The sequence below is a fragment of the Argentina anserina genome, chromosome 2, assembly GCF_933775445.1.
Source record: "Argentina anserina chromosome 2, drPotAnse1.1, whole genome shotgun sequence".
Classification (NCBI taxonomy): domain Eukaryota; kingdom Viridiplantae; phylum Streptophyta; class Magnoliopsida; order Rosales; family Rosaceae; genus Argentina; species Argentina anserina.
In genome coordinates, this window is record NC_065873.1 from 19,276,707 (window position 1) to 19,420,885 (window position 144,179).

At 36.4% G+C, this 144,179-nt stretch overlaps 10 protein-coding genes and 2 non-coding genes across 15 annotated transcripts; 4 read left to right on the forward strand and 8 right to left on the reverse strand.

Annotated features, from left to right (window-relative positions):
* Positions 1 to 2,840: 2,840 nt before the first annotated feature.
* On the reverse strand, positions 2,841 to 24,889 carry LOC126785176 (1-aminocyclopropane-1-carboxylate oxidase homolog 1-like). 2 transcript variants are annotated; one of them, XM_050510788.1, is made up of 3 exons: positions 23,517 to 24,889; positions 3,631 to 3,755; positions 2,841 to 3,460 (listed from the first exon to the last, which is right to left on the reverse strand). In XM_050510788.1, exons 1-3 carry the CDS (start codon positions 23,928 to 23,930, stop codon positions 2,881 to 2,883), a joined length of 1,119 nt encoding a protein of 372 aa, XP_050366745.1. In that variant the 5' UTR covers positions 23,931 to 24,889; the 3' UTR covers positions 2,841 to 2,880. The 2 variants fall into 2 exon arrangements, with proteins under 2 accessions (XP_050366745.1, XP_050366746.1); XM_050510789.1 differs by lacking the exon at positions 23,517 to 24,889 and having other exon boundaries at positions 3,631 to 4,240.
* A 13,691-nt stretch (positions 24,890 to 38,580) lies between these two features.
* Positions 38,581 to 40,651, reverse strand: LOC126785175 (1-aminocyclopropane-1-carboxylate oxidase homolog 1-like). Its single transcript, XM_050510787.1, has 3 exons — positions 39,890 to 40,651; positions 39,451 to 39,772; positions 38,581 to 38,889 (listed from the first exon to the last, which is right to left on the reverse strand). Exons 1-3 carry the CDS (start codon positions 40,477 to 40,479, stop codon positions 38,683 to 38,685), a joined length of 1,119 nt encoding a protein of 372 aa, XP_050366744.1. The 5' UTR covers positions 40,480 to 40,651; the 3' UTR covers positions 38,581 to 38,682.
* Positions 40,652 to 47,426: 6,775 nt separating this feature from the next.
* LOC126785582 (small nucleolar RNA Z102/R77) lies at positions 47,427 to 47,516 on the reverse strand. Its single transcript, XR_007671111.1, has one exon. It is a non-coding gene; the product is annotated as a small nucleolar RNA Z102/R77 (small nucleolar RNA).
* A 104-nt stretch (positions 47,517 to 47,620) lies between these two features.
* Positions 47,621 to 47,710, reverse strand: LOC126785583 (small nucleolar RNA Z102/R77). Its single transcript, XR_007671112.1, has one exon. It is a non-coding gene; the product is annotated as a small nucleolar RNA Z102/R77 (small nucleolar RNA).
* Positions 47,711 to 48,684: 974 nt separating this feature from the next.
* LOC126785168 (uncharacterized) lies at positions 48,685 to 52,526 on the forward strand. Its single transcript, XM_050510779.1, has 8 exons — positions 48,685 to 48,829; positions 48,916 to 49,212; positions 49,730 to 49,929; positions 50,067 to 50,417; positions 50,529 to 50,729; positions 50,866 to 50,936; positions 51,569 to 51,708; positions 52,076 to 52,526. Exons 1-8 carry the CDS (start codon positions 48,784 to 48,786, stop codon positions 52,447 to 52,449), a joined length of 1,680 nt encoding a protein of 559 aa, XP_050366736.1. The 5' UTR covers positions 48,685 to 48,783; the 3' UTR covers positions 52,450 to 52,526.
* Positions 52,527 to 57,105: 4,579 nt separating this feature from the next.
* LOC126784120 (LOB domain-containing protein 29-like) lies at positions 57,106 to 57,780 on the forward strand. Its single transcript, XM_050509609.1, has 2 exons — positions 57,106 to 57,387; positions 57,499 to 57,780. The coding sequence occupies exons 1-2, from the start codon at positions 57,106 to 57,108 to the stop codon at positions 57,778 to 57,780; spliced, it is 564 nt and encodes a 187-aa protein (XP_050365566.1).
* An 11,420-nt stretch (positions 57,781 to 69,200) lies between these two features.
* LOC126784121 (uncharacterized) lies at positions 69,201 to 70,866 on the reverse strand. The gene is made up of 2 exons (XM_050509610.1): positions 70,597 to 70,866; positions 69,201 to 70,265 (listed from the first exon to the last, which is right to left on the reverse strand). Exons 1-2 carry the CDS (start codon positions 70,864 to 70,866, stop codon positions 69,201 to 69,203), a joined length of 1,335 nt encoding a protein of 444 aa, XP_050365567.1.
* An 18,282-nt stretch (positions 70,867 to 89,148) lies between these two features.
* On the forward strand, positions 89,149 to 90,119 carry LOC126785184 (LOB domain-containing protein 29-like). The gene is made up of 2 exons (XM_050510798.1): positions 89,149 to 89,462; positions 89,596 to 90,119. The coding sequence occupies exons 1-2, from the start codon at positions 89,184 to 89,186 to the stop codon at positions 90,004 to 90,006; spliced, it is 690 nt and encodes a 229-aa protein (XP_050366755.1). The 5' UTR covers positions 89,149 to 89,183; the 3' UTR covers positions 90,007 to 90,119.
* Positions 90,120 to 104,380: 14,261 nt separating this feature from the next.
* On the reverse strand, positions 104,381 to 105,446 carry LOC126785186 (LOB domain-containing protein 16). The gene is made up of 2 exons (XM_050510800.1): positions 105,132 to 105,446; positions 104,381 to 104,864 (listed from the first exon to the last, which is right to left on the reverse strand). The coding sequence occupies exons 1-2, from the start codon at positions 105,444 to 105,446 to the stop codon at positions 104,529 to 104,531; spliced, it is 651 nt and encodes a 216-aa protein (XP_050366757.1). The 3' UTR covers positions 104,381 to 104,528.
* A 4,089-nt stretch (positions 105,447 to 109,535) lies between these two features.
* Positions 109,536 to 117,467, reverse strand: LOC126785161 (poly [ADP-ribose] polymerase 1). The gene is made up of 20 exons (XM_050510772.1): positions 117,156 to 117,467; positions 116,545 to 116,594; positions 116,247 to 116,445; positions 115,235 to 115,400; positions 114,811 to 115,123; positions 114,183 to 114,378; positions 113,950 to 114,105; positions 113,779 to 113,839; positions 113,594 to 113,657; positions 113,253 to 113,504; positions 112,425 to 112,662; positions 112,221 to 112,333; positions 111,975 to 112,051; positions 111,707 to 111,864; positions 111,302 to 111,493; positions 111,013 to 111,121; positions 110,764 to 110,846; positions 110,492 to 110,629; positions 110,054 to 110,236; positions 109,536 to 109,835 (listed from the first exon to the last, which is right to left on the reverse strand). The coding sequence occupies exons 1-20, from the start codon at positions 117,303 to 117,305 to the stop codon at positions 109,788 to 109,790; spliced, it is 2,946 nt and encodes a 981-aa protein (XP_050366729.1). The 5' UTR covers positions 117,306 to 117,467; the 3' UTR covers positions 109,536 to 109,787.
* A 4,880-nt stretch (positions 117,468 to 122,347) lies between these two features.
* Positions 122,348 to 124,459, reverse strand: LOC126785181 (deoxyhypusine hydroxylase-B-like). Its single transcript, XM_050510795.1, is given in 8 exon segments — positions 122,348 to 122,560; positions 122,647 to 122,765; positions 122,936 to 123,062; positions 123,195 to 123,333; positions 123,418 to 123,644; positions 123,728 to 123,861; positions 124,272 to 124,365; positions 124,367 to 124,459. Coding segments are annotated over 8 exon segments (966 nt in total). The 3' UTR covers positions 122,348 to 122,527.
* A 170-nt stretch (positions 124,460 to 124,629) lies between these two features.
* On the forward strand, positions 124,630 to 126,891 carry LOC126785190 (bet1-like SNARE 1-1). Of its 3 annotated transcripts, none has more exons than XM_050510803.1 (6): positions 124,630 to 124,706; positions 124,853 to 124,940; positions 125,557 to 125,704; positions 126,330 to 126,386; positions 126,473 to 126,532; positions 126,633 to 126,891. In XM_050510803.1, exons 2-6 carry the CDS (start codon positions 124,927 to 124,929, stop codon positions 126,720 to 126,722), a joined length of 369 nt encoding a protein of 122 aa, XP_050366760.1. In that variant the 5' UTR covers positions 124,630 to 124,706; positions 124,853 to 124,926; the 3' UTR covers positions 126,723 to 126,891. The 3 variants fall into 3 exon arrangements, with proteins under 3 accessions (XP_050366760.1, XP_050366761.1, XP_050366762.1); XM_050510804.1 differs by lacking the exon at positions 124,630 to 124,706 and adding an exon at positions 124,722 to 124,771; XM_050510805.1 differs by lacking the exon at positions 124,630 to 124,706 and adding an exon at positions 124,732 to 124,755.
* The last annotated feature ends 17,288 nt before the right edge of the window (positions 126,892 to 144,179 follow it).

Sequence of the window (144,179 nt, forward strand, 5' to 3'; positions counted from 1 at the left end):
CTTTAAACTAGCAACGCAGTTGTCTATGGTTTTTCTCTTGTCTCCCACCTTATCTAGATTCAGATAGACTCCTCTTTCGGAGATTGATTGTCCCCATTTTGGCTCTGTAGGAATGAACATCTATGAGCTACGTTCTCCAGTCGTTCTTGAATGAGCTTGCCCTTTTGGAAGTTTTACCTCATTTTCACGAATAATTTTTTGTTACATTATTCGTAATATTTTGGATCGTCGCCATTTGATCGGTGTCCATGGAGGATTCACTTAGACCTCCATTTGGTTCACTGTTCTAATTATTTCTTCCAATTCATCTCTGGAGTCACAAGTTTCTGCTTATGTATAAAGCATTCTTAATCCCTCTTTTTAAAACATTCTTAGAGGTCTTTTTGAATCTTCTTCTTCTTCTTCTTCAAAGGCTTCTTCATGGAAGGTCGTAGATCTAGATTCAGAGGTACTTTCTTCTTCATATCCTGCAAATGAATGCCTATGATTAACTCGTAGGATTATCCTTTTTCTCATGTCTTCATAGATGGAAACATTTGAACTTTGCACCTATTTTTCTGGAGGTGCAAGTTTCAATTTTCTAGGGAAAGTTAATTCATGCCATTTTGTGATATGCTTTTGCTGAGAATTATTTTTTGAATTGGTAAGAATTGTTGTAGTAATTTTTTGTGAGCTGTTTAGGAATTTTGTGTTGGGTGCAACCGTTGAACACATTAACTTATAATAAATTACGTAGTCTATTGCAAGTTTCATCATTCATTCTTTCATAGAAATTCCATTTGTTTTCATCCTCAGTCTAAGGCAGTGAACTGCATCCCTTAGATGAGTGGTGAAATTAGGGAAAACATTGAAATATGCAACTTGATTGCACAAAGAGGCTTCAACTGTCCCTAACAGGCTCTTCTGAAAATCTTTTATTCTGTCATCTTGTAGAACACACAAGACAGAACAATCTATTTCGTCTCTAGCAAGTAGTTTAATACTAACCTGGACGGCTCCATTATGCATGTAAGAGTATCCTCTTCGAACTGCTTTACTCACTTATTTAGGAGTGATTAATCTCACGTATGTTTCTTCACCAGTAGCAGAGATTGTTTGTTCAAGGATCTTGAACTTATGAGAATCTAAGAGAAAATATCATCTCTTTATATATCTCATTTAATTTGAATTTAGGGGCTGATGCTTCTCTGTCACTAAATTCAATCTTGTTATACTCAAATTCTTGAGCATTAATGAGCTGTATTGGCACAATATTCTTTTTTGTACTGAGTATTCTACTCAACATCTTCTTATGTCTTTTTTATTTTGGTTTTTTCCACTCAAGTAGTTTAGGTTCACTAAACTTGAGTTTACCCTCTCCTTTTGGTGAAGGTATTTTACTAGCAATAATCTTTGCTAGTGCTTCTTCATCTATCTTATCAGATGTTTCTTTCATTTTCTCTATAGAATTTTGTAGACTAGTGATTTTTCTGCTTAACTATTGAAATTGTTCTTTGAAGTTATTGTCTATTTCTTGAAATAAGCATTGTTGTAATTCTGTTGATGTATACGAGCATCAATGTTTTTGCTGAGTTTCTCAATAGGGAGGTAAAAGCTTAAAGCTTTACCATCTTCTTCTCTTACCTTTAGATCTACTATTTGATTCATCCTCCTTTGGATACAAGAGTTTCTAAAAGTTTTTTCAGGCTTTCTTGAGTGTCTCTTAATTCAGCTGCTTGGTTGTGGATAATATTAGAGAGATTCTCTGATCTAGCTAACTTTTTCTCAATATCTGAGAAGTATTGCCCTTCTTTGAGGTAATCTAGCTTGACTTCAAGCCTTGTTACTCGGGAACTTATCTCTTCGAGTTGATCTAATTGAAGATTAAACCTTTCAAAGTGTTCTACAACTTTGTTATTGCCTTTTTCTCTAGATAGATAATCAAGGAATTCAATCAGGTTAGGTCTCGATGGATCAAGATCTGTTACTCCAATCTCCTTTTGAGATGAATATGTTCGACGTATAGAGTATTTAATATTCTGTAAACGTATTCAATAGAGTACTGGCTTTTCTGAATATGTTTCGAATGAAAGCACACTTACTACTTATCAGTAGCTCTTTCAGTAGAAAATGACTGATAATTTGTAAGTCTAGCTTCTTTTTTATTGGATAAAATGAGCAAACTTTATAGCATAAGTCTGATCTTCACTTGTTTTTGAGCAAAACAAACTCTGATACCAGCTAAGGCGGATCTAACCGATACTCAGAATATTAAGAGGTTTTTGGTTATCTATTAGAGTTTCTTGGAGAGTTTCAATATCTCTTCTGACAGAATATATTCTTCTATGTACTTGATAAATGGTGTCCCAGTATCCTGGAGTAGTTCTAGTAAGCTTATTTCTAAAACTCTCTAGCTTTCTTAATTTTTTTCTTTTCTTTTTGCAATTATTTACAAGTTAATTTCTAAAATGCTAAATAGTCCAGTTGAGTATAAACTGATTCAATAATTTCAGATAAAAAATAATTGTTTATCTTTGAGTACAGAGGTCAGATCTTAGCTGCATAATAATAAAATAAACAAACATAATTATGGACCCACTACGCTCCATCAATAAAACTTAACGGTGTTAACAGAATTTAACAGAAATTACTATTACAAATACCAAAGCTGTACTAAAGTCTAAACATGAGACACCATTTAGCATATGACCTCCGTATCACACCTATATTATTGAAAAATAAATGATGCAATAAAGAAAACGCAATTGGGTTCATACGTGATACATGTTAAAATACACTCCAATTTTTTGACACGAACCTGAGCAGTCTCCGAGTTGCCAAAGTTACATAATACATCCATAGAATCGAAATCACATTATTACTTGAAAGCAGAATGGTAAATCACTTTACGAGTCTAAAATGAGGAATTGCAGAGTTTCCATCATGTCCCTTTTGCATATAATAGGCAATGTACTCACCAAACTTGATATTGTCCCTGTAAATTGGGGGATTGATTTCGGATACGAGCTCTTTTAGTGGCCCGAATGGTGTGAGCTTGTCCTCAAAACTGAAGAAACATGCAACTGATGTTCGGGGCTGCGCAACCCTTGTTGCCAGAACTCTATGCTCCACACTCTTGAACTTATCATTACTAGTGATCTGCATCATGTCGCCTATATTTGCTACCAAAGCTCCGAGTAGTGGAGGCACATCAACCCAAACATTTTGATGTAGCACTTGCAAGCCACCACTATTGTCCTGAACGAGCAAGGTGAGAAAGGGGATGTCCGAGTGCTTACTTGCACCTAATGTCAAATGGGGCTCCGGGCAAACTGGGTAATACTGGCACGATAATGTTGATGATTTGAAGCACCCTAGGCTTGAAAGGTAGTCACTGCTTAGGCCTAAAGCTTCAGACAATAATTCGGACAGCTTCTCTTGGAGCTTACTCAGGTGCTTATAATACTCCACAATTTCACATCTGTAAAACAGAAACTACATGCTTCAATTCAAATTACAATATTCGACGACACTTATTAGTACATTAATGCGTGTGATGCATAATTGTTTAACTAAAGTTTAGCTAACAAAATAGCAAAACGAACTTAAAGGCAGCCTGGCTATATTTTAGAGCTGAATAAATTTTAGAACCTGCAGACTTGAGGCAGCGATTGGAAGTTGCTTTCATCTTCTAGGAACTGGCAGTTGCATGATAACGTGTCCCTCCAATCCGCTGGAGTGGATGCCTTCAAGGCGCCATTGCTGAAGTAGATTACCTTCTTCGTATAATCGCGGGAGTACCAGTCTGCCTTGGCTTCATGGGGTTGCTCGTGGAAGCGTCGGACACTTTTCAGCACCGCCTCCATAACATCAAGTGGAACTCCATGGTTCACTATCTGAAAGAAGCCCCACGCTCCAGCTGCTTTGCTTATCTCACTGATGACTTGCTTTCGCCTTTCGGCGTTCTGATCAAGACCCCTGAGATCAATCGTCGGAACTCGAAGATCATGATCCTTGTTGATTTGATGCGACTCCTCTGGAGGGTGTACGAACATTCTTGGGATCTTGGTAACTCCAGAGTCGACAATTCCTTTGACACCAGCTTTGGTTTCGTCGAACTCTTTCACCATCTTCTCAGCCTCACTATGATCCACAGCTTCCATCTCGAATGATTTAGAGGTTAATTTCTGATGATCTATGTATGATTGAAATACAAACTTCCGCAACTTGTATGTCGAATAGAATAATGGATATAGGCTGTGTGAATAGCAAAGCTAGCAATGACTTGGAATAATGCATGTGTTCACTTATAGTCAGCAGAGGCGGCTTTACCAAGCTTGGGTTGGTATAATGATTTCAAAAAGGCTAATATTAATTAATGAGGCTACTCAACCCTGACAGATTATGCAGTGGACTAAACCTAAGCAAGGTTGGGTTAAGTGTAACAGAGATGGGGCCTAAATCATCTCCCACCATAAGGTAAAATTGGTAAAGTATAAGTGATATATGGCTTACCATTTTAACATATTCCTTAATATTTTTTTTGCCTTTTGTTTTTAAGCTCCCACCACAAGGTATAAATGGTAAGGTATACATAGAGTTTTTAGATGACAACGGCTATTATTTGAATTCTGATTGAAAAAACGGCTGTTATTTTTTTTGTCAATATCTATAACGGCTAGTTAACGGACATTTTTGAAAATTCTATATAAACACATATTCATCACATCAAGAGGTGATGATGATCTTCAGGAGTACTACATTCGGTGATTAGTGATTTTTTTTTTAAATTTTAATGTATTATTTAGTTATTTTACTTTTATGCATCAGTGTGTATGTTACTTTTTCCGAGCTCGGAGGTCATCCCCGAGAAGGTTTTGAAGAGGTCGTTAATTATCGTTTATAAATCATAAGTAATTATTATATATTAAAATAATTTAACTCGATCATATTCAATATTGTGCTCATATGAAAAAGCTCACTGCGAGGTTCGTGATGATACAATAGTTATTTGTAAAAAATAAAAATAAACATGGTATTTATGGAGAAAATTAATATGTAACTAAAATTAAAATGGATATAATTGGAATATTAGAAAAAGTATGAGGATAGATTGGGAAGAAAATGAAAAAATAATAAAAAAATATAACCCATTTACCTTACGGAATGGAATGCTATCCTAGGCTGCATGGAATCGGAAGCGGGGACGTGGAAGCGAAGCGTTTGGAAGCGCGGAATAAAATAATATATAATTAAAGATATTAACTTGTATATATAATATTACAAAAACAAAAAAATAGCAAATTCAAAGTCATTATCTGATTCATAGCAAATTCAATGTTATTGTTACACAACCAAATAAACTCAATAAAAATAAAGACAATACTACTTATACATCAACGACATCATCCTCATGAACATTCTCCTGAACATTATCAAACAAAACAGCCTCTAAAGTCGGTTCATTAAGAGAAAGATCCTCAAACTCAAGCATTCCAAGATTAGTTTCATCCAATGAATCAAATTGATCACCTCCAACATCCCACATGTGAAACGGACATTCCTTGTAAGAGTCACTACATCTAGATACAAAGCGAATATTTGTATGTATATATACCAAATCTTCTGCTCTTTCTAGAGTAATCTTGTTTCTTGTTGCCAAATGTATGAACTTGTAAGTACTCCAGTTCATTTCGCAACAAGAGGATGAAGATGGTTGCCCAAGCAAATCGCTTCCACATCACCTTGTTCGGCATTAATACTTGCAGCAGATGCAGAACCAGTGCTACTAGGTTGGTGGCTCATATTTCTATAGAAAAAAGAAAGAAAAAGAAACAACATCAACATAGACTAACATACAACCGGTACTACTTCTCATCATCTGTGGTCTTTCATTATTTTATTTAGGCTTGCACACATCATACCATTTTCTTTCATCTTTGTAAAATTATTAATTCTCGAAACATACAACAATATATATAAGCTTCACATTGTTCTTGATATAAAAACGATGTCTTCACAAGAATTATACACACAAGATTGGAACTGCTAATTTACATATTGGGTAATGGGTTTACATTACTTCAAACCCCGCAAACAACAGTATATTTGCAACAAAATAATACTCAATGCAGCAAACCCCCAGTCTATAGCATGTTCATGCATTCAGCATTAAAGTTAACTAAGCAAGCAATAGAAAACTCTCCTACTCAATTTAATCAAGCACACAAAGTCGATCATCATACTAAAAAGAAAAATTTGAGATCAGATTATGGGCAAAGGCACGTACCTTCACTTTGCCTTTTTGAAAATTTTGAAAGCTTTTGGTTCCCCTAAATAAAATATTGCATGCAAGAACTACCAGGCAAAATGCTTATAACAAAATCAAACCAAGTAACTTTGGAAGATCCTACAAGTTCCACCTTACAATATACAAAGCACTAATATATTATTGCCTTCACGAAGAACTATTAACCAATACATGAAACAGCTGGTGTTTACTGATGCATTTTGAATGCCTTCAAGAAAATGATCAGAATCCTCTATAGATGGAACCCTTTAACTATTAAATCCGATATTCATTCATGGCAGTTAAAAGAATAACATCTATTCTGCAGGCAGGTCCATGAGAAATTTGTAAAATCGCTATATTGGTTCTGTTTTAAGGGGGAAAAACTTTAAAAAGTCTCAACCTTAACACAGTAACAGAAAAAGAGAATCTCAAGTCTCAGCACTCTCATATTACCAAATATGAGGACCTAAGAGATCTTTGAAAAAAAAGAAAGGAAAGGGGAGATATTTTGGATTTGGACCATTGACCATTGTTCCTAATTTTCAATCAGGGGTAATTCAGACAAGGGTCTCATGTTGGCAAATATTTATAAAACAGGACCTGTTCTTTTACTCTATTATTGAAACATCAACAGTTTTCTGAGCATCGTTCTAGTTGTATGTAGAGAACAATTATTGCTTTAGAACATTACGATAGAAGTTTTTCCGCAGCCAATCTTAAGTACATCAGTAAGTCATGTAGTATGAATTCTTCAAAGATGGGCCATGTATGAAAGAATACTGTGTGGCATGCATACTACATGATTGCAGGCTAAAGAAAGAAATACTTCACAACCATAACAGATAACAAGGTCCTCAACTAAATTAAGTGACATCTGCAGTTGTCAATCAAAAAAGACGGTTTAAAACCAGTTGAAAACATATTTGAATAACCAGCGTCCATTTAGCATGAATTCTATAAAGTTGTAGTCAATACTATATATGAAAAACTGTGAGATGAGTAACAATCTGAAACCATCATAGAACGATAATGCATGGGCAGGAAACCAGAACTAGAATTGATACCTTTGACTCTTTGTTCATAAGAAGCTCGGTCACGCATCATTAAAGCTGCAGCCTCTCCATTTAAAGGGTCTGATGGATTGGGATACAGCAGAAGCTGTGGTAAGAATACTTCAAATACATTTACCAAATCTGGAAACACAAGTATATAAATGTCAGAAAAACAATGGCAACCTAAAAACTGGAGAGAAAATTGAACTTCAATTTAAGAAGAGGGGAGGGTGGAGGGAGGTAAGAGAGAAATTAGGTTTTAATTAATATTACAAAATTGCCCACGCTTTCTTCCGGCGTATTTGACGCTTCTAATTTGGAAGCTCGCGCTTCCATATCGCTTCCAAACCACCTTTTTCTCGGAATCGCGCTTCCGACCGCTTCCGCTTCGCTTCCACTTCTGAAGCGCGACTGCAGGCAAGCTTCCGTACTTCTTAGATGCTATCTATAACATTCTACTATTCACATAAGGAAAACAGTTTTGGCGGGACGAACTTAGTTTAGGGCTATATATACATGACTCATCATTTAGCCCACGGGGTCCCTAAATATATATACCGATCACATCTGCTAGTGTCGATCGACCGTATTTAGAACCCGAGTTATCAATTGCAGAAGTGTCCACTAATGTATCAGTCTTTATACTAGGTTTAAAATAAAACTATTGCATTATGAAGTGACTATATGAATGAAACTTCTCGGGATTAATCAACATCAGCCGATGTGATCTATACTTATATTTAGTGACTATGTAAAAATTTCATCCAATTCGGACCTTGTTTAACCGTCAGAATTTCCGGTAAACCGAAAACACCACTAATGTGCCCTAAGGGAGGACTCATTACAAAGATGCGAACGTCGAAATCCATTTGCATATCTGATATCTCCTGATTTTTATTACCTATCGTGCACGATCGCACTGAGGAAACCCATTTGGTAAAGCCCTGGTCAATGAGGTTTCAATACGTCAAAACGCCTCTTTTTGTTATTAACCGTAGGTACGAACGGTCAAACTATGTCCAAAACGGACGAAATTTTTACGGGGTCCCTAAATATATATACCGATCATATCTGCTGATGTCGATAAACCATATTTCGAACTGGAGTTTTCGATCGCATAAGTGTCCACTAATGTCTAATAACCTTTATATTAGGTTTAGAATAAAACTATCATATTATGAAGCGACTATATGAAGGAAAATTCTCGGGATCAATCAACACCAACTGATGTGATCGGTATATATATTTAGTGACCCTGTAAAAATTTCATGAAATTCAGACCTCTTTTAACCGTTGGAATTTCTGGTAAACCAAAAACACCACTAATTGCTCTAATGGAGGATCCATTACCAAGATGCGAATGCCAAAAATTGTTTACATATTTGAAATCACCTAATTTTTTCACCGATCGTGCGTGGTCGCGACGAGAAAACTCATTTGGTAAATCCCTGGTCAATGGGGTTTTATTATGTCAAAACATCTCTTTTTTTGTTAACCGTAGGTACGGAAGGTCAAACCATATTCAAAATGGACGAAAATTTTATAGAGTACCTAAATATATATATCGATCACATCTACTGATATCGATCGACAATATTTCGAAACTAGAATTTATTTGTGACTTTTCTAGAATGTTTTCTAATAATTCTTTTATTGTTCCAAACCCTTAAATAAGAGTATTATTTTTTTTTTCTAATACAACTCCGGCCCGTAAGACCCACTTTAGATGGGCGGATTTGAATCTTCATATTTATGAAAATACCCGACCTGGCCCGTCACTTATTTAAATATACTAAGGCCCAGCTCGACCCGTTGACAAGCCATATTCATATACTTAGGTGAAGTATTAAATAAGCCAAAAAAACCAAATCCGTATGGCTTCTACAGTAATTGATGCATAATACACATGCTTCAATACTCCCCATCAAGCTAATCAAGAGGATTAATTGATCCAAGCTTGTCTAAAATTTTCTGGAAATGTGCAGTAGTGAGAGACTTTGTGAATATATAAGCTAATTAATCTTTACTGGACACATACCTAGTAGCAAGCATTTGAGATTTAACTTGATGTTTGATATTGTGGCAATCAACTTTAATATGTTTAGTGCACTCATGGAATACTGGATTCGAAGCAATGTGCATTGCCGCTTGATTATCATTGAACAAAGAAATTGGAGAAGAAATGTGGACTCTTAGGTTAGCTAAGAGACCTTTGAGTCACACCAGTTCATACGTGGCAGAGGCCATGGCACAGTATTCAACTTTTGCACTTGATCTAGCAACCACACTCTACTTCTTACTTCTCTAAGTGACAAGATTTCCTCCCACAAATGTGCAAAAGCTAATAGTGCTTTTTCTATCTAATGAATTTCCGGCCAAATCTGCATCTACATAACCCAAAATATCACAATGGCCATTTTTTCTCAACAAAATTCCTCTTCCAACTGACCCTTTGAGATATTTGAGAATGCGCTTCACAATTTGAAGATGAACAAAAGTAGGTGCATGCATGAACTAACTAACAATGCTAACAACATATGATATATCAAGTCTGGTAATAGTAAAATAAATCAACTTATCAACCAGCCTCTGATACAAACGGTTATCCTCAATAACCTTCCCTTCATTATTAAGCTGCAACTTGCAATCAAGTGGAATTCTTGCATGTGTTACAATCCAACACATGACCTTCCGTTAAAATATCAAGAATGTATTTCTTTTTAAATAATCCTTTTGCTGAAGTAGCCCTCTCAATTCCAAGAAAGAACTTTCAAAGAGCCAAGATCTTTCATAGCAAATTTATTTATGAGAACTTGTTTTAAAGAATTAATCTCAGAAATATTGTCACATGTGATAGTCAAATCATCAACATAAATGAGCACCATCAACTTACCCTTGTCTCCATTTTTAACAAACAAATATGAGTTTGCATTACTTCTACAGAAATTTACTTATTCAAAGACTGAACTTAACTTAGCATACCAGGCCTTTGGGGATTATTTAAGACCATAAATTGCTTTATTTAGCTTGCACATCATATTTGGATCATTGGACCGCAAGTGCCCAGGAGGTAGCTTCATATATACTTCTTCTTGAAGTTCTCCATGCAAAAAGTATTTTTGACATCCATTTGGTGTAGAGACCAGCCTTGATTCACAGCAAGAGACAATAGAACTCTCATTGTATTCATCTTGGCAACTGGAGCAAATATCTATTTGTAATCAACTCCATAAGTCTGAGTGAATCCCCTAGCAACAAGTTTAGCCTTGTACCTCTCGACAGTGCCATCAAGGTTAAATTTTTTTTTAAAAATCCATCTACCACCAACAGCTTTCTTTACTTCTGGTAACTACACAATTTGCCAAGTACCATTATCATCCATAGCCTCCAATTCTTCTGCCATAGCTTGTTTTCAAACTACATGTTTGTTTGCTTCATCAAAACATTGTGGTTCAGTAACACTATCAATAGAACTTAGAAAAGCAACATGAGACTTGGAGACTTTTTGATAGCTAAGATATTCAGTCATGGGATAATTGGCTGGAAAACCAACATAATCTCTTAATCTTACATGTGGATTCCTATCTCGAATGGGATTTCTTCTTGGAAGTTGAGGCTGAACAACAACTGCAGGATTTTGAGGCCAATATTTTCTTCTAATGCATTAAATTAATCTGTTGTATTAAATTCTTGGTGATTTTGAACATCTGGTTTTGCAATCTCAACATCATTCATAGTAGTAGTAGGAGAAGACTGAGAACTCTCTTGAGCATAAGGAAATGGAAATGAGTCATCAAAAGACTCCCCCTAACCTTCTGCATCAACAATTTTCCTTGCAAACTAAGGAATGAACTCATTAAATTTCACATCCCTTGAAACAATTATTTTTCCAGTTGCAATGTTGTAGCATTTGTAACCCTTTTGAGTTGTTGAGTACCCAAAAATAATGCGTGTTGCTGCTCTTGGATCAAGTTTTCTCTTGTCATTAGTTTGAATCTGAACATAACAGACACAACCAAAAACTCTCAAATGCGAAAGATCTAATTTTCTGCCCTTTAGAACTTCAAGTGGAGATTTTGATTTTAAAACTCTGCTAGGCAAACTATTAATGAGATAAGTGGCAGTGAGAACTCATTGAGACCAATATTTCTTTGGATGACTGTCATGCTTCAGTATTGAACCGCTATAAGGCAGAAGGGCTGAACCAACTCAACCAAGTTCAGGAAACTGGTAAATTGCACCCGAAGCATGCAGTTCACCGTTCACCAAGGAGAACATCATTCATTATGTCCTCTTTATGCTCATTGTAATATGGGGTTCAAGGTTTACATATGTCATCCTCTTGTACACCGTAATCTTATTAATCAAGGCTTAAGGACAACCGTTTTACTCCCACTTCAATATATATGACCCAAGTCGTTCTGAAATATGAAATCAATGAAATGCAACTTGGCTATTTTGTTCATTAATTGGCTTCCATAGTTGTTGTGTATCCCATTTTAGAAGCCAATGAAATGAAAAAAGACATGTTACTTTTCAATTAGTATGAATATTTATATATGAAAAAAGTCGAGAAATGAATTAATTTTAATGTTGGTCTTTCGATATATATGACAAACCATATGTATTGAACGATCAAGTAGGATGATTATCATTTAAGAGCTGAAGTATTCCACACACTCTACAAATCTTCCACTACTAGCAAAAAGAGTTCTCACACTGATTTTAATCAGTGAGAATTGAAGGTATTTCACACGGATATCATTATCAGAAAGCTATTAGGTATGGTGCGCATACGAAATATCTATCGGTGTACTTTAGAGGAGGGGCTAATAGCTATTAGACACAGATCTTAAAGCCCGTGCAAATTATTGACGTGGACCCCATGAATATCCACGATCATACTCAATTTGTCCAACAGGTTTTCAGTGTGAATAAAATTTTTTATTCACACTGATATTTGTGTGTCATACTACAATACATAATGATATCAGTGTGAGTAGTTATAATAGATTTAAAAAAAATATCAATATTGGCCTATTATATATTACCATACTCATATATCTCTATCACTATTGAAACCCAATTTCTTATCCAAGAATAAAATCAATTTGAGGCTTTAAGGAAATGATTACCTTTTAATTATAATTTAGAGTAACAGTTACACATGGAAAATTTCACAATGACAAACAACAAATTCACAGAAATCTACCTCAAGAAATCTAATCTAAGTCATAAACTTGAAATACTGAAAAACATTCTTCAGAACCGTATAACACTTCCAGCTGGAGTAGCCTCATTCTCAAGTACCTGCAAAGTATGAGAACTCTAATTAGACCAATATTAGGACACATTATGAAGCTCAAATTCAGCAGAAACTGAGTAATGAAACTATAGGAATCCTATTCAAGTCTTTTTTAAAGTAATGAAACTGAATGTTGATAACTGGTCTTGAACAACTTCATTAGCTTGTTGTCCAGTGGTAAAAAAGGAAGCCTCCAACCCAATCTCTTGTTCCTCCTTCGGTGATGTCATAAATTGATACCTTCCTGACTTGGACTAGAATTCTAGTTCTTGAGATTATATATGAGAAGTATAACTTGGATACAGAATTTTGATAGTAGAATAACAGATAAGCAGACAAATGTGTGCTTGTGCAGACGGTCACCCTTGAATTTAACATTTACTATGAAATAATACACTACATATGCTATAATCAACTGAAAATTAGAAAAACAAATTACTGAAAAGGTGGGGACATTAGTATTTGAGGAAAAACAAACTCTCACCATGATATTCCCTTTAGTTATAGCATTTGCCATGTCTGTGAAGACCAAATTTCCCACTGAAACATTCAAACATAATAATTGTCATTTACAAGCAACAGAATCCCATACAATTCAGAATCAAAAGAAAAAAGCCATGAATGCAATGTAAATATATATATCAGTTTATGCAAGTGCATTATCTGTAAATGATATAATCAGTTCTAATCTTATGTAAGTTATAAACCTATTCACCAATATCTTATTCATAAGCCTTCTTCCAGTCATCTAGTACTTCAAATGTTTCTGCAATATTAAAAAAAGGGAAGTATGGAAATCGTCCATTCGACAATATTCAAAAAAGGAAGTATGGAAACTGCCCATTCGAATTAGCAATGACTATGTGATCTTTATCCGTTTTGTGAGTAATCATATGTCAAATCTAATCGAGAAACATAGTAAACTATGGAAACAATAATGTACTCTATTTGGTTTCTTCTATAAAAAATCGTGTTCCAGCCCCAATTAACTAAAGAAACAAATTTAACGATTCCTAAGTCCTAACTCATAATTTTTCAGTTTATGAATCCCCCACAGACACGAGATGGGTTTCGATCCGTTTATTAACCTTTGTTTTGGGTTTCGTCTGAATTGTTGAATCGACCCAATTAGGAACTGAATTTCATGGTTTTGGCTTCAAGGTTAGGAGCTGAATTTAGGAGCTTGAAGCATTTCCGCTAGACTGATTTATGAGGGTAAGAAACTGTATTCCTTGAGATTGCGTTTGGTTGAATCGCTGATGATCGAATCGCACTGACTGGGCTCGATTTCGTGTGAGAATTCGACGAGGTGGTATGTCTTCCTTTCTTAATTTGATGGCTCATCCTATGAATTCAATCTTCAGTTCTTCACCCTTGTTATTGCGTAAATGAGACCTTTCTCTAGAATTTTGGCTTGTTCTTTTTTGTTTCTGTTTTGGATTATGAGTTAGGATTCCTAACTCCCGATAGTCGAGAGAGCAGATCTTAGATACATGCGACGCAATTGAATGTTATTTGGGTCTGGGGGTTGAATTTGCTATCGTACTCGGAGCCCTATTCCTGAGATCCGGATCTACCGATCATAACTGGAATTTGGGATCGGCATCAGGTGATCTTCAACGAAAGAAAAAATCTCTCTTTCTTATGGTCTTTACCGAAAAAATACCAGCGCGCGGCTGTTTTAATTTTATGCCAAAATGATTGTATGTATTTTTATATAACACTAATTTTTGTATGTATTCTTATAACACACTGATTTTTGTGTGTATTTTTATTATAACACACATTGATTTTTATTTGTATTCTTATCACACACTGATTTTTTTGTGTATTGTTAGTCTAGAGATTATGTGTGGACCCACGTATACTCATTTCACACAGTTAATTGTGTTAGTTTGTATCTCAATTGAGTAATAAAATCAGTGTGAAGATTTTTTTGCTAGTCTTGTTCGTTGCTATAATAATTCACAAAGGTGAAACCCATTAGGAAAAATCTATAATACAGCGTTGCATATAATGTAGCGTGAGTAGTGTCTATGAACAGTAGTGAACAGTACTTATGCACAGTAACATGAAAAATGTAAAAACTAGATAGTAAAATTTTATTACTACTCTTATTTTAAACTTATTTTGTTTTTCCTAGGAATTAGCCTTCAACATGCCAATATTACCTAAATGACCTCTTTGTCTAAACGGTTATTTTTGGCGGAATCACTGCTGTCATAGAAAGCAAAACTGGGTTCTAATAGAGCATAATAAACACATATGAAATAAAATTAACTACTCATATGCAGCGCTAGAAAAATCTAAGTAAAAATAAATATTTTTTTTTGCGACGGATTTTAGGGCACCAGATAGAGTTTATTTATTCAACATAACTACAAATATAAAACTCAGAGCCTTCCTCTTAGGTAAACAGTTACAGTTGTTTAGCTATTCATATTTAAAATACAAACTTACTTGAAAAATGCACTCCACACCGGATTTATACAGCAGAAAGATTTTACACAACTATAACACACTCACATTCACGCTCAAACTATCTATTTCTTTTATTTTTAGAACCTTTAGTAGAACGACACTCTTTGAATCTTATACTATAGTCTTCTTATTTTTTTCTTCCTCTCAACTTCTGCCTTCCCAAAGAAGTTCATTCTCCTTATATAGAGCTCAGACTTCAAGCTTCAGGCCAAACTTCGACAAAGAATCTTCTTCTTTTTAAAAGCTAGTTGTCCTTATGCGTCGGCAAACTATTTCACAAAAGCAGAAAGAGACGTTTTTATTGTTTGGATGTGTCGGCAGCTTCTCGTTCTTTGTTTGGATGCGTCGGCATCTCACTTTTCCATCATGTTTATGATATTGTAATATTCTTCATCTGCACAGTCATAATCTACCAAAGAATCTTGGCCTTCGTGGTCACTTTCTTGCTCTATGTCTTCTTTTTCATCCAGATCTGAGTCGTAGGGAAAAGGATAAGGAATCATGTATCCTTTTTCTTTATCTACCTTTTTTGGCCATGTAGTTGTCTCTGGAGTTCCATCTATTTCGTTTCTCATAATGGCAGAGAAGAAATCACAGGCATCTGGTAGAGGATGATTGTAGCATGTGACGATGATTTTTTCTCCGCTGGCTAAAAGACTGGACTCATAATCTCTTCGAACCATGTTTTTGATGCACATTATGGCCATGGCTTTCATCCATGGAATGCTATTGTTGGGATTGCCATTTTTCTCTGAACTTTCTGAACTCTTGATCGGTCCCTAAATAATTCTCACATAATGATATGGAGAAATGTAGCTTCTGCGTTCATCCACCACTTCCCATTCCGGAGGGGTAGAAATGAATTTTAGTCTCAAGATGCATCCATCATGACGAATGTTCCTCACTACCTGAGTTATGATATCTAGAAGACTTTCTAGGTCCTTGTTTGACTTAGTTCAAAGATTGTGCACAAAACCATTCTCAATGAGCCATAGCTTTTGCTTCTGAGGGTGTTCGGCTTGAACATTTACAAGATATCTCCCATAATATGGGCCATAAACTATTGCTAAAGTTGAAGGCAGCATTTTACCATCTCCGATTTTATAGTGAAATTCCCACCAGGCTAATTCCTTTTGGGCTGAAATAGGGACTCACGCGCTTTCAGGACCTTCTACATACTTGATCATTGCACCTCCTTCATTCGAATTTTTTTTTCTTTTTTTTTTCTTTTGCATGGACTCCATACAATTCCTCTATCAAGGCATTGAGACTTTTCAACAGATGTTCTTCGTCTTCCTCATAGAAAGCATGTAGAACATTATCCATAACAATCTTATGCTTGAAAGCCAATAGCTTCTCCGTCTTGAATACTGGTTCTTTGAATATCTTCGAAGGAGAGCCATGAAAATTTTTCTTACCAGTGACTTCAACCCTTTTTCCCTTAAAAGGGGTCATTCTGTTTTTTGGCAAAGCAGCAGCCTTCAACGGATGTTCATTCATAGTTCTTAAGAAGACTAAGATGTCGTCTATATAAACTATGCAGAAGTCTGAATAGGGCTTAAAAATGTTGTTCATCTTCCTTTGGAAAATAGAAGGAGCTTGCTTGAGACCAAATGGCATAACTAGCCATTCGTAATGCCCTTGTGGTGTTCCAAAAGCCGTCAGGGCTATGGAATCCGGGTGCATTTTTACTTGCCAAAATCCTGATTTAGCATCAAACTTGGAGAAAATTTTTGCTCCTTTGAGACTAGGTCTGGGCAAAAAGCCCGAAGAAGAAAAAAAACCCGGACCGGACCGACGGGCCCGTCTGGGTGGGCCGGGCTTTTTTCCGGGCTCATATGTTGTCATGTGATAAACGGGCCGGGCTTTGTTATATCCGGGCCGGTCCCAGGCCTTCAAATCTTTAAACAAAAAAAAACCCGGGACATTAGGTGTTATTATGTAATTGGCTTTCATAAGTGATCCTAAACTTATAGAATATATACAATGACACTGGAACATAACCAAATATCTCTAAACTTAACTAATTCCAATTCCATGATTCTCATTGTCGTCGCCTCGCACAGCCGATTCGCCGCCAACCAGCCAAAAATAGAGTTAGGCCCGGAAAACCGGGCGGGCTCGGCCCGGATGTTACCGGTCCGGGTTTTACCCGGGTCCTGATTTTTTAAGAACAAAGCCTGGCCCATCACACTACAACCGGGCCGGGCCCGAGCCCTGAAAAAAAAAGCCCGGGCCGAACCCGCGCCCAGCCCTATTTGACGATTTATAAGGACCCTCACTTAAGCTATCTGATAACTATTTTTTACGGTCTTTTTATTAACATCTCTGTAATCAATGACCATTTTAGCTTTTCCCCTAACTTGTTCCGCATAGTTTCTTACTAGAAAAGCTGTAGCATGATGCGGACTGTTTGAAGGTCTGATTAACCTTTTCTCAAGTAGTTCCTGAATCTGACTTTCCATCTCTTTCATATCTTCTTCCCTATAATGAGGGATGGCTTTGACATGACATATGGCGTTGGCATCATGCATCTTAAGCGGGCAATATACTGGATCTTTATCCCAATATAGTTGAGGATCTTCACTGATTACTGGTTTTAACAAATTCTCTATTTCCACCATAATTGGCACCCTCTTTTGCTCAACTTTATTAGCATATACCTTCATGTTATGCTCTCTGATATATTCCTCTTCTCCATCTGAGCATTCTATTTCTAGTGAATCTGAATCAGATTCATTTTCAAGAAGATTGAACGCTTCTCCTAGCTCAGAGTCTTCTGAGTCCATATTTGACACTATCTCACTGTGATTTTTTATATGATATTTTAGCAACAAAATGGGTTCCAAAATGGACTTATAATCACCACTCTTTGCTGACGACCTCTGATATTAATCAGTAAATCCTTTTCCGGTGACACTTACTGCTTCTGCAAGACGAGATTCCCAGAAAAACTTACGGTTCTTCTCAAACCCGATCATTTGTGGATTTTGAATCACAGTTTGTTGGAGAAGGAAATCATTTCCTATCAACACATCAGCTCCTTGGCTTTCACATTGCCAGATAATCTTGCATATAAAGTTTCCGCCACCTAGGGAAATGTTAACATTTCACGCCATAGTGTTCATGATGATATCATGTTCTCCCATAGCGACTCTCGTGACTGCTCGTGGAGCTTTTTCCCAATAGTCGTCTGGGATGGTATATCTCTTGGCAAGTGTATATCCTGAGCCACTGTCGACGAATGCATGCAGGTGATATTTCTTGTATTTGGGAAACTTTAGTCCTATGGTAATGTAGTTGCTAAATCTACTAGTCTGAACTTGCTTGACATGTTCTTCCTTTTTTCCTTCGGTTAGCAACTCCATGAAATGGTTAATCCTTTCAATGATAGGTTCTCTGGTGAGATGATGGTTTTTGCTAGAATGATCTTCTATCCCTTGTTGGTATTAACAGATTCTGTTAATTCTTTCTTCTGACTTAATGAAGTTACTACCTTTACCCTTCTCAGGTCTTCTTCGAGCTTTGCTTTTGTTAATTCTTCCTTTTGTTCTATTGAATCATATAACTCTGTGTATTCTTATTCTATAAGAATATGAGCTTATTTTTCTCCTGTTCTTCTCCTTAATTCTGCTACAAAGCATTCCTGATGATACGTTTCTCCTGTGCTTTCACAATACATTGGAATCAGTTCATTTTCTGCGAGCTTACAGAAATCATAAGTGAATTTTCCTGGATTGGGATAGAAACCACTGATAATATCAGGGGTATCTTGTTTCCAATTGAGAAACTGCAACACAAAGATAGGACGATATCTTTTACTGCTATCTTCTTCTTCTTCTGTACTTTCGGAAGAGGCTTCTTCGAACTCATCTCCTGATGGGTACTCAAGAGAATATATAGAATCATTCTCTTCATCAGAATATACTATTTCGAATCCTTTTAAGTTTGTATACTCAATTGCTTCTTCATATTCTTCAATTAGAGCTCTTGATGTTCTTTTATCTTTTTTTGGACACTCATTTGCATAATGTCCTTCTATTTGCACAACCAACATCTGCATTTCTTAACATATCTTGTAGAACCAGGATTGGTTTTCTTTCTCTTGAAAAATCTTTTTCGAGAATCAAATTTTCCTTTTCCATCTTTAGATATTCTTTTGAAGCTTTTTAAAAAATTGTACTTCTTGTTTGAGGAAAACGTTTTCTTTCCACCTTTGTTGTTCGAGAACTTCTTTTTGTATTTTCTTTCAGTGTGACATCCCCACTGCGTAAGAGTCTCCAATATCTTGGGACACATGTTTTCTACTCCTCTGAGTTGTTTCTTCGCAGTTTTAGATTTCCTGTTCTCTACCCATTGCCTTCTTAGGAGATCCCTAACTCTTTCTGCAATCCCTCCGACTGTAAAAAATGTTAAGGGATTTTCTTCTATCGACTGTGCTACTGCATCGTTCCAATGTTCTGGTAGTTTTCTGTAATAGGTTCTTACCAGATCTTCGTTATCTATGTCTCCGATCGTGCAATAGTAATTCTGGAACTCATTGGTATACTCCTCAAAGTATCTCATGTTGAAGATACTTAATTTTTGAATGTTTACCTTGGCCCTTTCCTTTGCCTGCTCACTATGTCCCGTTATATCTCCGCAAAATTGTGCATATATCGGACATGCAAAATCAAGTGGGTTGTTGGTTTGGGCCAACTTGGTCTCCCAATCAGGCCACTGGGTGCTCCTCTTGAAGGATTGATACCACTTTTGGACAATTCCAGTCAGTGTTGACTCGTAATAGGCATGTGCTTTAGAGTATTCATATTTTGATAATATCAAGGCTTGAGTTAATCTCAAGCTAGCCACCTAGTTGTTAATGACTTTTCTTTTGTCTCCAACTTGGTCTAGATCGAGATATACTCCTATTTTGGATACCGACTGTCCCCACTTTGGTTCAGTAGGAATGAACTTTTGAGAACTCATTTCTCCAGGTTTTCCCGTTGGGGCTATTAATCCCTTAGGAAGTTTAATTTTATTTTCTCTAATGATCTTAGTAGGGTAGTTTGTGATATTCTGAACTACTGTACTTCCTTGAGGGGGATTTGCAGTATTCATATTTTTTGTATCCATGTTAGAGGATTCACCAGATTCTGGTTTAGCCTCTTGATATGGAAGAATCTTCCTTCTTGGTTTTCTTCTTATCTCGAGCTGTGAGATCTTTTGCAAGATTTCTTCTAATTCTTCTGTTGACTCACACCTTTCTGCCTTTGCATATAGATCCTTGAGTTTTTCAGCCTTAAGCATCCTCATTGGTCTCTTTGTATCTTCTTCCTCGAATGATTCTTCAAGGCATGTAGATGACTTTGTTCCCGAAGTGCTTCCCTCTTCATAACTGGCAAACGAATTTCTATGGAATTGCAGGCTTATTTTTCCTCCCATGTCTTCATAGATTGATGCTTTAGTATTCTCAATTTGCTTGACTGGAGGAGTCAGATTCCATTCTCGTGGAAATGTCACCTCATTCCATTTTGTAATATGTTTCTGCTCGGTATGATTTCTTGGATTGGTGAGGATGGATGTAGTGATTCCGGGACTATTAAGGAATTTAGTGTTTGGGGCTACATTTGAGCTCATGAGCTTATAATAGATGCGGTAATCTATGGCAAGCTCCATCATTCCTTTTTTCATAGAAATCCCGTCTGTCTTGATTCTCAACCTGAGACAGTGTGGTGCATCTCTAAGGTGCGTAGTGAAGTTTGGAAAAACATTGAAATAGGCAACCTGATTATATAGAGAGGCTTCTATCGTTCCTAACAGGCTTTTCTTGAAGTCTGTTATCCTATCATCTTGCATGAGACATAAGACAGAGCAATCGATTCCATCTCTGGCTAGAAGTTTTATTCCGACTTGAACCGCTCCAATGTGCATGTATGAATAACTTCTTCGAATTGCTTCACTTACTTCTTTCTGAGTTATCAATCTTATGTCAGTTTCTTCGCCGGTTGCCGGAATGGTTAGTTCAAGAATCTTGAACCTGTGAGAATCAAGAAGGAAAGATCCTCTCTTATAAATTTCACTGAGTCTGAATTTAGGAACTGTGGCCTCCCGTACACTTGACTCTATTTCATTATACTCAAATTTCTTGAGCATTGATAAGTTGTACAGGAATTGTGCTCCTTTTGCTGAATACTCTGCTTAACATTTTCATGTTCCTTTTCTCAGTGAAACTAGGGGATTTCCAGGTAAGAAGTTTAGGTTCACTAAACTTAAAGTTGCTTTCTTCTCCTGGGTAGGAAGGTAAGATCACCTTGCTAGCTACATTTCGAGCTAGTTGTTCTTCATCGATTTTCTCTGTTCCAGCTTCAGCTTTCATTTTTTCTATGTTTTTTTGTAAATGAGAGAGTTTAAGATTTAACTCTCTGAATTGTTCCTCCATCTCCATACCTATTTCTTGAAGATATGTAATATTATAATTTTGCTGATGAATTATTGCTTTCAGGTTTTCAGCAAGGGCTTCTGAAGTAGGAAGATATAAGCTTTTTGCTTCTTTATCTCTCTCCCTGACTTTTACCTCAACCCTTTGATTCATCCTATTCGGACGATAAGGGCTTCTAACTACTTCTTCAGAATTTCTTGGATTTTTCTTAGTTCAACTGCTTGCTCTTGAATGTTATTAGTAAGGGTTTCTGTTCTTACTAACTTCTTTTCTATGTCTAGCAGATATTGCTTTTCTTTGAGGTAGTCAAGTTTTACTTCAAGCCTTCCAATTCTGGTGATTACTTCTTCATTGATTGATCTTGAGATGAAATCTCTCAAGTTGTTCAAGCAGCTTTTCTACAGCCTTGTTGCTAGATAAATGGTTTAGGAATTCTATCAAACTTGGCCGAGTTGGATCAAGTTCTTCAACTCCTATCTCTCGTTGAAGATGAGAGAATTCGTCATAGAGTGTATTCAATATTCTGCAGACATACTCTATCGAGTATTGATCTTCTTGGATATGTCTTGAATGAAAACACTTTTTCCACTTATCAGAATTTTTTGTAATACAAAATGCCTGATAATTTTTTGGTTTGGATTCCCTCTTGTTAGTTGAGAGAAGCCAACTTTGTGGCATAAGGCTTTTAGCCTACCTGCTTTTGAGCTAAGTAGGGTCTGATACCAGCTACGGCGGGTCTAACCGATGCTCAAAAAATCAAAGGGTTTTTGATCTTTTTCGAAGACTTCTCGAAAAACTTTAATATTTTCTTCAAATTCGTAAATTCTACGTTGAATTCTATATATAATATCCCAATATTTTTTTGTATTTCTAGGAAGGTTATTTCTATATTTGATTAACTTTTTATATTGTTCTTTTTCTTCTTGAAGTTCTTTCTGGGAAATTTTAGCAAACGCTAATAATTCAAGTCTAGAGGCTATTGCAATTGCTATAATGATAAAAAGATAACTGTTTACCTTCGAGTATAGGATGAATTTATATATTTGTAGTACGTAAATAAACAAACTCACAAATCAAGGCCCACCATGCTCCGTCAATTTTTTTTACCTAAATAGTACCTAGGGTAAAAAAAATGTGAACAGTACCCGCTGCATATGGTACAGCGCTGCACAGTAACCGAATCCAACTGCATACTTCTGAAACTTTAAACACCTTGAGCAGCATTTTCATGACAGCTCAGCTTTTACTTCCTGATACATTAATTTTTAAGTGAATAGGCATATAACCTCCGTACCACCCCCATATTATTGAAAAATAAATGATGCAATAAAGAAAACGCAATTGGGTTCATACATGATACATGTTAACCCAAAGGTAACACTCCAATTTTTGACACGAACCTGAGCAGTCTCCAAATTGCCAAAGTTACAGAATACATGCATCCATAGAATCGAAATCACATTATTACTTGAAAGCAGAATGGTAAATCACTTTACGAGTCTAAAATGAGGAATTGCAGAGTTTCCATCAGGTCTCTTTTGCATATAATAGGCAATGTACTCAACAAACCTCATATTGTCCCTGTATATTGGGGAATGTATCGGAGATACGAGCTCCTTTAGTGGCCCGAATGGTGTGAGCTTGTCCTCAAAACTGAAGAAACATGCAACTGATGTTCGGGCCTGCGCAACCCTTGTTGCCAGAACTCTATGCTCCACACTCTTGAATTTATCATTACTAGTGATCTGCATCATGTCGCCTATATTTGCTACCAAAGCTCCGAGTAGTGGAGGCACATCAACCCAAACATTTTGATGTAGCACTTGCAAGCCACCACTATTGTCCTGAACGAGCAAGGTGAGAAAGGTAGTCACTTTACCAATAGAAGTTGCTTTCATCTTCTAGGAACTGGCAGTTGCATGATAACGTGTCCCTCCAATCCGCTGGAGTGAATTCCTTCGAGGCGCCATTGCTGAAGTAGATTACCTTCTTCGTATAATCGCGGGAGTACCCGTCTGCCTTGGCTTCATGGGGTTGCTCGTGGAAGCGTCGGACACTTTTCAGCACCTCCTCCATAACATCAAGTGGAACTCCATGGTTCACTATCTGAAAGAAGCCCCACGCTCCAGCTGCTTTGCTTATCTCACTGATGACTTGCTTTCGCCTTTCGGTGTTCTGATCAAGACCCCTGAGATCAATCGTCGGAACTCGAAGATCATGATCCTTGTTGATTTGATGCGACTCCTCTGGAGGGTGTACGAACATTCTTGGGATCTTGGTAACTCCAGAGTCGACAATTCCTTTGACACCAGCTTTGGTTTCGTCGAACTCTTTCACCATCTTCTCAGCCTCACCATGATCCAAAGCTTCCATCTCGATTGATTTAGAGGTTAGTTTCATGATCTAGGAAATATTGACACGACATTGTAAGGACTACAAACTGCAATAAAAAAAGGAAATTCTGCAGTAATTGTGTGTAAGAAACTCATTTATGGATTTGATAGTTGATAACATTGCACTCATAGTGATCAAGTAAAGCTTTAAGCAATAACTATGGCTGAAATCAAAGAGAGAAAAGAAAGAGAAAACCTGGAGAAGTTTCTCTGTAATTGATGAAAAGAATTCAGCGTATTTAATACCAAGCAACAGATCAGTATTTATAGTAGGACAAACCCTTACTGTTTATTACATTACTAAAATAAAAGGCAAATGCAACAAATAAAAACTAAGATAATATCCAACTCAACAGCACAAAAACTGCATAAATATTTGACTGGTCAACACTCTCCCTCAATTTCAACATTGGTAACAAGGCTAAGATTGTTGCAATGAGCTCTGAAAACTGGACTATGTAAACGCTTGGTTAGCACATCTGCAGTTTGCTGATCTGTAGGCACATACTGAAGAAGCAAATCTTGCTTTTGAACCCTCTCTCTCACAAAGTGGAAATCATTATCAAGGTGTTTAATCTGAGAGTGAAAGACTGGATTAGCACAAAGAGCAAGGGCTGAAAGATTGTCACATTTTAGGAGAGGAGGAGAAAGGACACAAACATGAAGATCACACAAATGTGGCCTATCCAAAAAATCTCACCAGCTGTATTAGCAAGAACCCTATACTCAGCTTCTGTTGAGTTTCTAGAAACTGAACCCTGCTTTTTAGATTGCCACGAAATTGGACAACTCCCAAAATAAACAATAAAACCCGTAGTAGATCTTCTATGGTTGATTTCTCCAGCCCAGTCAGCATCACAAAAAGCATTGATATAACAAGCACTATTGCCATACTTATAAAACAAACCAAAAGACAAAGAACCTTGAATGTATCTGAGAATTCTCTTCACTACAACATAATGTATATCAGTGTGAGAATTCTCTTCACTACAGCATAATGTATATCAGTGGGAGATGCCATGAATTGACACGCTGTGTAAACTGCATAAGCAATGTCAGGTCTTGTAAAAGTCAAATACTGAAGTGCACCAACTATGCTTCTATAATGTGCAGGATTAGCAAGAGGAGTACCATCAGACTTGAGCATTTGAACATGAGGAAGGCAGGGAGTTTTACACTCTTTACAACTATCCAAACTAGCTCTAGCAATAAGATATTTGGCATATTTTTCTTGTGACATAAAAATACCAGACTTTTTATATTAAACATTGATTCCCAAAAGGTAAGATGAAGGACCTAAATCCTTCATGTCAAATATTGAACTTAGCTCTGCAATGACTTCATTAATTCCACACTGATCTGAACCAGTAACAATTATGTCATCAACATATAAAAGCAACACTACAATTCCTTTGTTTGACTTTCTGATGAATAAGCTTGGATCTAAGTGAGAGAAACAAAAACCAAGAGCTAGAAGAAAATAAGTAAATTTTGTATTCCATGCTCTAGGAGCTTGTTTGAGACCATAAAGAGATTTCTTCGAAAGACAAATATGATTAGGATATTTAGGATCAACATATCCTTGAGGCTGTTGCATATATACCTCCTCCTTGAGATCACCATGAAGAAAAACATTCTTCACATCTAGTTGTCTAAGATCCCACTTGTTCATGGCTGTAAGAGCAAGAATGATTCTTACAGTACTATGCTTAACTACAAGATTGAAAGTTTCCTCATAGTCAAGCCCTTTCTCTTGACTGTAGCCTTGAGCAACCAGCCGTGCCTTGTATCTAGAAATTGTACCATCTCAGTTCTTCTTTATCTTGTATATCCACTTAGTACCTACTATATTCTTGCCTTCAAGGAAGGGAACAAGCTCCCATGTTCCTTGCTTTCTCAAAGCATCAATCTCCTCATCCATAGCTTTATCTCATTCAGGAACACCAACTGCTCTCTTGAAAAACTTTGATTCAATTTGATCAGACACTTTTGTGACAGCAGTAAATCCACTAAAATAAGCTAACTCATCAAGCATATTATTCTGCACAATAGCATAAAAGGCACAGTAGTCTGTAAAACTCTTCTTCTTCACAATTTCATTTTTAGCTCGAGTTAGCATAGAGTGGTTGTTATAAGCTTGAGCATGATCATCTACAAACATTAGTTCAAGAGGCAGACCATTTTCTACATTATGAACATTCTCATCAGCAACATTTACTGCATCTGCATTTACATCACCATTTTCACCAACTAAATTCACATCAATAGCATCAGTAGTCATTTCAGCATTTTCAACATTACTGTCAATATTATTATTTTCACTTGCTACATCATTTTCATAATTTTCAGTTCCAGCACCATGTCTACTGACATTACCAACTATTATTTTCACCATCATCTGCTCCAATAACACCATTAATAGTAACACCCGCTCCACTAGCACATTGATTTTCTTTATTTCCAATATTATCCCTCCCTTCAGCCGTAGTAATGAAAGAACTAGTAGGCTGACAAAAAGGAGACAAGACTTGCAGCTGTGCAGGACTGAGACTAGAAAGCAAATTACTAGTTCAAGAAGCAGATTCCGACTGAGAAGTAGAGGAAGGAACAGTAGAGGAAATCGAATGATATGGAAACACAGACTCATCATGAACAACATGCCTACACATTCTCAATTTATTTTGAACATGTCATAGCAGAACACACCTTTATAACCAAGAGCATAGCCTAGAAAGACACATTGAGTAGATCTAGGCTCTAATTTATCCTTAGCATAAGGTCTAAGGTAAGGATAGCAAGCTAAACTAAAAATTCTCAAAGAGCTCACATTAGGAATCTTCCCAAAGAACTGGAAGAAAGGAGACTGCATATGAAGATTCTTGCATGGCATCTTATTAATCATAAAAGTAGCATGAGCTATAGCATGAAATCAAAATAGTTTTGGAATTTTAGCTGCAATCATAAGAGTAATGCAAGTAACACAATGTGCCTATTTTTTCCTCTCGGCAATGTCATTCTGTTGAGGAGTATAAGGGCAAGTAATCAAGTGTAAGATTCCCTTACTATCCAAAAAATTACCAAAAGTCTTACTGTTGTATTCACCTCCACCACCAGTCTGCAAGGACTTAATAGACAAATGAAACTGAGTCTAAACAAAATTGTAGAACTTCACAAATGTAGGAAAGCAATTTGATTTATTAACAAGAGGAAAGATCCATACAAATCTTGAAAATTCATCTATGAAAGTCACATAGTACTTATAACATTCAATACACAAGCATGAAGCAGGACCCCATACATCTGAATGCACTTTTTAGAGAGGAGAAACTGACTTTGACAAAGACTCAGAAAATGGAAGTTTGTGCATCTTTCCCGACAAACATGAAACACACATGTGCACTGACTCAACACCGGTAGACTTAATATTTGACAAAGATAGCATTCTAGCTACAACCTCTGAAGAAGGATGACCAAGTCATCGATGCCACAAAGATGACTTGACAGCTGATCCAACAAAAGCTTTAGGATTTGTCTCACAACTTAACTTTATTTTGGAGGACTGGAACAGAAAGTGACCTTCAGCATTGCTCTTTCCCTGATAGAGAATTTCCCATGACTTTTTGTCCTGCACACATATATCAATATCATCCATAACCACAAAACATTAATTATCCTTGCATAACTTGTTAAATGATAGCAAGTTCACAGCTAGGCTATGAACATGTAGCACATTTTCAAAGTGGCTAGGAGAGGAAATTTTAGAAGAGCCTATATGATTTAAAGATAGACCATCACCATTACCAATGGTTATGGAGTTGCTTGACTCATAAGGTTGAGCAATAGCCAAGTTCCTGATGTAAGAGGTCATATGATGGGTGGCACCAGTGTCTCCAGTCCATATATCATTGCTTAGACCAATGAAGAAGCACCATTAGAGTGTGTTGTCATGGCAGTGAGAGTAGCAAGAGGAGCACTGCCTTGATAGGCATAGTTGCTTCTTTTAGAGCAGTCAAGTAGGGGTGGAATTCGGTCCAAACGGTTCGGTTTTGGGCTCAAACCGGAAACCGAACTGAAATTTCGAAATTCGGTTCGGTTCGCGGTTCTCCGATAGACCAAACTGAAAACTGAACCAACCAAATCGGTTCGGTTTTATTGGTTTTTTTTTTTTGCAAAAATAAAATTTGAATTTTTGTTTTAAAAAAAAAACGGACTGAATCTAGGTCTCGTCAACGAGCCTTGCGGGCTTGTATAGGAAAAAAATATAATACTCTAATTTAAGGGTTTTAAACAATAAAAGAATTATTATAAAACATTTTTAAAAAAGTCACAAATAAATTCTAGTTTCGAAATATTGTCGATCGACACCAATAGATGTGATCGATATATATATATATTTAGGGACCATGTAAAAATTCATCCATTTTGAATATGGTTTGACCGTCTGTACTAACGGTCAACCAAAAAAGATGCGTTTTCACATAATAAAACCCTATTGACCGAGGCTTTGCCAAATGAGTTTTCTCGTTGCGACCACACACGATCGATGACAAAAATTATGTGATTTTAAATATGTAAACAGTTTTGATAATGGGTCCCCCCTTAGGGCATATTAGTGTTGTTTTTAGTTTACCGGAAATTCTGACGGTTAAACAAGGTCCGAATTGGATGAAATTTTAAAATGATCACTAAATATATATACTGATCACATCGGATGATGTCGATCAATTTCGAGAAGTTTCATTCATATAGTCGTTTCATAATGTGATAGTTTTATTATAAACCTAATATAAAGGTTATGATACATATATGGGCATGCATATATATACATAGATGATTATATATACATATATAACACTACAAAAGAGAAACATATAATTATATATGATATAAACCTAAAATCACATTAATCAAATTAAATATTTGGTAAGATAAACGTAAAACAACATTATTTTATGAATAGTTTGTTTTTCGGTTCGGTTTGATTTCTTATGTGCCCAAACCGGAAACCAAACCAATTGATTTAGTTCGGTTCGGTTTGTATTCGGTTCGGTTTTTTCGGCTCGATTTTTGGTTTTTCGGTTTGGAAGTGTCACCGCTACAGTCAAGGGCTGCATGGCCTCTCATACCACAAAATTAACATAGTAGCTGAGGAACACCACTATTAGAAGATGCACCATTTCTCATAGAACAATTAACTACAGTATGGCCTTTTTTGTTGCACAGTTGACATTCCAGAGATGCACCCGAGTAGTTTCTATACTCAGATAAAGACTGCATGTATCTAGGAGAGCCAGGATTGTTGTAACACACACTAGCGATGTGATCTTTCCTATTGCAGTAGCTACAAACAAAATATGCATAACAGCTATGAAGCACGGACACGCGGACAAGGGTCCGTATTGCGTGTCCGACACGGATACGGACACGCTCGGACACGCGAACTCAATTTGGACACGGCCCAGACACGCGAGTGTCTGAATTGGACACGCGGACACGCACCAACTCATAATAAAAGTGAAAGTGCTTATGGTGAGAATCGAACCTTGGTCATCCAAGGCACCCAACAACTCCTCAACCATTCCAACAGATTCAGTTTTTGTTATATTTATGCACACTTTAATATATATAAGGAGAGAAACTCATGATAAAAATAAGAATATTTGTGGTGGGATTCGAACCTTGGTCATCCAAAGGACCCAACAAATCCTCAACCATTCCAACAAATTCAGTTTTTGTTATATTTATGCACACTTTAATATATATACATCTAAATACTTTCAAATTTTTAAATTAATTTTTTAATAAATAAATAAATATATATTAAAATAATTTTAATTGACGTGTCCACCACGTGTCCGTGTCCAAAAAAATTTCTATATGCCGTGTCTACGTATCGAATCGTGTCCGTGCTACATAGCATAACAGTCACTTGCTACATGACCTCTTTTGTCACAAATTTGACATTTCTCAACACTTCCTTGGCCTTGGCCTTGTTTCTTGCCATTCCAATTGGCATGTTTATCATTATCATTCCAATTTCTTTTACCCTTCTCTCCAGATGAATAACCACCTGAGTGGCCACTAGAAGAATAGCCACTTGAGTTCCCTCTGTATGAGTTACCTCCCCTTGCTGCTATGGCAGTCATAGCACCTTGAATAGAAAACAGAGCATCAATGTCCCTCTCAGCAACTAGGAGTTTAGCTCTGAGATCTTTGAGAGAAATAGGAGTATCTCGAGCTCGAATGACAGTTTTAATCATAGAAAATTCTTCTTGAAGGTCATTTAGTATCATAATAACAAGATCTTCCTCTAGCATTGCCACTCCAACAGAGTTAAGCTGGTCACGAGCATGTTTGATGCTGCAGGTATTTATCCACAGAGTCAGAACCTTTCTTAATGGTTTGCAAATCTGTCTTGAGTTGCATAATACTAGCTTTAGACATTGAAGAAAATATCTCATGCAGATTAAGCCAAGCTTCTCTAGTAGATTTGCAGCCAACAATAATGTCCATTATATCATCAGTAAGAGTTGCCATTAACAAACTCAACAAGGCTTTGTCAAGTATTTTCCAATGCTTATAAGCCTGAGAAATTTCATTTGTAACACTTCCTTAATCAGACAACACAAACTTAGGAGGACACATCAGTTCCATCAAAGAATCCAAACAAGTCATTTCCTTCAAGTACAGACTGAAATTGAAAACTCCATTTGATGAAATTCGACTCAGTCAGCCTCACTGTGATCCAGCTCAACAATGAGGTGATATCAGACTGAGTAGCTAGCATAACCATTTTGAGACACATTTTGTTTGAACATGAGTCATGATTGCACTGAAAATCTAATAGCAACAAGAAAAATTCACCGCACAATTAAGCACTAAACACTACACAATAACACAACAAGCATTGAACACTACACTTCTTATATAGCACTGGTCGTTGCACTATTAAACACTGCAATTCTACTATTATAACACTGAACACTGCAATTCTACTATCACTAAGGAAACTCACTGAAGATAACACCCTGACTTCTACAACACCTTTGATTCTTCACTAAAACCTTAGCAAATATTCAATTCTCACTACCGATCATATTAAGAAAAAGATCATGACTTCATAATCTTTGCCAAAGTCAACATACGGTGAACAAAATCACAAATCACGAGGCTAAATTCACATAACAACAAATTAACAGAACAATAGGCACGCTAAAACCATCCTTCACTTCAATACTGCAAGGACTTGGTCACAGATAATCAATTTGCTTCACAAAGCTATATCAAAGCACGAAACTACTCAAAGTTCAGATCTAGCATGATTCTTTCAGAATCTGAAGAAACCACACCGCACAACCTAGCACATGAATCCAAAGCTTCGATATCGGAAACAACTCAAGAATCGAAAAATCGAACAACTTAGGGTTTGCTAAATCAACAAAATCAACTACAGAATCAAGATAGCGGAAGCAAACATTCATAGATTCAATACAGAACACTAGAATCAAGATCCATGGCTCTGGTACCATGATAACATTGCACTCATAGTGATCAAGTAAAGCTTTAAGCAATAACTATGGCTGAAATCAAAGAGAAAAAAGAAAGAGAGAACAAGAGAAGTTTCTATGTAATTGATGAAAAGAATTCAGCGTATTTAATACAAAGCAACATACCAGTATTTATAGTAGGACAAACCCCTATTGTTTATTACATTACTGAAATAAAGGTAAATGCAACAAATAGAAACTAAGGGGGTGTATTCGACTAGGATTTTATAGGATTTTCTTGTATTTCAAGAATCTTTTGAAATCTTGTGGTATTCAATTAAGATTTTAAACAATCCATTGAAATCTCAAGGTATTCAATTAAGATTTCAAAAACTCCTATGAATTCTAGTGGTATTTAAAAATCGATTGATTTTGAATGATTTCATTTATTAGTTGATTTTATTGGATTTTGAAGTATTTTTACACTATATCATGCTTGTTAGAAATCAAGCATCTAGACATGAGATTTTGATGTATTCTCTCTCTCTCTCTCTCTCTCTCTCTCTCTCTCTCTCTCTCTCTCTCTCTCTCTCTCTCTCTCTCTCTCTCTCTCTCTCTCTCTCTCTCAATAAGATTGAAAAATTTATGTTTTTAATCATGTGTTTTATTTTAATTGCTAAAATCAATTTTATGAGTTTTTCTTGTGATTTGGTATAATTGTTGTAGGCAAAAAAGAAATGATGGTTAAGATTGAAAAATTTATGTTTTTAATCATGTGTTTTATTTTAATTGCTAAAATCAATTTTATGAGTTTTTCTTGTGATTTGGTATAATTGTTGTAGGCAAAAAAGAAATGATGGTTGTTTTTATAATTGTACTAATAGTTGTTTTGCTAAAAAAATCAATTGTATAACAATCAAATTTCAGATTTTAGAATACTATTAAATATTAATTGGGTGAAAGTTTATAAAATTGTTATTATATCTTTGATCTTCATTCAAGATAGTTGCACCTTTGTGATATTGACATTGTACCTTTGTTTTATAGATGTTTATGGAAGTTTATAGAATTGAATCAAACTCATGTGACTTTAGGATTATGTAAAAATGAGATATTAATCCCTAATAATACATAGGAATGTTTGTTATTGCTTAACATGTATGCATAAAGAATATCGTTCCGATGAATTTTCTTCTGAGATAGAAAATGATGAAGAACTTAATATGGAAGACGAGAATCTTGAACTACTTTCTCAAAGTCAACTACACCAAAGAGCAGAGGCTAATGCTTGTAGACTTAATATTGCTGAAGCTATGTGGGAAGATAGACCACAGAATGGTGATAATGAAAGTCAAGAAGATAACAATGATATTGAAGGCAATGCGAATGAAAATAATGAGGACAATGCGAATGAGAGGGATCATGAAGACTATGATGACAATGAGGTCGGAATGGATGAGTATGCAGTCTCTTAATGTATTTTTCTAATTGTTTTTACAATTTTCACTATATAATATTTGGTTTTTTTATATTTTTATTATTTTGTAAAATACATTATTATTTTGTAATTTATTAAAAAAGAAAACCAACTTATTAATTCTCCATGTTCTATATTTTATTATTTAATAATAATATAAAAAACATACATGCACTTGTGAAATCCAAGCAAATCAAGACAAATCTGGTAAATACAATACAATGAAATCTGGCTGAATCTATGTGGAGTTGAAATAATCTATGGATTTTCATAATCCATTGATTATAATAAATCAATCAGAATCATTTGAAATCAGAGTTGAATACACCCCCTAAGATAATATCCAGCTTAGCAGCACAACAGCTACATATATATTTGACTGGTCAACAATAGTTAGCAAATTTGTTATAATTGTGGTAAACATAATTATATACATTTTAATTAGTTCTAATAGAACCTAGTCAGTCATCTTTACTACTATAATGCAAGTGTTCAAAAGCTTCACAAAAAGTAAACTTCTGAAACTGCCCATATATCACTTATACTTACAAACCAATAACTAAGGTTAGGACGGTAAAAAAAACTAAATAAAGATAAAAGATAAAACATTATGTATAAACGAGAGGAAAAAGTGGGAAAAAGTGGAAAACAAGGGAGAGCACAATGATTACCCGTGATTATAGGTGTGTGCAATTTGTAGTCCTTACAATGTCGTGTCAATATTGCCCATCGCCCGCCTATCCATCAACATATAAATTTGATGTGGACATATAGTGGTGTTTGATTGGTTGTAACTTGGGCTATTTTGGCCCCATTTTGTTAAGGAAGTGATTTAGAGCCGGTATTATGGCGTTAGATCCGGCACCAGAATTTCACGTGTTATGTCACATCACTTTACCATGTCAGTAATTACAATAATTACAAAATGTCATTTTTGAATGAAAAAATAATTATATCCTTATTAATCCAACGACACTAGATTTTTATAAAAATTTGTAGTTCTTTTTTATATCATTTATTTTTTCAAAATGTAACAAAAAAAATACGATATATACAAAGTATGCTTGAAATATATAGATATATATTTATATGTGTGTGTGTGTGCGCGCACGCGCGAGGATGCGATATATATATATGTGTGTGTTGGGTGTTATATGGTAATTGTATTAATTAATTATAGTCATTAATTAATCGTAAATGTAAATTAATTAAATAAAGAAATCATGAATCTTGACATATTTTTCACTAGAAAGATTACTATCGACATAATTGTATTAAATATGGTATTAATTAAGATATGTATACTCTAGGAAAAATAACATTTGTTATCTTACATATCCCCTTAAATTGATTATACCTAACAAAAGAATATTCTCTTTCAGAAAAAACAAAAACCAAAAGAATCTTACCGAAAAGTTTTCATCTAAATATAAATGTTGTAGTTACCTTACCTCGTCTGAAATTTAAAAATAAATATATTTTATGCATATATATACATCTTTAATAATTTAGAATTGGATTAACAAAGATATCATTATTATTTTCATTTACAATAACATTTATATAATTTTAATTGTTAATGTGGCAATGTGTCATGGCATGTCACGTATAATTGCGGCGCCGAATTTGACATCATATCATGGCGAGCCTAGCACTCCTCTTTTGTTAATTGGATTTCAAAATAGTTATTTATCCCATTTTGGAAGGTAAAAGAAGTTATGTTACCTTTCAATTCGTATCGACATATACACATGCAAAAGTCGAGAACAGACCCCGCCGGACTTTTTACTGAGTTTTGAATGTGGGATGCAAACTCTAGCTTCTTCCTTGGACATGAAGCTAGACACATTCCGCACTTTCAAATCCGATCATCGTTGCTCTAATAATTAAGGTGTTTTTCAGTATCACTTTACAATACTGTTTTGCTTTTTTTCAAATTTAAAAACGATGAAATACGCGTTCGGTGGTGATGATCCAAAAAAAAACAACAAAAATGAATTCCAATATACAACTTAGAAATTCTAAATGAATATAAACGACTATTTGTCGTTTTCCTTGTTTTTGAAAACAACACCACAGTTGAGACTCCTCCCCTCTCCTTTGTCTTTCTCTATGTGCCACAAGGCCCAAATTTTCAACTGGGACTTAGAGAGGTCTTCTCTTTAAATCTATATCATCTACTGTAGCTTAAAAGATCCTCATATTTTTCAATCAATTGAAACTTGCAATAGCATGAAGAACTTGCAAGTTGAAACGATATGGGGTGAAAGCTTCTGCATTTCTGCTTAATTACAACTAAATTTTCTTATCGGCTAGATGAATTAACAACTGAATTAGGAGATCTGGAGATTAAATTAGGGAGATCTTGAGGTGAAGTATCTTTTTGAACTAGAGATTCGGATTTTAGAATACTCCAACCAAACAGATACTATGATCTTAAAAAATTACAATTTAATCATCTGTTTTCATTTTTGAAAAATAGGTTTACAAAAATAGTTTTGAAAAACGTTAAAAAACACCCTAAGTCACATTCATTTTCAAACCATTATGTGACGTCTCATATAAGTCATGAAAATGTGTTGCTAAATATACTCAACAAATCTCTTAGTAGGTCCAATAAACTTTTTTTTAAGGGGTTTGGAACCTAGCCTAGTTAGGAGGCTCATCCCCACACTCGGATCCATTTATTAAGACATAAAATAAATTTTGCAAGGGGGGGGGACATCATAGAACCTAAACCCCGTGCTACATCAACAGAACGAGATATATCCTCGTAGAGAACATCCTGAATGATAACAGGAGTCTCCCCTATCCAAACAGTATCAATATGAGACATGCAAGCAAGATGTGCTAACCTATCAGCAACACCGTTTGCTTCACGGTAGATATGTCTGACTCTGGCAGACTGAAAAGCCAATAAATAACTTTTACAATCATCAACAACCCGACTTACCTCCGAATAATCCTTTGTTTCCCTGTTTAAAGCAGCAATTAGAATGGCTGAATCACTCTCAATGTCAATATCCGACCATTCTTGGCGAATCCCAAGAAGTAAACCAGCTCTACACGCCTCTGCTTCCATATTTAGAACCGAGTGTACATGCCTAACTGGTTTTGCTAATGCGGCGATACCCAAGCCATTTTCATCTCTAACCACTACTCCAACACCTTCAGAACCACTCGAGCTATTAAAAGCTCCAATCAACATTTATTTTCAGCCGACCGCGGGGAGGGCATTCCCACTTCATCAGAGGACGTTTCTTCTTTTGTACTGCTCTCGGATGGAATTTTTGAAATTCCTCCAGGTGCCTCCCCACCCATTGTATCATATTCATAGGTCTCACAAGACTATCATTCCACAGCACATTATTCCTTTCCGTCCAAATGCCCCATAGACATATTAGAAAAAAGTCTCGCTGCTCCACCGATAGTGTCTCAACCATATAAAGAACCCACTCAATTAAGGAGGCAGCCGCATGGTCCCGAACATTGATTTTTAGGGGTCCATACAACTAAAAACAAGCAAGAGTAGGACAAAGTTTGAAGAGGTGCAAATCCGTTTCAATCTCGCCATGGCAAAAAAGGCAACAAACCTCATTAACCTCCATATGTCTATGTTGAAGACGAGCTCTAGTGGGCACACATGCTTTAAGAAGTCTCCACACAAACAATTTCACCTTAGGGGGAACATTGGCACCCCACACTCTATTCCAGATTTCCAACAAACACGTGAAATCCCACCCATATTACCACATGAAGTAGACTCTCTGTGTCTAGCTTGAACAACTTGTTGAAAAGCATAATAGCCACTCCTAACCGTGAACAACCCACGACGGTCATGATGCCAAACTAGTCTGTCCCTAGCGTCTTTGTTGCTCAAAGGAACCTGAGCAATCAGGTCAACTTCCCCATTCGAGAAAAGTTCCTCCAAATTGTCCACCAACCACACCTTATCATCATGATCAATCAAGTCTGAAACCATCAGGTTCTATGTAACCCTCCATCATAGCAGAATAGGGTTTGAAAGAAAATGATAAAGGTAGCCACGGGTCCTGCCAGACTGAAACGTCTTTCCCATTACCCACCTGGTAGCACAGCCCGCATTTTAACACCTCCCTACTAGCAAGGATACTCTTCCAGGTATATGACTGACCACTCTTCAACTGAGCATCTAAAAAAGAACACTTTGGGAAATAACGAGCTTTAAGAACTTTGGACAATATCGAAGCAGGATTCTGAAGCAACCGCCAACCTTGTTTTGCCAGGAGAGCAAGATTAAACACATGCATATTACAAAACCCAAGACCACTTTCAAATTTAGGACAACATAATTTATCCCAAGACAACCAATGAATTTTACGGTTCTCCTCTCCATCTCCCTACCAAAACTCAGCCATGAGACTATGCATATCATCACATAAATATTTCGGCAGCTTAAAACAACTCATGACATAAGAAGGAATAGATTGGGCCACCGCCTTAATCAAAACCTCTTTCCCAGCTAAGCTCAACGTTTTTTCCCTCCAACCTTGAGTTCGATTACAGACCTTTTCCCTCAAATACCCAAAAGCCTCCTCCTTAGAATAGCTCAATTCCATTGGCAAGCCCAAATATTTATCATGTTTATCAACTCTTTCAACCCCAAGTAAGAAAGCAATACCTTCTCCGCAAGATAAACTTTCAATAAACTTTCAATAAACTTTCTACACCTATATAATTACTAACTACACCCGTCAATTTTCCTATAGTACTTCTCTTATATTGTTAAGCAAAATAAACCCCGTATGGCCGTGCCCAAACCCAACAACATCTGCTCTTTCTCCCTCTCACGTCGGTTAGAAACTCAATTTTGGGTTTGGAGATACATGTTCTGGTAGTAATGGGTAAGTGGAGAAATTCTATAATGCTTTCATTGCTTTGTTTGCAAATATACTTCACTGGAGAAATCTTATAATTAAGTTAATTTTCAATTAAAACAACATAATCTTTCAAAAGTGAAGACAATTTTCATTACGACCTGCACATGAAGTGAAGACAATTCCATTACGACCTGCACATGTTTCACTCCCAATAGTTAGTAAGCCTTCAACTCATAGAATTGATTCGTTGCATAATCAAGAACTAATATTCAAAATGCGTATTGGTATATTGGATGATGTTGTTGGATAATCTCTGCTGGCATCAAATATCAATCGGGTACGTAGTGTGATCTTCTATGTTGAATTACCACAGATGGGATTGGGAATTGGGGTACTTGAATCTGAACTGCAGACTTGTCAAGTGCTTGGTGCCAAATTGCCATTGGCTTGCCTGGACGAGGCTGAATCGAAGCCATTCGGTGCCTCTGCAACTTCATTTTGTTGGGTACAACAAATAATTAGAATTGTTTTGAGTGACGGGGTAAAATGGAAAATTCATCAAAATTGTATGGTTGTATAAATTTTGTTGGGTCTATTAAGAGATTTGCCGGATACATTCACCCGTCATGAAAATATCCAACAAATGAGTAACTTCTCCATAAAGGAAATCTCTTACCTCATACATGCATGTTAACCCGAAGGTTACAATACACTTCAATATTTGGCACGACCCCGAGCATTAATCTCCAAGTATATGCCAGTTACACAACACATTCAATTCTGGTCGATTATTACACGAAAACAGAGTTCTACGTCACTCTTCACGGTCTAAAATGAGAGCAAAATTAAACATAACCATGCATATGACAGGATAATCATACGTCCATAACTTTCAACTCCCGGCACAAAACTCCAAACTAATGGAAATTATGGAACTTATAGTTTATACTTTTGCATATATTCTCCAAATTTCACTTCGCTGAAAATCGGTGGATTGTTTTCCGATATAAGCTCCTTGATCGGCCCATATGGTTTTTCAAGGTCGTTTGTACTCAGAAAACATGCAATTGAGATACGTGGCTCCACGGTTGGTTTCAACAAAACTCTGTGTTCCACGCTTTTGAACTTACCATTTGTAACTATCTGCACAAATCAAAGAAAAAAATAAATCAGAATAGTGCTATAAGCATGTACCACCTGTTCTACTGAATTGATCGATATACGACACTCATGATCTGGCCAGATATATAGGTTATCGAATGAATTAAAGAAAGGCTACAGTGCACATTAATTAGTAAAGAACGGCAGGCTATAGTGCAGAACGGCAGACTATAGTGCACATTAATTAGTAAAGAACGGCAGGCAATACATTAATTAGTAAAGAACGGCAGGCTATACATTAATTAGTAAAGGACGGCAGGCTATAGTGCACATTAATTAGTAAAGAAAGGCTATAGTGCACTCCACATTATTTAGTAAAGAAAGGCTATAGTGCATTAGGATGAGAAAATACACATCAAAAGCATGGAATAAACACATCAAAAACATGCCAACAACTAGTTGCAAGGTAATCATAGACGTGATGAATCAAAAGCTCGCATGTCTAGCAATGATCCTAATTATGGGTACGTAGCAATGTATGATTAAAATTCATTAAGCATTCTTCTCAAAAAAAAATTCATTAAGCAAATACTGCTACATTACCTGCATCATGTCACCAAGATTGGCTAGCAAAGCTCCCTTCACCGGAGGAACATCGATCCAAACATCTTGATGAAGTACTTGCAGGCCGCCAACTCTGTCTTGGAGAAGCAAAGTGAGAAAGCCGAGATCTGTATGCTTGGTTCCTCCCATAGTCAAATGAGGTTCTGGGCATTTTGGGAAATAGTGGCACGCCAATGACCTCGCCGTGAAGCACTTTGTGCTTGCAAAATAATCACTATTAAGACCTAAAGCTTCTGAAAATAATTGGGATATCGTCTCTACCACTCCATCCATGTGTTTCATGTACTCATTCACTTCTCGTCTGCAAAACGAAGCATGTCATTGTCTTATTTGTTAGAAATAGATAAAACGCCTGCAACTCGATCGATCAGTCTCAAATTGTTTTAACAAATCTAGTGAGTATGGCTAAAAGGAACACCTGCACACTTGCGGTATTGCTTCAAAGCTTTTCGGGTCTTCTAGAATCTTGCATGACAAGGTATCCCTCCAGTCAGCTGGCGTCGTCGCCTTCAAATCTCCATGAAAGCTGAAGAAGTTAACCTTCTGCTTGAAATCACGGGAGTACCACTTCGCCTTCTCGTCCTGGGGAAGCTCATGAAACTCGCGTATACTTTTCTGGATCCTCTCCATAGCTTCAAGTGGAATTCCATGGTTCACCAACTGAAAGAAGCCCCACGACTCGGCTGCTTTGTATATGTCGTTGACGATCTCTTTTCGCTTCTCACTGTTATTAAAGCCGCTGAGATCAATCACCGGAAACTGAAGTTTGCGAATCTTCGCCTGATATTGCTCATCATCTATTGGGACAGCTGAGTTGAGAAGATCCTCTGGAGGGTGTATGAACATGCCTGGGAGCTTGGTCACCCCAGAGTCTGTAATTCCTTTGACGCCGGCTTTGCTTTCGTCAAATGCTTTCAGCTCCTTCTCACGCAGCTCATAATCCACAACTGCTGCCATTTTTGTGTTTTGGATATTTTTAAGCCAAGAACAAGTTAGCAAGTTGAACATGAGTGTAGACTCCTATATATAATAGAAAAAGGTAGAGAAGTCGGTGCAGTACGTCTGTCCAGGTTTTGTTCTTGATTTCTATCAAACTTTGGGCGTCTATCATCGCCATACGCGAAGAAAGACCGCAAAGAATGACTCAGACTTGATTCCAAAGTTAGGGAAAATACAACCCATCTTTCTACACCAACTCCCACCAGTCCAATCTACACTTGAATTTTCGTTTTATTACGCATCGACAAGACGACAACTTATCGATTATAGGTAGTAAAGTGGGTTCCATTGGAGTGAGTGGGTTGGTTTTAGATATATTTATCTGATCATGTGTAAGTCCCATTGGGTGCCCTATTCTCTTCTGATTATAATCACATCAAAGCACTGTTAAATCATCCAGGTTCCTATAGGCTTATTTCCGTCATAATTAACGCAATTATCAGTACACTAAGACTAATAAATAATCCAACTTCACAATACCAGCAGTGAGTCAGCCGCACTAGCTGTACAATTGGCCGCCCCGCGGCCCAAACCGACTACGGACGCGCCCTCAAGCGCATCCCAAAAAAGGCTCCAGAGAACACATTGATCGAACAATGTCCCACACCGGAAGATGAGTGAATGATCTACCTTAATTCAACTATAAAAGGTCAAACCCTTGACCTCGTAAGGTAAGTGCACTTAACTACCCACTGTTACTCTTTATTAATCATTACCAACCTGACTTGAGCATCGAAGAGTTAAAGACCAGACCGTCGTGGTCTCCACTTTGACGACTCGTGCTATTTGTGACAGGAAATGAACGGGGAGCACGACGTATCGCATCAACAAAGAGTGTAGCGTATTGCATCAACACAATTCACTACGTTAACAATCCCTAACAATTTTGACATTTTAGAGAAAAAGATATATTTCGGAGGATATTAAACTATTTCCACTTCAAAAGATTATGCATACAATTTTCCAAAATAGAGAATGAGAAATTCTCCAAATTTGCAGCAATCTGCACAATTTTGCTTAAACAATAACATTAAATGCTACACTTTCTCCAATAACTCAAGCTTTAATATCAACCAATCAAAACAATAAAAAAATTAAATCATTTATTTCAAACTAGTAAATTAAATATATAAAATAATTTATAGTTATATAAGTAGGATTATATAATATTTTATTCATTCGTAATAAATGCCAAAATATGTAAAATAGAGAAACTGTTGGAGTTTCAATATAAAAGTTTTGGAGATTTTTACATTTGCTTTTCTGTTTTAGAGAAATTTTGCCAACCTGTTAGAGATGCTTTTAGGACGCCACAATATGACGTCAGATTCAACGTCATAATTTTATGTGGCATGCATTGTCACCTTACCACGTCATTAATTAAAATAATTATTAAATATCATTTTAAAAGAAAAAGACAATCATAATCTTATTAATTCAACGGCTCTAGATCATTATAAAAATTATATTTTTATCGTTCTTTTTTTATCATTTCTTTTTTTCATCACGATAATGCTTCTAAAATATAATTGAAAATTTAATATATATATATATATATATATATATATATATATATAGTCCCTATCCAGAGTGAAGGTTCACTCTGAAGTTTCAGAGTGAAGTTCCAATTTTGACACACTTTTCGATCAAATTTTTTTCACCATAAGTGATTCAATATTTAGATATGCTATTCAAGATCATCTCTATAAAGTTTCATCCAATTTGACAATGATTTGAGCTTTCAAAATTGAGATTTACACGAACGGTTCACGTTGAACAGTTTTAATTCATTCATTGATTTAATCTAATTTCAATACCTTAACGATGTCCGAATTAGATGAAATTTTGTAGAGATGATCTTGAATAGCATACCTAAATATTGAATCACTTATGGTGAAAAAAATTGACCGAAAAAGTGTGTCAAAATTGGAACTTCACTCTGAAACTTCAGAGTGAACCTTCACTCTGGATAGAGACTGTATATATATATATATATATATATATATATATCTGTGCTTGTGCACGCAAAATTTCAAAATTAAATGCATCTGATAAAAATATAGATGTGTGTGTCCTAAATAATTTTGTTAGAGATTCTTTCATATTTTTTAATCTAATTAATAATTCGAGAGATAATACATGGTAATTGTAGTCATTAATTATAACCATTAATATAATTCGTAAATGTAAATAAAATTTAGAAAATGAAAAGTCATTAAATAAATTTAAAAAAATTTATTTACGTATTTAGTGACCGAAAAATGAGTTTTTTTGGGTAAGATTCTAAATTAAGAGGATACAAAAATTCAAAGATAATTTAATTAATTCAATTAGATGAAAAAAATTTAGTAAAAATTTTTTTGGTAATTAATTATCCCTTAATTATTGCTGAAATCATCTTAAATAAATAAAGGATATGATTGCCTTTTTATTTAAAATGAAATATTTTAATTTTTTAATTACTGACGTGAAATTGTGATATGACATGTCACATAGAATTATAACGTCAGATTTGACGTCAGATTGTGGCGCTAAAAATTTTTCAAATAGCTAATATGGAAATAAATTTGTCGCTCATTTCTAGTTTACTCACCATGTGCCCACCTTACAAAATAAATGACATGTGTCCCTTTGTTCAAACATAGTTGAATATTAGTTTACAAATAAAATGTATCTTTATATATCATAAATTATAATTCATTCATTTTTTTGAAAAAATAAAAATAAACAACTATAAGTCACTATGGGTTTCAATAAACTAAAAGGAAAATGTTTTAGCGCAATAATATGACGTCAGATTTGGCGCTGCAATCCCACGTGGCAAGCCACATTCACTTGTCATGTCATTAATTACAATAATCACAAAATGTCATTTTTGAATGAAAATACAATCTTATCCTTATTAATCCAACGGCTCTAGATTATTATATATAAAAATTAGTTCTTGTTTATATCATTTATTTTTGACAAAATTGCCAAAATACACCCCAAACTTGGCTAAAATTGTCAATTTGCACCCCGAACTTGTATTTGAGTCAATTTACCTCCTAAACTTGGTAAAAATTGCCGATTTGCACCCCATCCGTTAAATCTAACTATTTCTATCCAATTTTGCGTCACATGTCATGCAAATGAGGGGTAATGTTGTCATTTTATATTTATATTTTTCTTAAAAACAAATACAAATGTTCTTTAAAATGATTATTTTTTAATCAAATTATTTATTTACATCTTTTTTCTACATACTTAACCCTACTTCGAATTATATATTCAACATACCCTCCATTCAAATATAGTGTGTTGTGTATATATATATATATATTTATTTATTTATTTATATGTACACATTGTTGGAAGAGGAACGAAATGAGAATAATAATGACGTAATGGAACAAAACGTAACCGTTTAATTATTGATAATTGGGCTTATATATAGGCATTACATAACCACAATCCCGTAGGATTCGGAGTCCTAATCTATTACAGAGATGCGAATCTATCTCTAACAGGAAACCTAATAAGGCTAAGACACACACAATGATAGAATAGTAATTCTCCCAGAACACACATTATTTTTTATTTTCAATGTATTTATTTATATTTTTTAATATATTTTAACATACCATATCACGTAAAATAATAAATATATAAATCAATAACATGTTTCGAAAAAAAATTGTAACAAGTGTTCATCTTAAGTAATTTTATTAATTTATTTCATTATTAAATATGAATAAATATATAATGACAATATTGCACCTCAAATGCATGACATTTGACTTAAAATTGATGGAAAACATTAAATTTAACAGATAAGGTGCAAATCGACAATTTTTACTAAGTTTAGGAGGTAAATTGACTCAAATGCAAGTTCATGGTGCAAATTTACAATTATGACCAAGTTTGAGGTGCAACTTAGCCTTTTTGCCTTTTTTTTCAAAATGCTTTCAAATTGTAATAAAAATACGATATATCAAAAGTATGTTTGATATATATAAGTTTTTACTTTACCTTTGATTTTACAAGTTAGTTGTAGGAGAAGTTTTAAATACTAACCCATAAATTCTTAATACACACCCCTATCATTCAATAATTCAAATAACATTTTGCATGTATGTTGAATGACTAAAATAGGTACATGTAATAATTCAGAAAATTAAATTATCAAAACTAAAAATTTATTTTTAGAAACAATTAAAATAAGAAAATTTACAGGGAAATTTAAATTAGTATATATTTTGATGGAAAATTAAGTGGGAGATTCAAACAATTAATTCATTCCTTAATTTTCTCCAAAAAAATATCATTTCTATTTTTAGAGTCCCAAACAAGGTAATTCATGAAAAAAATTATGATTTTTCATCGTTCATAAATTTCATCTTTATACATTCTTAACAAAGAAAATGTTCATCTTCTTCAAACAATCAATTCATCTCTTTCTCTTATATATATAAATAAATATATATATATATATATATATATTCTTCATGTTGTTTATCATTTTTATGGTTAAAATTTTTGAAAAAAAAACAATTGCAATCTATAATGATTCATAAGAACAAATAAGAATCGATATAAACATCTATACGATGTTAATATATATATATATATACTAGTCACTGTAAAAAGTAGTCTTGTATGTCTAAATAATGACGTATTTTGTGAATTTTTAATTCAAATGTATTTAAGGTTTTTAATGTGGTGTATTTAGTAAAAATATTAGAATGAAAATTGAAATAAGTGATGTATTAAGTATGAGTGTGTATTAAGAGATTTGGGGTGTGTATTTAAAATCTCTCTAGTTGTAGACTTGTAGGTAAGAGCATGAAAATATGGCAGAAAAAAAAAGAAAAACCAGTTGATTTTGAGGAAGAAAAAAACTTCCAACGCACTTTTGTTCACAAACTATAAGAACCACGTCGTTTTATTAAATAATAGACCAATTATACTCTTTTTATAACTCAATTAGCTAGAAATGAGAGACTTTGACAGATTATATCCGTCACTCTTCCACTTAATTAGCAAACACATTCTTAATATTCGAGCCCTAGCTTCCAGTCATTTTTGTAAATGTACAAGACGAGTTGCAAACATATATGTTAGGTATTACATTTGATAAGTCTGAATGAGGTCACCGCTTTTCCTTTAAAAAAAACTAGTGATATATCTCTTCCTTTATTAGTAATTGCATTTTCTTTTTGATATATTTTTATTTAAAATTATTATTTATTTTAAAAAATTTACTAATTAGTATGAGAAATGACTTGGCTGATAGAAATGTATGGATCCGCCACTGCCCACTTCAATCTCAACGCTACCTCTTCAACAACCATGTTGGTAGTTTGGTACATTGACAACAAGACCAATGAGAGAAGAGTTTCGTACTATTCTTCTACCTTTTAATGAGGTTGATTTTGTGTTTTCAAAAAAATTATTGAGTCATAATTAAAATTTGAAGAAAGTACTATTTCATTATAAATTTTAATTGTAAGTAGTGTTAAACCATGATTAAACAAAAGGACGCATGTCATTTATCTGTAAGAAGGGCATAGAGTGAGCAAACTAGATGTGAGCGATAAATTTGTTTATAAACATCGTTTTAGTGCTGTTGTGACCAACTGATACTTGCTTATGAAAAAAAAAAAATCAAAGCATGCGTTATTTTTTAGGCCTAGCTCTTGCGTGCTAAACTGTAAAGCAGTGTTAATTGATGATTAATATGGTCCTACATAAATTTTCAATTCAAGGCGTCCGAACAAAAGCAGGGTGGATAGTTGGTTGAGACTTGAGATCGAATATTAGCTTCGTTATCAAGCTAGGTATGTTCTTATGGCAATTGGCAAGACGTACTAATCTTTCTGGTTTTGGCTGCTGCTGATCGATCACCAAGAAAGAGGCCCTGATAGATCGGATACTTCTGAACCAGCTGCCAGTTTGGTAACAGGTCGTACACGGAACTAGCCCTAATTTGAAAAGATCGGTGCTTGAACATCAACACGCAACGTACTTGATTGGATCTACTAAGCACGCTCAACTGTAATTTACTTGAAAGTCTTGTTTATAAGCTCATCTTTGGAGAATGTACTTAAAATGTCTCCACCTACCAATAATAAAGCCCTACATTACATCAATAACCCAGCATGGTTGAAAACTTTGACAATGCGTCACAAGTTTGAAAATAATAAGCTTATTTTCAAAAGGAAGTGTTGAGGTCAGAACTGTTTTTGGCGAAGCATTGACAATAACGCAATGGCAGCCGGTGGGCCTAGTCTTACTGGTTATTATTACCGACCAAAAACCGAACCCATCTAAGCTTGTTAAAATTCATTACAGTCCCAGTTTTCCAGTATCAACTCTTGAAGGAATGCTGTACCATTACAAGTTTTAAAGGGGTCAGTGTACCATTACTAGTTCCAGTTTTCCAGTTCACCTACTACATACTCCAGTGCCCCCCGTAAGTTTTAGAGGAATTAGGTCGAGCGATATTCTAGTTTTCATCCTATTTGCCACTTTGTTAGTGCCTCATCTAGTCATGTTGTACAATATCTACTGACCAATCAGACAAATTTGTGCTACACAAAATGATGAATGGCCATCACATAATTTTTGAAGCAACCAAGGTTATCATATAAGCGATTCAATGTAAGTTCATGTTCCTTGGCTCCACACTAGTCCGAGTCTTGGTTCTTTGATCAACTTCTTGCAGTGTGAAGCGCCGAAACCAGAATACTGGATAATTCACCTCAAAAGTTTTAAAGTGCCCCAAGATTTGATCTTCAGATTAGCCAATTACAGGATCACATATAACATCAAATGATACATGACCGAGTGTTGAGAGAAGTCTAAACTAGGTGTTGAAGAAAAAGAAAGAACCCTGAATCACAGATAATGTTATCATCAATCAAACATAACTACTGGGATCTACAGTCCAATGAAAGAGTGGGATTAACGATTGAGAATGATCAGATAGAGCTAATACATTGATGCCATCATGGCGGCAAATCAAACCAATAGGGAACCAAAAAGTTCAAATCATCATATCATTCTCAATCCGCCTCTAACAATTAAACCCAGAAAAATCAGACGGTTTTAAAACCAATTTACAAACTTTATCAATGAAGGAAAGAAGGAGAATATGTGGGGGGAGATAAGATGAGTCAGATAGAGCTAAAACATAGTTTCGCCATCATATCGGCAATCAAACCAATAGGGAAACAAGTTCAAATCATCATCCACATCTCTATCTCCCTTATTAGATGAACTGATGAACACAAGACAATACTCCTGAAACAGAACCAAGAAAAACTCATACGGGCAGAGGAATGGCTTATGGCTACTGCGCTGTGCGTATGAGAGAGCTGAGAAGGCAATGGTGGTCGACTTCTTAAGATGGTATTTATAGGGGAAGGCAAGGGTTTAGGGTTTACTTGCTGGAGCGGGCCGTTTGTGAATTTAAGGATCCAGGCCCAAAGTTAACGTTCTAAAGATCCTAATACACTATAAACATGAACAGTACAAAAGTGTGGTGCTCTCGTGGTCAATTAACTGGTTGAACGATTTGCGCTTGAATTGGTGAAAATGAAAATGAGTTCTTCCAACTTCCTTATTATTTTTTCATGACTGAATCTAATCTGGACGAGATAGTTGAGCATAAACTGACCATCTGAGGTCTGTATATGTAACTAAAGCTTGAATGCTTGATTTGAAAAAGGCCTGGTGTTTTATGTTGTACAAGACATAGCCAAATGGTTAAGAGAAAACTCTAACTTTTGATATATGATTTGAATAGGTTTCAGAGTCTTATAAAACTCTTTCTTTTGAAAAATCGAATAATGTTCAAGTTGAACGATTATTTTGAACATCTTACTTCGACATCATGACATGAGCCTGATCATAAATAACATAATGAAAAGACTCTATATTCATTAGTTTCATATATAAACTTAAAGATTGGTAATGTTGACGTACATGAAACATAAACAAACTTCATTAGGTCGGTAATCGATTATAAAATTCATGTTCAATCACCGTTAAATATAGAATATACAGTAGAAAACAAAACAATTCGACTTGAAAATAATGATGTTAATCATTAAAATCACATCTGACGATAGTCGAGCATGTGACAAATTGATTTACAATCTCAGATATATTTGTTACGTTCCATGAAAAGACACGTTACGAAGAGTCTAGTAAGACCACAATCTCAATAATAACATTTCTTCTAAACATTCGGCGCCGAGAACCACCGCTCATGTCAACCGCCTTAAACCTTCGAAAGCTTCCTCGTCTCCGTCTCTCTTCTCTGCTTCAATGGAAATGGCCAAGCATTCAGTGAAGCGTCTCCTCTGCAACACACGTAAGCCAAATGAAGCTCCAAACTTTACTCTCTTATTCTTCTCCGCAATTCAAAGATCAAATTTTTATTACTATTCACTGTTTCAGATATCACCCAAAGCTTGATCAAGAGAGAAGAATCATACCGGAGGCTGATATATAGCTTCGTCAATCGGTTTCAATCCCAACGGTCGAAAGCAGACAACGTTGATTCAGGGGCACTCAAGGAATCAAATGTTAATGTTCAAGCTTTATTGAGGCATAAGAAGGATGGCATTGGTGGATATAATAGTGGGGATGATGATTTGAGTGAGAATAAGGTGAAAAGGTTAGAGCTTTCATGGTTTCCCAAGGCGCTTGAGCCGGCTCTGCAGTTGTGCAAGTGGGCTCTGACTGGCCCAACAGGTGTGTTTGATTGTTTGGTAAATTGGGTTATTATTGGTTTTAATGAGTTTGTGTGAATTTGAGAGTTGGGTTTAGATGGATTTTGTGTTGTTCGAATGTTTTAGTTTTGGTTGACATTGTGTCATGGGAAATGGAGAGGTTGAGCTGGTGTTGAATGTGTTTGTGCTATTTGGAAGTTTTGAGTTGGTTCTGGATGTGTGAGTAGTTTGGAAGTTTTGGCTTGAGGTTTGCTTGAGGGTGATTGGATAGAATTTGGGTGGTAATTTATGTTTCAGTTGGCATTGGTATTTAGAGCAATTTTGTGTTTGTCAGTTTCAGTTTGAAGGTTTGGATTGAATCAGAAGTATTAGTTTGGGTTGCTACTGTCATTTGAAAGCTTCATATTGAGTTGGTTTTGAATGCGTTCGTGTAATTTGAAAGTGTGTGTACTGATTGCAGTTTTATTGAATGAATTACTGTAATATTAAAGTTTCGATCTGATTTATGGATGAAGATGATTGAATATTGAACATTTTAGGGAATGGGGTGGGAAACAAACCCCCACCAAATACTCGATCTGTCTCAGAGATCATTGCAAGCATCCAACGGAGTAAGACAGGCATTCAAGATTGGAGTTTGAGTGATCTCACTGTGGGTTTATTTCTTATTTATCTTCGTCAAGCATCTGTAAATCCATTTGAAGATATTAATGGCGTTCAGGTCTCATCAGATATATTGGTAATATGATATCCCTTTTTAACCTTACAATGTTTCCTTCTACATCACTTCAAACTAATTATAATTTAGTTTCCAGTTTCAGACTGCTATAAACATACTTCTTAGTAGTAATTAGGGATCCTTGATTGTGTGTTTAGGTACAAGACCTTATTTATCATGTTGAGTTGGCAAAAGGTTGTTACAAGGACAACACTGCAGCCCTCGCAAGAAACTGCATGCTTCGAGAATGCAATGTCTTGAAGTTTGTCAAAAATTCTAATGTCATGAGGCCAGGTTATTATATAGGGATTGATACTCGTCGAAAACTTGTGATTCTAGGAATCCGTGGAACTCATACTGTGTATGACCTTATTACTGATGTTGTTTCTTCAAGTGACGAGGATGTCAATTTTGAAGGGTTTTCAACCCACTTTGGCACTGCAGAAGCTGCCCGTTGGTTTATTACTCATGAGATGGGAAACATAAAGAAGTACTTGGAGAAGTATGAGGTGGTGATTATGTACCTTGATTTTTATTCTTATTATTTTCTCTTGAAATTGTATCTTGTTTGAGGATTTTATTGCCATTGCTGGCTATAGTTGAGCCCACTTTATTAACAGGGATTTAAATTAAGGCTTGTGGGGCATTCTCTTGGAGGTGCTACAGCTGCTCTGCTAGCAATAATGCTCAGGAAAAAGTCATTTAAGGAGCTAGGGTTTAGCCCAGAGATTGTTTCTGCTGTTGGATATGCAGCGCCGCCTTGTGTCTCCAAGGAACTTGCTGAAAGCTGCTCCAGTTATGTCAGAACTGTTGTGATGCAGGTGGGTAGATACTCCTTGATTATTTGGTCATTAAGGATATGACTCACGTTACAATCCTATGTACTCCATGTTACAATTCTTTGATTTGTTCGTTATACTTGCCTCTCTCATATTATTACAAAATTATTTAATGCAGGACGACGTTATACCTAGACTTAGTGTAGCATCTCTCAAAAGGTTGAGGAATGAAATTCTTCAAACTGATTGGTGAGTAAATTAGCATCTTTAAATGCTTCATCATCTTTATTTTAAGATATCTTTGGAACAAATAGACACAAGTAATTTGATGACCAGATTTCTTTATTTTAATTAGGTAACAGTTTAATTGTCATGATAAATCCTTGTTAGTAATGTACACTTTTAATTTGCTTGTTAATGACTTGCTTCGTTTGTCAGGCATTACGAAAATTTAAGAATTTAAATGGTCAGTTCTCAAAATGGATATAGAGTTCATTCTTTCTGGTAATATGCATATGTAGTTGATGCCTATCTACACATATTTTGTGATTATGTAAATATAAAACCTCTAAATCTGCTGCGTGAAAAAGAATATGCCATCCTTTTCTCCCAGGTCTGCCTTTTCTTCTGCTTTAGCTCTTTTCATTCATGCTTAGGCTGATAGGTTGTTTTCTTTCATTCCGATTATAGTGGAAATTCATGACTTCATGCAGCATGAAACTCCCTTCTTTTTTAGCCTAAATTATATTCTGGTTGCTACAATCATTCATCAGTCTGTTTTGAGCATCAATTTTTTGTGAACCAATGGCAATTGGTTTCAACTGCATAAGCTTATCAAGCAGTCAAACTTCATACTTGTTTGTATCTCCTATGGTTTACAGGATGAGTGTGATTGAGAAGGAAGACTGGCGAAGTGTCATAGAACTGGTGACAAATGCAAAGCAGGTTGTATCTTCGGTGCAAGATGTTGCGGCAAAACTAGCTGATTTTGCAAAGTTCAAGACCAATAAAGATTCTTCAGGTAAACCCACACTTATTTGTTACTAACGGCCAAAGTTACATTACCAATATGCTTTAAATTTCATACTGTCAGAAATCCACTTTATGCCACAAAATTTGGTGTTTTGGGATTCTGATACTTCAATATAAACTGATGTGCTAGGTGGGAATTTGATAGTATTCTATTACCTGATGTGATTATGGTTGTTGGCAAGGTAGTGCCTTCTGGAAGTATCACAGATATATCTAGAATTTGGTGTATTGTGGGCAAGTTTTCACTGTTATTCTATCTAATCAAGTGGATTATCACCTTAGTGTAAAACGTATGGATTTAGCATGTTTGACACCTTTTGAAAAAAAAAATTTTGTTCACCAACGTGTCCGGACAGATGATCCCATTATAAAGAAGACGCCCATGGCTTCCAGAGTCCATTTAAATGACAGAACTGTAGGAGATAGTGCTGTTGCTAGTCCAATTGGAGGAGCTGCCAATGCAGTGCATGAGGAGCTATTGGTACCAGGTACTGTTTACTACCTAAAGAGGAATGTGGACGCTCATACTAGCGATTATTTCACACTTTGGAAGAGGAATCCCGGTGAACATTTTGAGAGGATTGTGCTTTCAAGCAACTTAATATCAGACCACAAGTGTGATAGCCATTATTATGCATTAAGAGATGTACTAAAAGGTCTGCCCTCCTCCAATGATGAAGGCAATATTTTTAATGAATCAAAACAAGGTGATCTGACATGTCCTCTGTAAAAATGTAATTTCATCTCTGAACTATTGACCACCTCAAGTTATAATTTTGATACTTGATGGTGAATTAAAGCTATAGTTTCGGCTAATATTTCAGCTGGTGTCATGCTATCATATGTTCAGTATACAGTAGATACATAGCATAGTTGGAAGTTGGAACTGTATCTGGTTTATAGGTGACAAGTGTATGATTTACTGCTTTCTGCCAAAACTAATTTTAACAGTAGGAAATGAAAGCTCTTCAGCTCCCTTGATATCCTGCTCATCAGTTATGGCTTCCACTATTCTGTTAAGGCTAGCTCCTAAGACCAAAATTACTACTCTTATTGATTCCTTTTATTGGTGCCTTTTGCATTTCCTTATCTTCATTGTCATCACTAATTTTGTTTTGAGATTTATGTCATACTTTAGCCCCAGATGATGGATCCCAATTGAAGCTCTTCTATTGTTAAAAGCTGTTTGGGTAATTTCGGGTTTTCCACCATAATCTGCCATGAAAGGTATGCCTAAACTCTAAGCAAGTTAGAATTAGTTGAATTAATTATAGCCTTACCTAGGAAGATCTAAGATGGAGCTATTTATTTAAAGAAACTATCCAAGGTAAAACTTGGAAGGCACATCTTTTTCCTGAAGAACCCAAAAGGAAATCCCAATTTCCAGTTTATCCGGCCCCTTCAAATTTTGTAAAGAAACCCAACTCTACTCTATGTCCTCTTTCTTTTGGTTTTAACACTATTCAACGAAGTTGATTAAGAAATGGATTGAAAGCTTTAATTAACAAAGAATGTCTGATGGTGCTAATAGGTGGAGCATCTGACCACAGACAGAAAAAGGAGTCGGTGCTGAAATGGATTTAACACAAACCAAACTTAAGCCATCCATCGTCACGTTAATGTACCAGCTTAGACTCCCTTAGCTTCTCTCCTAAGGTTTGTCTCATCTCTGCTGAGTCTGGCTTAATTTCTTAGCCCTATTTTGAAAGAAAGTCATGGTCTATAAATCTCAAGTCCTTATCACCATCCCTGAGTAATAAAAACAAAACCTCCTCAGTCTTCTAAGAATCCTAGAATCTCTCTTCAGAACAAAAAGATTATATTAATCCTCAGTGAAGTAACATCACACAGTTGTCCTCATTATACTTACTAGAAGGCCATTTCATACATGTTTTCAGATCATTCCCCATATTATGGCTTGGACTGGAAGAATTGCCCTTTATTCAAACTACATGAAACTTATAATTACAATAAAATATGGCAAATTATGGCTGGTAAGATGGCCAAAGTGGACAGAGGTGATGTGATGTAAACCATATGTTTAACTATGTATCCTCTTGAAATATGAAGCGTTCACTTCTCGATCTGCTAGACCGAGACTCTTAGGACCTAGCTTAGTTGCTTTCTTTCTTTTTTTAATCAATTTGAAGTGTTGGTTTCTGTAGTTTTCGGCACTTCTCGGCTACTATATATTCTACTTGTATTTCACTCATCTGTCATCAATTTCAGAAGACAGTACTTTCCTTGTCTTTTCTGGTTTGAAGTTGATGTTTGAGCTTTCTGCAGAACAAGATTGTCATCAGCATTTTGCCTATATAATTCCCATCAGTTAGTCATTGGATTTTCTTAGCAATCACGGTGGATATATTTTAGGGAAATGACATAATGATAGTGGCATGAGCTCGAGTTATGTTCTGGTCTTTCCGATCTCGCGTTCCAATAGAAAACTTAAGCACACGTGCACTGGCCCCACGTGTCACATTTTGGTCGGCTTTGACTGGTCATATGGACACCTTTCAATATCATTTCTTTTGATAAAAATAGAAAAGGATAATAGGCTAATTGGGACAGGGGCTAATTGGGATATTTTCTGAAAATTTTGGCAAAACTTCTTGTAAATCCTATATACAAATAAAACATCGGAAATTTAATAATACTTGAAATAAGTCTGTTGAAACATGTTTTGTATGACTGATCATGTAGCTCCGATTTTTAATATATCATCATTTAACATGATTGTTGGAATCTAACAAACATGGCTCAAATTTGTGTGAGTTAAGTGAACAAGTTTGTGTTGGATTGAGTTTATTGAGATATATAGGTTCCTTTTGTAGAATAGAAGTGAGTTACCGTTCGCACAAATATGTACGAGGCTATTATTCCGAAAGAAATATGAATGATATGTTGGCGAAAACCTTGAGTACCCACACTATAACTATCAAATGTTAATGACGCCTAGGCCTATAAATACTATAACACCGGATTCCTTTCCAAATTCATTAGTGAAATATTTTGTAGTTAATATGGATTATAACATGCTTCAGAATAGCCTCGGTTCTCATTCTGTAATTAGCCATGGTGTCTTTATTTGATAATGCATCTATTTTATAGAATCATTTATATATGTTTCTAGATAATGATTTATTTTCATTATCTCTTATAAATTCATGTAATGATATTCTTAAGTTGAACAAAATATTTTGTCTGTATCTTGATTGATTCATACAGTTTAGCTTGTAGATTAGCTGGCTTAAAAATATTAAGTTAAATTTGATTAAAGAAATTTTTAAACTACCCATGCCAGTGATGTTGTATATCTAGTTTTTCATATATTGTTATAGCGTTATTATAGGTGAGACCAATTTTGAGTGTCTCAACCCTCAATAATTATGGTCATGAGAGTAACTCGATCTTGAAACCTATCAACGCCAGGTGAGACTATTTTCATCCAAGCCCTCGAGTCCCAAAGTCCCCTTGGTTATATGAGATAGTGGTGGTATTCAACTAATTAAAAAACTACAGTGTCTTGGTTTTATTTGCTAAAGCGTTTGCCTAATGTTGCTCAAAGTGTGTTTCTTTCTTGTTTCTCCCAATTGAATAGGAATACTTAAATTACACTCTTTAATTGGCAAAAAGCCTCCTCGAATTATAGACACGACAGAAGGGTTTCATGGTGTGTTTGTTCTTTAAGAGCTTAGTGGAACAACTTCTACGTTATTTCCTACTTGTAAAAGTAATCATTGATTGAATAAATCCACATTGTAGCATGATCCCTTTTGTCTCCAAGATCATTCCTCCCTTTCCATGCTTAAGTGGCCAACATCTCTTCATGGCCGGCTCAGCTGCATCCTTTTTAACAATTTGGATTATCATAGCCAATCTGGTAGATTATACCAAGCTCAAACGTACGCGTACCGATGAGTTGGTGATCTAAAACTCATGTTGGTATGTTCAACTTATTGCTCAATAGTCTAAAATCAAGACCATTCAATTTCATCTATACCAAATGCCATATGTATTGGTAATCTTCTCCATTGATTGACTGAAAGGGACACCGACTTTATAATTTTGCAGCAAGTTTCTAAATGTCTATGCTTACGTGGTACACAAGAAAGTGATCAGAAGTTTGGAAGAAATTAGTCAGTATATTATATAGGAGTTGATGAAATTGTCACAGCAATAATTTCTCGACAAGCCTTGACCTGAATTACCAGAAAGGCGACATTCTCTCTTTTTGAGTTGTGCTACCTTTGTATTACATTGTCATTAACGTTTGTTTAATTTGATATTAGAATATATGCTTCTTATTTTTCGTATTCCAATCTTCCTTTGTTCTTTTAAACTTTGGCCTCATGTACTTGATGAGTATATTATAAATCCCATAATCACGATCGCTAGATATAAAAATGCTAATTAACAGTACATTCCCCATTAATGTCCCGTTGAGGGCCTGTGATCTGTCCATTACGCCTATTGAAAACTCAATAATCCTTAACTCATAAGTGGGAGTCAATAGCCTTAAGAATATATCAAGGGATAGGATAAATAGTTAACTCTTATGTCTATTGAATTGTTCTTTGTCAAATTGGAAAATTGAGTTGGCACACACACCTGAATCATTACAGGAGTGATAAAGAATTGTATAAAGATGTGAAGTTCTTCGATCAATATATGAATTATGTTCGTTTGCATACATTATGCTATAAAGTTATGATTGACGACCTTAATTGATAACCGCACATAAAATGTTGGACTGCATAACTGAATACAATTAAAAGATGATGTCTGATTCATCTATCACACTGCTCAGATTGTTCGATATATTTGTTCATTGTTTATCTCATGTTCTTTAGTAACATGATGGGATTATCAAAATCATGTACAAATCTACATATGGGTAAAATGTGCTGATCCATCAATTAATCAATGGCATCCCACTGCTATTTGCCAGCTTTTGAAGTTTGCGTATGTAATAGTTTATGCTACCTGTCACTGACTCATATAAGTCTCCTAATTTTGAGTGAGCTAAATGACTTCAATTTGTATCTTGAAATGGATCTAGATATGAAAGAAAATGCAATAAGTTTGATTGATAGCTCGCTGATAGATCTTTTGTCGTTTAAGAAATCTTATCCCCCACTTATTTGATGGTATGAAAATTTAGTATTGAGGGTTGAGAACTGATTGGAAAAACGAAAGAACGAAGGTTGAGCTCTATCTGTAGCCCATAATGGGAACCTATGGCAATTAATTAATCACTACTTGTAATTAAACATATAATTAAACATTAAGCTGATGCTATGCACAACCGCATACGAATCATATATAAGCATAAGTAATAAAGACATTGAACCACATATTAACTCTTCATTCAAATATCAAATACATGGCAGGGTCTGCAGGTTCTCCTTGTGGAGCCTGCAAGTTCCTGAGAAGAAAATGTGTAAGGGGTTGCATATTTGCTCCTTATTTCTGCCATGAACAAGGTGCTACACATTTTGCAGCCATTCACAAGGTTTTTGGGGCAAGCAATGTATCGAAATTGCTTGCTCAACTCCCTGTTAATGATCGTTGCAGAGCTGCGGTTACAATTTCGTATGAAGCTCAAGCCAGGGTTCAAGATCCTGTTTACGGCTGTGTTTCCCATATATTTGCTCTCCAACAACAGGTTAGTTAAACTGTACGTCTACGTTGTATGGCAGTCGTGTACGTATATATGTACACAACTGAAGCTAGATAGAAGTCACTTTTACTGATTTCTAAACTCTGCTAATCGCAGGTTATTAATCTACAATCACAACTAGCTTCAGCCAAGGAACAAGCTGGTAAAAGCTACTCCACTGGCTCTGATTATTCAATGAACACGAGTTGGCTTCAGTACGCAGACAATTTCAACATGACGAATCAGCAACATTCCAACTCTTTCGGGAATAATGAAAATTACATGGTACCAGAAGTACTAAATAACATATATGGTAGCTTTGGGGAGTCTTCTAATTCGATGAGCTCATTAGATTTCATGCAAACAAACAGTGTGCAGTGGAGTTTTAATCAAGGCTAAGGACAAACACAAAGGATGATTTCGATCGAGTTGCCATCAGCATCTTGAGCCGGGATACTGAGGCCTCAGAGCCAGAGTTAGATGTAGGATATGGCCGGGAAGAGGATTTTTTTTTCCATCCTATTTATTGTTGATCATTATATGCACTTGATTTGCTGCAATATGACTATATGAGCTCGCTAGCTACAAACCCTAGATGTCAAAGACTGAAATATACGCAGTACTGGCATGGGGTATTCATAATCACCATGCAAGGGATTAGTTATATCACTTCTACTATATATGTATCTTCTCAAATAATTGATTGTTGTGATGTAAACTTTATTAAATGGCTCCATTTTTTTATTAACAAGAGTTTTATGTAATGGTAACTAAATAGTAATTATATTCTTCTAGTTTTGCTATTATAGTCAAACTGTTTGAGATCAGATCGATCTGTTTGGAAAATATTACTGCATGGCTCACGGCATAGCTTGAAGCAGGAGTTGAGCATTTTAATTTTAATCCGTCAATAAGTAATGATCGACAAATCAAGCTCCGCCTCCCCCACCATTTTGCACCTTTATAAAGTACGTTTGACCAAAATTAGTCTACCTTGATATATTGCGAAAATTCTTTCCTTCACCCTGTGAAGGTTCACTTGTCCTACGTGGCAAAATTACAGCCACTTCTTTCAGTCAATTTTTGATATAATGTTAGTTAATATATTTCCGTCACCGTTTTATTAATACAAGTGGAATGTAAAAAAAAACACACAACGTGGGTAATTTGCGAGTGAAAATAAAGAAAGCTGCATCTTTTTGTTGTGAATTGTTTTCCTCTACAGTAGACCAAGATGTGATGCCAGACTGAGATAGAGGCAGAGCCCCATATCGACGACGACAAACTGACGGCTTGGATCGGGAGGACAAAGTCGAAGACCACCGCTGTCTTGATCTCGGTGGTGAGGAGGAGGAAGGTGGCAGCGAATCCCAGCGATTAGAGAGGGGGATTTGAGGAAAGAAGGTTGGATTATGAATTGGATTTTTTGGTGAGGCCGTGTAGTAGAAGGAGGTTGGGATCTTTGAGGCCATGGTGATTGGAGAGCTTGAGGTTCTTCACTTCTTCCATAAATTGATTGCCTTAGTTTGGGTTTCTGGGAGAGAACTAAGAAGAGTACTCAAAAGCAATATAAAAATTGGAGGACCAAGAAAGAAAGGAAGACTGGGTGAAGAAAGATGGTGACGAAGGGAATAGCTTTTGTCATTTGGTGTGGGCTAGTTTTCAACCAGTAAAACTGTAAGAGTACTGTCTCTCATGATCTCCTCCCACATGGTTAAAATAATTTGTTACAGATCACTTTTTGTTTACATGACTTAAATCTGTTAGGGTGTAAAACACACGCGCCGTTAGATGTGGTATCCGTGAACCTCCACCAAGTGGAGGGAAGAACCTCCGGATATATTGTAATACCTAGCTAGGCCAACCCTATGTGTGCGAAGGAATCCAAGGTTAATCACAATTTCACAAGTGATCCAACCAAACTACTTCCCAAATTGAAGGGAAGAAAAGAGGTCCAAGGAGATATTAGATTGCTATAGCAAGTATTAGTTCATGTACATGCATGACAGGATTTGCACTATATGCATGACTAACGGATTAGGATTGAATCAATATTGTTCTACCTGATCGAGAGAACATATATACGAAGGCTTTTTGATCGATAACCTCTCATCTTTCAGAATGGTGTTCTTAGGACGCCTCTTCCCCCCAAGATAATCAAGATTTAAAAAGTACGTAACATATCACTCCAATAGGAGCATCTGGGTTCAAATGAGTTTTCTATAAGCAGAAATATGTCGCTCATGCATCAACATTAATACATGAGAATATGAGATAGCCATGCTTGCGAAATTGCAAATTTGACAAATTATAATTAAAAAAAAACTCGCTCTAACCTGGAGTATATATATATGCATGCCTTTTCTATTACTCTTCGAACAATTGATACTGTTCAAGACTTTATGAACATCTGAATGCAATATAGCTTAATCACGTACTTTGAACTAAGAACAATGCAAATAGAGAAAATTCTACTATGGAGTGCTCTATTGTATGGAGACATTAAATAGTGTTAGTACAAAAAAAAGTCAATTAAAAAATTGACCTCAAAATGTAATGATGATCATTAAATTTTGGAAAATTTGAATTTAAATGGTGATAATTTTGAGCTCAATACAATGGAGTGCTCCACCATAGACAAATTCTGCAAATAGTACGTGTTAAATTAGTTTGAACACGTACACACTTTTTTACTCAGTAAGCGAGAGAGAGCCGCATCTCCTCCAAAAAACCCTAGAGAGAGCGTTAGGAGGAGATCTGAACTGCCTGTCCGACGGTACGCGCTTGGGCGACGGCGTCGGACGAGATCGACGTGGACTTCGTGTTCGTAGGTGTCAAGGCTTGCCGGAGCAATGTTACGACCCCAAAATTTCGAGTATGAAAACTGAAATTCTGAAGTCATGAAAACTCTAAAACAATCTCAATAACTCGAAATCATTTTAATGTTACAGCGGATCATTACTGAGTTTATTGTACAACTCAGTCAAAATGATTATTACAAACCAAATTTATAATTCAACATTATATCAAATAGAAATGTAAAAATCCTCACAAGATAGGATAAAATAACAACTTCAAGTCTTCAGAGTTGTCCGTCGATCTCCGCTAATCCACACATGCGGAATTATCCCCTACACCATCGAATAGGTGCACCGGGATTGTAAACACAAACCAGGTAAGCTTTGCAGTTCGTATGAGTAAAACATCAATATACTAGCATAAAAATATATACGAAACTCCACAAAACATCAATCATAAATGCACTCATGAGTCATTAGACGGCCCATCTGGTTGTCTAATAAAATGAAAATGTATATGCTCATGGGAAATTGGGCAACCCCTCTGTTTACCCAAATGCATTTATAATACGGGTACTCATGTGCGCTGGTACACCTCTGTTACCCCTCATGATAGTACGCCGCCGACATTGGGCAACCACCTGCTACCCAATATCCAAAATATGGGTACTCATAAGCCGATAACCCATATGTTACCTATTATGTAGTACCCAGGTAGACAGACTAGAGCTCTAACTGTATCGTAACTTTCGCTCGGCCAAATGCTAGGTTCCGATATGCCAACACGTCCGAAGACAGAAAACACGTTCGAAGACATAAACACGTCCGAAGACAAAAACGTTTTAACAAAACTCAATATTAAAACCATGAATCATCACATTATATTTTACAAATCGAATCAACATGCTCAATATATATATATCTCAACACCAAAATAAACTTATTCACAACAGAAATTACGACAGTATATAATATAGCAAACCATATTTATGTACATATTTACCATTTATACACATACACAATCCACTATATCAAATACATATCATAGTTCATTCTTTAAACTTTAACATATTCCTGAATTTCCGTAAGGGTAGATTCGTCATTGTGAGATTTTACTCACCTTATAATCCTGAGCGAAATATCCACGATTCCGAATGTAAATCCTTTACTTTAAGTATCGATCACCTTGAAAAGATAAGAAGTGAATTTAGAATCGTTACGTAAAACCTTAAATGCCGAAACAGTAAAAATATTTTACTGTTCAGCAAGTTTCTGGGTTTTAAGAAATTACTGTTCACGTATTTACTATTCACGTATTAATGTACGAGTACATACTATGTATGTATTTCTGTACGTACACATACTATTCAATCGTAAATACTGTCTCAGTAAATAATAATTACGATTTATCCTTCCGAATTTACTTTTACATTTACAGTACGTAATTTACATTTACAATTACCGTACGTAAAATAATTTCACATTTACTGTACGTAAGTCACCTTTACATTTACCGTACGTAAAAATAAATTTTACAAAATTACTGTTTTGAATTCACTGTTCACGCGCCGCCGCATGTGGCGGTGCGTGGGGTGCACGCGCCACCTCCGACGACCGCGCGTGGCGCTCACGCGCCGCTTCTAAAACCGGCGCATAGCACGCCACCGCCGCCCCAAAACCTCTCCTTTTTCCTACCCTCCTCACGCACCCACACGCGCCGCCTAAGGCGGCGGTATCCTCCCCTCTTCATCCTCCTCCGATCTCCTCCACATCCTCCTCAAATCCATCCAATACAACCCAAAATCACACAAACAATAATCACACAAACAATAATCACACAACCAATTTAATCGAACCCTCACCTATTTCCTGCCTTGGAAGCACCGGAGCTCGTCGGAGAGCTCGGACCGACTGTGCGTGGTTCGTGTGAGGAGCGGCGGGCTTCACTGCGGCGAGGCGTCACAAGCTCGGGGTCCGACGTGGAGGGCCTTGCGAGGCTGTAGGGCGAGGCGGTGAGGGCCACGTCGCTCCGGCTGGTGAGATCGCCGGAGGCGATTTGAGGTAGAGGGGTGAGATCAGGGAGAGAGAGGGAGAGAAGAGAGAGAAGAGAGAGAAAGAGGCAGATTAAGGGTTTCCGAAAATGGAAATCCTAATCCCTAAAATTCTCTATTTATACCCTTTTCCAAATCGGAAACTAACTTCCGTCGTTAATAATTTTCACGTCCGACGTCCGATTTGAACATGTGACATGTCCACAAACTCGTATCAACGAACTCTACAACTTTCGTGAAAGAAGTTTTCACAAATGAGCGACAGAGTAAAAGTCGATTCTCACATCGCGGAAACGTAACGTTTTTCTAAATCACATTCCCGATATCAGTCCCGTTTTCGATTTCTGACATAGCAAAGCGAAACAAACACGTTTAATGAATTTCACAAACTTTATAAATTTTAAAACAATCCAATAAATTGTTCTGAAAAATCGGGTTATTACAAGCAAGGTTGTTGGGGTTTGGTGGTCCATCTCATACAGGAGGAGGTATGACAGGGAGGTTTTGCGACGTCCTGGGCTGGGGTGAGTTCTCTGAGATATGATCATGGATGGCGGGGCGGTGGTTCACCCTGGCAAGGGTGCTTTGGGTGTGCGGTCGGAGCTCTTGGTTTTGCCGTTCATTAGTCTTATTTTTCAGGCTCTCGTCGGCGGCTTGGATCCTGGAGTTGGTTCTTGGTCTCTAGGCGACAAGTTTGGGGTCCGTAGCAGGGTTGGAGGTCGCCAGGTGGTCGTGTCAGCGAGGGGACAATGCTGAACTCTTATTGGCTTGTTCTTCGGTGGGCTTGGGCTACGGCATTAGGCTAGGGTTTCCCTAGGCCTTTTATGTTTTATTTTATTTTGTATTGTTTTTTATTTTCAATAATACCCCTTTGAGGGTGTGTAGTGGGTCCTGACACTGTATCGCTTATCCTTAGGTAGTACATTTGTGTACTCTCTTTGGATCAGTGTAGTAGTCTAATTTAGGCTTGAATATGAGTTTACTCTCCCACTAGATTTGGCGCATGGTTTTGTATTGGAACTCGTTTCCTGCATAACTACTGATAGTTGTAGGGTTCGGCCACATGGGCGAATTGCCCGATGGAATATATCCATTTCCCTAAAAAAACGAAAAATGTACACACTAGTCATTCTCAAAACAAAACTAAAAACACATGGTAGCTATTCATGCTAGCGATATCCTTTTAATTGTGTAAGATATAACTGATCGATCACCAATTTACCATCGATGGTGCTGTTAATGGAACTACGTACAACCGACCAAGGAATGCAGATAGCGATGCCTTTAAGAAATGCATAAACAAACGATGCTTTTGATTAGGGTTTTCAAGCTATATGAGAGACCAGGGAAGAAGGAATTTAGAAGAAGTTAACCAGTTTACAGTCAAACAAAGCATGAACTTAGTCCCGAAATTGCTAAACTCAGAAAGCCATACAGAAACGTTAACCTATGTAGGACCTGACCTTAATTTCCGTATCACTACCACTATAGGCTAATCAAGCACTCGGTCAAAAATAAGGAAAACAAGGTGTAGAAACAGAATTGACTAGCTACTCAATCAGATTTGACGTACTTCTATCTTAAGCTCTTGTTGGCTTCTCCCAGGTTGTCTAAGCCTGTGATTAGGAATTGTAATATTATTCAAACTTTAACAAGCAGCAGCCCCGGCCCGATCATTGAAAAGGCTCTTCATCGTGATCACCATTATATTTCCACAACTTACAGAAGATAACAAACACATCATTCTCATAATAAGCTCTTCTGATCGATGACAATAACCATTGCAATCAAAACGACAACCTAACTTACTGATTTCACTTATCTCATAGTATTATTTGTATATATCAGACTCATCCCCCATAACAGGTTGGACTTTGAAGAAATGCCCCCTATTCAAACTACACTTGATTTAAACAAGAGCCAGATTTAAGTTTCTAATATTAGGTTAAAAGTGTGAAGCTACGTGTGCAGCAGTACTGTATATATTTATATATAGATACAAATTCTATATTTATGTTTCTCAATCATCAAGCAAGAGGCTAGGGTTTTCAATTATATGCCCTTTTGTTTGTCAGAAACCGAAGAAGTCGATGTTTCATGTGTTGAAGTTTGAACATCTAGAGCTACTCACCCGTCAGATAGATCATCCTGATGTTATCAGATCATCTAGCTACCTGTTACTTACACTATAACAAATTATTAGCTTCGATTAAGTAATTAATTAATCTCGCTCGAGTCTCAATCTCAGCATGTTGATTGTAGAATTTAACAAATTAAGAATTTGTAGATTAACATTTTTTTCTTCTAGATGAATCTAATACATATATGAATAAATTCTCCGAACCCTAGATACCATCCTCACACGTGCATGGCCCTACGTGCAAACTTGGTGTCGGCTTGACTGGTCACCGTGACCGAGGGACCAAAATTATCATCATCTTTTTAAAAATATATATTTTCTTTCAATTTTTGTGTACATGAAAAGCTATTGAACGGAATATCGTTTCTGAGACTCTTCGTTAAGTAAAGAATTCAGAAACTAAAATGATTGTAATCGTGAGGGAGCCTTCTCTTTCACTATAACAATGATGATGCTCGATCGTAATGGTACTAGCTAGCCAAGCTAGGTAATACGAAATTCGTAAATTTTGTATGTACGTTATATATGTTGCATGGTTGCATTATCTAAGTTTTTGTATATTTAACATATCATGGTATATATGATCAATATATATTTAATGGCTATGGCTAAAGCTTGTGTTTTTTCACTTGATACTTGATCGTAAGACAAACACAAATCCAATTGGTAATTGAGTGAAGCAAGAGATTATCGATTGGATCAAAGCAATGCAATTACTGAGTTAAGAGTATATTAATCAAGAGATTATCGTAAGTCATTTCTTTTCTTATGAACAATTCATTACGCAATGCAAATAATTGGCCACAGCATCGAACAACACAATTTGGTGATAATTTTGAATTAACGAGATATATATGTCTCAACAAAATATACTTATATATTGTTGAAAATGGTGAACTGAACTTGAAGAATGCTCCAATTGTATTTCATTTAGTTGAGTTTTACAAGGAACAAGGAGATGCTTATACAACCAATGGAAACATCTAAGTAATTAATACAAAACATAAAATAAGCAGGAATGAAGTCCACCATAGAGGCTGAGATAGGAGGAGCGGTTGTGCATGATTTAAGCAAGATTGTCAACAAAGGGATGCTAAACATGTATCAAGAGAAATGTAGTGGCAGCCATAAACGTCAACCAAATAGGCAAACATATCAACCAAAGTGGCCAATTGCTTCTTTCAATTCACACACACATCCATATGCTCCAATAATCCCCCTCAAGCGAAGGATGAAAGGGAAACGACAGCCGAGCTTGACCAACAATCTCCAAGTATGGCTAAAGAAGTTATGGATGGGAGGGTGGATGGGAATAAGTGAACCAAATTCTGGCAGCTCTGTCCGTCCACTTTGGATGGCTCCCATTTTTTGCTCTAACAACCTGAGACCATGAGCCATATATGTTGGAAAAGCTCTATGTGTCTAGTTTATGTACCTTTTTACAGAACTGGATTCGGAGGTCGGAGTCAATCCCAGTTTCGGTTTTAGTGCAGCAAGGTCATTCCAGAAAAATAGAGCAATTGCTTGCTCAAATGATTGATTGCTCAAAATTGCTCCCCCTGAAGGCAAATCAGGATATGACCCAGGCCTTCTTACTGGAAGGGACAAATCTGATTGGAACCAACATATATATATATATATATATATAAACTCTGATAGTCCAACATCGGAAATGATGACGTTAAAACAAAACCTCTAAACAGATCTCTCATCCAAATGAAAGATGAAGAAATCGGATCTTAACCATGGACAACAAATCTCTTTAAAATGAAAGAAGAAATAATAAATTGGCCAAGGAGAAATGAGGAGTTATGACCCCTAAATTGATCTCTCCTCCAAAATGGATTGGGATGGAAGTATGAGAACTTGATTTCTCTTCAAAATGAAAAGAGGAAATCATGAAATGACAATAAACATATGAGGAGTCTTATATGGAAGAACTCCAACAGATTTCTCTCCCAATGATGGAAGAAGATCAGATAATGAGACCGACTTTGATATACTCCTTATAATAAATGATTTGAGGTATGACCTCCCAATTGATCTCTTCTCAAAACGAGAGATGAAGAAATCAGAATGACAAAAGAGACAACAACTTTGTTTCTATGTAGGGTCTGCAGCACTGCTTGCATCCCCTACATAACTATGCAGCTCATAAACACCTTAATGCTCTAATTCTCCCCCTCAAGCTGGATCGAGGGAAACCGCATAACCAAGTTTGAACTAAAGGTGATCAAACTGAGTTAGCGCAAAGGAGAACACTAGCGTAAGGAATGTAAAATATGGACTGATCAGCCGATCTCCATTGGCAAGGAAATAGAAGGGATCCGAATCAAATATATTCGCCGACCAAAGAGAAAAACAAATTGGGAAATGACCTAAGCGAATCGGAAATGACGAGATTACAATGTAATCTCATATAAGATATTCCTCTGAAATAAGATGAAGAATCAAATCTTGACTATGGAAAACAAATTTCTTCTCAACATGAAAAGAAGAAATAAAAAATAGCCAAGATGAAATGTGGAGATATGAACTCTGTTGATGCCTCTTTTTCCACAAGCCCAAAATCAAGGCCCGACATGCGAAGAACCGAATCAGAGGTCCTAAAATCATGTCAAGCTTAATATCAAGTCATGCATAAATTAAAACACGACATGCAATTCTCGTAGACCCAAGCTACGCTTTGGGGCTTACACGAGGGTCGTGGTTCGGAAGGTAACAGAGCTTGTGAGGCCCATCGTCAAAATAGAGCAAGTCAACAAATTTTGGGCTTTGGAACCAAAATTCATGCATTATGTGGCTTTAAATTCGACATTGGGCTAGTAGAGAAAGAGATATTCAACCTAATAAAGCCGAGACCCATTTCTGGCCCAAAACCCATCACATAACCCATATCCATTTCCCATTTCAGTTGCTTCTTCTTCATTTGGCAAACACATTCTACCACTTTTTCTGCTAGGATTGGTGCTTGGCTAGTTCCGGCAGCACTAGAAAGTCAGGGAGAGAAAATCACGCATGAATCTTCCAAAGATCTCTTTGATCTCTTACCCTTACCATCTCTTAGAGCGTGATTTAGGGGATTTGGGAAAACCAAGGCCTGAGCACCACCGGCCTATCCCTCTGTCACCACCGTCCTATGCACTGAAGAATTCCTTCAATGAGATGAAGAAAAGTCCCAAGAACCATTGGTCTTTAAGGTTTATCCTCCCTTCCCAACTCCACTATAAAGAGAGAAGGTTGTTGTCTCAAAGGGAGGAATTAAGGAGGATTCAGTCCAAGGGATTGAGGAGGATTCAACCCACAGAGGGGGAAATCATTCCAATTCAATCTGATCTCATCCCAACCCAGAAAAAACCTAGTAGCTTCAAGCAAGAGTGCAAGGTTTATCTCTCTTATCCAAACCCTTACCCACCACACCTTAATCATCATCCAAATCATGTGATCCCATCTTTACTAAACTCACAAGCATCCAGCTCCCATACCATGCCTTCTGTAAGTTTCATGTGAATTTGAATTGCTGCTATGCCTTCTGTAAGTTTCGTGTAAATTTGATTTGTTGTTGTTACGGTTAGGCAAATCTCTGCCGTTATAAGTGAATCGCTACTGTTATAAGTGAATCCCTACTGTTATAAGTGAATTGTTGCTGTTACTATCAAGTCATATCAATCACAATAAAATCGTTCTTAGATCCTTTCCTCGATCAATTTTGGGCCTAATCGCACTGCAAAAACACACTCTTACATTTGACGACTACACTGGGGAGACTAGGTTGTGATTCAAAAATCGATTCATCATGCAGTACTTTAATTCAACCAGGCACAACAACAAGTAGTGTTCTATTTCCAAAGGCTTATACATTTGTCAAATCGTTCTGACTTCACATTGAAGCTAGAACCAAATTGAAGCTAAGTCTTCTGAACTCTCTTTGAATTTTCATATTTCTTAATCATTCTTACCCATTTTTGGCTAAAGTATTTCACGCTACCTTATTAAGTTGTTTATAGCTAACAAGCACCCATGACATGCACTTGGCTAGCTATGTTCTAGGTGTCTTATTCGTGCTAATCTTTAATTTTGTTTCATTGGAGGTACAACTGTTATCTCAACTTCATGTTTGAAGCAAAACTAAAGGAGCCATCCACACTATGTCTGAGAGGGAAATCTATTTTAATTCCTACAATAGACTTGGTAAATTGCACTTTATTTTCGATGCTCAATATCTCTATGTAGCCATGCTCGTACAAGACCATGTATTTACAATTGTGTCATCCATCCGACAACATAAGATCTGATGAACCGACGACGATATTTTCCACAGAGTCTCCTAGTCCAAGTACCAACATGCAACATCTCACTAACTAATTGTCCATCTCAGCACCAACTTATTCAGTGTTAGCAGTAGTCTTCCACTTAAGCTCGTCGATGATCATCCAAGGAGCATAAGTCCCTCATAATTCTTTGGTGATATTCACTGATGAAACTAATGCAAGCAAGCTCGAATTCTAATCCAGCAAACACACTTGGGGGATAACATTCTAACTAATTCCAATTCGCTCCCAACAATACTCTCTTCCACCACAAGACTTTTTAATCGGATACTCATGCATCAAGCTCATCTCATCTGAAGAGTAACTGGTGCCAACATAAGGCCGGCCTTGAGATTTCCGGGGCTCGAAGCGACGAGAAAAATTGGGGCCCCTTGTCAAAAAAAAATTTTGAAACAATAAATTTTTTGAAACAACAAAATATAGTAATAAAACATTCAATAATAATAAAATACTATAATGTTTGAAACAAAAATATTAAAGTTACAAATATCATTACCTTTTACTCAAAAATTGCCGTTCTTACATTCTTGGAAGCAAAAGTGTCAATTAAGCACAAACATTCAAGCTTTTTCGCCAACTTCTTTTCAATCGATAACATAGCCAAACCATTCAGTCTTTCTTGAGACATAGTTGATCGAAGATAAGATTTGATCAACTTTAACTTCAAAAAGCTTCTCTCAGCACATGCAACAGTAACAAGTATGGTTAACAAAAGTTTGTAAGCAATCCAAGCATTTGGGTAGCAACCATCCATTTGCTTCAAGTAGCTCAACACATCAACTGCTCTTCGTGCTTCTTTTGGTATAGACCCTTTCAAATAGCTCAACTCTTCAAATAGTTCAGCCCCAATAATATCATATTTATCACCATCCTTGAACAACTTTTCAAGATTCATACAAAAGTTCATCAATGTTTCATCATCTGTGGACTTCAACTTCTCCCACTTGAATAAAAGCCCAAAATCTTCTTCATATTTCTTAAACTGTTCAAATCTACTTTGAAGTGAAGAAAATGCTTGATCAATAATATAATAGAAGTAACCAACCTTAAATGATTCAAGAGCAGCTTGTGCCACCTCTTCATTATCACTGTCACTTTTGTCAAAATGCTTCTTATTCTTAATGGGTCTCTTTTCACGAAATTCAGCTGCAATTCCCATCTCACTTGTAATTTCTTTAGGTCTGATCAAGGCCTTATCAAATCCATTTTCTCTATAGTTATGCACAAAAGAAATAAGCTTTGCCAATTCTTGAACAGCAACATCGACGTGCATGTCCTCTGATTGAAGAAGTTTACTCACAATATTGATAGCATTCAACAGTTCATACCAAATAACCATGCCAAATAAGAACTCAAAATTCTCCATCTCATGTTTCGCCAGGCATTGAGCATCAGACCTTGTTTTAGAATCAACATCATTTTCCCCCAAGTAAGTTAATGCATCTCTTATTTTGGGAGCTTGGAATCTAAATGCTTTCACACTTTCAACACGACTTTCCAATCGTGTTTCAAATAATGGCTTAAGAGTAAGACCTTGCACATAGTCCTTGAACACTTGCCATCGCTTTGTAGAAGATGAGAAGAATGAGTATATATTTGTTGCACCACTCCAAAAAAATAATCAGCTTTGTCATCACAATTAGCCATATCAGAAATAGCAAGATTCAAACTATGACAACCACAAGTGGTATATAATGCTCTAGGATTTACCTCAAGAAGCCTTTTCTGCACACCTTTGTCTTTGCCCCTCATATTAGAACCATTGTCATATCATTGTCCTCGTATATTATTAATATTGAGTTTATGATTGTGCAATGCATTCTTAAGCTCATTAAACAATTCAAGCCCCGATGTATCATCCACTTTTAGAAACTGTAAAAAAAAAACTCTCTTACCACAATAGGACTTGATGTAACATCAACACACCGGATGATAAGAGACATTTGTTCATCATGACTCGCATCTGGAGTGCAATCAAGTATAACATAATAGTACACTGCTTCTTTGATTGTTGCAATGATGGAAGCCTTTACCTCATTTTCTAGTAGTTGAATAATTTTATTTTGGATCTTGTGACTCAAGTAATGGTAATGAGTTTCCTTCTTTGACACACGTCGAACATGTTCTTGCATCACCGGATCAAATTCAGCAATCATCTCAATCATTTGTAAGAAAATTTCATTTCTCTCCTCATACAATTTTTCATTATCCCCACGAAAGGCCAAATTGTTTTCTGCAAGTCTTTTCACAATCACAAGGATCCTCAATAGTACTTGCCGCCAATGTTCTTTCTCCTTCTTTATTTGCTCTTTCACACTTTAATCAATTGTGGCCTGTTTTTTCAATCTTGTTTCCAATTCAACCCAACTAGTAAAGCAGTTGATGTGATGACCATTTTTTTCATGACTAGCAAGCATTTGACCGATATTCCTCCAATCATTGAATCATTCAATCATTCATTTGCAAGTTTACCTAACATACTCTTGTTGTGATATTTCTTGAACAATTTACAACAAAAGCATAACACCTTGAAGAATAATACACTTTTTAATACTGTGAATAATCAATTATCGAAAGAAGTTTTAATTGGTACTAACCAACCCAGCTACCCAGCCAGCTAGCCAGCTTAATTAATAAATCTTCACTCTGTTCCTACATTCCATTATTAAAATTCATATATCAATTAACCTTGTATCAGTGATGTACATATCCGTTTTCTTTTCTTATAAACTAATAATCAGATTATTCCAAATATTCAGATCCTTGGATTTTACGACATAATTATTGCAAAATGTAGCGGTGAACCCAGCAGGGCAGAACATGAAGGAGGCAGTAGAAGAATCTTACAACCTCACCCTAAAGCTATATAGATACTGTGAATTCTCAAACCCAATAAAACTTCCAATCAAACATACACATTTCACATTAGATCCATCAACATAAAATTGATCAATTTTTGTCCTTCACTCAACAATGTTTAGCAGAAACTTTCTAATAACACAGCTCTACCCCAATATAGAATAAGTTTCACCAACTGCTTGGTTTCAATCAAAAAAATGTCAAAGAACCCAATTTGGGAGATTCATATGACCAATCTTATTCTATAGAAACTAAATTGATTTACTCATCTCCGTTTTAACACCAAAATAACAATAAAAATGCATCAAATTCATCAAGCAACACACCCAAAGCTACTCAAATTGAAACAGTTACAGTCAATCGAAATCTAACCATTCAAAGATACTTAAAGATGACAAAGATTCAAAGAAGAAGGTGACTTGTGATAATAAAAGCCGGATGAGAAAAGTTGGCGGGTGAAGAACCCAGATTTGTGTCAAAATTTCGGGATGAGGAGCGAAGCAGTGGAGGAATTCAGCCGCATGTCCATCACCACAAACTCTTAATCAATGTAAAACTGATATAAGGGCAAAAATGTAATTTTGTCATTATGAACAGTACCCCCGATGGTGAAAAGTAAGATTAATTTTAGGGGCCCTTAAAATTAGGGGCCCAAAGCTGGTGCTTTAATGGCTTTAGGCCAAGGCTGGCCCTGTGCCAACACCATGCAAACTTATTACATTCACATACTATGAGGCAACCCCACAACATGCAATTGTAAAGGAAAGACACAACCTTTCATACAACATCATCATACCCTTCCATGCTCAGTCCAAATTACTCATGCTTAGTCATTAGCTAGTGATATTTACTTGATGCCATCAAGGAAAACTCTTTTCACAAGCAGACCAAACACATTACAAACAAGCATAACTAGAATAAACTCGAAGCAGTAGCTGTTAGCATATTTATTCATACTTTCTGTTGTTAAAAATGATACAAATCAGATTCTTAGCAGTCAAGCACAAATGATACTAATTCAATTCTCATGCCTTATATCTTGATTGCACACTTGGGGGCTAATAAAAATCAGTTTCCTAAAGCTCTAGTCATGTTGTCAATGATCATAGAACATAGTACACTCCCAGCAAAAAGCATGTAGACTTCCACCAGCATGAATACATATTCCCAGCAGCAAGCAACATATTCCAAGCATCAAGTATACACATTTCCAACAAAAAGCGTAACACATTCTCAGTAATCGGTGCAATACACTTTCAAGCAACATGCATAATACAATCCCATTGATGAGCATAATACGCTCACAACAATAGGATACATGAAAGGAGACACCGATTTTTTGGCGACGAAGATCCATACAAGAAGACATTTCATCCCAAGCAAACCCATTACTTCAAATCGATGTATCATGCCATAAACAATAGGCAAAAAAAGTAGAAATGAAAGGCTTGAAGGAATAAGATATTACTAAATGACACAACACTTTCCCAGCAGCAAGTCTGAGGCATGCCAAACAGCCAAGCAACTGCTGTTATTACTTGGTTGTTGTTACTCATCAAACAAAACAAAGGATGAAATTCAGTTGTTGTTACTTAGCTCTGTTACTTGGTTGTTGTTACTCATCAAATAAAACAAAAGATGAAACTTACCGCTGTTACGTATCAAGTATCAAGCAAAACATATCCAACTCTCCCCCATTGACCAACTACAAGCCAAGTTTTATCAAGCAAGTCTTGTCAAGCCAAAACACATAAAAATCCATTCAAGCATAAGCAAGCAGACAAAGAAACAAATGGCTTACCAGACTCATATACTCATTCCCGTGGACGTCACTCAAATCCTCCTCTTGCACAGACTTGGAAGAATCATATGAGGAACCAGCCACATCACTGAAATCCTCCTCATGCACAAACTTGAAAGAATCATATGAGGAACCAACCACATCACTCAAATCCTCACTACCACTGGAACCACTTTCCTCATGATCTACATAAAGAATACCTCAATTACACAAGCCACGCAATAAATATAAAGACTAATCATATATCAAGCAAAATCAACAAGCCAAGCAGTAAAGTTACAAGTAATACACCAAGCGAATCAACAAGCCAAGCAGCAAAGATACGAGTCATACATCAAGCAAATTAACAAGCCAAGCAACAAAGATATGAGTCCTACACCAAGCAAAGCAACAAACCAAGCAACAAAGATACAAGTCATACACCAAGAAAATCAACAAGCCAAGCAACGAAGATACAAACTGTAGTCATACACCAAGCACAATCTACACGCCCACAAGGAAGACACAATGTCCAGTCATGCATCAAGTACGATCATCAAATTTGCGAGGCACATTAGAAAGGCATAAGCTAGTCATGTATGCATACTAAATCTTTGCTCCAATTCCTTATCAGTCACTCAAACTATTCAAGCATCTCTTAATTTACCACATTCTCCTCCAAGGATACATATGTGTATTCAATTACTGATAACAACTACTCATACATTACATTCAAGTCCCGATAACCATAACTTTTTATTAGATAGCTTGCTATACATGTCACTCTACTTTCAACTAGCATACAAACTTTCTTTCGAATAGCCTATGGTATGTTTCACACCAGTTTCAGCATGCAAGTGCACAAGGAAGTTTCCCAATACCCCTCCATAAATATGAAATTCCTGGCAATGGCATGACCTTTCATTTATCATGGCTTTCTCTCTTCGATTATAACAAAACTTGTCATACATGCTACTTTATCATTCATCATAAGCCATATTCCAAACCATACTAAAATCCTCTCGAGCATAACCAAAATGAGCAGTCAAGACAGATAAACATTGTAAATTGTCACGGCAGTAAAAGAGTTTGAGCCAAGCTATTGATAGGAGCACTTTGTGCGACGTTCTTAACATGTTTTTATCTTAATTTGTACTTTTCTTAGCCCTTATTGTTGTATTATTGAGTAATTGAGTCGTAGTCAGAGTCTTGAGTGGTATTAGATGCATTTTTGTGCTTACATGAGTTAAAAACGCATAATTGGTCTAGAGTCCTAGTTTGACTAAGAATCCTTGTTAGGTTTTGAAACTAATTACCTTTTACTTATGATTTTATTTTCTTATTTTCAAATTGGATTGAAGAGATAATTAAAGAAAAAGAGATGGAGCCATGTCATGCAATAATTAAATAGAAGATGATCATTAAAGGCATAAAACATTACATGATTTAGGGAATAAAACATGGCATGATTTATGGAATAAAACATGACATGATTTATGGAATAAAACATGACATGATTTAAAGAGATTAAAGCATGACATTATAATAGGAAGAAAGAGGCAAGTTCAAACCAAGCATACCCTCATTCTTTCCTCTATATATACATGACTTCACCTCTCAAATAACATCACTTCTCATTTGCATTCAAGAGCCAAAACTCTACCAAAACACCACCATAAACTTCCCTCACAAATTAGCCAAGCCGTCCACCCCAAAACCATCATCATCTCCACCGAGTTTCACTTATTGCAGTTGTACCTCTAAGGTTCCTACAACATGTGATTCTCGCAACTCATCTCCATGGCTTCGTCTATTTGTATTAATCTACAATTATTTGTCTATGAAGATTGTAAGTTGTTGTTTATGTGGAAATATTGGTTTTGTATTTGATTTAGAATTTTCATATTGTATTTGATATGTTTTTGAGACTGTGCGGAATCTATGTTCTTAAAATTATTGAAGTTTGTATTTCTATTGTTGTGTTCTAATCATCTTTCTCATATTTTTAGATAATTTCATATATGTGCATATGAATTTAGTGCTTGGATGCAGTCTCTAAGATTCTGTTTGAGTGCTAGATTCATCAACCATATTGACACAAATCGAATCATGCCCTAAGTAGGTTCGGTTTGTGTTGATTAAAAGTGGTAAAAATTCTAGAAATTTGCATGTGAAACCATGGTGGGTGACGCCATACATGAAACATGTCTCCAACAAAGATTTGGTGCTTAAATGTAGACTTGTTAATCAGTTCCGGTTTCTGAAGAAACCGTTGGAACCGAACCGTTTAACAGCAGTTCAGTTTGGTTCCTAGAAAAAAAAAAAGTTATATAGTAGAACCGAACCGTTTTAAAAACGGTTCGGTTCGGTTCGGTTCGGTTCTAAAATCTAAAATGTATAGGAACCGTTGGATTGTAAGTATAGTTCCATCATCCGCCTCCACCCCTTACAACCATTAAAGCTAGAAAGCTGCAACTTTAGAGGTACTCACTACTCATATTTCCGAATTCAGTAAAGTCTAGTTCGATCTTTGGTAGTCAGATTGGTATGTATTATGTAATTTCAATACACTGTATAATCTTTAGAGATTTAGTTTACTCTATGGTAATCCGATTTGGTTTCTTAGTCAATAATCGGTGTTCTTTTACCGAATTTGATTTCCAATATGTTGATCTATTAGTTGCTTTCTGATCACTGATTATTGCAAGTATCCCTTGGCTTGTTTAATTATTGTTTGTCAGATTGTGTTTATAGTCGAAGAGGAAGGTTAGGGATCCCAAGGAGGAGACTGTTACTCTTGGACCTGCTGTCCGTGACGGAGAACATGTTTTTGGTGTCGCTCACATCTTTACCTCCTTCAACGATACCTTCATTGTAAGTTTTGTGTCTTCTTGAATGTTATTGTTGTCGAGATTATGGAGGTTGGAGATGTAAATATGTAATTGCAGCATGTGACTGATTTTTCTGGGAGGGAAACTCTGGTTCTCATCATTGGTACTGTTTTCCACTCCTCTGTTTGTTTATAATGGAGTCATGTTGTATGAAATCAGTTTATACGGAATGGTGTTGAATTGTATGGTAAATTTACTAAATTATAATGTGGTCTTTGATAAAATATTACTGTATGTAGTATGTACTATCCAATAACAAATGCTATCCCATAAGATGTTCAAGTTAGATAATAACTATTCTTCTTCAAAGCAGCAGTCTGAGCTGTAATCTTGTAATGCTTCAAAATAAAGGCAATCTTGATAGATGTTTATTGCTTGGCTTGTTTTTATGAACTTTGATGTTTCCTTCAAATATTTTTATTTCATCCTCTTAATATAATTTGTTTTTACCAAATGCAGATTGTGAGTTTTGTTGTTGTTTTTGTGTGTGTGGCCAATACTCACGAGCTTTTATGAATTCATAATATATGTTTCAGATGATTATTATTGATGAGCTTCCGTTTAGTTACACTGATGCTCCTGGGTTTAATTACTTTTGCAAACATGTTTTTTTGCAACGTTTGGAACCATTTTGCGACCGGAACTGTAATGGAACCGAACCAAACGGTTCCTATTCTAAAAAATACAAAAACCGAACCATTTAAATAACACGGTTCGGTTTACGGTTCCACCTATTTGTCGCTATTTTGGAACCTTTTACAACCCTACTTAAATGTAATCTTATTTGATTTCTACTCTAAGTGTTATTGAATTCAATTGCATGCAAATTTAGATTATGCCCTAATTCAATCTAAATATTAATTGAAATCTTGCATGATTAGATGATCCCCTAAGGCTCTAATTGTATTGGTGTCTAAAAAATATGTAATTGGTCAAATTAGAATGCATGATAGGTTCGAACTTGTAATTATGTGGTGTAATGGTAAATTTTATTTAAGTTGGTTAAAGAGAAGTCGATCATATAAATAGTAATTTAGGTTTTATTTTAATAGTTAATAATCAATCTCAAACCCCCTATTATTTGTTAACACTAAAAGTTTAGAGTTCCCTTCAATTCCCCGGAAAGAACGATCACTGCTTATTCTATACTAACGATGATATTTTACAGAATTTATTATAGACGTTTTAATTACCGCTCTATCAGCTATAAATACAACAAATCAAAGCTACTCCAAGCAAGAAGGTCTATGCCATGCAATGATGCTAAGCAATATTATCAAGCCAAGCAGCTATGACATGTTATTCCAAGCTCGAAAATCTACACCACGCTGATCAATATTATCAAGCCAAGCAGTTGTAACATCCTACTCCAAGCTAGAAAATTGATGACATCCAATGATACCAAGCAATACTATCAGGCCAAGCAATTGTGAAATAAGAGACCAAACCAGTGGTGTTCAATGCCAAACAACCACCAACTCCATGCATAAATAATAACCATGTCACAATTAAGGTTAAGCATCATGCAAACAAGCTAGACATACATTATGCATATTTAAGTCATTTCCTTAAACAAGGAATGCACAATCAATTTAAAACAGCCAGCACATTAGAACATAACCATGCCAAGCTCTCTCTAAGGTCGTGTGTCCAACAAAAACCTAACAAGCATACAAAGGCAATTTGCTTCAATCCCTTATTATGCATGATTTTATATGCATCGGAAACTAAGTGAGAACCATGTCAAACTAATACTTATGAGTCCACGCTTTATAATATAAATGTACTCCCAGTTGGCCATCAGTGGCACCATAAGGAAGTTACAAGCTGAAATTATCACAATACATGCCTAAGACATTAGTATTCAAATCCAAGCAAGCAAGTAGACATCATTTAAACTTATTTCCTTACCAATCGAATTTTCTGATGGCACGATACACTAATCAAGACATATGCGCATGGAAGGTTAAAGATAATTTGAAGAGTTAGATTGCTAATGCTGTTGGAAAGCACTACGAGCTGATGCCGTGTCGTATGATTAGTATCGAGGGTGTTTCCCTTACCATTATGTGATAAACAATTGTTGCCATGCCAATGTGCTAGCCTAGTTTCGAGCTTATTCCTACCAGATTTTCTCTATACAACTCCACATCATGCTAGCCAGACCAAATTTTATTTATCTTAAGAACCAAAACAAATTCCAAAAACCAAATACATCTACCTATCAAGTAAAAAATACTTTGTCCCTTTAAACAATCATCATGTCAAGCTAATACTAGAAGACTTAATTCGCAGGTCAAGCAGATTACAACCAATTCAAGAGAACTATGCCACACATCTCTCTTTAGAGCCTCATGTTTTAAAACATGTCCAAACAAAGCCAACTCAAGCCAAGCCTTGCAAAACAAATAAATTTCTCATAATATTGAAGCTAATCAAGCAAGATTAAGCCACACAAACCAACGCAAATCCACGCCAAGCAAAAATGATTAAGCAAAATTCAAATCTCAGCAGTAACATGTTCAGGCCAAGCTATGTTTCTAAATTCCACATATACCAAGCCAACCAATGTCGTGCTATAACATTCTTTTACCATAGTGGAATTCAAGGACAAGCAATGAAGATGTAAGATATGTAGTCATATATTATCAATCAATCGCTGTGATTGTTGAGCAAAATTCAAATCCCAGCAGCGAGTATAGTTTCAACAAGGTGAAAAAACCAACACGATGCCTAAATTTGTATTCAAGATTTAAAGAATCGAAAGCAAGAATACTTCATTGTTGAAAATGATGCTCACTTGGCCTGAATATCATGATCGATCTCAATGCATCAATTTAGCTTAGTGTTCTAATTCTCAGCATCTAATCAATGTTGTAGAGACGATATTCAATCACAACAGCAAATTGAAGACGCCAAAAGCCAAAATATGCACTACAACACAGCAAGGAGCCAATGATGACCCAAGCTATCATCACATCTGACATAGGACGAGAGGAAGATAGAGAAACCAGTGAAGGAGATGCCTATACCAAGCAACATATGAGGCCTAGCGCAATCAAACTACTAGAAGCCCAACAAATGAATTCCATAGAACAGACAGTCGAGCTAATCAAGGAAAGACCATTACCGGTGTTGAAGAGATGAAGAAACAAGTCTGCTAAGTTTAACTAAGAGAGGTTACGCTTCATGCTAGTGTGCTACACTCATCTAAGTTATGGGGCCTAATAATTATTGTTGATTATCTGACCCATTCTCATGCTTTCATGACCCATATAATCCAGGGGCTAATGTTGATGTCTCTTTTTCCACAAGCCCAAAGTCAAGCCCCGACATGCGAAGAACCGAATCAACGGTCCTAAAATCACGCCAAGCTTAATATCAAGCCAAGCATAAATTAAAACACGACAGGAATTTCTAGTAGACCCAAGCTACGCTTTGGGGCTTACACGAGGGTCGTGGTTTCGAAGGTAATGAAGCTTGTGAGGCCCATTGTCGAAATAGAGCACGTAAACAAATTTTGGGCTTGGGAACCAAAATTCATGCATTATGTGGCTTTAAATTCAACATTTGGCTAGTAGAAAAATGAATATTCAAGCTAATAAAGTCGAGGCCCATTTCTGGCCCAAAACCCATCACATAACCCATATCCATTTTCTATTTTAGTTGCTTCATCCTCATTTGGCAAACACATTCTACCAATTTGGCTGCTAGGATTGGTGATTGGCTAGTTCCGGCAGCACCAGAAAGTCAGGGAGAGAAAATCACGCATGAATCTTCCAAAGATCTCTTCGATCTCTTACCCTTACCATCTCTTAGAGCGTGATTTAGGAGATTTGGGAAAACCAATGCCCGAGCACCACCAACATATCCCTTTGTCACCATCGTCCTATGCATTGAAGAATTTCTTCAATGAGATGAAGAGAAGTCCCAAGAACCATTGGTTTTTAAGGTTCATCCTCCCTTCCCAACTTCACTATAAAGAGAGAAGGTTGCTGTCTTAAAGGGGGGAAGTAAGGAGAATTCAATCCAAGGGATTGATGAGGATTCAACCCACAGAGGGGGAACTCATTCCAACCTGGGGGAGATTCATTCCAATTCAATATGATCTCATCCCAACCCATAAAAAACCTAGTAGCTTCAAGCAAGAGAGCAAGCTATATCTCTCTTATCCAAACCTTTACCCACCACACCTTAATCATATCCAAATCTTGTGATCTCATCTCTACTAAACTCACAAGCATCCAGCTCCCATACCATGTCTTTTGTAAGTTTCATGTGAATTTGATCTGCTGCTATGCCTTCTGTAAGTTTCGTGTAAATTCGATTTGTTACTGTTACGGTCAGGCAAATCTCTGCCGTTATAAGTGAATCGATGATGTTACAAGTAAATTGCTGCTGTTACTATCAAGTCAAATCAATCACAACAAAATCGTGCTTGGATCCTTTCCTCAATCGATTTTGCTCCTAGTCACACCGCAAAAACACCCTCTTACAAACCCTTAAACAAATCTCTCCTCCAAAAATGAAATAGATGGAAAGATCATAACTTGATTTTGAACTAAAACATGGAGAATGCTCCAAGGGTTTTTTTATTCAGTTCAAAGATAAAAAAAAACTCCAATTTGAGCTTATTCCTCATCGTGAATGATTGAGGTATGACCTCGAACTTGATTTCTCTTTAAAGTGAAAGAAGAAGAAATCAGATAATGACTCTGATTTAGATCTACTTCTTATCGGGAATGAGTGAGATAGATGGAGATAAAGTTACTTCCTCCAGCCATTATGAATTAATGGAGAATGAAGATGAAGATAAAGTTTTGCGGAAGCAGGATTGCAGAAAAACAGGTCATATGAGGAAGCCTGCTCTGGTCCAAGATACAGAGTAAAATAGACAAGGCATGAAACCTGCTCTGATACCATGTTGAAAATGGTGAACTGAACTTGAAGAATGCTCAAATTGTATTTCATTCAGTTTAGTTTTACAAGGAACAAGGAGATGCTTATATAGCTAAAGGAAACATCTAAGTAATTAATACAAAACATAAAATAAGGAGGAAATGAAGTCCACCATGGAGGCTGAGAGAGGGGGAGCAGATGTGCATGATTCAAGCAAGATTGTCAATAAAAAGATGATAAGCATGCATCAAGAGAAAGACAGTAACAACCATAAACGTCGACCAAAGAGGTCAACACGTCAACTAAAATAGACAATTGCTTCTTTCAATTCAGACATACATCCATATGCTCCAATATATATAAGGCACGAGATAAATGAAGAACACTTACAATAGTAAAGCCAACAAAAGTTACGAAACAACAATGTGGCAGGTTTAATTTTAGAGTGATCGAGAGAAGAATGAAATGATTGATAACCGATTTCTGATTTTTGTTCCGATTTATAATCGAATGCCGTACCGAATCGAACGCATTGCCTTATGTTCAATGTATATGTGTTTGATTTCTTACTCTGGCCAACTCAGTGTCTTATGTTCGATGTATGTGTGTTAATGTGAATGCGCAAGCGCATGCTATCAATATTCTCTTCCATTTTGGCTTATTCGATATCCCAGTACTTGGATAACTTGGTTAATCACGAGTGTTTAACTTTAAGTATAAAACTATACATAATACACTTGTAATTAATTTAACCGGTTAGGATCCGTAGGGTTATAGAATATGAGATTTGCACAGTAATAATTTTGCTACTTAATTATTTGACCACAGTCTTTTGTACGTTTGCTCCTGACAGTATATTAGACTCCTATTTTATCGTTTTGCTAATCTAGCGGGTAGTGATCGACGTGGCATTTGCTACGGCGGGCAAAATAGTGTCATTCGTGCGGCGTGTCAACATTATTATTGAGGTAATAGAAGATTCGATCAACATTTCCTTATTCTCCACGTGTCTTTCTTTTTTACAGATCGAATTTTCGAACAAATTAAAAGAAAGAGGAAGAGTAGTGGTAGAAGATTACAGGTTATTTCATAATTTTCATTGAATAAACGAGGTAAAGAATGCTCCTCTCCTTGTGGAGAGCGTTCCCAAGCCGCAACCTGGGGTTTGGTATCAAAGTGGTAGCGAAGGGACTTGTGCTCCTAAATCCGAGCAAGGTTGGGGTTTCAGCGGGTAGGAGACAAAGAGGCAAGACCTTCCTCGTTGCTGACATTGATTTTTCGACCCAAGAAATCAGAAGATCGGTGGATTCCATTGGGATTCGATGTGTGTCTACGAGCTCGAGGCGATGGGGGGCTGTTGTATCTCTGATGGAGGTGCAAAGGACTCTGATGGATGCTCTGGGCTCAGGGATCGTGGTGCAGATCGAGACTGATACCGCACAGTTGTACTACACCAGATTTACACTCGAGCAACAACATCAAGTTTTTTCGTCCCCACAGTGCAATTGAGCCTACAGACTAAGGTTTCGTCGCTTCAGATTAGACAGTGGTCACGTCAGTCCATTCAGACAACAAACTTTGGTTTTCGCCACTTCAATTGCAGGCTGAGGCGACGATTTTAAACATCGTCACTTTAATTAGACTGAGGCGACGAACTTATCCAATATCTGTCACCTCAATTTTTTAATATCAATTTAGCTTATTAATAATATTAATATATGTATCGATGAATATGAAAACTTTTAACTTTTGTTCATTTACTAAACAATTATATTAAACTTTGATATCTATTGAATAGTCAATTTTCCAAATCTAGTTAGGAAATCCATTTATAATTATTTCAATTGAACTTATTAATTATATATGTATTGATGAATAAGGAAACTTTTAACCTTTGTTTCTTTACTAGATAATTATATTAAACTTTGATATATAAATACATCGTACTAAGGATTGATATTGTATAGTCAATTTTCCAAATTTAATTTGGGAATCCATATATAGTTACTTCGATTTATTTTCGTCACTTAAATGTTAACAAAGAGCAAAACTTCTTGAAGGTGCTATTTGGGAGGACCTTAGTTGTTGAAACTGACCGTTAGATGTGATATGTACGTAGAATAAGGGCCTAAGGGGCATAGTTAAAATTTGGGTCGGAATGGGCGTTGTTTGGTCATTCAATCGTTGGGAAAACCGAAAACACCACTAATATGTCCTATGAGTGGACCTTACTTTGGGGTTCTTCAGAGACTGGGTTTGCCGTATTCCCAACTCGGTGATCATTACCTTCTATTGTCCCCTATCCGTTGCAGAGTAATATTTCTGAAGGGCGGCAGTCAAAGGGTATTCATGTGGAGAAAGTGCACATTTTTCAGTTTTCTCGGCGATCGGATAACCAAACGACGCCCGTTTCATCCCAAATTTTAACCGTGTAGCATAATATACGTACATTTAACATCCAACGGTCAGTTAGTCCAAATAGATTACTTTTATAATTGAATACCCAAGTATCCCTCTATGTTGCTTACCTTTGTACTAGATCAACAAAGTAGTTATTTCTTGAAGGCGCTATTTGGAGCGAGCCTTAGTTGTTGAAAACTGACCATTAGATGTGACATATACGTAGAATAAATGGCACGTTTAAAATTCGAGTCCAAATAGGCGTCGTTCGGTCATCCAATCGTTAAGAAAAACGAAAACACCACTAATATGTCCTATGAGTGGACCCCACTTCAGGGACTTTTCAGGGGGCGAGTTTCTCGTATTCCTGACTCCATGGTTATTCCTTTCTATTGTCCCCTATCTGTCACGAATTAATATTTCCAGAGGGAAGAGGTCAAAGGGTATTCGTGTGGAGAAAGTGCACTTTTTTCAGTGTTCTCATCAATCTAACTTCCAAACGACACCCGTTCTATCTCAAATTTTGACTGTGTACTATATATACGTGCATTTGACATCCAACGGTCAGTTAGTTCAAATTGAAAACCTAAATATATATTCCTCTATGTTGCTTAATATTTGTTCCTTTATTACTAGCTAAGTAAATTAAACTTTGATATCTAAATCTAATTAAGGATCAATATTGAAAAGTCGATTTCTAAATTTAATTAGGGATTCCGTATATAGTTACTTCGATCTAGATTATTATATGTATTAATGGCTAATGAAACTTTAAAATATATATAACTATAAATATAATACTATGTCTTGAGTTAATGAAGCGGCGAGATATTACAATACTCGTATCTTAACTTAATTAGAGCGACGACCTTTGATTTAATCAAGTCGCATTACAAATTTCACCAAATTCATTCTCAAATTCATTTGGAATTTTCAGTTCCCGCGTTCAGAACATTTCCCCCCACTTGTTTCACCCACCCTGCCACGTTGGCGATCCACCTCAAACAACTCTAACCAATCACATGCTCTCTTCCCTTTTATATTATGTAAAACGTTTTACCCACCACACCCATCTCCTTCTTCTCTCACCTTCTTCACAAATCTGGACCCCAAATTAAATCTCCAGATCTTCACCACCATGGCCACCGCAACCGCCATCACCACCACCACCGCTCAAGCCTGCCGAGGCAAAGCTAAATCCACCAAACCCATCTCCGAATGAGTCGCCAGCTTCCTCAAGAACGACCACCATGCCTAGTGCGTCGGCGGCAGCTCCTTCGTTTACCTATCCGCAGTCCTAGAGTACCTAAATTTTGAGGTACGTCTTCGTTTGGGTCTATTTTCAATTTTGGGGTTTTTCTCTATGTAATTTGTGTAGCTGATTGTTCAATTTGTTGATTAGGTTTTGGAGTTAGCTGGTTATGCCTAGAGAACAAGAGTATCTGAAGAAGAAGAATGTGGAAGGGAAGGGAGTAGTTGGATCTATGTCTCAGGAATTCTATATCGAACTAGGTTTGTTGGTATGGGAAGGAGAAACAGCAGGGTTAGGTTGTTAGATTAGATCGATCCCCAGCTTTTGTAAATATTTGGCGACATACAGGATGTAATGGGTCTTGATTGGTGGAATGAAAATTTCAGTTTCTAAGACATGGCTATGTTTTTTGTTTTGTTAATTTGTGGTTTGTGTATCTTTCAATTTGGAAAATCAACTATCATTTTCCCAGTAAAATCAAATGAAGCAACGAAAAACTAACACTCTTGTCGCCTAAACGAGAGCATACAACTCTCCCTTCAAAGGCTATGTATGTCGCTTGAATATGAAGGGACGAGAAAAATATGGTCGCTTGAGCTATAAAGTTTGTCACGTTAGTCTCATGGGACGAACCTGGTGTCGTCGCTTGATTGTAGTTTTTAAGCGACGGGTTTTGCTTTTTTGGTCGCCTCAGATCTGATGGCTCGATAACGATGCGACCACTCTTACGCAACGAACTTCTCGTCGCCTGAGCCGTTAAGTAATCATTTCTTGCTTTAGGCGACCACTTTCTTCTGTCGCCTTAGTGTTTGCAGGGCGTAGTGTTGGAGATGCGGCCGGGAGTGGTTGTGTTGCCTTGGGCGGCTGGGTTTGTGTTCCAATTTGGTTGTGATCCTGATTGGATGGTTTGGGTTCGAATCTAGGATCCGGGCTGTTGTCGAGCCCTTAGCATTGGAGAAATTGGTGGACATCCATGGTGGTTTGACATCATCTGGGTCTTAGGTCAACAAACTCTTGGCCAGAGAAGCTATTGGCTGCGGCAACTTTTATTGGTGGTTGTTGGTCTTGGTTACTGGTCACTTACGTGGGGTGCCTATAGTAGATTTGGGTGCTACACTTCAAGGTTGGGCTGGTCTAGGCCTTTATGGGGGTTGTGCTTTGACTTTAAGGCCCACCCACTATTTGGTTTGGATCTAGGACCCGGGAGGTTATCACTTGATACTTTCTCTTGGTCGTGTGTTACGTGTGCTTGGGTTTTTCTCGATTTTTTCGCATAGTTCTTCAGTAGTCCACAAGGGTGTTCTATGTTCATGTTATATTCCTACATATTACACTTTCTTGTGTGATCAGCTCCTCTGGTTCCTTGGTACTCCGAGATTCAGCATAAGAGTGGTCAGAGCTCTAGTAGTTAGGGTTTTAATTATTCTGCACATTTCAATTATATTGTAGCATGTGTTCATGATGTATTGTACTTTACCCAATGCTAATATATGACTTTCGTCGATTTTCAAAAAAAAAATCATTGAATATATCGTTGACATATTTCATGATTGATTCATCATAGTACGTATAAAAATGTACTACTAGTCGTGCATAATATTTTTTTTGATGTATATAGCTATTTTAAACCAAGAAAACCAGTGATACTATGCATAGTTTAAATATAGAACCATTATGCCCTCTAAGTATACCATGATTGATCTCTTTGAAGTACCTATAACCCAAAATAATGGCGTATGCAAAGTTTATAGATTGATCCCATGTCTGAATTCTATTGACACTACGAGAGAAGGAGAGGCTTAGCTTGATGGTATATTTCTTTGCTTATCAATTTGTTTTGGCTTCGTTCATTTCATTATTTCGCAAAGAAATAAGATAAATATTCATATTTTCACAAGGAAAGAAGATAAATGATTAACTACTTTATCTCCCCACCTTACCTCTCCTGATTTATTAATTTGACAATAATATGCTTTGCATTAGTTGTTACACAATGACTAAAATATTAGTAGAAGGTACAATAATATGCTTTGCATTAGTTGTTAATCCAATTGTGTGGCTTTAGCAATACATGAAAGATCTATGCTTATACAGGTGTTTGTTTGATTACACACAAAAGTTTAGACAGATTTACGTGTACACTCTATTGGTCACTGCCTTAAAATTTTGGTTCATCTCCTACTATATGTCTATAGTATTATACATTGCTTCTATACATAGTGCAAATGTAGATATATGTTTAATATGAACTACTACATATGTGCCTTGTTGCTCTGTGTTAGTTCCTTGACCGAGCAATAAGTGGCCAACAAATACACCTGACTGAACTCGATGAGGAGATAAAGGTGTATTGCTAGTGGTTTCCAGTGAGGTCCATGCCATGCACAAACCCTTCGTGGTCGATGACGATCGATGTCATGCAGCTAGGGTTTCATCTGCAATTCTTATTTAATTCACTTGTATGCAGAAGTTTCTTCGTTAACATGCTGTTTGGCGCTGTACGTCATTCGCTTTGGCAGGGGTTAATTCAAGCAATTACTATAAGCAGCTTTTTTAACAGTGCAAGTGAATTGATTTGCTAGCACTGACCATTTAATTAGGTTTTCTAACATTTATTTGTTTACAATTGGCGACGTTAATTTAGCTTGACATTGTATTGGTTAATTAGGGAATGAGATCGGATGTAAGATCAGCAGCGTCATACACACAAATCTAGCTTATTGCTTATTTCAATTCCTAAAGTAATTAAAGATCGAGCGAGTATGATCGATCGAATCTATCGGTTTTGACATCCTAATTCAAATCCTAACGTAAACTAAACGTAGTATGATCGTGAAGATGTAAATGGATGGGAGCAAGGGGAGCTGGAAAGAGGGGTAATCTGATTAAGTTGGGTTGTCATTATTAAGTTAGGAATGTGGGTCCTAAATACACGTCTATATGTTAGCAGCTATGGGTGACAAGCAAAAGTGATGATGATTAATAATGAGATTAGATAATGATTAAACATACACTATTGCTTAGACAAACCGTGACTCCATGAACATAAACAAATCAAGCAAAGGGATCATCATCAAAACCCTCTTCCTCTTTGTGTTTGCTTTCCTGGGTATCAATTCTAATAGCTAATGTTTCCTTCCGGTGTCATTATCTTTTGGTTTCATTCGTTTCTCGAATATATGCTTTCTTAAAAATTATGTATCTTTCTGCTCCCTCGAAGCACCATTCGTCGATAGATTCATACCTAATGAACTCCAAAATCATATAGTTTGGGACACTCCAACAAATAATACTGTTTGACATCCAACAAATAGTTGAACACTTGATTGATCGGATCTATTACAAAATGTTGTCCAATTTGTGGAGATCCGTACTATTAATTATGAATTATGCTTGTGTTGCTTGATCATATTTCTATGATTTTAGAGGGGCCATATTGTTTTCTAGCATGGCTAATGCCTACTTGAATGCATAAATTAGTTCAATTTCTTCAACTAATTAAATGCTGTATGTTTTGCGCTTGTCTAATGTCCGGACTAAAATTTGTTGGAGTACCGTTATCTAGCTCGACCACATTTACTTATCCAAAGTTTACTGCGTGTTTTGGTAATATTTTCACTGATGAAAATTACACAGTGAAAGTTCTTGATCGAAGTCTCGAAGAAGCAAGTACCATAAGCGACCAACATTGCAATATGTAGGGCGGCGGGGAAACTTCACGGCTTGGGTTGGTGCAAATTGGAAAATCTTAAGAAACATTCCGGCCACTATATACTCCGATCCCAAATCCGCGAACTAGTAATATATATCCTCAAAACTATCCGGCCCTAACAACTGAGAGCTATAAAATGTACGTAATATTATAGTTCATGCTATACGTAAACTACTTCGCTCGTGGAAACGATATGGAAGAATGATCATTCAAACTCTGCGCGGTAAGAATAGATGCCTGTATATATACGTAAGGTATTATTAATTATGTTTATGAATTATGAATTTAGCATCTTTAAGGAGATTGATGTTGACAATAAATACTACACTCACTGCAGAATATGTGGAAGCTAAAATGCAGCACCAGTTGATCATCAAAGAAATAGAAATGTGTTTGGTTTGTATTGATTCCTCTTTTGTCGTATAAGGATGTAGAATGGAATCAAAGTATATCAGAGTACAAGAGTGTTTAAGCTGGAAGGTGAAAGAGGCCCTTAAAAAGGAAATATAACTAATGAACAATGTAGCCCATCAAGGGAACCCAATACAATTATTTAATGATCACCTCCACTCTTACCTAGTGTTTATATACGTAGTGATTAGAATGCTAGCTGCGCAATATCTTCAGCTAAGAGAGCAGAAACCACATAAAAAACTCCTCCAATTAATTAAGAGATCATCATCAAGATCATGACTGGCTCTGGTTCGCCTTGTGGAGCCTGCAAGTTCTTGAGAAGAAAATGTGTGACGGGTTGTATTTTTGCACCTTATTTCTGCCATGAAGATGGCGCTACCCATTTCGCTGCCATCCATAAGGTTTTCGGTGCAAGCAATGTGTCGAAGCTGCTCGCTCACCTTCCGGTGAGTGACCGTTGCGAAGCTGCGGTGACGATCTCATATGAAGCTCAGGCCAGGCTCCAAGATCCCATTTATGGCTGTGTTTCTCATATTTTCGCCCTCCAACAACAGGTATTCTGATCCCTGTATATATACCCCCTTTGACTTTGAACATTTTGAATAGAAAACCTAATTGATTCTGTTTACTTTATATGTTCAATTGATTTGATGAAGCATGGTTTTGATCTTGATTTCAACTTTGCAGGTTGTCAACCTCCAGGCACAATTAGCTTTCCTCAAGGATCAAGGACCTCAAAGCTCTGTGAATGGCTCTGCAGCTGTAGCAAACCCTAATGAGAATTGGTTTCCTGATTTAGAAAATTCATCTAACTCAGTCCCCCAAGTCAGTTCAGATAACTACCATACCAATAGTGGCGGTACAATTTCATACTATGAGAACAGAATTTTGAGTACGAATTCCATTGGGAGTAGTAATTATGATCAAAATTCAGGAATCCGGGATGAAAATGCATCCCATGGAAGCTTTGAGGAGGTGTCTCCTGCCCTGTCTTCTTTTGACATGCAAATGAATAACACGCAATATTGGGGCAATTATGATCGCAATGCCGATGAGCTTCAATCTATGGCTTTCAGCTATGCTGATCAACATTCTTGAGGTGAAAGGGCTTAGTGCAATATCAAGATTTTCATCATTTAGAACTTTTAGTATATCAGTTTTAAAACATGCACGCACTTCAGTTTTTGGTCGCTATAGTTCTTATATGAGCTAGCTAGCTAGGTGAGTATGAACCCTAGAAATGTTAATACAATTAGCCCGAGTACTTCTTTCATATTTGATCTAGTACTAGCTGTAATGATTTTCATAACTGAATAATAGTAAATTTCTGAAAATAAGAAATTGGATGTACGTACATGTACAGATCTGATTCTGATTGACCTATTTTAGTTTCTTAACATAGTTCGATTTGTCAATAATATTCCTTCTTACTAAGTAAACAGAATCTGTGACACTAAACAACTACTTGTATAGAGATGTGCATGCAATTGATTAAATGATAATCTTCAGCATAAAGAATGTATACTGATCGATCCTGATTTTGAGACCTACTAGACAAGTTTAATAATCAGAGGCTACTGAGATTAGAGAATATTATATATTCAGTCTCTAATTGATTATAGAACTACTTACAATGAGAAGTAGATAAACAGATTTCTACCAGATCAATTTAAACATATATATTTCCTTGTTGTGTTCATATATGACTACTCTTGATATGCATAAGTAGCTTTCTTCTTCTGTGAAGTCCTTGATGACTAATTATAATAGGATTTCATCAAAAAAAGACTAATTATAATAGGATAAGACGAGCTGACGGTGTGCCTCAAATTTAGAGGTACATCCGATCCCAATAAAAGCAGTTCCCCAATCAAATTTGTACGTCATTGGAACTTAGGGCTTGGAAACTAGCCTAACTATGGTCTTTCCTCTTTCCCAACTTTTGTAGATTTCCAGAAGGCATCTTTCTGGCACGTTTAACTAATATGTTGAGGCCAAGCATGCATATTACATGATGAGAAATTTCTTTATGTTTAGGGTGGAAACCTCTAAAAGACTAAAATAGTTCTTAAATTGTTCAAGTGTATCATACTTCTAGATATTTGATAATGACCAAATGCATAATGGTTTTGATTACGGCCATTCCTTTTGAGTTACAGTAATGGTTACATAAACAGCTTGATAATTGCTTCAAACTTTGCAACTTTTCTGGCTTCAAGTTCAATGAGCTAGCTAGCTGCATTTCTCAGTGCATTTTTGCTGCTTAAAGCAGCATGATGATAATAGTATTTAAATGTACTTCTACCTAGCTAATACTAACCCTAGGTAGTCTCATTTTTCGTAAAGGGAGCTCCAGTGTCCAGCAATATTTTGGTCATCGATATCTCTCTTGCCCACGGTTAATTAGCTTGGTAAATAATTCATTAATTATTAGCTGCAACTGCTGTTTTTTTATGGCCTTTTATATAATTCTGGAGACTGGAGAAATGAATGAAGCAAGAGATGTGGCATTAAATATTAATTGATGAATGATGGATAGATCTATGTTGAAATAAGCTAAATACCTTAATTACATGCATTTGAAGAACCTATTTAATTAGTTGATCATATCAGCCTCACATATATAAGGAGAGTGTGGCAACTCAATCTAACTGATAGATGGATGATGTATACTGTGGATGTATGTATTGCTTTGAAAGTTTGAATTATAAGTGCTATAATCTTTCCCCAAAACGAGGAACTGGTTTTACACTGTTTTCTCATTTTGTTGCTCATTAAACTTAGCTACCTCCCAGCTGAAGTTAGATAAACTACTGTAAATGTGTACATCTTAAGGGCAGGTATATAGACCACGATTCATGTATATTAAGTAGATTTCTCAGCCCAAGATACATACGTACTGCTGCTTGTTAGTAGAAAATTATTAATCAGCTATTAATTGTTCTTTGTAAGTCATCAAGGTTAACGTTAAGTAATTTGTATTTGGTTACATATGACTCTTGTATATTGATATCATGTGAAAGGAACTCGATCATTCTAATATAGTTTACATAATGAATGACCTCAATCATGCATTTGGTTATTACAATCAACAACCTTCAGAAAGATAAAGTCATAAAACTAGTACCAGTTACTAATTGGATCAAAACCAGCTGAGTCATACACAACGAACACAGGGATTGCGCAAATCAATACTTATAACTCATAAATGAACTGTTACAATTAAGATAGGGGATGTTTATGGCTTATCCGAATTTTTTGTGCTGAGGTGATAATTTGGACACTACCAGAAAAAAGACCTTAAGCGACGAAAACAAGTTTGGCTAAAAGGTTTCGTCGTTTATGTAAGACCTTAAACGACGTACAGTGACTGAAAATGTTTTCGTCGTTCTAGAAGTTTCCTAAACGACAAACATATAGGTTCGTCACCTAAAATTACCACTTAACCGATGGAAAGTGAGTTGTCGGTTGGCTTTCGTCGTTTAGGATCATTTATACACGACAATTAGTTTTTGTCGTCTGATTTTACTTAAACGACGAACCTTTTGACTTATACGACGAAAGTGTTTGTCTCTTAAGTGAGCTCACGAATCTATATCCTTATCTGTTTCCAAATCTGCAGATAGAGACGCAAAAGAATAGAGCAAATGGCAATTCCCAGGTTTTGGAGAGTACTTCCGTGAAAATGGTCTCAAATTTCTTAAATATCATTTTACCACATCTCTACACACTACTTTATGGCGGTATGTTATCTTTCCCCCTCTTTTTGACATGTTTTCCAATGAGCTATTTATCTTGCTTGGTTATTGATTTCATCTGGTAATGATATTATTTTTCTTACTTAGTTATATATGAATCTTTGATTACTCATTAGCTTGTAAGTTGGTGTGCTTAATTTGGCAATTATTTTTTTAACCTTATTTATTTGTGTTTATTATAAATAATATATATTTTTTGTTAATTTTATGCATAAATAATTAATTTGTGTTTTATTAGTGCGATGAATGAAATTAAAGAATGTTAAATTCTTTTATTCTCGATATTTAGCCTTAGAAAATCTCGATTATTAGTACGTGCTATTCAATTGTTTTATTAGTACGTGTTATGACAACATACACAGAATATGGACAAGAGCTGGATGTTGCTCGGTAGAGAGGACCTACTTTATTTAAACGGAATATTTAATTTCGTGAACTGGGCAGTCAATAATGGTAATGGAGCAGAATGGTACAAGTGCCCGTGTAGAAAATGCTACTACAACAACTGGGTGAATTGTCACTTTCTATATCAACACCTTTCACATAATGGCATGTGGCAGAATTATACTATATGGATGGAGCACGGTGAAGTTCGCGTTCACAATCGTACAATGGCTGATTTGCGAGATGGTTATATTCATGAAAGTGGGTCATCTAGTGGTACTCTTAGTCATTCTATGGACCATACCATGAACATGATATACGATGGCTTCCCATATGTTTCAAGATATGGTCAGGAAGAGTCATTTGAAAAAGTGACAGTTAATGAAGAGACAATAGATCATGAAGAGGCAGTTGACGATGATGTTCTTAGACATCCAGCAGATGGGGAGGCTTGGAAACATTTTGACAGATTATATCCTGACTTTGCAACATACATTCGAAATGTAAGAGTCGCAATCGCAACAGACGGGTTCAATCCTTGGGGACAACAAAGTTCGTCTCATAGTACTTGGCCTGTTATTGTTGACAACTTCCCTCCCTGGATGCTAATGAAGAAGGAGTTTAATTTTATGACTCTATTAATTCCTGGTCCAAAGTCTCCGGGAAAGTGTGTTGATATGTATATGCAACCATTTATTGATGAGTTGAAAGATTTATGGATAAATGGAGTCCAAACATTTGACAGACATACTGGAACTTCATTCATGATGAGAGCAGCAGTAATGTGGACCATTAGCGATTTTCCTGCTTATGGAATGTTATCCTCTCAAACCACTAAAGGGTATAAGGCATGTCCGGTATGCTTGGACAACATACATTCTACTTGGCATGCTGGAAATGTATGTTACATGGGTCACCGTAGATGGCTTCCAATTGATCACGAATGGCGGTCTGATGCAGCAGCATTTGATGGGAAGCAAGAGTTTGATTTGGAACCTAGACAGTTATCTGGTGATGAAATTTTGGAAAAGTTAAACTCATTCTATTTTGGTCGGCTAAGCAGTCAGCCGAAGTTCCCGCGACCTAAGCGCCCTGAAGATCTCTTATGTTGGGACCACAAGAGTGTGTTCTTTGAGTTGCCTTACTGATCAAAATTGAAACAAAGATATACCATAGATGGCATGCACACAGAGAAGAACGTATCTGACAACATTATCGGAACAAATTTCGATTTTAAAGAGAAGACAAAAGACACTATTAAAACGCGTGTGGATTTGGAATTTCATGGCCTACAGCCACACTTATGGGTCAAAAGGAAGGGGTCAAAAGCTGTAATCCTTGTTGCATCTTACATAGTGAAGCCATCTTTGAAACCATTAATATGCAGCAAATATAGCGCGTTGTGTTAAAGTGGAGGAACAAAAGATTTCAGGAATGAAGACCCATGATAGTCATGTGTTATTGCAGCGGCTTCTTCGAGTGGTAATTAGACCCTATTTGCCGGCTTATGTGGTTCATCCATTAATAGCCTTGTCCAGTTTCTGGAAAAAGTTATGCGCTAGAGAACTGAAGAAGTCAGATGTCCTTAAATTGAAGGGTGACATTGTCTACATCCTTTGTAAATTGGAAAGAATTTATCCACCCGCTTTTTTTGACATCATGGTTCACCTCATGATCCACCTTCCCGATCAAGCTCTACTGACTGGTCCAATACAGAATACCTGGATGTTTCCCATAGAAAGGTACAATGTATATAACAATACATGTTTTTTTTTTAATTTTTATATTTACATACTTTTTGTGTATAATACTAACTCCATATATTTTAGGCAACTCGGAGGTTATAAAGGCTATGTTAGAAATAGATCTAACCCGGAAGGGTCAATAGCAGAGACATACATGGCACATGAGTGTGTAACCTACTGTAATTTATATCTCCATAATGCAGATAACACAGACTCAACCAATGTGGACATTACACATAGATTCCACCTTTAAGTTGTTTTTAAAGAAGTAAGAATGTTTGGCAACTTACCAAATTCAGAGAAATTGAGTGAATATGATCTCATTGAGGCTCATTGGTGTGTACTGCAACACTGTGAAGAAGTTGACAAGTATCGAGATTATCATAAAGGACAAGTTCAACAGAGGCATAAGAAAGAATTTCCAAATTATTTTCAAACATGGGTACGTTCAATCTTTATAATATCTATAGTGGTCACAAAATATATTGAATTGTTGTTGTGGTCAATTCTAATTTTTTTTCAGTTCTTTGTGTACAAATAGGTGAGAAAGTTGCAACGAGATAATAGTAGCGAGTACTTCCCAGAGTTGCAACATTTGGCTGGAAAGCCTCAGTCACATAATGTGTATTCGGCTTGTGTTATGAACGGCGTTAAGTTCCTGACGGGGCGACGAGATCAAGGGCGAAAGACACAAAATTGCGGCGCCATGGTAGGGGAGGATGAGGAAGATGCATATTATGGGATTATTGTTTATGTTGTCGAGCTACTTTATGCAGTTGGTATGCCAGTTGTGTTATTCAAGTGTAGATGGTTCAATACTAACCCTAATGTTCGCAGGAGTACAGTACTAGATCATGGCTTGTTATTAGTGAATACAAACACCAGTTGGTATGAGAATGAGCCATTCATACTTGCCACCACGGCAAAACAAGTGTTCTATCTTGATGATCCGAAAGAGGGTGGAGGTTGGAAAATAGTTAACATGATGTCACATAGAAACATATATGCTGCAACCACACTTTTACGGGGTGCCGAACGAGATATTGAGAATGTGGTAGTTGAATCATATCAAGAACCTTCTAGCTCTCAAATCCCCGACACATAGACTATTCGTACCAACGACATGTTTAACCCTCAAGCTATTGGGTATGTTCCCATTGACACTTTAGAGTTTCTTTGATCCACTACAGTTTATACCACCTGATGAAGAGGACTTTATTGACGATGAAGATGAAGAACCAGATGAGGATCCTCCAAAGGACGGTCTAAGAGATGAGGATTCATATGACAGCGATTGATTACTAATGTGTATTGTCGATGAACAAATTAATTTATCTTACCAAATTCTAGATTATTATTTTTTGGATAATATACCTTATTATTTACATCTTTTATTGCCAAGGATAATTATCATACAATTATGTTGTTCCACAACTTTATATCAAATTATAGCTATAATTAAGGGATTAGATGAACTTCTTATGGATAATTGCCTAACAATTATGTTGTTAGATTGCATCTAACTATGTAAGATGCATAATTTACTCTTATTAAATGCTAAATTAAAGTATATATATCAAAATATATAAGAGGAAAGGGTATAATTAAAGTAATCAACATATAGGTTTGGTCACTTAACACCAAAATAGTGGCGGTAGTTTTCCCACTAAATTTTTGACTCCAAAATTGAATTACTTAAAAGTGGAAATATGAAACAACATGTTGTCGTATAAGTGGGTGCCATATATACTCACAAATCACTTTCGCTAGGTATAATTCCAAATCAGCCCGAAATCTCTCTTTCAATTTCAAATCCCTTCAGCCCCCGTATCTCTTTCTTAATCCCAAATCCCTTCAACTCCCGTATCTCTCTCTCAATCCCAAATATCTTTGTTTCAATCCCAAATCCCTTCAGCCCCCGTATCTCTCTCAATCCCAAATCCCTTTGGCCCCTAATTTCTCTATATCAATCAGACCATATGTTGATCCCAAATCTTTTCAGCCCCTAAATTTCTCTCTTAATTACCAAAAAGAGTTCTCTTTCAATCCCTAAATCTATGTCTCTCTCAATCAAAGGTAGAGTTTTTGACTGGGTTCGACGATTTGGGCCACGGTTTTGGCGTCCTATTTAATTATGTGTTGTTCGGTTTAAACAAAAGGTGGAGGAGAATCTATCATCGATCATACCTACATTCTGAGTTTTCTGGCAAGTGTTCTCCAATTTCTGGTTGCATATATTGATCTGCTTTGTTAATTTTCCGACTGGGTTTACTAATCTTAGACTCGGTTTGGGGTTTTATTGTGTATGTTGGTGGTTTCTCCCCTAATTGATTTGTGTTTTATGTTTTGCTGATAGGGAAGAAGATGCCATCTATTAGGAGAAAAACTCGGCTAAGGGAAGCTGAGGTCCTTTTCAAGGCAGAGGTTATAAAGCAACACTGCGAACCTAGGGTGCCCCCTACGATGGAGCAGTCTCTAGAAGAGTTTCTTGCATCAGCTTCGTCGACTGAGAACGACAACTCCCCACTAACTCCAGTCTCATCATCAGAGGATTCTAATGAGTTCCAGCCCATCAGCGTTCGGTGCAAACCTCGGGAGGCTAGTGCACCTCCCCCACAACGCAGAAGAAGGGTTGTGAACAACACAAAAATAGCAAACATTGTGAAAAGGTCGGGGAAGAGGATTGATGTCGAGTGGACTGAGTTTCCCCAAGGTCCTGTTGATTAGGATATAAACAGCATCATGGTCTCTATAATTTGTTGCTATATACGGGGACAAGTTAAATTGATTGCAGGAAATTGGCGGGAGCTCCCTGATACAGAGAAACTGAAGGTGTTCAATGGACTCACAGTAAGGCAGAAGTAACAACTGTTAAATTTAACTACGTTCATAAAAATGTTTTGTTATTGAACTTAATTAATGGTTTTGATGATGATTGCAGGTCTTTTTTAATATTGATTATAAACATGATGGTATGTGGAGATGGATCAATGATAGGGCGACTTCTCAATATTGTGAGTGGAAGCATAAGTTCTCTGACTACTATAAGATCTACAAGAGTGAACATCCTCATTTGGAGCTTTTGCACAGGCTGGATGAGTGGCAATGGCTTTGCCAACACTTTGAGTCACCAGAGTTCAAGGTACAAGTTTTCATGGACTTTCTCATGAACTTTATCATTGTATTTAAAGACGTTCATTCTCCACTATTTTTCTTTATTTTTTTTCTTTTCTTTACCGATTATTTTTCCTATAACCAAACATGTTTATGCCCATGTTTAGTCCTATGATCTCATGATTATTTTTCTTCTTCTTTATGTTATATTCTTACCATGTATCTTTACACTTATTAAAATTTCATTCTCATATGTGAACACATGTTCAATTCTAACAATAAAAATAATGATGATAAAAGAAGTACGTAAGAAGAAAAGAGAATAATAACCATATCAATATGTCATGAACACCGACTTCTTTAGCTTGAAATTTTATGAACAATTTATTTACTTACATTTCTTTAGTACCTATTTGTTGACAGATTAATTTTGAAGAGTTTCTTTTAAATTTTCTTAAATAATTGAGATTCTCTAATGACTTTGTATTTTTGTAATAGACACAACCAATAAATTTATTTAGAAAAAAATATTATTTTGTATAAAATTTTATAGAATGCATTAATTTCCGTCCAATAGCACCCACGAGGCGTCAGAGAACACATAGGGCCAACCTAGATACTTAGGACGCACCCAGGCACCCGGAAAATAAACAAATTATCACGGAACCGTGGACTTGTAGTTTAGAGACATGATATGCATATTATTCAATTACCATGTGTTATTTCATAACTAACAAAAAAAGTAGTTTCAATTTTTTTATGACAACTGAGAAATCTATGAGTTGATCAATATCAATTATCTGGATTTCACAAATCAATAAAAGTCTATGGTTGAAATAAGTGATTTTGATAATTTTATGAAAATATGTGTACTTTTTAAAGAGTCTGTGAAGTTTGTAGAAAGTCTGTTAATTAAAATAAGTCCACACAAATCTAAATACAATACACTCCCTTAGTATACCCAACCCAACTATGAGGATTATATTCACATTTAGCAATATATAAAATGGGCCTTCAATTCATTGTAGGAGTAGAATTATAACAAAGCTAGCTAGAACCGATGTTATGAGGTGAGAGACCGAATATGAAAAGTCTCACAATCAAAACTGAAAATTGTCGCATGATTTGAGCGAGAGACTTTTTTCCCATTTGTTTTCAATATGGAAATTGTCGATGATAAGTTTTTCCTATGTCAAAAAAAAAGTTTCATCGATCGATCATCTAGGTGTATGCTTAAGCTACAACAATTTGACGAATTGAACATCTCATCACTTTGTGGTTTTCTTAGGCGACGAACCAATTTTCCTATGCGGCTTGTATCTTAGCTAGGCAACAAAAACAATTTTTAAGCAGAAGTTTCGTCGCATATGTCATGTTTCTTTCTGTGTAGTGGAATTTAAATGTAGAAGATTATGCAGTTTAAACGAAGCATCATATAAATGCACTGTACACAATGGTCTAATAATCACTTATTTAAATCGTATCGGTCAAAAGATAAAATGATATATTAGATTTTATCGTATTTATTATTTTGAATTAAATTTATTGTATTTATTAATTTTATTACAACCAAGTACCAAATAAAAATATACATATGGTTTCAGTCTTTCAGATAATAAAAAGAAGTATCTAAATAAGAATTTGTTGGATTTGAGGCAGATAAACAGTGGTTTGATTTCACATATGAAGTTAGAGGTTTCCCTTGATGATGTTTTTAACTTTCCCGATTAAGATATCTGCGTTCAAAATCATTTTAAATAAGAACATGAAGTTTTTGCATTTGAAGAAAATAAAAAATTTCACTGATTTGAGACACATCGCGTCTCAATTTTAGATGAAAATTTTCTCATAAAAGTAAAATGATGACATTTTCGTTTGAAATAAAATAAAAAATGTTCGATATATCGAGTCAAAATTGAGTAACTAAATATATCAGATTTTGATCATAAAATTAGTATTGACCGATAACTTGAAAAAATATATATAATATTGTATTGTTTTCTTAATATCAAGATATTAGAATAAAGATTGTACATAAAATACCAAACCATTCATTGTCAATCGGGTGTTCCGGAAAAAAAAATTACGGATGCCGGCCATGTAAAGAGTGCACCTCCGGCCATGCCAATGGAATAACTCTTTTCTCCTAAAAAAACAGACTTCTGGCTTTTGATCTATACTTTCTTTACATTGAGAAGACTAAATCATGCTTAAACCATAGGTAGCATACACCAAATTTTGGTCATTTTCACACAAGATGCAGAAGCACACAGCTCAATGATCTAAATTATATAGCGCATATAGAAGCATTATTAAAACCCAGAAGTGCAGTATTGGCCAACCTTCTTTATTTTTGGTCAATATTGTCAAACTTCTTTCTTCTTTTATCTTCTTGTTCTTCTTCGATTCTTCTCCTTCGAATTCTTTCCTTTTCTTTCCTCTCTTTTTCTTTTCTTTGTCACACTTCAGAATAGCTTGTCAAATAATACTAAAATTATTCTAGCAACACAGCGGCTTGCACGAACTGAAAAGACAATTAGACAACCCCGCACCTCGTTACTGTCAATCTGTTGCTGATCCCTATGATCGGATGGCTCACAGTGCACGTGTGTGTATGTGTTTGAGCATCCATAGCTAGTCAAAAGTCAAGCTTTTGAATCATTATTTTTAAACTCCAGAGGCAATGTCCTCTCGTGCTTTTCGTTTTTTAGTTTTTGGGAAGATTTCTTTAGCTTAAAATTCAACCCTTTGGAACCCTATTTGTATTTGTCCCTTATCATTTGTTACTCTAATTTCCATTTTCTCCGCGAACCCATTGAAAAATGTTATCACCATGGTTGTCTTCAATATCCTGTTGGACACTAACAAATCTTTAAGTCATGGCTTTAGTAAATACTATAGCATCGAGTCATTATAAGTGGTCGAGTTAGTAAAAATCCTAATGTGATTTCCCTATATATAAATTTAAATCCCACCGACGTCAGTTGAAGTCAAATCTCGATCTATTCTTAATGGCCAAAAGGAGGAGATGGTCATGATATCCCCCCAGCACATATTAATTTATGTGACTTAAAACTTTTGAGGAATTCGTTGTTGATGCATATATGTTATGTTATGGTAGTGAAAAACCTTCATTAAATGCTTTTCTTCTATGAAATCTCTTTCTTCTGGCTTTTCTCGATCTTCATTTGAAAATACTAGCTCCCATTCAATGATATATTGATATTCCATCATCATACATTTTATTTAAAAAATTGGCAGTTTTTGGAATTATTTCCAAGTGGAGTGGCTGATGCATTATATTGGTTCATGTTGTTTTCCTTTTCCAAGCTCAATTTTTTTTAATGCCAAAGAGGCAAAAGACAAAGTATGAAAGTGGTTACAGGCCGATTGACTGGACTGGCTTATAAATCATAGTTTGTACGCCACACTTAAGGGCCCAAAAACCCTATGAAAATTGATAAATTATGCTTTCGCATGAGCCATTCTTTTGTACATGTATTAATTTCTTTTTGTCCAATTTGTTGTGAAGGCTAAGTTTTGGAGAGACAAACATTTTGTTTAATTGGTTTGACAAATTAATTTAAGTGGCTAAGGTAATAACTAATGATGTAGTTTTGTGCATTCAATTAAGGGGACACTTTGTCTAAAATTAGGAGTACAAAATCATAGGTAATGATAATATTAAAATTAGCTTAGAGTCCTGATCTTAGGTTAGGTGAACCTAGCTACTACTTCCATATAGGAGCAAAATATAACCCCAAGCTATAGCAATTTAGTGGGTCCGTTAAGTACTCCCCTCAAGGCTCAAGACTCAAGAGTGTGTTTGTCCTTCAATGGCAATGATTGCATTCCTTTGATCTAACCCTAATTGATCAATCTCAATACATAGTGAGATGTCGATAATTTTCAAAGCACACTTACCTTCGATTCTCTCATTTTCATCTAGAAGAGAATAAGATAGTGAGATTGTTCCTATTACAGATAAATTTAATGGAATTAGTACACCGATACATTAACTCTAGGATCCTGATTTTTCTTTCTTGTTATGTCATATTAGAGGTGGCAAATAGGTCCAAAAGCCCGAACCCGGCACGTTAAAAATCGGTCCGAGCCCGTTAGCATCCCGATCCGGTCTGAGCTCGTTATTGTAATGGGCCGAACCGAGATATTTTGGCTCATGGGCCCGGCCCGACACGGCTCGAGCCCGTTTTTAACCCGACACGACCCGAGCACGATTAATTCATTGGCCAGCCCGTTAAACACATAATTTTATATTATTTATATCAATATTTAAACAATTATCATTATTAAACTTGAATATTATACTTTTTAAATTAAAATCTATTGATTATTTCATTATTTTAACTACAATATTTCACAAATATTATCAAAATATTGAATAAAACGTCATTATTTTGAGATACGTAACATTTTAAAAACAAGATTATGAAATGTGTTGTAGTATTTTATTTATTTTACTACTATAAATAGTTATATAAAACAAATATTCAAAGTACATAATATTTTTTATTTTAATTGTGTCATATAATGCTAATGGGTCGGGCCGACCCGTTTCTTGGCCCGACAAGGGCCCGGGCTTAATATTTAAGCAAATAAGTTGGGCCGAGCCCGACACGATAAATAAATGGGTCGGCCCGAGTACGGCACGAGCACAATTTTAGCTCATTTAAAATGGACCGGCCCAGCCCGGCCCATCCCGTTTGCCACCTCTATGTCAGATAAATACAGAGTGTATTCCATAAACTAACAGAGTGTGGGAAGCACGCATCGTTTACATTCATTGTGAAGAAACCACGCGCAGTTTTTCTCCATCCTGTGTATACTGTATGCTCTTCTCAAATCTCAATGACCAGAATATCAAATCAAAACCCAATCACCCTTAGGAACAAAACTGATTTATCCTAGTTCTAGACATCAAACATGGAGAGAGAATCAAACCCATAAATTAAAGAAACCAATAAATCAGTGGAAGTTATTAATTCCATAGAATCCCAGTAGGCATCAGCAGCACAGGAGCTAGATCAAAGGGCACAAACCTCCTTCTTTCGGAAGCACGATGGGGCAAGGGCGAAGAAGGTGATTCTCATTCATGAGATGACTATTCCTTCCGGCGGCGACGAAGGTGTTGGACAAAACCTTTGAATTCAGGCAATTAGAGTAGATCTCACAAGAAAAAAAAGGAGACTGAATCAAAAGGTTAGAACTTCAAAATGCTTCTCCCTTCTAAAAACCTCCCAAAATCTATCACAAAATTTCAACCATCGAGGAATTCAATTCAGAAATCTGAGTTAACTATGTTGGTTTTTCCGTTCTCTGTTAAACCCTCATCACTTGCCTGACTTAACAACAACTAACGCCCACTTCAATAAGTTGATCCACGTGTACAAATAGACGATCCAGATTGACCGGTATGCATACTCGTAGGTGCGTTGAATCCGTTTTCAGATTAATAACTCTAACCTACGATTAGTCTTTTTGTGAGTCGAACTCTTGTTGCATTTTACTTACATATGTGAGACTAATGCCATCAAACTAAATGATTGATACTGAGAAGGATCCTAAAGTTTCTTGTTCCAATTATTCAACAATCGACAAGTATCCTTTTATAAGAGTAAGAATATATCTAAAGCAAACTCGCATTCTTGTATAATTTTAGATTATAAATTTAGATTAAACATTTTAAAGTTGCTGGAATCCTCGCATATATATAATCACCTTAATTATCAGTTGATCAAATATTCTAATTTTGATCCTAGCTAGTCAATTAGGTAGGGGGTACTAATTAAGCACAGATCGACCAAAGGAAAGGAATAATGTTTGGGGATTGCTGAAATATGTGCGTGCGTGTTCTTTCAACGATGTTGGTACGCTGCATTTACTTTGAGGATTTGTTTCTCTCAGACAAGTAGGGGATCAAACATCAATAAGACTTGGAAACTTAACTAAATGGAAAATTGCTTACACAAAGATACATTCAAGGAGTTGAACTTTTGCTTCTAGAGCGGAGTAAATTGTTATTATAATCCGAACCAAATTAAGCTTCCACAACTTCTAATCTCATTTTTCATAAGTAACAATGCAATTAACAATTCAAGATGATCCGAGTACCCAAAGGGAGGTATATCAATTTCAATGCGGGTATACCTTCAAGTTACTTGCATTTTATTTCACTTGGTAAACCGTCCATTTTAATATTAAACTAAGCAAATAAGGTTAATCACCTTTTAGACATTACCCCTAATACTGTAATATATGCATGTACGTGTCTGAAAGGTTGCAACACAATCAAATTTGAGAAATAATGTGTTCCGAACTCAAAACTTGATCTTCGACATTAGCTTAAAAACGCTTGAGAACTCTTTGATTATAATCGCTAAAATATCCGTACCTCATAATAATATTAGGTAGAAGCACATAGAAGAGAGAAGGAAACGTCTACTTAAACCTTTAGGCCGGATTAGTTGCGCTCATTTGTTTTTCTCCAAACAAACAAAACGAGAGGCTCAATATATACATCATTGGGGCATAGCACGTTTGAATTAGATCATAGATTCATCACCGTCATATATATTCTTGGATGGATCATGCTGTTTTATCAGTTCCTCATCATTCGGACGGCCAGTGCTTGAAGCTCACCCAAGTCAGTGCCGTTATATGCTCTCTTCTTAGAAGAAGCTTGGAATGCAAATTCCTCTGATCTGCTGCTGCTTTGTATCTCTTGCATATAATTCATAGCTTCATTGCTACTGTGATCAATGGAATCCAGCGAGCTCTGAGGAGAAATAGGATTCATGTAACTCGGGTAACTCGGAAAGTTTGTCACTCCATTCATATTCCCCTGCCATTGACTCTCCATGGCTCTTGAATCCATAAGGCTTTGATGAGCCACTTGTGCCTTCACTTGCATCAATTGTGCTTGTAAGCACGCCACCTATGAAACGAAAACCACCAAAGATTAGTATGCGACACCATATAAACTTTATACTCTAATACTATTTAATGTTGATAATCTTAACTTGTTCATAATTGTTACATTGTCGGACAAGAAAACATCTTCTTCTTTTTCTCGAAAAGAGCCAATTAAGTATAATTCAGAGGAAGTTAAAAGTAGGACTATGCAAAATGAGCTTCTAAAGAATATCAATGCGAGATATATTTTTATGCTTGTATATAAGAACAAGCTAGAACTAGCAAGTACCTGTTGCTGCAAGGCGAAAATGTGAGCAACACATCCATAAACGGGGTCTCTAATCCGAGCTTGAGCTTCATAGGCAATTGTGACAACAGCTTCACATCGATCATGGACAGGGACATGAAGCAAGAGCTTGGAGACATTGCTAGCCCCAAACACTTTGTGAATGGCAGCAAATCGGGCAGGCCCTTGTTCGGAGCAAAAGTACGGAGCAAATATGCAATCAGAGGCACACTTCCTCCTCAGAAACTTGCATGCTCCACAAGGAGAGCCAGTTCCAGTAGTAGTAGTGGCACTGCTACCAGTACTCCCAGAAGCCATGGTATCTAGAGAGAGAGAGAGAGAGGAAGAAGTAAAGAGAGGTAGAGAGAATGACAGAGAGATAACAAAAAATATATTGAAGAGGCACACGGGTGCACTAGAAAATGGTGCAAAAATGAAGCTTGAGGGTGAATGGAGAAGAAAGTGGGGAAATGAGAGCACATAAAGGGGGGTCTTATAAGAAATGGGACTATGGGAGGAGGAAGGGGACATGGAAGGTTTGTATGCAGGGTTCTCAGGAGACATTTTAAAATGGTTGATGCAATATTGGGTCTTACTTTTCTTCTTCTGGCTTTGAAACTTATTAAGTTATTATAGAAATGGTTTTTTGGAGTGTGGGATGATCAACTGGCTTCTGGGTTGTGATTAGCCAATTTTTAAATGTGGCAAGTTTGATTTTTAGGGTTTGAAGAGTGGGGTTTATAGTTTTCTTTCCGCCGAACGCCGCACCTGGGAACTGGCGCACTTTGTCGCGTTGTGGAATTTGTGGACTAGGGGTTTACTGCTACTTGCCACCTGTTAGTGGTTTTTACCGACAATGACTAATGATTCAGTTACCATGAGCATATATTATGTTTGTTCATCAAGAATCAAGAGTTTAAAAACCCCGTGATATACCCAAAATTGTAGTTTTGGCTCTTCAATAACTTAGGGGACCTCTCACGGAATTGTCAATATTAATTGATAATAGTTATGTTAGGATTCTCATAAAATAATCATAAGCCACCCATCTGATTTATCAATTACATATAAATAAAAATTTGTATGCGATACATTCGGTTTATCAATTACACGCAAATAAAAACTTATAAGAAGATGATACTTCATATGCAAACGTGAAATATATACGTTGAATATAAGAATAATAATAAGCAAATAACGTGCTTAAAAGTTATATTTATTCGAACTTACACCTAATTATAAATTATGTCTAAATCAGTATGTTTTCCTTCGAACTCAACATGTATGCATGAGTTGCATGCATGCAAATTAGGTTTTGGGTTAAATACTTGTGACACTCTATACTTTAGGTGTAAAAACAGTTTTGACCTTCTACTTTTAAATTTAATCTGTATATCCTTTAACTTTTATTTTTAACAGTTTTATCCATTCCGTTAGTTGATCGTTAAAAAATTCCGTTAAGCCGTTAAAATGTCTAGAATACCCCAAATTCAAATCATATTTTTTTCTTTTTTTCTTATGCCTTTTTTATTTTCTCTTTTGGTCTTTCTTTTTGTTTTTCTTGTTTTTAAATTTCATTCATCATATGTGCTATCAAATATATATAATTGTAATCAACACAAATTATCAAATTAATTGTAAACATCTTATAATCAATTGGATAATGCCTAAAATGACATGTGAGTGCCAGTACTCAAATCCACTTATAAACTTCTTTTATATTATGATGCTCTACAAACATATTTTGATTAATTTCTATAATGCTAAGACAAAAAAGACTTCTACTATCATATCCATACTTTGATGCAAAAATAGTTTCAAATTATTTATTTCCAATTTGATGTTAAGCAATTGTCATTAATTATCCTCTTGTTTACAATTAATTTGATAATTTGTGTTGATTACAATTATATATATTGGATAGCACATATGATGAATTAAATTTAAAACCAAGAAAAACCAAAAGAGAAAATAAAAAAGACATGAGAAAAGAAAGAAAAAAATCTTATTTGAATTGGGGGTATTCTAGGCATTTTAACGGCTTAACGGAATTTTTTAACGGTCAACTAACGGAATTGACTAAACTGTTAAAAAAAGAAGGACAAAACTGTTAAAAATAAGAGTTAAAGGATATACAGATTAAATTTGAAAGTAGAATGACAAAACTGTTTTTACACCTAAAGTATAGGGTTCACAAGTATTTAATCCTTAGGTTTTTGATTAATCTCTAGATTAAGACCCTGACTATCACCTAAGACCATTTTCCAACTGGAAAAATTAAAATAGCATGGCTAAAATTTTAGTTTTGAAAAGTTGAATTATTCATTGATGTAATAGTCTCTAACCGATAGAGCTAAATTTTTATGTCTTAAATTATATTTTAAGATTTGAGGTGGTTATTATATGTTTAAGTATTATAATTTTGTATTAGATTCTTATTTTAAGTAAATAAATTATTTTCATAATTAAGAAATTAGTTCTAATATTTTATTATTCATTTTAATTCAAATAGAGAAATATAGTGAGGTTGATATATATGTATATATATATATATATATACAGTCCCTATCCAGAGTGAAACTTCACTCTGAAATTACAGAGTGAAGTTCCAATTTTGGCACACGTTTCGGTCAAATATTTTCACCAAAAGCGATTCAATATTTAGCTATGCTATTCAAGATCATCTCTACAAAGTTTCATCTAATTTGACAATTGTTTGAGTTTTCAAAATTGAGATTTACACTAACGGTTCACGTTGAACAGTTTTAATTCATTCATTGATTTAATCTAATTTCAATACCTTAATGATGTCCGAATTAGATGAAATTTTGTAGAGATGATCTTGATATATATATATATATACACACATATAGATTATTTTTTAATCCATTCCTAATTTTAATCCTCAAAATTAAAATTTATTGTATTAACCAATTAAAATTAAAATTTATTGTATCAATCATCATAATTAAAATTAATTATGTTAATCATTAAAATTAAAATTAATTATACTAATCAACAAAACATAATTTTACTAATCATCAAAATTAAAATTAATTGAAAATTAATTGTACTAATAAGAAAACATGACCTAAGATGAATTGTCTAACAAGGATGAGACATGTTAGTTCAAGTTCATAAGGAGTACTCCAACTTGGTGAAGAAAAATTATGAAGTCCTGCCGGTTCTGTTTGGGGAATTGGGTAGTCAAAGATTGGCTTTAATGGTGATGAAGTTGGTGAAGCTGTGTCCTCGTGCGTTATGCTTACATTCAACACTTTCAGACAAAACTCGAATGACTGAAAGTCCAAAGTGGTTTGAACAATGCCATCGTTTTCACAAACTCTTGCGTCTCACCCCAAAACAGATTAAATGCAAACCCTGTTGCTTCACTCTCCACCTTCAACCAGAAACCACTCCTCCGTTTCTTATTGTTGCAAAAACTAGACCTACCCAGTAACTCATTTTACTACATGGCCCAGTTTTTGTACAATAGGGGGAAAGTGCAATGCATTGATGTGCTTCAGAACCAGCTGTGAGGAATAGAAAGTAGCACCGGTGGAAGACCTTGTATGAAGAAAAAGGGTTTGTCACCGTCATCTTAACAAAGAAGAATGTTTGTAGCAGAAGGCCACATTCCCATGTCATACTTCTTATCTCAGCTGTGGCTTTGCTTGCGCAGCACGTTCATTGTCAAGCTCTTTAGCACCAAGCAAATTATATAAAGACTAAAACGGAAATTTGCCATCAAGAATCCAGTTTCTTGTGACGCGAGCATAGATTGTTTGGAGTCAATGAAGATCATCATCCAAACACATGTCACACATGCAAAGCCACCTTCAAGATCTCCAAATTGAAGATCAATTACGAAAGATTTCTCAGGCGTAATGGCATGGGAGATTTATTTGGCACAAAAAAAAACACCACGACTTTGGATCCAAATTAGCGCTGGTATTCATTAAGAAGTCCCAGATTTCTTTTTAGGTCCCAAACGTCAAGTTACTTGCGAGATGGTTGCTCACAAGTCTTGACCACTTTCTTGCTATAGATAGATTTGAGTACACTGACACATGTTCGTCGGCAGAAGTGGCTTACTAAAATTAGAGAGATAAACACTCCCAACTTAGCTGATCTTGGCTTAACAAAACAAGGCTCATCAGTAGTAGACTAGTTGTGACTTGCCCTAGTTATGTGCATCTGTTAACTAGGGGACACCATTTGGCTATGAAAATTCGTTGACACGAAATAGGATACAATTTGGGACAAAGAAATGGAAGAAGTGGCTTTAACAAAATCAGGGAATGATGAAAGTTCTTAGTTAGAACTTAGAAGTTGAGCAACACAAATTTTGTTGAAGAATACGTTGGTAAAAGCGGCTCAATAAAACTTTACTTTTGCCAACGAAAATCAGGTGATTCAGGTCACAACTTATGCCGATAAGAGTTCATTAGTAGAAGTGGCTTACAAAATTAGTTCAAGTCCACGGTCATCACAAGCTACTGTTTACAGTGCCAGAAGCAAAAGTGATAAGATCTCCAGCAATCCACAAAATAGATCTTATCGACCAAGTTCTACAAAATGGAAGGTTGCGAGTTTCTGGCCACCCCACCCCACCTCCACTGTACACTAGACCAAAATACTGACATCCATATGCCTCCCTCACCTCTTGTGGTGAAACTTCACCTTCAATAGAAATTGCATCTTCACCTGTTAAGAGAACAAAATATCTTATTTAGGGTGGCTCTATGAATTACAAACCTAATTATCCATGTATACCTTATATTGCCTACAATGTGGCTGCCGCTTTCAGTAATTACTAGTAAACAAGTTAAATCAAATTCTCAAACAAGCAAAATTAGTGAACAAAACTGCCACTTTTTATAGAAGATAGAAAATGACCAGAACGAACGGAGTTCAGAACTTACTTGAGCTTTATCATAAACGATATACTCATTATACATCAGTTCAGTGGTCCTGACATGTGAGTCCACGGGTTTGCCACAGGGCACAGTAACATCATTCCTCCATTTCATGTAGTCTGACTCCTCAGGTTTTTTCTTGCCAAGTCCCTTTATAGAGTGCTTTCCATTGGGAGGTTTATCCATATACTGAATACAGTAAAATAATAAGTTAAATGGGAAAAAGTCGTAAGAGAAAATAAGTCTCATGCATCCAGTATGTTCTCTTCTTACATAAGGTCACTGGAAATTTCTAGGGGAGTTCAAAATAGTTGACAAATAATGTCAATTTATATAGAATAATAATGTGATCAACAGACATAAATAGAAGGATAGCAGTCGAAAAAAGAAAAAGAAAAAAGGATGGCAGAAAAAGAAAGGAAAGGGGGATGCAACTGAGCTCACCGTAGCTTTCTTGAGCTCGTGGATCTCTCCCAGGGCAACTTCACTTAAAAGCATGAGGCCCACAGGATTTTTCTTATCTGTATAGCAGTATTGAGCACTCTTACTGACAAGGTCAGCAAAGTAAATCCCCTTGCCAAACTGCACAGCAAGATGCTTAACCTTGTAGTTTCGAGAAAAGTGGATAAAACAGTGTGGCCAATGTTGTAAAGACATTCATGTATCAACATCAATACATATTACATACAGATATGAATATGGACGGAGAAACAAACCATATAACCAGTAGCCGGAGCTTCAGGAGGAGCTATTCTTAGTCCTTGGCTAAGTATACCCACAAAGTTTGTAAACCGAGAACCTGAGGAAAAGACAACCACCATTGTTCATGATTCTGTATCCTAAAATTTTTATCAATAGACTTCTATGCACCTTGTAAAATAATTGCAAAGAACTATAGCCATTCTCATCTCAATGCTGAAAAAGTTTATCCATAGTCCATAAAGGTTATGGTTAGTACAACTTACCATGCCAAAGCAGCATTCTGTTTTTAAGCTTTTTCCGGTAGGGAGCATATTGATCAAATTCCCCTTCCCTTTCAAGTGAAAAAACTTCTTCAAGTTCAAGACTCCAATCCTGATAATCTCATCACATGCCAGAAACAAGATTTACATAAATAAATGAATTGACATTAGCAGAGTATATCCAAACTTTTCACCAGGACAATATGTCCAAGAGTATAAAAATGAAAACCACAGTATATTCAAACTTTTCACCAGGAAATTATGTTAGAAGAGTATCAAAATGCAAACCCACCGTATGTGTAGGGGCATGAGTAGTATGAAGATACTTCTCAATCAACTGATAATCTTCACTATTGTGAGGAAGTGGATTCATACAACAACGGAGCTTCTTATACTTCTCATCTAGAGAGTCATCAGTATCAGCATCAAAACCGACTAATCTGGAAGCAATTTCAATGTCCTGGAGAGCTTCTAGCATTTTCAACTGCCATGAGAAAATGCAAGCCATATCAACCTTTAATGCCTTGCATTTGAGCTATACAAAGTTTTGGAAATCAGTTTTAAGCTAAATGCTTATCAGGGGGAGACCAATAGAAAACCCTCAATAAAGTACAGCAAAACCAATAGTCTTACAATTAAGGGAAGTCTTGAGAATATGAGATAACTTGAAAGATTTAAGCACACAGAGCTCACGTACCTTTGACTGAAAGTCATCCTCATCCCTAATAATATGCGGATGTATAGAAGGGATCACTGTGAAAAACCGATTGCTTGCATCTACAATCAAGCTATCTTTTATGGAAGAGGAACCATCACTCTTTAATAGATTCTGTATATCTGTTAATGCCTCAAACCCTGAATATAGAATATATAGATTATGTTTTCAGCTGCCAAGCGCATTAAAATTAAAATGAAGAAATTTTGAGCTGTGCAGCAAATTAAAAGATTGTGTTTTCAGTGCTTACCCTTTTGAATATTGCTTTTACTCAGTTTACCAAGTGGCATCTCTGACATATTTATCTCAAATTCCATCATGGCAGCTCTGTGAAACTTGACGGTTAGTCTCATCGTCAAAAACACATAGATACATATAGCTATATGATATAATATATACCCTATGTACACACACACACAGGTGTATAAAAGATTGGAGGGAGGAAAAGGGGGACCACCGCGGGTGGGAGCGGACAAATTAAATAAAGTGCCATTACCGGTATGTTTCAACATTGAAGAGCATCTTCATCAGTTCTGCTAACTGGGGAGGCAATTTACTAGGTGCATTGTTCTGATTTTTCTTTGAAACCTCTTTGTTAACACCATAATCCTACAAGTTTTAACAATTTATTAAACTAGGACAAGGATTAGTATTATATCCTTCTGGAAAAAAAATGAAGAAGTGAAAGAATGAGCAGTACAATATCCAATGGAAAGAATTTTCCAGGTCGCTTCTGAAAATCTTGTTTTTTCTCCCACGCTTCCCATGAATTGCCAGTCTTCTCAAGAAACAAACGCTTAAACTCAGATATGGCATCATACTTTGACATCTCTTCCAGTTTGTTACCTCCAATTTTGTCATTTCCCACTCGTCCCCATTTACGGAACACATGGCACTCTGAACTTTTATCGTCTTGTATAATTTGGAGGATGTAATAACTTCACATAGAAAAGAGACAGGGAAAAAGAGAGTCAAATTAGTACATTATATTTTGAAATGAGTTTATATTTACTAACCAGGATGTGACATGTCAAGGTAGAGACTATGATTTCCTTAAAAAAAAAAAAAGCAGGAAAACGAACAAACAAAAATTAACAGCAGTGATGCTTGACTAATAATGATAAGTTTCACTTCCACAGTTTCCTTATTGTAAATGAAAAAATTTCTAGTCTCTACACTTGATGGTTTTTCTTTTTGTTCTTCCGTTTCTTCTTTTTTCCTTTTAATAGTAGAATAATGCTTTCATCCCAAGCAAACTATAAACTGAATAGACAACTTTAATCCATGTCCTTATATCACTAACTTTTAAGACAAGATCATATCTCAGACATCTTTAATTAAACCATGATGGCCTTGCATGGGTATCCAACGCAAGATTCTATCTCCGACATCTTTACTCAACCATGGTGGCCTTGCATAGGTATCCAGGGCAAGCAAAAGATACTAGCAATTTATTATCCAGGAAATGAGTAATAGATTATGTCCACAGATATCGCTAAACAAGGAAGATGTGCTATTACAAACACACCTGTTAACACCGGTTGACAAATCAGACATGCTCAAAGTAGTATTGTATATGCTTTTTCCATCCTCGAGAATGTGACCCGTGTCTTGCAATCCAGAAGATTCATGAACAGAGCTTTGCCCTTTTACTTTGACAGTGACCATGCTAGAGGCTTCACCAACAGCTTCAATTTTGTAAAGATCAAATGGTAGCTTTTTCTTTCTCTTAAAGCACTCAACCAGATAATCTTCTCTAACAATTGGTATTTTCATCCTCCTACAAATGAAACACATCTTAGTGAAGCAAAAATGAAACTAAATAGAAAATACTGAGAAGTCAAGAAAGTGATTTGATAGTATCTTCACCTTGCTTTTTTCATCTCAGCATCTTTGTCATCCAGTCCTTCACCCACAACTAAGCAAGTAGTATCTGCACTTCATTTTTAAGCAATTATGAGCATCACTATGCATCCTGAATAGCTTAAAGAACCACCCCTATTTCAAAGAAGGCAAGATATTAAATCAAAATTCAGTAGGTGATAATCACATGCCTTTTTTTATCTTGGCATGAATGGATCCAGCTGCCCCTTCTATATCTTTATTCCACTTTTCCTGCATAATCAAAGATGAATTAGATATACAGAACAGAAACTGGAGTGAAATGTTATCCCACAGATACAAAGAAATAAATAAAGACATAGAGAAAGGAAAGAAGATCATGCCATGGATTCTTTTGGTATTCCACGAAAAGAAACTTTCAAATCTGCCAAGCTGGCACCAGATTGAGGTTGGCCATTGAAAGCCTGACCTCCAGGACTGTTGGATGATGGCGGTGGCAGTATTCGTGCAGGTTTGCAAACTTTCTGTGATTTGAACCACTGGAAAATAAAGAAAAATCGTTATATTTTGGTCTTTGGATGACTATCAACCCATATAAGACACAGGACATAAGTACCTTCTGCAGAAATTGATTATCTGTATCTTCTGGGACTTTCCACTTCCCTTTAAGACGTTCAGGTTCTTGAGTAGAGTAAGAACACTTGCTCCATGCAGTCAGGAATCCGTGGCACCTGTACATGGCTCCAGAATAGTGAAGATGACCGGAACAAAGTGGGCAGGTACTAAGTGCTCCAAACATCATTCCATCAGCGCTGGACAAGAAATATCGCAAAAGAAAATTCAAAAGGTGAGAAACTAACGATCCACATTTCTTTATCAACTGATAACAACTTATCACTTAAACAAATATTGGTGGAAAATAATCTTCTGAAAAATACATTGGTGGAAAACAAAACAAGAGGTTTCCCATTGTGAGAAACTCCAGGTAACAAGATTTGAGATACATTCTATAGACTGAAAAATCCAGTACAGTACAAATATTTATTGCCATAACCCTAAAGGCAAACATAACTGTAAGCAAAAGATTGTGAAAAAAAACATGAAAAATTATCTAAACCAGATTAAAGGCAAACAGATCTGTAAATAAAAAAAAAACTCAGAGGAATTATGAACAATAAAAAAATAATTAGACTAAAGTAATGCTTGCAATTTCCACAATTGGGGGCAAGATTATAGAATATTACCAACGCTCACGCATATCAAGCTCTGATCCTGTTGAACTCTGAGCATTGGCTTCAAGCATTTTACGCAGCTCTACAGTTGTCACATGCTTTTTGAGATCATCCTTCAGAGCCCAGAGCTCTTTTGTTTGCGCCTCCATTTGGCTCTCTATATCAGCAGCACTCACAGACGTATCCCTGCTTGTTGACACGTCACCTTCCGACTTAATAATCTTTGACTTCTGATCATCATCCCCATCTTTTCTTCGTTTAGTGCCAGATTTAGAAGTTGACTGTGGCAGAATCTCTTTAATATCTTGTGCCTCAACTTTTTTGTCTGAAAGGATGATTACTATGAGATAAACAGTAACAACTGAATAAAACTGATGAACAGCAGCAACCACTGAGTAAAAAAAAAATCGAAATAAAACAATTCTGAACTCTATACCATCCTTAGCTAAGGCAGACAAAGCTGCCTGATCAGAAACTGGGATGCTCTCCCATCCAGATAGCTTCTCCACTTCGGCCGATGGTGATGATTCCATGAAACACTTGGCATGGTACCATGCCAAGCCCCTAGCTCCTTGACCTTCAGGCTTGGTTGATACACGGACCTATTAATGGAATGAAAAACAATAAATGGAGATTTAACAACAACTTATGCCTAATCAAGGAGAATTGAAAAGTACAATGATGATGAAGACATTTGGGATAAACGTAGATGAAACTTTCCACACAATCACAGAATTCTGTTGTCAGTGTGTTTTGACACTAGTGGTACTCCATTACACTACACCAAGTAAGAACAAAAGGAGGGGGTGGTGGGTTGAGGTCTTCAGAGTATAATTTGGCTGGTATCTCAAGATGGAAAGTCCTCACGTACAGATACCTTGTTTGAGGAGCACTGGGGAACTACGGAGAATGACCAGAGGATCCTTCTTATTGGAAAGATAAGTTCATCACAAACCAATAAAGTCCTCTAAACGCGGACTTACTAGACTAGTGAGGGAAACCATAAGCCTGACCATGAGAAGACAACACTATGGCAATGAGATGCCCTGTTATAAGTACTGATTCTTCTCAGCTTCTCAGACAAACAATACAGCAAAATCCTACGCTTGCAATTATATTGAGCATCTAGTTGACCCTTGCTAGAACTCAAATAGATGAAAGAACATCTTAAAATAAAGTTATACAATATTGTGCCAAAAAAAAAAAGATGACCATGGTTATCAATTCTGAAAATCTACATTTGGCTTGCAGATTTCTTTTAAGAAGAAATGATGCAGAAGCCAAGAACTTCTATCTTCTGCCCTGCATCAAGATACCTAATAGACCCAAGGATGCCATTCATCGCACCCTGAGATTGAAGAAGGTCCCAATTATGCAAAAGATTACTTACTGAACAGACAAAAATGGAGAAAAATGGAGAAAAAATAGTTACTACACTAGTTACCAACCTCCCCCTTTAAAATCTTATTGCTGCATATTTTGCAAGTAGCCCGAGAAGTTTGCGAAACTTCAATACCACTGGCCTTGCTTGTAGTTTTTGTTTCCGAGGGGCCAGCAGGACCACCTGATCCACCACTTTGTACATAATCTCTAATTCTCTTCTGATCTTCCCACCGGAGCAGCTCAAGGCCTTCCACTTCATCAGTTCTAAATGCAAGACAAACGCATAGCAGTTAATTTCCACAACCATCCACTTCAGTCACTGATAACGATTATATTACAGAATATTACAATAAAAATACATACGATTTTATCTGCTTTGCCTTCTTCATTATGCAACTAGCATGGTTCCACATCTGAAAACAAAAACAACCAATAAGGCAATAATTATCATACATGCGCTGGTATTTCCCCAAATGCAGGTAACAGAGCAAAGATTATGATTGAGAAAAATATATATATAAAAAAAAATCCATTTGTGTATGGTAGAGGCGACAATTCTTTCTTTTTCTTTTGGTGCCAATTCTTAATTACGCTCTGAGCAATGCTTCAAGCCTTTAACTTCACATCTAAGTGTAACAAAACCTGAGCAATTAACCCAGGTCTAAATAAATTTGCTAGCTTTTAACAACTAGACATTCAGTTTACCCAAAGTTTTAATTTTTACCAACAAAAACACCACGATCAATACACAATGCAGCAGAAATACACAAAGAAACCTCAAAACCTAAATTTCTAAGAAAAAAAAATCATCGAAATATGTAACTTTTCAAGGTGAGGAGTTTGGCCGGAATAGTAAGAACAAGTAAATTGAAAGCACAAAAAGAGTTGTGAGCTTTATGCGTTTCTGGATATTGACAACGAATAACAGAAATATATGAGTAAAAATAGAGAGAGTGAGGAATGAGAGGAGTTACGGGCATGAAGCCGTCGAATTGGGTGGCCTGAACCATCTTGCCGAAGCGGAGGGTCTCTTTCTCAATGGGGTTTCTGCAGGTTTTGCATGACGAGCGTGAAGACTTGGCGTACTCCACCTTCCATGGCTTCTGGTTCTGAGGGTCCGCCATTCTCAGAAGTCAGAAGTCTCTATCTCCCTCTCTCTTGTTATTGGAAACAAGAACAACAACTGAGAGAAGAACCGACCAAACACAAGGGTGTGATGAAGTCACAGTCCCACAGACACAGTGGGAATGAAATACCTTCTTGTTTCTAGTTCCTACTGACATTCGGAGCTCCACGGCTCTCTGTCCTTTTCTGGACCTCCACTTTTCACCCGCCCCGACTTAAAGACCCAAATTTATAATTTATCTAAAACAATTACAAAAAATCCTTTAAGTTCTGACAAACGACAACAATTATGTGACGAAGTGATGATGTTACTTGATGATCATGTAACGGTCATAGATACATCATTATATCTAAATCTGAAAATTAACCAACTAAAATTTTGCACGATCATATGTTACTATTCCGATGACTTTGGGCCAAAAGTTCCCTGTTGTCGGAGTTCGATGGTTGCTAGAGGCGGCGGCGTCGCTAGAGGTGGACTAGTGGAGGTGGTGGTGGTGGGTGGAGGTGAGCATCTACACATAAACTTTTCGGCTACAAATACTAGATTGAGAACTTCAAACTCGATTAGTTGGTGAGTGATACTTTCAATACAACTGGTCTATATGTACTTACATTACTTATATACCATAAATCCAGAGTGCGAGAGTTTTTAATTTTTATTTTCTCCTCCAACAGATTGCTAGAGAAGCTTAGAACTATCAAGCCAATCGTTTGGTTTTTGGTCTCTCTTTAAAATCATACAACGAACCAGGAAAGTGATGTCCTACCAGCGGCTTGTTCTTCCTGTAGAAGCTTTGAGGTGCTGCATTTTCTAAGAGTGTGACATTCCCAGAATCAAATCAAGATGCAATTGATTATGCCAAGTGTTGAAGAATAATATAGATTTGAGCAGGAATAACAATCATCTACTACTGGTGTCTATACTGCTATGTTGCACCGACACGCTCACGGACACGGACACGCTTGGATACGCTCCGATACGTTAAGACACGCGAACTGCTTTTCGGACACGCCTCAGACACTCTCGGACATTCCCCGGACACGTGCATATCCTCTATGGATACGCTCCGACACCTGACCCATGAAACTATTAGCTGAATTTTCAGTTGAGTCGAAATTCAAGGTCGGATCGAATCGGTTTTGAGCCAATCCGAAACTTATGTGAACATGGAATCAGAAACCAAAATCTTTGAGAACTATGTCTAATCTAAGGAATTGGAAAGAGAATCGAATTAAAACTAAAGGAAGAGAATTGTGCTCACCAATTTGGAGTGGGAAGTTTGCCGAAGCGTTCGGTGTGAACCCAGAAAAAAGAGAAGAAATAATAAGTATATTAATTCCATAAAATTGAAAATGAAATTGAATGGGTATGAAGATAAGGAGTCGGTCTTACCAAATTGGGGTCTAAGAAGCTCGACATCGGCGGTGTAGCTCCAGCCGCTCTCCACTGCTTCAAATCCGGTTTAAGGCAAAGCATGGTTGCTTGCTCAATCTATGATTATGGTACTGTAGAAGAGGAAGAGAGGAAGAAGAAGGTGGGATTGCATGTGGTCGGGTCGCAGTGATGGCGTCGCAGTGACCTTGGCGGTGGAGCTCGGCGGTTCGATGAAGATGAAAGAGAGAGCTTTCTCTCCCTCTGTGTTGAAGTGTCGAGAAAATGGGGAGAGGAAAGAAGAAGTTTGAGTTAAAAGAGATGAGAATTGGGTCTAACTGTGGGCTCGGGTTTTGGGCAATTAGAGGAAGTTAAGCTTTACCATAGCCCAAAAATTGAAAACTCAACTCCTTTGAAGTTAGTATAAATCAATTTTCTAGAAAATATTTTTTAAAAGGGAAAACATTTTATAAACATAAGATGTAACGGCCCCAAAATTTCGAGCTTAAAAACTCAAAATTCTAAAGTCGTTAAACACAAAATAATCTCAATAAAATCGAAATCATTTAAGTGCACAGCGGATCATCACTGAGTTATCAATACAACTCAGAAAACCAATTATTACAACCCAAATTTATAATTTACATTACGTAAGTTGGAATGTAATAATCCTCACAATCTCTCACAAAATAGTCACACAAAATCCTCACACAAGTTGGAGGTAAATCACTTCAAGTCCTCTGAGCGGTCCGTCAATTCCCGCTAATCTACACCTGCGGAGTCATCCACTACACCATCGAATTGGTGCACCGGGATTGTAAACACAAACCCGGTAAGCTTTACAGCTCGTATGAGTAAAATCAAAATATAATTCGCATATCAAAATATACGAAAGATCACAAAACAACAAATATAAATGCCCTCATGAGTCACTCGTCAGCCCATCTGGTTGACCCAAAGAAATATGAAATAAAATGTTCATGAGGAAATTAAGTAACCCTTCTGGTTACCCAATGCATTTATAATACGGGTACCAAGAACGCTGGTACACATCTGTTACCCCTCTCGTAATACACCGTTGATATTGGATAGCCACCCGCTACCCAACATCCAAAATACACCGAGTACCCATGAGCAGATAACCACCCGTTACCTCGCATGCAGTACTAAGGCAGACAGACTAGAGCTCTAACTGTATCGTAACTTTCGCCCGGCCAAAGGCTAGGTTTCGACTTGCCAAACCCGTACAATAATCTCACATCATATTGTACCAAAAATCAGGTCCGAAGACAATTCACATTTTAACAAATCTCAATGTTAAAAATCACGTACAATAATCTCACATCATATTGTACAATTCAAATCACATGCTCAATATAATCACAATAAAATCATAACAGTATATTATATAGCAAACTATATATATTCGTACTTATTTACCATTTATACAATATATATATGGTCCACTATATCTTATACATGTCATATTTCACCACACAAGCTCAATTCACAAACTTCCGTCATCGAAATGACCATTTCTAATGAATTAATAACAGTATATAATATAATGAATTATATATATATATGTACTTATTACCATTATACAGTATACAGTATATATGTAATCCACTAAATTGTATACATGTTGTAATTCATTAATAAATACTCTTGCAAAATCTTGAATCACCGCGAGGGTAGATTCGTAAATATGTGAGATTTTACTCACCTTATCGTCTCGAGCGTAATTCCACAATTCCCGATGATATTCCTTTCCTCGATTTAATGACCACCTTGAAATGATAAGAAAAGAATTTAGAATCGTTTCGTAAACCTTTAAATGCCGAAACAGTAATAATCGGTTACTGTTCAGCAATTTTCGGTTTTTACGAATTTACTGTTCAGTGTTACTGTTCTCTGTTACTATTCACGGTTACTGTACAAATATACGATTTATACGTATTTCTGTATGTATAAATATTATATACGTATTTCTGTACGTATAAATACTATATACATATTTATGTACGTATAAATATTATATACGTATTTCTGTACGTATAAATATTACTACGTATTTCTGTACGTATAAATATTATATACGTATTTCTGTGCGTATAAATATTAATACGTATTTCTGTACGTATAAATATTAATACGTATTTCTGTACATATAAATATTAATACGTATTTCTGTACGTATACGTACGATTTAAATGTAAATACAAATTCAGTAAATAAAATTTACTAAACTACCCTTTTACAAAATTACTTTTTACATTTACTGAAAGTAATTTATATTTACATTTACCGAAGGTAAAAATTTAATTACATTTACCGTAGTAAATAAAATTTACATTTACATTTACCGTTACACAGTAAATTACCAAAATACCCCTTTCAGTCAAAACTAATCACACCGCCTCACACGGAGCGTGTGACGCCACCGCCGTGCCCAACCTCTCCCCCTCCTCCTCCTCTATCTTCCTACGGTCCTAGGCAGCCCCTACGCCACCCCACACCTCCACACGCGCCGCCTAAGGCGGCGGTGTTTCCAAATCTCCTCATCCTCTGATTTCCTCCCAAACTTCCTCAATTCAAACCCAAATCAACTACACACATTACAACATCAAATTAAATGCGTTCCTTACCCATACGGTGCCCTAAAATGGCCGAAGAACCCAAGGTATTCGGCGGAGTCGAGATCGAGTGATCTACGATTTGGGCGTCGCGATTCGTGCTCTGGTCCCCGTGTTGATGGCTCTGATGGTGTGAGCGGTGGGAGGGATGAGCGTTGGAGGTTCTGCGTCGCCGGGAGTGGAGCAAGCGGCGGTGAGGATCACAGGAGATCCAGTTGTGGCGCCGGAACTGACGACGGCGAGGGAGGGTGTCTTAACTTCGGGGTTTGCTGAGGGAGTCTGGGCGATGCGATTGGAAAGGGCGGTGAGACTCACGGCGCTCGGAGAGGAGAGATCGGCGCCGAGGGAAGTGAGGGCTTGGGGAAGAAAATCGCGAGGGGTGAGGGAGAGAGAAAGGGAGGCGCGGGTGAGAAAGAAAAAGTGGGTTTCCGAAAATGGAAAACCCTACTTCACAAATTTTCCTTTTATACTATTTTCCAAATCGGAAACTAATTTCCGTCGTTAATAACTTTTACCTCCGACCTCCGATTCGAACGTGTCACATACTCACGAACTCGTATCGACGAGCTCTACAACTTCCGTGAAGAAAGTTTTCACAACCGAGCGACGAAATAAAAGTCGATAAATTCGTTCGGAAACGTAACGTTTATTCAATTTAAACGTTTCAAGAACGTTTCCGTTCTTGTTTCGATATGTCACAACAACCAAATTTCGTTTAAAATGAGTTCCACGACTTTATAAAAATTAAATCGAATCAAAAGTAGTTCCGAAAAATCGGGTTATTACATAAGAAATAAGTGTGAAGTTAGAAAAATATATTTTGAGCGTCGAACAAGGCCTTTAAATCAAAACCCAAATTAAAAATTAATTTTTAGAAAATAATATTTAATTAGATATATATTTAAAATAATATTTAATTAACGTGTCCAAAACGTGACCGTGTCCAATAAAAATTTCATTAGGCGTGTCCGCGTATCGTATTGTGTCCAATACGGACACTCGTGTCCGTGTCCGTGCTTCATAGCTATACTGAGGCAGCACATATAAGATTATCTGATTTCTGATTCATATTTGGTGCAGGTTACTAAGTACAAATGTCACAGGCTCAGCGTTTGTGGGTTGTAAATATGGTACTAAATTTTAGATGAAGCGAAAACAACTCAGTTTCCTCGTTCGTCCCAACTTCATGCTTGTAAAGCAGTGGTGTTAATTATTGTACTTGAGGAGCTTGCATGAAGAGGTACTGCAAATAAGAGACTTGAGTCATTTAACTGATGATATACTAAACCAAGGTTTCAGAGTACTTAAATCATAGTTCGATATGCATACCTCAAATGATTTGCCTGATCCCTCATATTCTAGCATGCTTAGAGCAACTTCACAGCTCTGAGACACGATAGGCTCAGGATCCATTGCAAATTGCTTGAGAAGTGACACACTTTGGTCATCTACACAAAAGCAGAAGTTTGTTTTTTTATTTTTAAAACCCAAACCTGAAAGCATTTGTGATTAAGATCATATCAAGTAAACTTTAAGAATTCTTCTTCGGCAATGAATTATTGAATGTAAATGAACCACTGATATACTTGGAGAGCACAGTAGATAATAGCAGTAATACCTGCAATGGAACCAAGAGCTTCAGCAGCTTCATGTCTAACCATTGGGTGCTCATTTTTATCCATCAATATGTTGGAAAGAGCAGCTGAAGCAGCGTTATCTTGTAATTGGCCCAACACATAAGCAACCTGAAAACAACACAAAACAGATTATGATGGTGGAAAGACTAGACCTCTTGTGAAATAACTGTTGTTCAAACACGACAAGACCGACCCTTTTAGAGACCAAGTCGAGAATCCATTCAGAGATTTATAACTAACCTCGTGTCGCAAGAGAGCACTTTGGGAACCCAAAGAATCAATTATAGCAGTAACAGCTTCATCACCACCATGATTTCTCAGTGCAAATAGAGCTGAATACCGCTCGTACATGCTCTTTTTTTCATCCAGAAGAGATTCCCTTGAAATGATAATTTTGAGTCAGAAATGAAAAAAATATGCAAAAGATTAGGAAGTTAAGCAAAAGTTGACAACAAGCACACACCTTAGCTGATGTACAGAAGTACCAGAAGTAGCTGGTGCAGCCGGATCCACAGACATAAAAGGTGATTTTTCATCCATGGATTGACCGCTAGCATTCTTCAACTGCTCAATCCGATTAAGGGCCAGCTCACAGGTTTCTTTTACTTCCTGAGCTGGATCAGAAGCCAGGCTATTCTTTAACAGAGGAATATTGCTCACCAAACCAATTGCACCAAGAGCTTCTGCTGCCTGGACAGTTCGAACTAACCCAAGTAAGCATACTATGAAACTCTGGAAAAAAATAAATGGAGTTGAAGGTGATATAAACCCACCTCATGACGAACAATGGGATGCAGAGAGAAATCATTAAGAACCGCTATCAAAGCAGGAATTGCCTCGGCGTCTTGCATTTGACCCAATGCAAATGCAGCCTCATGTGCCAACAAGTTAGAAGAATCCCTTGTTGCTGCAATGAGAAACTTACGAGTTATGAACTTATGACTAGCCTGGCGCTCTCAGTGCTGAAGGCAAACTGATAATGACAGTAAATTGAACAATAACACACATCTTAAGCATGCTCAGTTCCATTCCAGTCCCTAAAATTCATAACTACAACACCTCTAACAAAATGGCTCATTGTCCAAAGATCAATCTCCTCAGTTCGATAAAAACTCCCTAATTAGTGAGTAATTCTCATTCAAACTAGTGATTAGCTAGAAGAGAAAGATAATAACTTTGGTTTATATAACAAGGCCATTCCAGAGTTACAGTAATCAGCTTTCATTAGCTGAAATTAAAAAAAATCAAAAGACCAACAAACAAGTTGATCTTCTACACGGATAACAATTAAGAAAGATGTAATCCAGCTTAACGAACCGGTAATAAGGGCGTCGCGAGGGGCAGCGCCTTTGAGGTTGCGGAGAGAGAACAAGGCTCTGAACCGCTCCGATATGGGCTGGGCCGGGTCCAGCCGGGTCCAGCAATCTGTCGCACAGAAACTTCACCATCTCCGGCGACGACTCGAACCCCGTGGCGGTGGCGCCGTCGTCGCTTAACGAACCCATATTTCACTCTCCCTAGAATATCAGACTCCTCTCTCCACTATATATACGCTCACTGTAGAATTAACCATTTACTGTCGGCAGTAAATAATCACTTCCATTCTTATCCGATTTTTACTTTGAGTGGGACCCACACAGCGTTCCTTCCCCCGCTGAGAATATAAATTCACTCTCTCCTCTTTTTCTTCAGCAATACCAAAAATCCTGAAGCTTCTTTCTTTCTTCTAATCTTCTTCTTCCCTCCAAAACGGTGCGTTTCGTCAGCTCTAATCTCAGATCTGAATTCCCTCGATTCCGTTGTATCGTTCTCATCAAGTCTCCGATCATCTCCTTGTTTTTTTTTGTTTTGAATTTTAGTCTTTTTGTGTTGATTAAGTTTTCTGAAATCGGTTACAGACTTGGAGCAACTGATATCCGAGGATCAAAAGCAGCAGCGTAGGGACTGGGTTGTAATTTCTCACTGTGAAGCCATGAATGCTCGAAGGTTGGCTCGTTTTTTTTAATCGGATTGATTTCGTCTTTCAACAGTTTTCTACATGATCAGTTATATTTACCTGATCCTGTTACCGCAGTGGTAAATTCCATGTTTAGATCTGTGCTTAAAGTAGTGATTGATTAGGAGGTACTGAATTGAGTGATAAATTAACAGAATTCGGCTTCGAAAGTTTACTGTGCTTTGTGTGCTGAATTGGCTTGTAGCTAATTCGAGTTTAATTCGATACTAGGATCAATACAAATGATTTGCTAGTAATATGTTTGTAGATAAGCTACAAATATTCAGCTTCATGTGAGTATTTGCAGAGTGATGATGCAATTAATGTCTAATGGATGCTACTTTTGTTGATGCAACAAAGTTTTAAGTTTTGGGTGTGATCAAACTCATTATATTACCATAACAGATACTACTTATTGTTGATGCAACAAAGTTTTAAATTATGTGTGTGGTCAATCTCATTATATTACCATAGTGATTGATGCATTGCCGGAAACATTAATGTCTAATATGAACCTGTCATTGTTTCTGAAGCCTTGTTTATTTGTTAGGGAATTATCCCATCGGCAGTGAAAACCTGATGGTAATCATGTTTATTTTAATGCAGGGACTACCGCAACAACAAAGTTGCTCTTTTTGATGGCATTGAGGAGGGTGGCATCAGGGCCTCAGCTTCATATTCCCATGAAATTGATGAGCAAGATAATGAAAGGGCAGTGGATGGATTGCAAGATAGAGTCAATTTGCTGAAGAGAGTAAGGCCCTTAACCCCAATTACCTGGTTTTGGATTGCTTGGAAACTTAAACAGGATAGGGCGATTTTGATTGTGGTGGATCATGACTTGGCTTCAGAATATTCTAATAATGTTAATTAACAATATCAAGTTTCTACTGTTATTTGGTCAATGTCTGCTTTCTCACCAATAGGTTGAGGAGGAAAAATGTAGCTCTGAATTTTGTAGTATAGTATGGTTATTGATTAACATTTCTCTACGAACTTCACATAGTTTTCCTTTTCGTTATTGGCTGAGCATAAGAACCAACTAGGTTTATAGGACTAGAAGATTGAAAGACTTGCTTATTTTTGTTTTCCTTCTGTCCTATTAAAACATTACGAAGAATTTGAACTAGGTTTATAGGACTAGAAGATTGAAAGACTTGCTTATTTTTGTTTTCCTTCTGTCCTATTAAAACATTACGAAGAATTTGAACTCTGTATTTGCACTCACAATTATCTAGTGTTTTAACACTTCAGTTTCGAAGTTATAAGAGCATGTACTCGTAGATTATCTTGAACAATGTGCCAATTATGAACTCAACTTGTAGACTCATAGGCTCTAGTATCTTCCAATAAATTACTAATCCATTTCATTTCAACAGTTGTCAGGTGACATACATGAGGAGGTGGAGAGTCATAATCATTTGCTGGACCGGATGGTATTTCTATATGCTGCAGCTAGTAGATCCTGTCTTTAAAATTGACAGTGTGTATCTTTTACTTATGATGTGAATTGTCTATTCAGGGCAATGATATGGATTCATCAAGGGGAATGCTATCTGGTACAATGGACAGGTTTAAGACGGTATGCTAGCTAGATCTCCTTCTTTGAAATTATCAGGTGAGTCTTCACTTATCCTCCCCTCTAGGTTCCCGCTTCTGATCCTTGGCTTTTACAATTCCAGGTTTTTGAGACCAAGTCGAGCCAGAGAATGTTTACACTGGTGGCATCATTTCTGGTCGTCTTTCTAGTTGTATACTATCTCACTAGATAATTGATCCATGATGATATTGTCACGGCCACTGGCTTTACCTTCAACATCATGATGCTTGCTTTCACTGTAATCAATGTTTGTTTTCTTCTGCCTGTAAGATAATTCTGGTATTTACTGTAAAGGGATTTAAGATGTATGAAATAGAAGTTGGTTGCCTTTTACACCAGGTTTGTACCATTTCTTTTACCACTTTACAACTAACAAACACTGGGTTCCTGTAGTAACGTTGCCCGAGTGCTACAGGACTTTTCAAGGCTCATGACTGTTTACGAATGTCTAGCTGCAATAGCCAAGTTTACGAACATCTCACTGTCAAGCACCATGGTGGGTTCAAGTCATGATTTGAGTAGCACCGGAGTGCTTCCGAACGAAGAAAGCAAGCAAAAACATGATGAACACGTACAAGTGAAAAGTTGTCACGGCACTGAGAGGTAAGAGTCATTACTGAAATGTTTCGATAATGACCAATAAACTTCCTTGGGGGTGGTGTTAATCTTCAATCTATGAATATGACAAATATTGTATTGATCCCCAAGGTGGAGAACCCGGAAACAACATCTCACTTCAGGCCGATTAGTTTGTGCAATAATTCTTACAAAGTTCTCTCTAAGTTCCTTGCTAATCGTTTGCGAGAGGTACTGCCGGCCTTGATTTCTCCTGACCATAACGCTTTTGTTCCGGATCGGCAGATACAAGATAATCTCATATTAGCTCATGAGTCCTACCACTATTTGAAGTCAAAGGAGGGCGGCAAGCATGAATTAGGACTCAAACTTGACATGAACAAGGCATACGATCGGGTGGAATGAGATTTTCTTGAAGGGGTTCTGATACGGTTTGGTTTTGCTAGTGATTGGGTGAGACTCATCATGTCCTGTGTTTCATCTGTGTCCTTCTCTATTGTTCTCAATGGGAGACCTGTAAAGACTTTTCGGCCGAGCCTTGGGTTAAGGAAAAGAAGGTGGTGGGTGTTAGAATTTGTAGGGGTTGCCTGGTTATTTCTCACCTATTCTTTGCTAACGATGCATTATTCTTTATAAGAGCTACTCTTAGCAATATTATGCAGCTCTCCCTCATTTTTAATGATAACTGCCTTACCTCTAGACAAGAAATATATGGGTCAAAATCTAGTGTCTTCTTTACCCCTAACACCCTAGAACATATGGCCTTTCTCTTTTGTGAGTTACTTGGTTTTATGGAAGTCAAAGATCTAGGGACATATCTTGGCCTCCCCACCATCTAGGGCCGGTCAAAGAAGACGACATTGAGTTATCTTACTGATAGAGTTAAATGCAAGATTGAGGGGTGGAAAGAAAAGTCTCTTTCTTTGGCAGGTAAGGAGGTACTCATCAAATCAGTGGTCATGTCTATCCTTGTCTACCACATGGCTTGCTTCAAATTATCCAAAGGTTTCTATGATGATCTTAACTCGTTAATCAACAACTTTTGGTGGGGTAGTAATGATATGAGCACTTTGTGAGACGTTTTTAACATGTTTTTACCTCAATTTGTACTTTGCTTAGCCCTTATTGTTGTACTATTGAGTCATTGAGTCGTAGTAAGAGTTTTGAGCGGTATTGGATGCATTTTTGTGCTTACATAAGTTAAAACGCATAATTGGTTTAGAGTTCTAGTTTGACTAGGAATCCTTGTTAGGTTTTGAAACTAATTATCTCTTACTTATGATTTTATTTTCTTATTTTCAGATTGGATTGAAGAGATAATTAAAGAAAAAAAGATGGAGCCAAGTCATGCAACAATTAAATAGAAGATGATCATTCAAGGCATAAAACATGACATGTTTTAGGGAATAAAACATGACATGTTTTAGGAATTAAAGCATGGCATGTTTTAGGGAATAAAACATGACATGTTTTAGGGATTAAAGCATGTCATGTTTTAGGGAATAAGACTTTCCATGTTTTATGGATTAAAGCATGGCATGTTTTAGGGAATAAAACTTTCCATGTTTTAGGGATTAAAGCATGGCATGTTTATAGGAAGAAAGAAGCAATTTCAAACCCTCCATCTTTCCTCTATATATACATGGCTTCACCTCTCAAATAAGATCACTTCTCATTAGCATTCAAGAGCCAAAACTCTACTAAAACACCACCATAAATTTCCCTCACAAATTAGCCAAGCCGTCCACCCCAAAACTATCATCATCTCCACCGAGTTTCACTATTGAAGACACACTTCCAAGGTTGCTACAACGTGTGATTCTCGCAACTCATCTCCATGGCTTCGTCTATTTGTGTTAATCTACAATTCTTTTTCTATGAAGATTGTAAGTTGTTATTTATGTGGAAATATTGGTTTTGTATTTGTTTTAGAATTTTCAAATTGTATTTGATATTTTTTTTTGAGACTATGCCGAATCTATGTTCTTATAATTAATGAGTTTGTATTTCTATTGTTGTGTTCTAATCATCTTTCTCATACTTTTAGATAATTTTCAGATATGTGCATATGAATTTAGTGGTTGGATGCAATCCCTAAGATTGTGTTTGAGTGCTAGATTCATCAACCATATTGACACAAATCGAGTCATGCCCTAAGTAGGTTCGGTTTGTGTTGATTAAAAGTGGTAAAAATTCTGGAAATTTGCATGTGAAACCATGGTGGGTGACGCCACACATGAAACATGTCTCCAACAAAGATTTGGTGCTTAAATGTAATCTTGTTTGATTTCTACACTAAGTGTTATTGAATTCGATTGCATGCAAATTTAGATTAGGCCCTAAGTCAATCTAAATGTTAATTGAAATCTTGCATGATTAGATGATCCCCTAAGGCTCTAATTGTATTGGTGTCTAAAAAGTATGTAATTGGTTGAATTAGAATGTATGATAGGTTCGAACTTGTAATTATGTGGTGTAATGGTAAATTTGGTTTAAGTTTGTTAAAGAGAAGTCGATCATGTAAATAATAATTTAGGTTTTATTTTAGTAGTTAATAATCAATCTCAAACCCCCCATTATTTGTTAACACTAAAAGTTTAGAGTTCCCTTCAATTCCCCGGAAAGAACGATCCCTGCTTATTCTATACTAACGATGATGTTTTACAGGGTTTATTATAGACGTTTTAATAAACGCTCTATCATTTTGGCGCCGTTGCCGGGGAATTGAGAAAATCTCAATTTTTTGAAGTGTTAATTTTGTACTATATTGTATATTTGTAAAAATAAATTCCTATGAATAGTACGATGAATAGTAACATTCAGTAAAAACAATTACAAGTTTTTTTTTACATCTAAAAAAAAGTAAATCTCTGTAAATTTTTTTTTACTTTTTTTTTGTAAGTGTAAAAATGTAAAAATACTTATAAATTGTAAAAATAAAAAGTAAAAAAAAACTTTATCTTTGTAAAAATAAATTTTGTGTACAGTAAATAGTAAATTAAAAAAATAAAAAATAAATGTATGAGTACTAGGTAACAGTAAAATACGCACAGTAAAAATTAAACTTTAAAAAAAAATTTTGTGATAAATGTTTTAATTTTGTTGTAGTATGCATATAGGATACTTGTTACACTTAGATAATTTTTAAGGAAACTAAATGTTTATTTATGCTTAGTTTATTGTAAGTTATAAAATGAACGGAATAGGTAAAGTCCATTTTGTTAATATTAGCCTTAACCCTCCATTTGTACCTTGCTAAGGTGACTTGGGGTTGAGGGCGTCTTTTATTAACACTTTGCGAGCAGTCTAACACACAAATTTATTCTGAGCTGAGTAAGGGGCATGCTATTTTCATTACCCTGGTTCAAGGTTTACAAAATTGGATCTCAGAGGCCCATAGACTGACATACATCTCGGTGATGGAGTCGATAGTGGAAACATCCTTTCGAGGGTGTAGCCTCCGTGGTGTCCAACAAATGAGTCCTGCCTTGCGACTATCTCTGAATCTAGCTATCCAGCCTTCTGAAACAAAAGAATAAGTTTGTGTCTAGACAACATACTTAGGCCGCATGTCCACCTCGCTTTATAACTTAGAAAATAACTTTGTATAAATAGATGTATATAGTTTCAAAAGAAAATGATATTCTAACTTTTAAGGTATATCGGATAAAGCAAGACCCTTACCTGGGGCTGTTTCAGTCCGTTGCACAGTTAGCTTCTCTGCTCCACGTACCTTAAATGTTAGGATTGTATGTGAATAAAATCAATTAGACTTAGTAATACTTTATGTAGATTTCGCAACATTAAAAATAAAAAAAATTTAAAAAAAAGAAAAAAAAGAATTAAGAATAAAAGAAAAAATAATAATAACAAAAAAATGATTAGAGGAAAGAAGTTCCAAGTGGACCAGAAAGTTCTGTTATTCCATTTGAGGCTTATGTTGTTTCCAGTGAAACTTCGTTCGCGTTGGGTTGACCCATTTGTTGTTACTAAGGTGTTTGCTCATGGTGCAGTTGAGATTCAAAATGATAAAACGGGGAAGACATTCAAGGTGAATGAGCATCGACTTAAGCCCTACTATGAGCCATTTGAGGAGCACACGTATGAGGAGACAATTGTGAGAGATGCACCTAACGGAGAATGAACATGAGAGAGTCTAGGCTGAGAGACTATAAAACTCAAGCGCTGCATGGAAGGCAACTCATTTCAACCGTATCTGTGGAGGAGTCGTCTACGGGAGTTTGAATTTTCTAATCCCTTCACTCTTATGGTTGAATTGTATATGTGTTGATATGTGATCTTATTCTATGCTTGTGAATTACATTCTTACTATTGAGCTTACATTGAGGACAATGTAATTTTCTAAGTGTGGGGTAGGGTTGCAAGTTCATTGATTGTTTGTGTCATGATAAAAAAAAATCCAAAAAAAAAAAAAAATATTGCTTTATTGAGTCTTAGGAATTAGGATGCCCCTAAAGTCTAGGATGATTATGTCTCTAAAATACATAGATGATGGTTTTGCATTTCATACGAATTGAATTGTAAGTTTCATTGATGATGTGGATTTGGTATGAACATGTGAGATTTGGATTGATTGATTATGACATACATGTTTTGGTCAGTTTAAAGTCCATAACAACCTGTGAGTTTTTGAGCCTATATGTACTTTTTTTTCATGAGATGTAATTTGAAATTTCGTGATTATTTATGAACCTCACTATTCTTTGCATATTCAATAACTATGTGTCATAGCTTTTAATGGACTCTAGAATTTACTAGAACTCACTTTTGGGATTGTTGAAACATTTAAGTCATAAAATGCTCTGATTTTGAAAATGATTTATGGATCATTTCTAGGAATACCACCACTTTAGCCAAATAACCATGTATCTCTATATGTGCCCTGTTTGAGACCCCTTAGTTGAACCACATTTGAGCCTATATTGAGCCTTTTATTCATCACCTATGTTATCACCATGCTTAGTATAGTTACCTTTACCTTGTCCTATAGATTTGGCAGAATTCTTATTGAGATGATGTTGTGATGATACATGAAATAAGTGTGGGGTGGAAGACATTTGAAAAAAAAAATCAACAATCTTTTAAGCAAGCATTGCCGAAAAAAAAACAAGAAAAAGAAAGAAAAAAGATAATGATGAACTCGGCATGAAAAGAAAAAATGTTATGTTGTCTTTCATTTGTGATTTGGAGTTGAGTTGTAATTGAAGGTCTAAAAATTTTTACTTGACCTTTGTCCATGTTCACTTTGTGGTTAGAATGATGATTGTGCCCAACTTGTTATATTCGGCCTCTGATGGTGTGTGGTGTCATAAGGATGATGTTTACTCTGCTGAGTCTATAGGATTACCTTTGTGATTCCTTGATATTTCATGCCTTTAGCTACGCCTAAACATTTACCTTATCTAATGATCCTAATGATCCTTAAAATGAGCAAATCTTGGTTTGTGGAGATGATCACAAGAGTTGAGCATATGATTTTGGTCCATTTGTGCACTTAGTTGTTAAATGAGGTTTTCCTATGTTATTCACAAAGTGCTTTCATTTGTTGAAATATGCAAGTTATTTGATGCCTTAATATCATTTCTCTTGCATATACTTATGTGTGAATGATAATCATGAATCTGAGTGAAAAGAAGAGAGTATGCCTTGTGAGGAGGATTTGATTGACTAAACATGTTAAATGCTTATTGTCTCGTATCTGACTTATTCATACTATGAAGCATGTTTATGAAACTTGGAATTTATGTGCTTACATTCAAATGCTTAAACTTGAAAACTATGTGTTTTGAGATTCTGAGACAATCATTTAGGGGCAATAGTATATCATTTAGTTTTATTTTGCTAAGGGACTAGCAAAAGCCAAGTGTGGGGTAGTTGATAGGAGCACTTTGTGAGACGTTTTTAACATGTTTTTACCTCAATTTGTACTTTGCTTAGCCCTTATTGTTGTACTATTGAGTCATTGAGTCGTAGTAAGAGTCTTCAGCGGTATTGGATGCATTTTTGTGCTTACATGAGTTAAAACGCATAATTGGTTTAGAGTCCTAGTTTGACTAGGAATCCTTGTTAGGTTTTGAAACTAATTATCTCTTACTTATGATTTTATTTTCTTATTTTCAGATTGGATTGAAGAGATAATTAAAGAAAAAAAGATGGAGCCAAGTCATGCAACAATTAAATAGAAGATGATCATTAAAGGCATAAAACATGACATGTTTTAGGGATTAAAGCATGGCATGTTTTAGGGAATAAAACTTTCCATGTTTTATGGATTAAAGCATGACATGGTTTAGGGAATAAAACTTTCCATGTTTTAGGGATTAAAGCATGGCATGTTTATAGGAAGAAAGAAGCAATTTCAAACCCTCCATCTTTCCTCTATATATACATGGCTTCACCTCTCAAATAGGATCACTTCTCATTAGCATTCAAGAGCCAAAACTCTACTAAAACACCACCATAAATTTCCCTCACAAATTAGCCAAGCCGTCCACCCCAAAACTATCATCATCTCCACCGAGTTTCACTATTAAAGACACACCTCCAAGGTTGCTACAACGTGTGATTCTCGCAACTCATCTCCATGGCTTCGTCTATTTGTGTTAATCTACAATTCTTTGTCTATGAAGATTGTAAGTTGTTATTTATGTGGAAATATTGGTTTTGTATTTGTTTTAGAATTTTCAAATTGTATTTGATATTTTTTTTTGAGCTATGCCGAATCTATGTTCTTATAATTAATGAGTTTGTATTTCTATTGTTGTGTTCTAATCATCTTTCTCATACTTTTAGATAATTTTCAAATATGTGCATATGAATTTAGTGGTTGGATGCAATCCCTAAGATTGTGTTTGAGTGCTAGATTCATCAACCATATTAACACAAATCGAATCATGCCCTAAGTAAGTTCGGTTTGTGTTGATTAAAAGTGGTAAAAATTCTGGAAATTTGCATGTGAAACCATGGTGGGTGACGCCACACATGAAACATGTCTCCAACAAAGATTTGGTGCTTAAATGTAATCTTGTTTGATTTCTACTCTAAGTGTTATTGAATTCGATTGCATGCAAATTTAGATTAGGCCCTAAGTCAATCTAAATGTTAATTGAAATCTTGCATGATTAGATGATCCCCTAAGGCTCTAATTGTATTGGTGTCTAAAAAGTATGTAATTGGTCGAATTAGAATGCATGATAGGTTCGAACTTGTAATTATGTGGTGTAATGGTAAATTTGGTTTAAGTTTGTTAAAGATAAGTCGATCATGTAAATAGTAATTTAGATTTTATTTTAGTAGCTAATAATCAATCTCAAACCCCCCATTATTTGTTAACACTAAAAGTTTAGAGTTCCCTTCAATTCCCCGGAAAGAACGATCCCTGCTTATTCTATACTAACGATGATGTTTTACAGGGTTTATTATAGACGTTTTAATAAAACGCTCTATCAAGTAATGAGAATGGTAATAAGATTCACTGGAAGGCCCGGTCTCATTTGGGAAAAGCCAAGTCAGTTAGGGGAATGGGGTTTAAAGATCTTCATCACTTCAATATGGCATTTCTTGCTAAACAATGTTGGAGATTAATGACGTAGTCTAATTCTCTCTGGACTAGAGTACTTAAAGCACGTTATTTTCCTAAGTGTGGCTTTATGCAAGTTGTTAAGGGTCATCGCCCATTTTGGAGCTGGACAAGTTTACTGGAAGTTAGAGATGCTCTCATGCGTGTTAGTAATTGGTTAATTGGAAGTGGTGAATATATTAGTTTTTGGCATGATCAATGGCTCCCACATCTGATGGCACAACATAATATGACATCGCCTCTTTTGGCTACCTCACAGGGTACTATTGTTCAGTCTCTCATCAACTGGGAAACTAGATCATGGGACCTTTTTAGTGTTGCTAATATCCTACAACCTGCTTTGGTGCCTATTATTGCTTATACTCCTTTTGGCCATGAGGGTGATGCTGACAAACTTGTGTGGCCACACTATAAAGATGGTGTCTACAAAGTTAAAGATGGTTATCATTGGTACCATAATAGACATGCTACTGTGGAGAATATGCAACCGGGCCATTCTCACCTTGTGGATCATAAATTGTGGAAACTTGTGTGGCACTTGAATAATACTTCTAAAATAATTCGGCATTTTATTTGGAAAATTTTGAATAATATTGGCCCTACAGTTCAGAATCTATTTCGCCGGAAACTATCAAATGCACCTATCTATCCTATTTGCCAAAATGAGGAGGAGACATTCACCTATCTTCTACTACTATGTCCATGGGCAAAGGCATTCTGGTTTGGTGCATCTATTGGTCTACGTATTAATAAGCAAGCTATATCAACATTTGATCAATGGTTTTTCCAAGTGCTACAATGACATTCCAAGTTCTTGTAATAAGGTTAAAGTGTTTACCTTGTGTTGCTAACTGATGTGGCATATTTGGAAATCGAGATGCAACTTTGTGTATATGGGCTCCCTTTTATCTTTAGCCCTTGTTATCTCCTCTGCTACTAGCTCAACCAGGGAGTATCTTGAAGCCAAGTTGCAGCCTCCCACTAGGCCTATGACATCGATAGATCCTCTAGTTGAGATATGGAAGCATCCTCCTCTCTTGGACTTCAAAGTGAAATGTGATGCCTCTTGGAAGCCGGCGAACTCGGCAGGTTTAGGGGTTGTCATCTGCAACCATCTCGGCACGTGTATTGTTGGGCTCGCTAAGCCAGCGATAGTGGATAATGTGGACTCGACAAAGGCCTTGGCTCTGTTGGAGGGGATCAATTTGGCTAGTAATCTCGGATTGAGAAGGGTGGTCTTGGAATTTGATTTGAAACATGCAATTATGGATCTAAAGAAAGCTACTTGCAATATTTGGAGAGCTTATCATATCTACAATCAGATTCGTAAAAAAACTGACTAGTTTTTAGTATTGCAATTAGGAGTGGATACCCAGAAAAGCAAATGCTACAATGCATGCTACTGCCCAGCTTATGTCACGGAGTGAGGGTCCTCAATCTTGGACATCACAGCCTCCTCTGTCACTTGTCTCTATTATGCACAATGACGGCCTCACAGGCCCTCCCTTGCCAGATTTTGCCTTTTTATGTTTTTAATTTGTTTCTGCATGTCGTTGACTCATTGTGTTATAGCTCTGGTGTGAGTTAGTAGTGAGCTCCGATATTTCATTTCTGTTTGTACTCTTGGACTGGGCTCAGTTGGGCTCATTTTGTTAGGTTTTATCCCTAATGAATCATTTATTTCCAAAAAAAAAAACCTTCACCGTTGTTGAACAAACATTTCTTACAACTTGCTTACCAAAACTAATATTAACAAGATATATGCTAAAAACGTGAGAATCTGAAATCAAAACTGTGAGTGATAATAGATGATGTGCAGCCCCATTACTAGAGAAAGAGTTAACCTCGCATACAAAGGAGTGAAAGGACCGTCCAGAGTGATCAGGTTAACTAAGGGGACTTGAGCGAACAATATATTACTAGTTAGTCGACTTGTCGAGGGGTAATACCCCGTAAATTAATATTTAATTTTCAAGCATTTTGGAGATTATTAAATTGGTGGTGGTCCGATTATTTTGTACGAGAATGAAATTGAAAGTACTCAAGCGAATAACTACTTGAATACGTTATAGTGAGCGGAAAAGAGTTGACTTTGAATTCATTGTAAATCTCAGAAAACTTCATTCATGAAAGTCATAGAGCTCATCAATACGAGTTCGTATACATGAGGCACACAGTATTTGGAGATTGTATGAAAAAACTGTAATCAACAGAAGTTTCGGGTGCCAGAAATTTGAAGTATAAATAGAAACCTTTTTTTATAGGGTTTCATTATTTCACATACACATTTTTTCCTCTCTTCTTCCCTCTCGCGCTGCGCCCTTTATAATTGAAATTTTCCCTCTGACCCGACCCGAACCCGGCCAACATGACTCGGCTTTTCTGGCGTCGCATGACCTCACGACCAGTCTAGACCGACTCTCCTCCTTCCTCTAAGCTTTCATGTGGCAGCGGTTTGCGCCACTTCATACTCGTCAGTGAGATTCGACGCACCATTTTGGCTGCAACGACCTGGATTTCAACCCAGATTTTTCGGCGGTTCTAGGCGCCGACACATGTTAAGATCTTTTCCTCCCCTCCTTGCGTGCTTCCCTGCGGTGGTGGCTTGTACCATTTTGTGTTGGTTAGAGAGAATCGAAGTTGGGAAGTGTGTTGCAATCTAGTTGTAATTCGAATCTGGTTGGGTTGATTTCAGCTTGTTCCGGCGATGACCTTGGCTCAAATGGCATCGCCTCCTTCCCTTGGTCTTCCCCTCAAGGTTGTTGATCTCCCTTTCTACTTGTGACTGCAAATACAAGCCAACAAGGTAAGGGTTGTGAAGCTGTTGAGTTTTCATACCTTGTTGATAATGAAACTTAAAATTTGGTTAGATTGTGTAGTTGAGTTCTTCTATTGTTAACCCTTGCAATTTTCTTGGTCAATTTGAGGTTGGAGCTTCGTTGTTCTTGAGTTTTGGTGCGATGTGAGCTTGTAGCAGTGCCTCAGAGTGATTTTGGGTTGTTTGGGTTCGGCATGCATATATAGGATTGCCAAACTTGCTTTAATATCATGCCGGATATAATGAAATTGTTGATTATTGGAAGGTTCTGGGCAATGTGTTAGTTGTGGAATGCCTAGGGTGTGTAGTTTTAGGCAGCGAGTTGTTTTGGCACATGGTAGCGAGTCATAGTAGTGCCGTGAGAATAGCTTGAACTCCATTTACCTTGTACTCATCATTATTGAGTGATGAATACGAAAACAGTAGCGTACTTAGTTTAAAATGTTGGTGGTCGGTGGGTGGTTTTGATACTTGGTCGACTTATTTCTTGACCTAATGACCTTTAGGGTATCCAATTAAGTTACATTCGAGTGACTTAACTTGAGTTTAATGTTAATTGGGGTGAAGAACCTTAGTCATTATTATATACCTCAAGGGATATTGAGTTGTTGGTATGATTAGGTACTTGACGAATTTGTTTGGAGTGGGTTGCGGTGTTTTACCGTCTTCACAGTTTTGTGGAAGATGCAGTAGGATTTTAAGGTGATTAAACCTCACAATGATCATCATGATCACAATTTAGTTTGTATTTATTGAATTGCTAAATGTGAAATTGTTTTACAAATAATTTTTGTTTGAACTCATATGAACTTGATTGACTATGGTTCATAGGTAAATAAAATGGATTTATTATCAAAATGACATTTGAAAGGTTTAGCGATCGTGAACTATAGTTTGTATTACTGGGTGATTCCTGAGTAAATGCCTACGTGTGTGTATATATATATATATATATATATATATATATATATATATATATATATTTACGTGGAGCATATGTATATAATGGAGAAGTTAGTCAACCAACCTATTATGTATATATATATATATATATATATATAAAGATATCAGTTGATGCTTTTATTAGGAATAGAAGCTTAATTAGAGCATCTTTAGCATACTATATTATCTCAAATACCAATTTATATTTTTTAAGGTAAAAAGTTCATTCAATAGAACTTGCTGACATAAAGGCAAGAGTCTAGACAACACATACACCTATGAATAAAAAATTGGCGGGTAAACAACCAAATCCTTATTCAGGCATTCATAGATAATTACAAACTAATTTAACTCACCGTAAGGCGAGTCTAAAACATACTAGAACAATCTCATCTCCTAAGACGACCTACATCTATATCCTCATCTGTCAAAAACACACAATTGTGGCACAAGCAACGATAGGGTTAGGCTCGAGTCGGATCGGATTGGGTTTGTCCCAAACCTATATTCAACCTGGAGTACTCAGTTTGTGAAAAATCAGCACCGAATTGTAAATGCAGCTAGCCGGATTATTGGTGCACCGAAAAGACAGTTTGGCGCCGGCCGGTTTCGATGTAAATTTCTAACAGGTTTATTTCTCTCAACATCTTTTTCATGACTTGATCATTGCTTCCCCGAGTCTTTAATTATCATCCCAAAATTGAAAACCATAAAGATTGAAACAAAAACCAAAACAACAGAAGAAGATGAAAATCAAAGACTAAAGAAACTGAGAGAGATGAGAACCATAAAGATGATTAGTGTATGAGAGAGAAGACGAAAATACTCATTTTCTTAAAGGGTGAGACCCTCAATCAAAGAGAGTCTTGTCTGCCCAGATATGTCTCAGAGAAGACGAAAGAAACTGACTCTATTCCATGAGAGAGACATAATAGTAAAGAGTTGTTGCGGTTAATAATATGGTGTGATAAAGTCTACATATAACCATTACTCTTTTCCAATTAAACATAGACACTTCTCTGAGCACTAAAGACCTAAGACTAAAACTTAATAAAATATTTAGACATTATATAATGAGGTATTGTTCAGTTTCTTTCGGTTAGTTTACATACTTTAACTATTGTCGATCTGCATGTGAACAGTGCGGTGCATTCCTCTATGTTTTCTTGTACTGTTTTAAGCGGTTCAGTCACCGCAATTTTTTGTTTCGGTCTAATTTGGCCGGTTTTAAACCTCGGTTCGGTTTCTGCCCAGCCTTAAATATAGAAGCACCCTAAAAAACATAGAGACTACCCTCATTTGCATTAGACCCGGAGAAAAAATAACATAACTAAAATAAAAAAGGACTTCTTTCCATTAGGATTAGAGCCCATAAATTTCATAGTTCTCTTTCATTGAAGCCCAATCCCAACAAATAGCCCAGACCCAGCAACTATTGGTACCTAGAACAACGGGCGTTCATCTTCAAACCCTATTACTACCATTGTCACCACCAGATCCGGTGGCCCTCCTTCCCATCGCAGCAACACCATCCTGTAACCAAGCTTGAGACCACAACCCAAAGACTGGTAGTGTTGCCGCTCTTCTAACCCATAAATCGAGTCAAAACCACCAGATCTCGATCTAAGTATCCCAAGACAGAGCGGCGCCGACCTTTTACCAAAAATTTGGTGGTGGTAATAGACGCATGGGTGGAGGAGATCTATAGCACCGCCACACTATTGATGCTTCCAAAATCTAAAGTCTTCCAACACCACAGATCTCGTTGCCCAAATTTCTTCCCACAACGAGCATTGGTGGAACCAAAGACTTATATTAGTGGGGGCCAAAAAAATCGTCTTCGTGCAAATTTTTTTACTATGATATCCTTAAAATAGGTATGTCAAAATTTGTCATCAAAAGTGGTGCAAAAGGATGTGAGGCTGGGTACTTGAGGTTCTTAGAGAGTTGGAAAGCAAAATGTGAATTGGAGGACTCACGACAATAAGAGTGGTATGAAATTGATATGAGAACAATGAGTCGGTATGACAACTGAATAAAAACGTATATATTTGTTCATATATTATCACTTAATCTAGTATACATATATTTCAATAGTGTTTGGTGTAAATTGTCTTCATCTAATTACTCTAATATATGTCTAAATCTCTCCATATTTATTAAATTGTAACATCTCTATCACTATTAACCTATATCAAGCCTTAAATTAAGATTAAAAATTAATAATAAAAATAAAAAAGACCTGTAATTGCCAATTGTCAAAAGATGAGTGAGGGCAAGCTACCCCCGTTTGCCATTGGTTCCGCCTTTGATGATGAGGATCACCTCACAGTACTCGAACATCGAGAACCGAGAGGTTGTCGTCACTGCACTGCACAAACCCTAAAGAGTTTGGTTTACTCGAGAGAAACCAAAAGTTGTGGAGCTCTTGCTTCCAAAATGTTTCCGAAAAACATTATCTCAAAGACCAAAGTTGAACACAGAAAATGAAAATGTACTTACTATGAAGAGTTGATTATCTAACATACTTAATTAGCTAAATGATAATTATTCAGCTAGCAATAAGTACATTGCATTGTAAGTCCACCTAGCATAAGAAATTAGTATAAATGATTATTATATAGGCATAAATGCGGAATTGCATTAATTATGCCTTATTATATATATAGAGAAAATTCGGCTTACTACCTTGTACTTTTGGGGTTTCATCAATTTAGTCCCTACATTTTCAATTTAATCATAAAAAAATCCTTATACTCTCCAATCTCATCAAGTTCATCCATTCCGTCACTAATCCTTCAAATGTCTCTGTCCATTTGTAGACCTGACAATCGCAGACCTGACAGATCAACTCGTGGGACCTTTTTGCAGGGAAACTTCCCAAATACACATAATTTTTTTTCTTAATTCTAAGATGAGAATTGATTTGCTTCGGTAGTGCCTTGTTTGCCGCCACCAACTCTAAAGTCACCGCTGCAGTAGCTAGATTTGTATGGCAAGCTAGAGAAACTGCCAGGGTTTAGACGCTTGAGGGAGAAATTTGCTTTCTTAAGGTATTCGGTTTCAGATTTCTTGACTATTTGTTTTGTCTGTGAAGACAAATAAAATTTAGATTCTGGTTGCTAACTCTGTTTGTGAATCTGTTATGAACTTTGTTTTGGGAAATTTAAAGATTGGGAGTTTGATTATGTTTGGGGTACAAGGGTTGAACAATATCGGATTGGAGAAGTGGAATTGCAATTTCAGGTTTAATCAAGTTATTTAAGTCCAACACACAAAAAGAAACCTAGAATCCTCATTTTCTCAATTCAAGATCAATCCTATTAACTCCTCATAGAGGAGAAAAGACAAGATTTACCAAATAGAAAATACAAAATGTGATATATGGTCAAATCTTTGGTGTTTTAGATTTTCCCCATCTCTTTCTCACTTTCTCCATCCAAACTCTTCAAAGACCCAATATTAATCCTTTTTTCTCTTGGGATTAGTATGTGAGGCATTGGTTGTTAGTGTTTTGGGTTACTATGAATGATGAATTTTTGCTTGGGAGTTGGGATTTTGCAGAGCATGAAATTTATTAACTACCTCTTCAACCGATCTCTCTCTCTCCTTACTCATGTTTTTTCTTCGTAAATCGAATTTTCCATTACAACTTTTTGGGTTTGTAAATTGAAGCGTTGATGTTGATTATTCTCATTTGAGATGAAATTAATAGAAAAGTTTAGACATGGACAAACCAAAGGGCGGCGATGGGAAACTGATGAGTATTTTGGGGAAGTTTCCCTGCAAAAAGATCCCACAAGCTGATATGTTAGATCTATTATTGCCAGGTGAGCAATCGGTCGTAGACATTTGACGGATTAGTAGCAAAATGAATCAACTTGATGAGATCAAAGAGTACAAAGACTTTTCTAATTGAATTGAAAATTCAGGGACTGAGCTGATGAATCCCCGAAAGTACAAGATAGTAAGCAGAAATTTCTCCTATATATATGCTAGGGCTAGGAGAAGAAATTAGGACGATTCGGATGATCCATGATATATACTATATAAGAGCTAAATAAAATGTATGAATCGATCAGTAAACTACTAATAAAGAAAATATATAAATGATGAGTATTTCTCAATGTGGAATAATTAGTTCAACTATATTAACACTTTAAGTTAATTAGATCTTTATAGGTGGCCAACAAACTCGCAGCATGTAATAACCCTAATTTTTAAAATAATATTTGAGTGTGAATTGAATTCTATAAAATTGCAAATTTTAATTAGAATGAATGTGATTGGTAGCGACGTTATGAAACGAGAAACGGAAACGATCTCGGAACGTTTAATTAGCAAAACGTTACATTTCCGCTACGTATATATCGACTTTTATTCCGTCGCTCGGTTGCGAAAACTTCCTTCACGAAAGTTGTAGAGCTCGTCGATACGAGTTCGTGAATATGTGACGCGTTCTAATCGGACGTCGGAGGTGGAAGTTATTAATATCGGAAGTTAGTTTCCGATTTTGAAAACGAGTATAAATAAGATATTTTTGTGTTTAGGGTTTCCATTTCAGGAAACCCATTCTCTCTCTTCACTTCCGCCTCCCTCTCCCTCTCTCTCACCTTCCCGAGCCTCCTTCCCTTCAAAAACTCCATCGCCGGCGATCTCTATATCCAGACGGTCGTGTGCTACACCGCTACTCCCTACGGCTTCGCGAGGTCAATCTCACCAAACCCCAGGCTCGCCTCGCCGCTCATCGCCGTATAGAGCTTCGTTGAGATAACCCGAAGCTCGGAGGTTACCCCGCTGCATCGCATCTTCACCGGCAAAGCTAGGGCACAGGGACTAGCTCACAGTCGCCGCCTCTCCTCATTGGCACCACCTGCAACCATTTGAGACGCATATCGAGTCACCATCGCACCCTCGGCTCAACCTCCACCTCCGCATGGTTCTACCTCCTCCGGCGACATCACAGTGACTTTGAGGAACGATTGTGGTAAGGGATCGATTAATTGAGTGATTGTGATTGAAGATTGTTGGTTGTTTGTGATTTTTGTGGAGATTGGAGATTGGAGAGGGAGAGGGGATTACCGCCGCATTAAGCGGCGCGTGAGGGAGTGTGAGGTGGCGTAGGGGCGGCCTAGGGCTGTACAGGGGTGGAGGAGGGAGAAAAGAGAGGAATTGGGGTGGCGGTGGCGTGCTACGCGCCGGTTTTGGGCTCGGCGCATGGGCCCCACGCGCTGCCACAGTGAGTGGCGCGTGAGCGCCACGCGCGGCCTACCGGAGGTGGCGCGTGCACCCCACGCGCCGCCACGTGCGACGCGTGAACAGTGATTCCGAGAAGGGTAATTTTGTAATTTATTTTTACGTACGGTAAATGTAAAAAGGTGAATTACATTCGGTAAATGTAAATTTTATTTTGTATTCGGTAAATGTAAATTTAAATTACTTTTAGTAAAGATAAAAAGTAATTTTAAAAGGGTAATACTGTAATTATTATTTACTGAGACAGTACGTACATTTGAATAGTATTTATACGTACAGAAATACGTAAACAGTATGTACTCGTACAACGATACGTATTAGATGTGTATTTTGTACATTATTACATAAATAGTAAATTCGTGAATAGTAACCGTGAATAGTAACAGTGAACAGTAACACTGAATAGTGACAGTGAACAGTAAATTCGCAAAACCGAA

What these genes read in the sequence shown, in the direction of transcription:
- LOC126785161 (XM_050510772.1), bottom strand. Translation starts at nt 117,305, where the DNA reads ATGGCGGACCCTCAGAACCAGAAGCCATGGAAGGTGGAGTACGCCAAG. An exon ending in GAATACCAAAAGAATCCATG is followed by an intron (nt 113,840 to 113,949) that starts GCATGATCTTCT and finishes TTGATTATGCAG; the next exon opens with GAAAAGTGGAATAAAGATAT. An exon ending in AGGATGACTTTCAGTCAAAG is followed by an intron (nt 111,494 to 111,706) that starts GTACGTGAGCTC and finishes TTCTCATGGCAG; the next exon opens with TTGAAAATGCTAGAAGCTCT.
- LOC126785190 (XM_050510803.1), top strand. An exon ending in ATCATTTGCTGGACCGGATG is followed by an intron (nt 126,387 to 126,472) that starts GTATTTCTATAT and finishes TTGTCTATTCAG; the next exon opens with GGCAATGATATGGATTCATC. An exon ending in CAATGGACAGGTTTAAGACG is followed by an intron (nt 126,533 to 126,632) that starts GTATGCTAGCTA and finishes TTACAATTCCAG; the next exon opens with GTTTTTGAGACCAAGTCGAG.
- LOC126785184 (XM_050510798.1), top strand. Translation starts at nt 89,184, where the DNA reads ATGACTGGCTCTGGTTCGCCTTGTGGAGCCTGCAAGTTCTTGAGAAGA. An exon ending in TTTTCGCCCTCCAACAACAG is followed by an intron (nt 89,463 to 89,595) that starts GTATTCTGATCC and finishes TCAACTTTGCAG; the next exon opens with GTTGTCAACCTCCAGGCACA.
- LOC126784121 (XM_050509610.1), bottom strand. Translation starts at nt 70,866, where the DNA reads ATGATTGAGATGATTGCTGAATTTGATCCGGTGATGCAAGAACATGTT. An exon ending in TTACATCAAGTCCTATTGTG is followed by an intron (nt 70,266 to 70,596) that starts GTAAGAGAGTTT and finishes TCTTCTACAAAG; the next exon opens with CGATGGCAAGTGTTCAAGGA.
- LOC126785175 (XM_050510787.1), bottom strand. Translation starts at nt 40,479, where the DNA reads ATGTTCAACTTGCTAACTTGTTCTTGGCTTAAAAATATCCAAAACACA. An exon ending in GCAATACCGCAAGTGTGCAG is followed by an intron (nt 39,773 to 39,889) that starts GTGTTCCTTTTA and finishes TTCGTTTTGCAG; the next exon opens with ACGAGAAGTGAATGAGTACA. An exon ending in ATCTTGGTGACATGATGCAG is followed by an intron (nt 38,890 to 39,450) that starts GTAATGTAGCAG and finishes TGATTTGTGCAG; the next exon opens with ATAGTTACAAATGGTAAGTT.
- LOC126785168 (XM_050510779.1), top strand. Translation starts at nt 48,784, where the DNA reads ATGGAAATGGCCAAGCATTCAGTGAAGCGTCTCCTCTGCAACACAC. An exon ending in GGCTCTGACTGGCCCAACAG is followed by an intron (nt 49,213 to 49,729) that starts GTGTGTTTGATT and finishes TGAACATTTTAG; the next exon opens with GGAATGGGGTGGGAAACAAA. An exon ending in AGGTCTCATCAGATATATTG is followed by an intron (nt 49,930 to 50,066) that starts GTAATATGATAT and finishes TTGTGTGTTTAG; the next exon opens with GTACAAGACCTTATTTATCA.
- LOC126785176 (XM_050510788.1), bottom strand. Translation starts at nt 23,930, where the DNA reads ATGAAACTAACCTCTAAATCAATCGAGATGGAAGCTTTGGATCATGGT. An exon ending in CCCGCGATTATACGAAGAAG is followed by an intron (nt 3,756 to 23,516) that starts GTAATCTACTTC and finishes TATACGAAGAAG; the next exon opens with GTAATCTACTTCAGCAATGG. An exon ending in TCGCTGCCTCAAGTCTGCAG is followed by an intron (nt 3,461 to 3,630) that starts GTTCTAAAATTT and finishes TCTGTTTTACAG; the next exon opens with ATGTGAAATTGTGGAGTATT.
- LOC126785186 (XM_050510800.1), bottom strand. Translation starts at nt 105,446, where the DNA reads ATGGCTTCTGGGAGTACTGGTAGCAGTGCCACTACTACTACTGGAACT. An exon ending in TTTTCGCCTTGCAGCAACAG is followed by an intron (nt 104,865 to 105,131) that starts GTACTTGCTAGT and finishes TTCGTTTCATAG; the next exon opens with GTGGCGTGCTTACAAGCACA.
- LOC126784120 (XM_050509609.1), top strand. Translation starts at nt 57,106, where the DNA reads ATGGCAGGGTCTGCAGGTTCTCCTTGTGGAGCCTGCAAGTTCCTGAGA. An exon ending in TATTTGCTCTCCAACAACAG is followed by an intron (nt 57,388 to 57,498) that starts GTTAGTTAAACT and finishes TGCTAATCGCAG; the next exon opens with GTTATTAATCTACAATCACA.